The 106,289-nt window shown below is 35.1% G+C and overlaps 2 protein-coding genes across 3 annotated transcripts; one reads left to right on the forward strand and one right to left on the reverse strand.

Moving 5' to 3' along the window:
* Window positions 1-3,417: 3,417 nt before the first annotated feature.
* Window positions 3,418-21,384, reverse strand: sra (RRM_RCAN_like domain containing protein Sra). The gene is made up of 4 exons (XM_089233062.1): window positions 21,034-21,384; window positions 18,284-18,457; window positions 16,784-16,967; window positions 3,418-5,878 (listed from the first exon to the last, which is right to left on the reverse strand). The coding sequence occupies exons 1-4, from the start codon at window positions 21,199-21,201 to the stop codon at window positions 5,706-5,708; spliced, it is 699 nt and encodes a 232-aa protein (XP_089089188.1). The 5' UTR covers window positions 21,202-21,384; the 3' UTR covers window positions 3,418-5,705.
* An 11,838-nt stretch (window positions 21,385-33,222) lies between these two features.
* LOC149085202 (myosin regulatory light polypeptide 9-like) lies at window positions 33,223-74,448 on the forward strand. Of its 2 annotated transcripts, none has more exons than XM_089233065.1 (4): window positions 33,223-33,380; window positions 52,358-52,545; window positions 65,192-65,421; window positions 72,216-74,448. In XM_089233065.1, exons 2-4 carry the CDS (start codon window positions 52,359-52,361, stop codon window positions 72,330-72,332), a joined length of 534 nt encoding a protein of 177 aa, XP_089089191.1. In that variant the 5' UTR covers window positions 33,223-33,380; window position 52,358; the 3' UTR covers window positions 72,333-74,448. The 2 variants fall into 2 exon arrangements, with proteins under 2 accessions (XP_089089191.1, XP_089089192.1); XM_089233066.1 differs by having other exon boundaries at window positions 33,245-33,380; window positions 72,753-74,448.
* The last annotated feature ends 31,841 nt before the right edge of the window (window positions 74,449-106,289 follow it).

Consider the following 106,289-nt stretch of genomic DNA (forward strand, 5'->3'; position numbering starts at 1 on the left):
TAAGAGCTGCATGAGCAGAATTTAATAAATACTTCAACTTTCAGGGGTTTATAGACATTCTGCACTTTTTGCCATGCATACAGCGATTACTAAAAAATGTACATACCACATGTTAAAAGTATCACCTTTTTCCCCCCTTATATTTAAATTGAAGCAAAGTTACCAATCAACTATTAGGTTCACAGCTTTAATTTTATTTCAATTTTTTAGCAATAAATTGTTAAAAAAAGAAAAGACCAAGAAAGTTACATGGAAACATTTTTCACATCTGTAAGCCACTTAAAGAATAGGAGGTCTGCAATGTGGAATCTGGTTTTTTTTAATGTAATTTCTACACAAAAACAAAATCTTATTGCACATAATAAAAGTTGGAACAAACAAAAAAAAATTGGAGAAACAAAGGAACTTTCAATGAATCACTTTTCAAAAATGAAAGTTTATAAAAATCAATAGAAGGCCATGGTTGTTATAGATGTGTTTGTCTGTATTTATATCTTTTATAATCAGATTATTATTCTACATGCACTTACAAGCGCCCTATGTTATTGATTATAGCTGATCCCTAAACCATTAATATAAGAGGCAAAAAAAAAAAAAATAATAATATATATATTTGTACACTGACATGTGAAACAAAAAGGTCATTTTCACACGACTAACCAAATTGTAGCTAATTAAAGAAACTTTCCCCCCCCCCCTATGAAATACAGACCATACACAAGATTATTTCACAGACAATGATTTTTACCAATTCAATTTATTCATGAAACTTTATGTATCAAGTGAGGGACATACAGACCGTATCCAAGGCATAAGCAAAGATAGAGTTAAAGGGCTGGGGAGGGTTGTGATGATGGCATCAATACATATAAATATTACGTCAGCTTTATCATTGAAAATGAAGCCACCACATCTCTGCTCATATCCAAGGTAACCACCATTTAACTTCCTGTAATGCTCATGGAAGAAACAAATCTAGATATCGAAGGAATGTAGAAATGAAAGATTTTTTCTTTTCTTCATAATGGGCACTAGATATTTTAAACAAAAGTTTTGAAGTTAAAGTATAATTTGAAAATTTTCAATTTTTTGAAATATTGCTGTGACAGAAAACTTCACTAAATTTCTGCATTTCCACAATGAAAAATCAGTACTTTTAAAATAAATTTCTATGGGGATCATCCTATGCATTGGATATACATTTTTTACACACCCTCAAGGCTGGGCTCTCTTGACTGGAATGACTTTTCATTTTCATACGAGAAAAATTCATAAAATTCAATTTCACATAACTTGGTCAGTTACAGTGTCATAGAAGAATGGTTTTTCTTTCACATGTCAGCACATGTAGATTTTCTTACCAAGTATAACTTGTAGAACCAAAGGACTGTATGACATTTAAAATACAGTGTAACCTCAATATAATGATACTTTGCAGACCAAGAACAAATATCATTGTAGAGGGCTTATCATTACATTGAGACAGCAGTTTAAGATTAGAATATAGACATTTCCAAACAACACTCGAAAAAATATTGTTATAGAAGGATTTATATATCAGATATCATTGTAGTGAGGTATCGCTGCATGTACATATTTTTAATTGGAAATCAACTCTAAGACTAACGGTTTAGGAATTAGCTTTCGGAATTAGCTAAACAATAAGGGTGGACACCCATATGAATCACTTGATTTTTTTAAAAGGGGACTTTTCTGTAGTCTTTAAACACTATAGAAGTCTCCATTTAAAATCAAGTGATTCATATATAAGCACACATATGTAGAGTATAAAATGTGTCATTTTCCTGCACATTCAATCAGGGTAGACATCCTATATAAATACATCAGGGTTTAAGCTAGATAAAAAATTCCTTTAACAAAAAAAGTGAAAATTGGAAAAAAGCTTTCAAAATGCAGACATGCCAACATTGGCTTAAAGCTTGTCAGTAGTGATGAATGTTCAGCTTTGCCATGTGTGAGGGGGGTACCCCTCTTGGACATCATAATCATAGTGCAATAAAAAATAAACACTCAAAAAAAAAATTTTTAATTTTAATTGAAAGTTCATTAAAAACAGCACCTTATTGGCACTGGAACCTAGAAGGCTCAGACCACATGAACCCCCTCCCAAAGCAACTATCTGAGGTCACAGAGTCCCTAAATAATTCATGGATATTTAATGCGCTCCCAAAGTGCATACGCCCTTCCAACCCTAGACCGCATATATCTTCTTGTTTTGTTCTAAGCGTGATTCTACTTGGTTCTGCTATATAACCCTAGACCCCCTCCCCATGCCTGTTTTCTTCGTATCAGAGCTCTTACGATGAAACATTCTTTCCGACACAAGTTCCGCGAGTTCAACTATCCACTATGCAAATGAAGCCGGATCTGGACCCACCGCGAAAAACCTGTCCACTCCTTTATTTTTAAGCACTCAAAAACCTGTTTTTAGCCCACAGTGTCAGGCGGTTTTAACAAAAAACATGTTTTTGTGCGTTTGGGCATCAAGTAGAGACAGGTTTAGACGTGGCTTTAAGATTGCCTTCCACGTACAGACAAAACAGATCTGTTCCGAGTTTGTCTTCTCTTGAACTCTCACATGCACATACGAATTCATCGTTATGGTAAAGGTCGATGCAATTTGAAAAAATTTAAGTAAAACATTGCAAGAAACTCAGACCCAATTTTTTTAAATCCGATTTCTGTAGTATTGAGAGTGTTTTCTTTAGCTTTGTAATTTATTGCAGCCGTCTGTAGAAACTATGGCAATCCATAGCAGTTGACAACTATGAAAATGCTAAAATGCTAATGATTGATGGATGGATGTCTACCCATTTCATACCTCCTGTACGTATTTTTTGTGAAAGTGGCTACTATTTCCTTCGCATTCTACGATTGCATTTTGTGGAAAATGCGACCGTAGCTTGAACCCTGAAATACACACATAACCTTCATTGTAAAAAAAAAAGTCATGATCAATTGTTTTATTAGTATATTAACTTTTTAAACTATGAACTATTTTATTATTCAAAGCAGCATTTGAATTAGCTGAATTACATATCAGAGCAGAATGATGTTGCTTTAATAAATTTTATGTACCGCTGAGGTATGCGATTGAATAAAACTTTTTTTATATGCATGTGTGTGGAAAGCTATATCAAGCCTTTACTATTCAGTTGTCTATAACTACTCTGTAGCATCTTGTACGCATTGTATTCTCCCAAATTTATTTGATAAACACTAATTTTCTGTGTAAAACCTGTGGGCCATCGATAAGAAAAGTTTTTTGTGTTATGCTGGCAATATTTTTTCCCAATTTGTTTCATTTTTAAATGTAACACTGATTTTCAAATCACCATTTCAGCATGGAAAAAGGCATCATAAAAAGTTGGCAGTACAAAAAAAAAGTCATCTCAGTTAAACACATCAAAATTAGATTTTATTAATTTAACCATCAACAGTGAAAATCAAGTTTCACTTTGTGGGACAAATGCATGTACTATAGGCAGAAAATAAAGCAAACAGGGTTCAATCCAGTAAAAAGTTCCATCTACATGTATACCGATATGTCTATTTTTCTCTGAGCTATCAATACTAATTTGAAACAAGCAGTTCAAGAAAAATATGGTAGTACAGCAGACATCTTTTGATTAAAATATTAAGTTATTCTTTTATCTTATTTAAAACTAAATTCCCTAATTAAGTGATTGTACACACATACCTCTAATTGTAATCTATATTGATAAGATTAGGTTAACCATTTACCTAAACCTTCATCACTTTAACAATACCTGATAAATAAGCAATCACAAGCTTCAGAGCACACAAATAGCTTCCATAACAATTGAGATAAAAATGTGTTGCATGTGTGAACAGCTTGTAACAATCACATACTCTTATCAAGTGCCAAACGGCATAACATGGTAAACTGGGAAAAATTTAGACTGTAATGCAGTTGCAAAATGACTGTATAAGTATAACTTTGAATTCCTGCATAAGTAGACAAAAAATTAGAAGAAAAAGCGGACAAAATTCAAGGCAATAGAAAATAATACGACAGAAACACACTGTATTTTTTAAGTGTAAAAATTCACTATCTCAAAAGATGTTCTAAATTAGTCTCCCAAATTTATTCATCCTACCACTCTCTACTCTAAAAATATATAAATTTCATCACCCTACCCTCCTCACTTCACAAATAAATTTATCGAGAGCAATTCACTAGCATTAAGCTACTGCTCTCCTGCGTCCCAGCTTTCTTCATCGCAATATAAGTAACTGTTCTTCTGTGTCTATCCAAATACCATTTTTTCCCTCTTTGTATTTTATTTTAAATATCATAAAATTTGTAATTTAATAGTAAATTTATGATTTAATTATAAACTTTGACTTCTAGTTTTATCTTCATGACTGGGGATAAAAAAATTGTTAGTTGTGTTATGCAGGATCTCACACATGTAAATGTGTGTATCCTATAATGTACCCATCGCTACTATTGCACTTCCCAGGGATTTTACAATTTCAAGAGAATATTGCCCATTCTGGAAAACAAAATTGTTTACACTTTTTAGTAGCATAAAAATTTAACCATTTTACATTACCCATCACTAAACCTCAGAAGCTTACGCTCGCATTCACAAGATTTGTGGGTGATAAAATACAATGACATTGAAAGGGAAGATTTTTCCTATCATTTTGGATCATAATTGTAATTTTTTCAATGTCTGTGAAATACATGACTTCATATCAGCACTCTGTGATCTGAAACCTCAGGGTTTTTCCTTCTGACCATTAGATGACCATCCATAACAGATTCTGTAAATAAGAAACCAACCCCAAATTTGAAATCTCTTACCAACAACAAAATCTTCAAGGTGTTAAAAGTTGCAATGCAATAAGCACAATGCCAATAATAAAACACTAACACATATTTAATGCAATGATCATGAAAATGCACTAATAAAAAAATCAGAACAAAAACTTTTCAATCTCAATGATAGTATACACAACATTACACTCATACATGTACATCATGTGCAATATCAATACATCTGCATTTGCATAAAACATAGGTATTTAAGTTGAGTATTCTTGTTTTGTTATAGTATTCTGAATATATTCTAAATTTGAAAAATGTTATGGTGACCATATCTTTTGCGATCACAATCTGGACGTCAGATTTCTCAATCATCAAGTATAGCCACACACATGTAATTTTAATAGTAATTACAGTATGCACCAAAAACTTTTGGTCAATTTTTACATTAATAATGAAAAAAAATATTTTTGTTACTTATAGCAGGGACTACCAACAAAGTAAGAAAGGATTCAATTGTAAATTATATGCAAAGATGGTGCGCAACACTATTTATGGGTTCAAGGTGCATATAAAACTACTACGCCGAAGAACAACATCAAAGTCACGCATTTTAAAATTTTCTTTTACCCCCACCCTTTTTCAAATACTGTGTGTTAAACATCATAATGACAACTCATAAAACTTAAAACCTACTATATTTTCAAAAAACAAATACTGTTCAATTCATGCTGTTAATAACACACTACACTTTCACAGCCAACCAAGTCATACGAGAAAAAAAAATCACAAGAGCTTAATATAATTTACAACAATGAAAATGCCAGAATTCAATGAGCCATAACCCAATGTACATAAAGAAAATACTGCAAGTCCACAGACTTGAAAATTACACTGGAGAAGAAGGAGAATGAGTTGAAGAACTACTGGATGAATCCATGCTCTCTGGACGACGAGTCTGAACAATTCTAAGTTTGGGACCTTCAGTTATTTGATCTTCACATACATGCACAACTATGCCTGGTTGTGAATCTGAAGGCGGATGAAGCTCATGAGCTTCTCCTGAGAAAAAGAAAAATATTGATACTCTTTTTTAATTGCATAGAAACATTCTGTGAAATTTCATGTTGGAAAAGATTCATAGTGAGATTTTTAGTACAAATTCTTTAATGGCATTTATGAAAACTTAAAATACAGATATGCACACAAGATGCTAAAAAAACAAAACCTTGTACCAGTCATCACTCAATTTTGTGAACCCCCAATATACGAAATTGACACATTTTTGTGAACTAGTCCTCTGGTTGCGAGATGAATTGTTTGGGACAAATGTTAAAATTGGCTATATTTTACAAACCCTTTTACCCATTCATTTTTCATTTTACAAACAATATCAAGAATATCATTATCATTATCAATATCATTTTACAAACTTATTATTCATTTTTCTGTAAATTGTTTTCTGGCATTTTCATTTTTTTAACCAAATCCAACAAATTTGTCAAAAAAGCAGAGTTCAATACAAACATTTTATATTTCCATAGTGATTTTAAGGAATGGTTGAAAGAACGGATCTACCCTTTTTTCATATAAATACCAAGAGAAAAAACTCTCCTCATTATAAATAAGTGTGCAGCTTATATAGTGGAGTTACTAATCTTTAGGTGATCCATGTAGAGATCACAGAAACTACTTCAGTGTTACAGCCTAAAGACCAGGGCCATCATTTCAACTTTTTCCAGGGGGGGGGGGGGCAAAGCACATGTACTCAATGTATGTATATATTTGTGTGTATATATATACCATTTTTAGTGTATTTTCAAAAGCCAGGAGGCCTACCCTGCCCCGCAATGACGGGCCTGCTAAAGACCAATCTTACAAACTTTCCAGTCTCATTGCACCCATTATAAGAGAAAAAAACCCCATCAGATGCATCAAGAGATTCTATCACTGCCCAAGTAACAATATCACTCACTTTCAGAAACACTGCTAAAGACAAGAAATCATCTTTAATAGGTTATGAATTCAGAACTCTGCAAATATTGCGAAGACAATGTTTTTTAAATTATTATATAGATTGATGTCTCCAAACATGCGTCAAAATCATTTGGCACATTCATTTCACCTTGCAGAATTAAAAAAAAATTAAACAATGAAAGACGTCAAAAAATCTGATGATTTAAAAATAAAACAAAAAGTTCCTGAAGAAGTAACTTTCAAGACTAACTAGATGTTGATGCCCATATTACTGGTATTGAAGAGTTTGCTGATTATGAGGTCAACTACATACTGTATAAAATTCTCACTCAGTTATGTGTGGATAGAAAAATCATCTGTCAATCCTCTTAACTACCTGAAAAAGAATCCATCAATGGACCTACATTTGAGATACGGCACTGAATGTTAGGACTGTAACAATATAGTGAATCATGAAATGGGGTTGAAATTTTATCCACCATTAACCCTGTGTAATCTTGTCTTTACCACATTGCCACAATCAAGTAAACAAAGAAAAATGTTCAATAACTATCACTAATAGTGACTGCCTTACATATTTTTAGTCTTTAATCTTTATTTTATTGTCTTTCTCATTTACAAACTTTCAATTTTATAGAGGAATTGTTAAAGTTTATAAAAACGAGCATTTACTGACTGATTGTTTTAGTCCACCCTCCTTCCAGAATTGTTGTACAGTTTGTTGCTGGGGAAAAAATTCATTTAACCCCTTTACATACAGGCTTTTAGCATCAAATTTGGATAATTTGTATTAGAAGTGTCAGCGATAAAACTGGTTTTCTTCTTTGCATGTTAGCAATAGATGGGGAAAGATTAGTGTATCAGTATAGATTTCACTTTCACCCTCATCTTCTCACCCACCCCTATTTGTTCTCTTGCTCTCTTACAAATGTATAGTAGAAAGATATATGTGGGGGAATCACTAACAGGAGTATAGAAAGAACCAGATTTAAAAAACTTCCTTTCATAGAGTTATAGTGAAGCTTTGCGATAAGAAAAAGAGGTAAAAAACAGGGAGAGCTAGAATAAATTTCTTCCATTTGTGTTTGGATGAGATATCTTGTCCCCGATCCTGAAGGGGTTAAATTGGACAAAATGTCCACAAAACAATGGTTCCCACTTAGGTCATTCTTCAAAGAACTTGGTGCTTTCTGCTTTGAGGGGGGGGGGCAATCATGGCTGCCTAATTTCTCTTTGGTGAGGGCAGATAGCTCAAAAAAACTTTCTGTACAACCAGCCCACTCTGCAGAGGGCAATCAGTGGTAATGCATTAATCTAAGATTGCTTTTGTCTTAGCTGCCATTGGGACAGTTTACTGTTCTTCTACCCTCAAAGAAATGTTTAATGGAATTACTGTCAGTGTGCACATTTAATATAGTGGAGCCCCATTTTTGTCTTTCATTATGACTTTTGCATGTAAGCATCCTTTATTTTTTTAGCCCAGATCCATCTTTATACACTTCAATGATAAAATATTTCATTTATATGATGTTCAGCTTCACTAATATAACATTTTCAACTTGACTTGAACCTAAAACTTTTGGGAGAAGTACCAGTTCTCTCAATTGAATCCCATACAACCCTAGAATCCCTCCAATTTACTAGTCACAAAAATTACACTAAAATATTTTTCATTCTTATTGTTGCTGCAAAGTTCAAGGCAATTGACAACAGATACGAAAATAGTATCAAGTATTATGCAGACTGATGACCAATTAAGAATAGACAAAAATATCTTTAGTGTCTCATAAGAATATGGGATACATGATGAGCCCCAATAAAACTGACTAATTGTTGGAAAACAATGTTATCCCTTTTGAGATTATTTTTCTCTCTCATCTGATTTTTTTTCTTTTTTTTCAATGTTATTCCTCAAGATAATGGGGCCTGATAAACACCTATTGACCACCATCTTTGGATAAGTGTTTTTTATTTGTCTCAAATTTTTAGTTTTCATTGTGTAATTCCTATCAATTTAATCCTAGCATACTAACTCTACATCTCACAAACAAATTCTGTAATATAATTAACATGCAGTTTTTATTTTAGTTTTCTAGAGTTAATTTTTTCCTCTCACTTTTATTCCATTTTCATTCCACTTTTGCCAGGATTTTTTCATTGTTTCTTTGTCAATAAGCAATTTTTTCCCTATGCTCATATAGGACTGAATATCTGGTTCTCTTTCTTTAATATACTTTTTGTGGGTTTTTTGAGCATTAGTGTTAGCAAATATTCGAGATTTTTTTTTTTTCTGGGTATTATTAGTAATTTTTGTTATTTTACTTTAGGTCTAATTGTTTTAATGCTAGTAAATAGGACAGTAAATTAGCTAATACTAATAAGTATAAATTGTAATTTATATCTTAATACTTTTTAGGGGTGTGTTGCATATTTTGTATATATTTCTTCATGATTAAAAGTTGAGCATTCTATTTCACTTGATTTTTTTCGTATAATTTTTTATGTATATTTTGGATTGTAATGTTTTTTAGATTATTTTAATTTTCTGTTAAAGTTTCTCATACTTTACATTTTTTAAGTATAGTTATATTCTTTCTTATCTAGTTTTAGCGTTATTATTAGCATGCCTCAACCCGGATTAGTGTAGTGTACGGGTTGCGATGGTTGGTTTCCCTGATCTAGGGGTATAGTAGCCGATAGCCTCAAGAGTGAGAGTTGTTTAGAGAGGGCTAGGTTGAAGCTTGAGGTCAAAGCACTACAAGAGAGCTCTGGTTTTAGAGAACCCGGGGATAACGGAGCCATCTGTCACAGAAGAATGACAATTCAGTGGGAGAATGGGTGGTTGTAAATTAGGTAGAGAGTGATAGTGGTGTAATCATTGGGGATTCTATGGTTGGGGAACAGGGTGTGCAGGGAGTGCTGTTTCTTCCAGAGGGAATATATACAATGTTCTAAACCTTTTTCATAGGCAAAAGGTCCCTGGGAGGAAGGTCTTGTGTGTGGGAAAGAAACATGTAGGAGCAAATATTAGTGAGTCTGTCAGAATACCGGGACACTATTAAAAGTGTCATGAGCTTATGGTAGGAGTTTGTCATAATCAACTGAATAAGGTTCGAAACTACATCTCCAAATTTTATGAGGAAATTTCCTACATGTGTAAGCATAAGAGGGTTACCATATTAAGGAATTGCAATTATTCTAGTATCTATTGCAAGAACCTATCAGCTAAAGATCAATGAGAAAGGCGAAAGGCTTTCTTCAGTTGTTGCTCCATAAGTTTTTGTATCAGCAGATATCAGAAGCCACTAGCAATACTTCCATATTTAAGGATTTAATTATCACTAGTTTCAAGGAGCTTGAACATGTTTCAGTGGGGGACAAGTTTTCTTCTAGTGATCATCGTGTGTTGATATAGTCTGTATGTGTTTTTTCTCTAACTTTCAAGGAACAGAATGGTTCCTTGTTTTCAAAGAACCAACTTTGACCTTTTGAGAGAAAGGTTAGAGGAAGTTTTCAAAGACTAGTTGGAATCTGTGTTGAACATGTTTCTGTGGTGAATGTTCGGTCAGTTGGAATCATCAATAAGAAGAATTTAGGGTAAAACTATCCTGTTTTGCTTGACATTATACCCTTTGTTCGTAAAAAGCGTGGTTGCTTGTCATGCCTTCTGGTTCACGAAAAAATGGCATAATATTTATCTTTAAAAAAGGGGACATTTACACAGCATAAAAGTGGAACAAGTCTCCCATTATCATTTACTGAAAAGAGAAGGGCATTGAAGAAGGTGATTAAGCAGAGTAAGCAGGAAGCTGAATCAAGGTTGGCAGAGAGCATTAGCTCTGCTGATCCAAAATCATTAAGTACATCAACAATTGATGTAAGCGGACAGTTTCCTCTCCCCCCCCCCCCCCACCACATTCTCAGTAAAAAGATCTATGGTAGAGAGCAATGTAGGCATGTGTAGTACTTTCAATTACTTTTTTTGCATCTGTTTTTAATAGGGAAGATGATATCGAAAGTACAGGTGTGTCATGGGGTGATAAAGTTCCCAATGTTATCCAAGTGGAAGATGTGGAAGTCCTTTTTTTTCCACGACCTCTCCCTATTCACCAAATCCGGATTTTTGCAATGAGAAATTGTTACGATCGGCAACCTCAGACGATAACCACACGACCACATAGTGGCTAGATGACAAAACTATGTATATTTTAGCTGGAGTTTTTACAGATCCAATTTTTTCCCAACGATCTTCGAAAAAATGTCGGTAATTTAAACGAGTAAACCAATCCCCTTTTCGATGTATGCTGTCTTTGAGCGCAGGTTGGCAGCTGCGAAATTTACCGTTATTTTCAGTATATAACCCACATGAGAAAAAACGGCCTCCGAAATCGGAAAATTCAGCATATTCATGCTTCTTTTTCCTAAATTCCGGGTATTTGACCCAGTACAGTGTATTAGCGGTACCTCTGCGAACCACAAACAAGAGTTGGCGCAAATGCGCATAGATTCGGTGCCTTGGCGCACCATGTAGCAACAGAACCGTTTCAGCGTATCTTGGCGCAGCTCTTGCACCCCTGCGTTTGACCTGTGTTCAATGAAAAAAACTCACGGTCCCTTGCAATTCCATTAAAGACAGGTTTTACCGTATTTAACCAATATTTTTAATGGGCATTTTTTTTTTCAGGCATCTCGTTGGACCTTTGTGCTTGTATAGGTTGAACAGTATAATTCATATCAAGTGGTGCACAATCTTGATGCACTCTGGCTGAACAATGTGAAAATGGAAATTGGATTATCAAACAAACACTAAAAATTTACAAATTAGGACTTCAAATTTTTCTGGAAATTCATATTTGAAATAGCTCTCATCATAGGCACACTTTTGTTGGATTCATTCTGAATGTTTTAACCCTTTCACAAATTTAGAGTTTTACCAGTTGCCAATCATCAATACTAGTGATTTCTTTCAAATTGAGTTTTCACAGAATAAATCTAACGTGAAAAACAAATCAAATTCTGACAAGCCCAAACAAAGGATGCCATTTTCAAAGACGGAAGTTGTATCAAAAGTCAATCATAAAACCTAGGGTTATCTTTTGGACTGGCCCTACATTTCTTTACACATTCTTTAACAGACAAAATGATAGCAAAGCTGTTTGAGCCAGAAGTTAAGGTAAAAAAAAAACAGCACTCATTATGTGCCAAAATAAAGTCAGAATTTTCAAACTTTTTTTTGTCTTTAAAGATTACTGTTTAACAACTTGGTCAACAGAAGAAAAGTCTGGCTGCTTATAGAATTTTTTACTGCCAACATTTGCTCATACTAAAATAATTTTTTTTCCCGCCAACTTTGAATTATCAAAAAAAAAATTGAATCAAACAAACAATTTCAACATCAAATTAGAAAACTTAAAGGACTTCATTAAAGTTTCAATTATTGAAAAATTTGAATTAAGTATGTTCCCCTTTCTTTTTTTATAAATCCATATGATTTATTTCAAAAAAAAAATTTAAAATGCAATAAAAACAATGGTTAATAAAATAATGGTGCAACAAAAACTGTTTTTGTAATGGTGACACAAAATTTATTCATAGGGGGTGTACTCTCACATTTTAAACTAACTTTTTTTTATTTGCATAACATTTCAATGCAGTCTCCTGAAAGTCATTCTTATGGGATCTCATGATACTGAAAACTGATTTCAAATATCAAATTATCCTGGTTAAGGAAATCAGTAGGCTAATAGGGTTGATGGGATCAAACTTTGGCTTTGGAACACAGTGTCATCATCAATATTCACAACAGCAAGGGGTGCATGCAATACCAACATTACTGCCTCATTAATTCTATTTTTACGTAAATCAAATAAAAGTTTGGCTTTTGATGCATGGTTTTCAAGCAATTTATTTTGTGAGATTCAATATTTTATATTTAGAATGAAAAATTTATCATTTCAATAATGGTAAATCTATTTTTTGCAATTTTTTTACAAATATAATTTTTAAAAAATTAAAAAAATACTTTACTAAAATAAGTCTCAACAGAAATGAATATTATTTACCTCAAAATAGAATATGCTGAAATCTGTGACATACATCGCAGAAAAATCAGTGTTGCTGCAAAACAATCCGGAAGAATTTCAAGAAAAGTGTAGAAAGGGAATCACAAGTGAATTTTTTTTCAAAAGTCCAGTAAGGCCTTGATCTAATTATTTTCTACTAGTTCAAAGTTTCTAAATTTGAATTTGGTAACATCTGTAGGTATTTATTTTATTTTTCTATGGTCATTTGAGAGTTTATGATGCAAGATCATAAAAGATCAGAAAAGTTCACTATTTGAAGGTAAGTTCTTACTTATATAATAATAATTTGTTTCCAAAAATAAACTCGTTTTTATAATGTCTATAGAACAAATAAAAATATTCAGTTCACAACTCTTGACTATAACTATGTTGTAGGAAAAGTTTAAATATCACTTAAAAATTTTATAACGCGAGTCACAAAAACATGGTTTTTTTTTAATTTTTTAAAAAATTTCATGCCAGAAAAACTAACTTTTTTTAATATAGCATCAACTCCAATAACAAATGAAATTTTTATTGAATGAAGTTTTACTTTTAGAAATACATAATTTTTAATTTTGTAACGCGAGTCACAATGTCATTTTGAATACATTTGTAAATCCTTCTTATAATTTCAATCATGTTTGTAAGATACTTAAGTTGGTTTACTTTTTAAATCCAACCATTTAGTTTTCAAATTGAGCCATTCTCCTCCCCCCCTACCCACCCATTAGTAAACTAAAGATGCCTCCTCTCCCCCCAGCTTCAGCTGCAGAAAGACAGAACGAGAAGAGAAATTAAAAACATTAGAAAGCTATGACACAAGGGAAAACACCATGCCTCAATGCAAAAGTTCAAACTTAATAAAGAGAAAAAAATTAAAAAATTTCAGTGGTATTGCAAAAGAAGTTCGCATCATAAGAAAGAAGACAAGAAGAGTAAGAAAGCATCAACTACTCAAAAAGAATGAAGAAAGTTCAATAAACACCATCTTCAGTATCATGCAGTTGTCCTAATACTTTTTGTAAAGCTAAAAGGAATTTACACCACACTATAAAAAGTTATAGTAAAGCAGCTGTTTGACACATTTTGTGCAGTTGGACATTGGGAAGAAAATATGAATCAAAAAAGAATTTAAATTCATCTTTAAACAAAGAAACTGTTGATCACTCAGTTTTATGGAAGTAATGATGTTAGTTGCATGCCTCCAGAACATAAAGATATTGTCACAATTTGGGAGGCTAGTGTGAAATCAAAAGTTCAAGCTTGTCATCTTGCTTTTTCCTTGAAAGAGGCTTATCAATTATTCCAGTGGTTGGGAAAAGAAAGTTTTGTAAATTGAGGCCAAAACTTATCCTTTTGAGCAATAAATTGCCCCATAATGTTTGTCTATGTATGTACCACGAAAACTTCATTGGTTTAACAAAGAAAAACTTACTGCACTGTTACAATGAGAAAGCTCCAACTTATTCATATTGTTTTCCTGAAGAAATGAAGAACAAAACGTGAAGTAAGAATTGCTGGCTACTAAAAAAACATAATAGGGATCCTGACTTGGCACAGATTTTGGCAAATACACATGCAACTGTAAGGATCAAAAGAATACATTGCATCAAGAGCAAAAATAGAAAACCAGAAAGTTATTTATTAAAAAGTGACCAGCATATGAGTGTTTCCGAGTCATTCCTTGATGAATTGGGAAACGTGGGATTGGATGACTGGGTGGAGGTTATATGGGGTCATTCAACTATTAAGTTAGCATAGATGGGGGGGGGGGGTTTCCGATTTGCTGACTTTTGATAACAAGGGGAGGGGGTTTGGATGATGCTTACGTCATCAACCATCCTTTATAAAAATATGAAACATTCTTAATAGCATTTTAATTGGTGTGCAAAAACAAGAAAAATCTTTCGCTAGTTTGTGGGCACCTGAACTAACATTCTCCCTAATGATAAATCCCTAAGAGAGCCACTTCAGCTATCTAAATGTTACACTGACTCTTCAGTGCTCTGGAAATGTGTACGGGGCCTCTTAAGTACTCTGGAACTGTGCAATACATCACTCAAGTGATCCGTAATTATGCCACGGATCACTTAAGCAATCTGGGAATGTTCTGTGGGTAACTTGAGTGATGTAGAACCTCACTGGGGACCGCTTAAAAGCTCTAAAATTGTGTCACATGTCACTCAAAGGATGGGAAAGAAATGTGCCACGGATCACTCAAGTGTTCTGGAAATGTGTTGCAGGTTACTTAAGTGATCTTTGAATGTGCCACGGACCACTTAAATGTTCCGGAATTGTGCCACAGGTCATTTAAGTGATCTGTAAATGTGCCACTTAGTTCACTTATACAAAATTGTATTTGAGGGGACAAGCCACATCAGATAACCTTCAGGGCCACATTTGGTCCACGGGCCAAGAATTTATCATTATATGGCTTAGAGGGTGGATCATAATAAATTTCTTAAAAGGAAATTTTGAGTTCTTACCCTTCAAATAGCACTGAAATTAACAGAAATTGATTATAATAACATAATAAAAGTATTTTTTTTTCAAAATTATTTTTTTTTAAATTTTTTACATTAAAAAAAAATTGTTTTCTCTAGGGGGCATTGCTGACGACATTTTGCTGATGGGGAGGTGGTCAGAATTTTGCTGACAGGGGGGGGGGGGTCAAAAATAGCTAAAAATTTGCTGACATAATACTTGAACGGCCCCTATATGATGGATGATCTTTTGTACTCTGGAGAAGTAACAAATATTGTTGGAACTGATTTTGAGGTGAATGTCATGGTACCAGCTGGTAAACACTGGAAATGGCCTACATTCACTTTTTGATTCAGACGAAATAGTCTGATTAGAAAACTACCATCACCAAATATTGTAAATACACAAAGCATTATTATTCTTTTGCCCAAGCATTTTTTTTTTTTTGTATATATTGAACATTTGCATACAATATATATATATTCTGCTTTTGCATACATAGAAAATATATTTAGACCAAGATTCTTGTAACGGGAATATGTGATTAAGTTAAAATGTGATAAAATGTATGAAGAATATTTTGTAAATAAATATTATTTCTTTATTAAATGTCTGTTTAAAAAATATTTTAGAGTGGCTATATTTATTTCTTAGGTAATACATGAGTTTAGAAAATATTAGAAGTACTTTGTAACTATTCTATTTTAGATTACAAATTTTTTTGGTAATTACTTTTTTTCAGCCAGTCATTACAAAAAACAATTTAAAAAAACTGTTTATCTTTTGAATATGCATAGAATTAATTTTAATGATGTTGCACACTAAAACATACATGGAAAGTTTCATATAAGCCGAAATTAACTTTCAGTGTCTGACGGTATTTATTCAAAAATTTCAAAATTCACAAATGTAACATGAGTCAAGCTTAAAAAATGAATTAAATAATTAAATCACATAAAAACTCTTTTTATTACATGAGGTATATCTCAATAATGTTAGTCATTAACTTCAGTAGCTAATTTCTATAAATTCCTTGTAGGAGAACAAAAATATTCAGGTTTATGTAACTGGAAAAAGTTACTTCCCTTTTTCTGTAATGCTAGTCTGCGTGACTTATTTTTTTGTGAAGTTTAAAATTATGATAAAGTCACACAAGAATCTATCGTCCTAAAAAATTAGTTCATCCATCTTAATAAGAATTTTATTTACATTCAGTTTAATTTCATGATTGTAACGTGTCTCTGATTGTAACGTGAGTCACGTGGAAGTGCCCAGAAAACACTATTATAGGAATTTTTACCACAGAACATTTCGTCATTCCGAGAACTCATTGCAGAAAAATGCAAAACATTCTGCCTTGAGGATTATTCACTGTATTTAATTTCATATAAATAATGAGATAAAAAACAGTTCTAATTTATCATGTAAAAAGTAACAATACCAGGTGCAAGTTTAGCTAGAGCAGCAAGTAAATCATAATTAATGCAAGGTTGAGCTTCATCCACTGGTTCCCAACCAACAGGAGGTGATGCAGGAGGAGAAATCAAGAACTGGCGAACTGGAGATGGTGGTTGAAGGTATGCATCAGACATTTCCCCATCTTTACATTTGGTAGATGGGACTGGCTATAATGAAGCAAAAAATTAAAAAACTTTTTTTTAATTGTAAACTGTAACAAAAAACACTTAAAAATGATAAAAACAAATTTCTCAGTCAGGTTTGCTTTTAAACAAATTGGATATAATGAAGTATGGGTTATAATTACATTTTTCCTGTCTCAGAACCAAAACACCCCAAACCCAGTCCAATATCAAAACATACTTGTAACAAATTTTCAAAGTCTGGGGTTAAATACTATTATTGGAAATGTTGGGATATTTCAGTCTACTTTTAGAATTGCTCAAATATATATAAAAAGGATGGCATAAAATCTCAGAGACTAAGTACCAGTCCCTTTATGTATTCAAAAGTTTTTGAAAAATATAATAATGTCAGTTACACTCTAGCATATTTGCTTGCATTGCCACCGATCTTGACATATATAAAACAGAACGATAACACTTATACACTTGTAGCTGAAATTTGTTTGGAGGTTTGAGTATTCATTGTCTTTTGCTTTTCAATAGATTAAAAGTGTTTTGTCAAATTTTGTTTAATCATATAGAAGGGATTATTTTTTATGGTAAGACTAGAAAGTTAAATCCATAATAAACACTTCAAAACATAAGGAATATTATGGCCTTTCACGACAGTTAATAAGTGTGCGGAACCATACTCAAAAATCTCGGGAACACAAGTAAAAAAAAATTGTAATTGAAGGTAAGTGTTTTTATTACTCTAATGCAAATAACTTTTTGCTGTAAAATGCATTGAATGTTTAAAAGGTGAGGTTTTTCTTTAATTTTTTTAAGGAGTAATTCTCCTATATATTGCTTATTAATAATTTACAAATACTATTGAGCTGCCAATATGACTTAAAGATAAAAATTTGTAATCTTTCTTTTTCAGTTCATGCTTTGGTTCACAGGATGCAATTGAATACAGCCTGTGTCTGACATACATCTTAGTTGAAGGAACCCCCTTATTATACTTGATACGTTTATGTTTGCAATCCCTGGTATATAACCAAGGCTTGACAAATTGGAAAAAGAAATTTGTCTGGTGCCTAGATTTGTTTTCCAATTTGTCAAGCATTTTTTTTAAACATTTGGTCCAAAATAATCTCCCCCATCCCCCCTCCAACTTTTCCAGTCGGCGACCCCTTTCTATATGTCAGTAGGCAAACTGACACGAAATCGCAAAAATTATGTCCTCTAACTCAGATTTAATAATCACACATAAAAAATTTTATTTAATGCTGACACCAACATTTTAAGTCACCATGGCAATCTTGCACCTGGGATTTGTCCAACCCTGATTTTATAATGAACTATTTTCTTACCTGCGCAAAATAACAATTCATAACACTGCCGTTGAAATGTGTTTGATCACACTGTATGCGTGCTGTTGCTGCTGATGTTGGATCCTGGAAGTTAACTCGTACTCTTCTGAAACTTTTAAAATACTGAAAAGATGCTTCTTTATCAAATCTAAGGAATAGTTGCTCAAACTGACTCTGAAAAAAAAATATATATATTGTACTACATGTGAATAACTGTGTATATGTTACTAATTAAATTTTCAATACCTTGGCATACCACATGCTAATGTAAAAATAACAATCAGAAAGAGAATGCACACATTTTTATTAGGAAACAAAATCACACACTTAATTGGCAAGTGCGCATTTTGGCGCCCCTTTTTAATATTGAAGGAGAGGTTTGAGAATAAAATTTGCGCCCCTCTGGTCCAGCGCTCGAGGCACAAGACCTGCCTGCTTTCCCCCTAGTTGTGGCCCTGATCACAATTCCCCGATTATGTTCTACCTACTACACAAAACACAGGGGTAAAAAAAATCTTTGTTCATTATCTGCATGAATGTACAGTACAGTCTGCCCTCCGTATTCGCGTGGGGGGGGGGTTATGCTCCGGGGGTGACCGCAAATACGGGAAATCTGCGAATAACCGAAACCATAATTTTTTCTTGTTTATCTCGTTTATTGAACAGCATGAGAAGAGCAAAATAACGCAGAGAGGTGTAAGAGAATGTAAAAGAGGGTGCAGCGATTTTTGACGATGTTTTCTGAAAGAACATTGTGATTTATGTTTGCCGCTTCTTCATAATATCAAGTACGTTGGAATATGATTATAACAGCTTCCTCTACCAATTTTTCTACATGGGAAGAGGGTATGTACCATAGAGGGATCTATGTCATGAAAACAATCTATTGCTGATTTGAAAATGTGAAGCCCTTCCGCTATGTTACTCATGGTGAACTTGTCTTCTACTTATTTATCTTGATCTTCTTCATCTGGTACCGCTTCAGTTTCAGGAGCAGTCAACTGCAGTAATTCCTCCTCGGTCAATACCTCTGAATTGCTATTAATTAGCTGTTCGACTTCTTTTTCCATATCATTGAACCCTTTTCCACCCACCTGTTTTGCTAACGTGACAATGCTTCTTTTATTGTCTCTTCAGTTGGCTCACATTGGGACCAAAGGTTAATCCAACCCAAGGTGACTATTTCTCTCTTCAGAGCTGCCACGGCTCTAGTGATGACAGTAATGTCATTAGTGAGCCATCCTAAACATGTGCAACTCAAATTTTGTAAACAAAACACACAAATGTTGCACGAAAAAATAAGAAATTTCCAATAAAGGGAAAAAAACCGTGAATACAGGGGTCGACTATATATCACTGACGTATTGGAGAAGGATGCTCTATCACTCCATTCCCCCACCCCACCCCAACATTGCACATGATAAGACTATGGACAATGTAGCGAGTCAACTGATGCAATTTTAAGCCTGTATAAAAACATGCATGTTTTGACATCGTAACGACCCAGCCCTTCAAGACTATCTCTACCTGTAGACCAGGCTGTTGTCATCTTTAGATCCGCAAAGCAGAATGTTTTGTATTGTTTGGCAACAAGCCCTCAGCTGACTGAAAATTTTATGCTGTAAAATTTCTATAATGGTGTTTATTACACTGAAGACTTCTTTTCTTAACATTCTTCCAGAGATTGTTCTGCGGCGATACCAATTGCTCTCCAACATACACAGTTTTCGGCATATTATACTTTGAGGCTTTAGATCAGAGTCTTCCAAACCTTTGTTCTATCACTCCCCCTTCTTCAGATATTTTTCCTCTGATCACCCTCAAACTCAAGTCAACCCATAGAATCCTGTTATTTCCAGAGCTTCTACCACCCGCAGAAGCGATAATGCCCACTTAGGATAACACTGCTTTAGATAGGGGGCTGTTCAAGTATTACATCATCGATGGGGGGGGGGTTCCGACTTGCTGACTTTTGATGACAAGGGGGGAAGGGGGGGTGTGGATAATGCTTACATCATCAACCACCCTTTATGAAAATATGAGTTAGGATTCAGAGGGGCAGAGCTGATGACGAAATTTTGCTGACAAGGGGGGGGGGTTAAAAATGGCTAAACATGTGCTTACGTAATACATGAACGGCCCCTAGACTAATAAATTGATGCCACTGTGTGTGACCCCACAATTTTCTAATGTCCTCAGAGGCCATAGACACTGATAGAAGGAAAACATTGGGGGGAGCTCAAAGTTGCTGGTCTGATCATATATATACAGAACTCAAGTGCATATGAAGGAGAGGGAAGGTGCATTTCATTATTTTTCAGAATTTATTGAGGGGCTCAAATGGCCTCAGCGCCTATGTGAGAGGCAGATCTAGGGTTTTATCACCCTTCTCCCATTCCACTTTAATTTTTCGACCACTCATTAGCCCACTTACCCGCAAAATATCCCTCTGGCTGTGGTCAAGAATCAAAATCCATCCAGCTGTCATCAGCTGAACTGAAGTACAACACAACTGGGAAGCAAGCAATAAACTCTTTTTTCCTGTAATGCTTTGTTTGCGCTTATGTTTATCAAGTCCAAGGATAATTTTCTATTGTCAAAGAATTGGGAAAATGAACAAAAAGATATTAAGATTCATCACAACCCCTCTTTCAAATTCTACTCAACTAATAAATCTAATAATTCCAAGTGTGTACAGAAAAATGACAGCATTTATTGCGATAGAATGTAAAAAATATAATGAAACTAACCTTGTGCTCTTCATCAACGAAAACCTGAGCATCAACATTGGTGATAATTAGAGATGTTGGAAGATCCGAAGTATCAGCAAGCTCGCCAGTTATATCATCATCTTCATCAAATGTATCCATCATGTTGTCATCATCCATTGTAAACCAACTTCGGACAGAAAATTTCATTCTATTTCGAATTCTTCACCGCCTATTTTCGGCCGGTCAATCATTGGGAAAAAGTGGGCATATTTTATTTATATGCTGAAGAATTGCATAAATAGAGTGTATTTAGTCGATGCAAAATACGTCAATGTGATGTGTCGACCTTTCGGTCAGCATTTCACACTACCGGTGTTAGTATCAAGGTTTTATTTATCAAACAACGCGTCGGACGCTTCTTATGCAATATTTTGATCTATCAGCAATGATTTTATATCAAATATTTATGTTATTTCAAATAATATCTGTGCTGTGGTTGGATAGAGCGTGGAACACACGCGCCTTCCTACTTGCTTTTATTAGACTTCTCATAACCAGCTGTGACCATATTTCATCAAAAGAAAAACTGGATAAAAGAACGTTTGAGGTTGGGCTACAACACGCATTCAGTGGCGTAGCCGGGGGGGGGGGGGAGCAGAAGGAGCGATTGCTCCCCCAATCGAAATTTTGTCTACATTGGCGCCTATTTTTCTAAATGACTTTTGATCTTTAAAAAGAAAACTTGAAAATATTCACTTTTTCATTTTCTACCTTCATTGACTAAAATGATGAGTAAGGAAAAAAAATCTACATTTGCGCCTCTTGCAGTTTCACAGTGATTGGATTTGTACTATTCTTAGGGGCCATTCAAGTATTACGTAAGCAGATTTTCAGCCATTTTTGCCCCCTTCCCCTCCTCCGTCAGCAAAATTTCGTCAGCAGCTTAGAATATTTCATATTTTCATAAAGGGTGGTTGGTGATGTAAGAAACCTTCAAACCCCCCTTCCCCCCTTGTCATCAAAAGTCAGCAAATCCGAACCCCCCCCCCCCGATGCTGACGTAATACTTGAATGACCCCTTAAGAGAAGAAAAAAAAGAAAGCGGAGGTTTTCATTACCATTTTTGGCAATTGCTCTCAAGCTCTTCATCTGCAAGCATGTTCATATCAGCCTTTGTTCCCCACCTTTATTAAAGGGCAGAATCTTGCCCACTTGTAGCTCTAACTTTTTTCTCTTGCTATTGGTCGTTCTTGGTAGAGCTCCTAGAAATACCTTTCATAGGTATGAGGATATGGAGTTAAGCTTCAAGAAGTATCGCCTTTTCTTTGGGCGCCTTAAGAAGAGCTTGAGCTCCTATAAATACCACTTTATGTATGGGGAACTTAGCTAGATTCATAGCGCCTAAAAATGCCACGTTATCTGCAGGTGTCTTGGCAAGAGCTAGTAGCTTGTGTATAGGGTAGTGTCAAAGACTAGGAAAAGGTGGAAAACAACTATGAGCTTTTGAGCCCTATAAAAAACCCAAGATTTTGGGGCACAAAAAGGGGGTTCTGGAAGAGTTTTTCTTAAAGGTAGGTAAAAAATAAAAAACTTATAATCTTGGGTCAATAGTGCTCTGATATGTAGAGAATGGGAGAGGAAATTATAGTCTTCTATATTTGTATGACAATATATTGTACTATATTATACGGTGATAGTGTATAGTTTTGTTGAAGTGTGACTTTCAGAAACGTTGTCTTTTTTCATGGTGTAGTTTCTCTTTTCTATGAGAATCACTGTTTCATCATTATGCATATACAGCAGTGTGCCGAATCGGAGAAATTATTTCCTGGAATAAGTTATGGCCGGTGTTTGTTAACTCATGACACGTGTATCTCCCCCAGGGCCGCAACTAGATGCTTGGTCACCCGGGGCAATCGCGCATTTTGACGCCCCCTTGTAATGTTGAAGGAGAGATTTCGCAATGAAATTTGCTCCCCCTCGAGTCAGCTCCCGGCAGGGGCGGTCTTAGGGCAGTGCGACCGGTGCAATTGCACCGGACGCCAAATGAGAAGGGGCGCCGAAACGCGTTAAATGTACATTACTAGAAAAATATCTTTAAGATACGTATTTATAAAAAAACTAAAATATACATGAAAAATGACCGAGATGAGATTTTTTTTTTTTTAAAAAAAACAAAAATGTTTGAGTGTATATAATATCACGGTTATTTTTCGAAAAGAAAATAATCGATGGGCAGTGCACCTTTATACGCAGTGATTTTGGTCAGATAAAAATACACGCTCTCTCTCTCGAGCTCTTTTCGTTTACCTCTGCAGTAGATTTTGGGGGGGAGACGCAATTCTTTCTCTTTTGTTGTGCAGTAAAAAGTAATGGAGGGATCGCCCTCGGTCACCCAATTGTTTTATAACGAGAGTAAAAGTGTTTTCCTGTGTTGTGGGAGTATTACAGGAATTGAAGGTGTCTTCTGATGTGGGAAAGATTTTGAGCCAGAGGCCTTTCATGCCTCTTTTTTCCCGACTTGGATTACTTTTATTAAAAACGCAGAATCGAATCGCCAATACAGTACAGTATTTCGGAAATTTTTTTTTTAAAAACGAATGAATTAAAACCTATGATTAGCTGACCATTTTAAATAGGGATCTGCACTTGGGCCTCGTTCCTACCAGTCACACGAGGAGAAACAAATGTGCTCACACGAGAAAACCCATGCACTTTAGCGCGCCCGATCACTAGCCAGTCTCCCGAGTCGCCAGACTTTCGTATTAGTTCAACCAGGGGCAGCTCGGTGGCTCTGGTTGTGCTCTAGAAGGGCGTCAAATCCGAAGTGAAAGGGCAGAAAAAAAAATTTGGAAAAATTATTTGTGCCCGCTGTGTGTGTGTAGAAGGGGCGCCAAGTCTGAGGTAGACAGGGTGAAAAAAAGTTAGGGGAAATTATTTCTGTCCGCTCTAGGAGGAGCGTCAAATCCAAGGTAAAAGGCCAAAAGAAATTCGACATGATATGTTATGACATAAAATATCGCTGTTCCTTTGAACGCATCAAAACGAAGCGATTGAAACAAAAGTTTTTTTTTAATTGGGGAGGTCAGGGGGGCCCAAATATAGATAAGACGCAGTGATTTAGATAAGATTAGATAGTGATGATAGATAAGATTAGATAGTGATGATAGATAAGATTAGATAGTGATGATAGATAAGATTAGATAGTGATGATAGATAAGATTAGATAGTGATGATAGATAAGATTAGATAGTGATGATAGATAAGATTAGATAGTGATGATAGATAAGATTAGATAGTGATGATAGATAAGACGCACTAAAGCCACTTCAAAGTTAAGACTCTTCTCATGCAACTTCGATCCACAATAAGAAATTCATTTCCGGCGTTTTGTTTTTGTTTCAACGTAATTTTTTTAACGTATAATCTACGGACTATACGCAGCAGAATAGGTAGGTTAATTGGGACTTCCATGGAAATATGGAAATAAAGTAGTGTACCTTACATATCCAAAACAAGGAGGGGGGAGCAACGGCAAATCCATTTCGTATAAGAAATTTCTCATATGTATCTTATCGTATATATTTCTGATATGTATAGGTATCATATATTTGAAATGAGGTTTTTTGAAGCTGATGAAATATAGAATTAAATGTATCTTACATTAAATGCGTTGAATCGGTAATGCATAATCAACAATCGTCTCGGTACGTTTGATAAATTTCGCTACATTTGTCACTTTTACCGGGGATTATGCATAACTCTTTTAGACCCTGTATGCACAAAAGTGCGGGTTGCTTCTTTTCACTTTAGATATCATCTTTTTTAACCTCAGGGATGTTCAGCCCAAACTTCAAGAATTGTGTATTATCGTTAAAATTAAAGCCGAAGTCTCTGAGGTTAAAAAAAATCTACAGAGAGAAAAAAACAATTCCTTCCCAGTGCCGTCTTAACGCATGGGCCTACCCGGGAGCGGCCCGGAAGCCTCAAGAGTAGAGGGGATTCACGAAAATGAGATCTAGTTAAAATTTTCTAGAATTTACTAGGTAGGGCCGCAAAAAAACCACTCGGCCCGGGGATCCCACGATGCTCTTAAGACTGCCCTGCCCCTTCACCAGGGTCGTCCATTTCTGCTGCCCCTTCACCAGGGCCGTAGCGTGCTTTCTCGGGGGCAGTCTTTTCTTGGAGTTCCCTTGAAATGGTTATGCTCAGAAAAAGGAGTTACAAGCGCCCCTCCCCCTTCGGCTCGTTGCGCCGCCCAAGTTGCAGGGCCCGGTGCTTTAGCTGGTGTTTGCCTGCTCCTTCTGTTTCTTAGTACTGGGTCTGAAAGGGATGATTTCAAATGAAGTTCATGAGTTTTTATAAATATCAAAGAAATCATACGGAAATATCTTTAATTTAACCACTTTTATTATCATCGTAGCCCGTACGTGATGCGTGCACTACACGAATTTTACCATAAAACTCAATTAAAATAAGTATGAAGAAGATAAATTCTTGTGATGAGTATCCTGCATAAACGTGTGACGTTTTGCTTTTTTTAATGTTTTTAAATCTCTTAATTAAATCAAACAAGTTGGGTTTTTTTTTTGTTTGTTTACAAGTTAAATAGCAGTAATCCCATTTTAGAAGTTTTCCCGACTTCTTCGTGCCTTAATATCCAACCAAGAGGTGTGTGGGGGGATGTGGACGATCACCACACCAAAAGTCTGATAATATGGTAGAATGAATCTGTCCCGTAAAATACCTCCAAACAAAAAAATTGAGGAGCAAAAATTGCCTCCTCAGACACATCACTCTGGATTTTCGCCTTGGGGGGGGGGCGCTGACTACTGTTTTTGCACCGGGCGCCACTAAGTATAAGACCGGCCCTGGCTCCCGGGGCACGAGACCCGCCTGCTCCCCCCTAGTTGCGGCCCTGATTTCCCTTTCAGTTAATCCAGTGTTTCTTAAACTTTTGGCACCCGTGGCCCCCCGACTTCGTCATAATTTATTCGTGACCACCCAAAATAGCCTGACGCAGGGGGTTCTCTAACTTTTTCCACCCGAGATGCCCCTTTCCCCTATTTAATGCTTATCCGCGAGCTCCGCCTGTTCTCTAGAGCTGTTTAACAAAAAATATTTTCGAAAAACCTTTGTCAGGGTCACCAGGGTGCACAGTTTGAGAACCCCACTACAAAGAACTGAATGATCAATACACCAACGCGTTGAGACGTCCCTCAAAAAAGGCTGGCGATGAGCCACGAGCACACACACTTTGAGAATCTGTTGAATATTTCCGAAATAATATAAATGCACTATATATACTCATCGCTTTTTAAAGCAGAACAGAATTCCGGGCGTTATTTGTTTCTTTATTTCCCACGACAACACATTGGTGGTCTACGCAGGGCCGTCTTACGAGCATCAAAGGGACTTTTCTAAGGCCCTCTACCTGTTCAGAAATTCCTGCCTAACAGTTCACTCTCGAAAATTTTAACTGTATCTCATCTTCATGAAGTCCCTTTTGCACTTGGGGCACCTGGACTGGGCCTGGAATTGTCTATCTATTACGAGGAAAGTTTAAAAGTAACTAAAGATGTACATACATATAGTATTTCAGAAAACAGAAAGTGTCCACGAAACGTTGAGTTGACTCTTAAAAAATCATCCAGTGTTTTTCAATTAGCGCTTATCCGAGGGCTTACGATACCTTCTAATATGAACTATGGCGTCGTGAGGTTTGCCAACACACCCGAAGGCCCTCTGGTCAAATTACGAGGGAAAAAATCCAGGAACTTATTAGTTCTTGGCACCGCTGGACATCCCGAAGGTTTTTCAAAGAGATTCTTTTTTATACTGCTCTGGGGAGCCGTGGACATTGATTCGTACCAAATTTCATTTGTAATTTCATTCAGTTATAACAGGGAAAGAGATGTACCATACAAAAGTGATAGTATGCACTCATAATTGTCAGTAAAGCCCATCATTGAAGGAATGTCCCAAATCCACGTTGCGAGATCGAACCAAAAATGAGTCTAATATGTGGGTATGGTTCCCTCTCAGTCAGATAGGTCGTACAGCACACTGACATGACTGGAAACGAAGCAGTTAAGAAGTCCCTGAGGCAATCTTTCCCACTCCTACAGCAACGGTGCTTTCAGGTCCGGCATGGTTATCGGAGGGGGATGGCGATATGCAATTGCCCTCCCAAGAGCGCTCCAGATCCCCTGTTCTGTAGGGCTTTGGTGAGGAGATCTGGCTGGCCAATTCACATGGTCTAACATGTGCGGGAGAGACTAGTGACGAAAACAATTGTATTGTTTCGTTCTACACCATTGATTAAAGTAACGGGGCACCTCGGATGGAAAAAGTTTGAGAACCCCTGCGCTAGTCTGTACCATTCATCACTCGACATATTTCCATTCTTCTCTGATTTGTTATAAAACACATCGAATGAATTTATTTCTATGCTTTTTAAATATTTCTTTCCTCAATACTATACCCCATAGCGGAAGGCTCCGATGGGCGGCATATATTTCAGTAATACGTGTTCAAAAATATGAGATTGGACGGGAAGAAGGGTGACGAAATTTGTATATATAGCCTACAGGCAGCAAAACCATAAATACGCAGTGGCGGAGGACCCTCGAGCACTTACATTATTTTGTAGCTCAGGGCTGACTACCCTTAGAATCGATTCTGAAATCCAAATATCTCCTACATAAGTGGCAACGGAAGTGTTTTAGACTTATGGGTGCTCTGTTGAACTGTGTGTACGAAATTTTCATTTCTGAATTTATCCTGGAGTGCTCGGCCTAGTGCTCGAAGTGCCCCTTCTGAAACAGGATCTCTAGGCTGCGATTTTTGGTGCCCCCTCAGCCAGACTTTTCACGGGCCCCCTTTATAATGAATTTATCGCATGTAAAACAAAAAAAAATAAATTTTAATTGTCCCGGGCCCCAGGGCTAGTCAGCTTCATGCCTCCCCAAGGGTGGGGTTGACATGGCTCCAGTCTTTGGCCCGGGAATATTCTCATTATTTTTTGGGTCACATATTTCAGTAATACGTGTTTGTTTTCACGCTATAAATCAACTAAACAGGGTCCCGTTACCTATCTAACCTGGGGGGGAGGGCGGCCCACCAAAAGTTTCAGCCTTGAGGTCCTGCTCCAGGATGTGGGGCAATGATGTTTGACACCAAACTGCTCCAACTCCATCCCCCCCTCATGCCGAGAACTCGCTCGCTTGCAATACTGCTGACATAGCGCCCCCCCCCCCATCCTGGAGCAGGGCCCTAAGCTGGAGCCCTGCCAGCCCCACCCTTGTGGGGGGGCACGACTGCCGAGTAATACTATGTAGTCTATCAAAGTGTCGTCAGAGCTGAAGGCGCTCGAGCACCTCAGAATTGATTCAGAAATCAAAATTTTTCACGTAAAGCTTAAGACGAGCACCCACAGATCTGACACACTTCCAAAATGTTCCGGAACGATCATAATGATGTACAAAACAAAAAGGCAAAATAAACAGTCAAAAGAAAAAAAAATTGTGAAAATCACTTTTCATTGAAGCTTCGTACTATTTTAATCATTCCCGTAGGCATTAATGGGATACACCGAATTTTTAAAATGAATTGAAGGCACTGAACTAAAAACTTATGACTAGTTGAGAGTGAAAAATATATCTTAACCTTTCAAAAATAAATTAAAAATATAACGACCCCATGTATAAAGATAAACTTTTATCTTTTCGCATTATTGGATCGTGTAGATTACCTGAAGATGCATTAAAGAGTCATGGTGGTTACATTTATTTAGTTATTTATATTTTAAAAGTATGCGGTCCGGCGAAACACGTTAAGTATAGGGAAAAGTGCGGTTAGTTTGGGCTTACAAGGAAAGGGTCGGAAGGTGCCATCCTCAAAAAATTATGAAAAAATTAAAGTACATTTTCATCTCACCCAGAAACACATAAAAACAAAAAAAAATTAGCATCGGAGTTCAATTATTAAACCCGCAAAAAATTATTAAAAATTACAACAGTTGGCTACTTATCGCCTCTGGAGCTTCTTGGCGATTATCTATGAAGACAGAGAGAACTTCTCTCTTTTTCTCTTTCTTTCTCTCTTCCAGCTTTTTCACCTGCAGAAACGCTCCCTCGTATCAGCGGCACCTCGTTTATACGACGTTCAAGAGACCGAGCCAAAACGTCCTATTGATGTGTAAGGCTTTTGAACTGAAACTTTTTAAAGAAAAAAAAAAGACTTCTCCCCCCCCCCCGCCCGCCCGCCACACACACACACACACACACACACACATACAGGCTTTTTTACAAAATATTGTAAAATTCAATGTGTTTAATTGCATCTCCAACTCTTATAAAAATATATTTTAATAACATTTGAGGAAAAAATAATTAAATCGCGCATTTCAAATAACTTGAAGAAATAAAATTTAGTGTAACATTACCTTTTTTGCGGTACAACATTGGGTAAAAAATTGCAACAAAATCTTCTCGACTTGGGAAAATTTTCCATCCTCGACTCTCATTTTTTTGGAAGCAGATGATTTGCAACCAGCAGCCTGGTCTTTAATTTTGTTTCTCAGCTTTATAGTCGTTTTCAAAGTTGCCACAGGGATATTCAACTGTTTTGCTAGATCGACTTTCGTCACGAATTTAAAATTCTTGTTGAATTCTTACAAAATTTCCAGTTATTTTTTTTAAAGAAACGACTTTTCATTTTGTCAATATTATGAACAGTGGATTTGACACAGTCAGCAAACAGAGCAGCGCAACGAAAGAAAATTCCACAGGAAACGATCGAAAGAACTTATTGTGTGTGTGTACCGTATGTGTCTCTTATCGGCAGACCTATACTCTCCAAATACTTACAATGTGTGGACTTTCTTACCCTTTGAAGATAACGCTGAAAACATTGGGAGAAGAAAAATTCTGGAAGGACATATGGCCGTGAAAACAATCGAAACCTGTTTCTTTTGAACTCACCGCGTCTGCGTATTCTCAGAAACAAGCAATAAACAAATCACTTAAAAGTTCACTCTGAATGGCCATCAACTAGCTCACTGGGTATTTTCGTATGTCAGCAATCATCCTAAAAATTATTGCTACTTGCGGTGACAATACGCAAGAAGAACTATTGCAGCAATGCGTTTTCACTGCATACAAAAATTATGCGCGTTCGATGGACGTAAGATTCGGTGTGCGGCGTCGAAGTGAAAACGTTGAGTAATTGAGGTTTTGCGGCGAATAAATGAATTATTTTAACATTAAAATGTATAGGGACATATTGCGACGGAAGAGTCAAACGTCATATAAACGTGAAAGCAGTATAACCGTCACTGAGCTATAAGGAAAGTGGAGTGAGGACTTCGCGAGCCGTCCCTACGCGACCGCATCACACCCTTTTGGAGCGAAGCGGGCAAAACATTCCCTGAACGTGTTAATGCAATGAGGCAATTCCAAATAAGAGACCTGTATATTCCGCTTTTTTTCACTTTTCGGCGAGTAATTATGCACTATTCATCTGAAAATTTTTTAATAAAAATGAATACTTACTTTCGTACAAGAAAAATACTTTTTTTTTTAAAAGCTAAAGAGGAACTATTTTTTTTATTAAAAAAAAGTTACAACATACATTTCTAATATGTTTTGCATTTTGGTGAAGGCGTCCACTTCGAAAATTTGAAGCAGTGAATATGTCTACGAATTAACTGCTAAAAAAGAAATTTCAAATGAAGAAATGAAATAAAAATTAGAGAAAAAAAAGTTTTATAATATTTTTTCCGACATTATATATATATACACAACAATATACACATACAGGGTTTTTTTTCCAATGTAAACAATTTACAAACAGGTCCACAGAGCATAATTTGAAATTATATATTTGCTATCAAATAATTACTTAGTTACAATGCTGCAAACCTTGTCCAGTATTTTATACACTCTCTAAATTTGAAGGGAGTTTTTTCCCTCCAACATATGCAATTATTCGCAGCATATAAGAAATTCTTTAACATTTTCATTAGATTTATTTTCATCATGATTCTACAACGGTCATGTTTTCTCACATTGCAAGGGTACCAGAAACTAAAAAAATCTTCCTCTGATTAAGACTTTGTAATATTACATACATAGCTCAGCAGTAATCAACACACTAAGGAAGATGACAAGATGGTAGCCCAAAACGTCAATAAAAGATATTTTTATTTCACATGCAATACATTAGAAATTAAATAAACTTGGAACAATCCAAAAAAACTTTGCATTAAATTGGCATTTTTACAATTATGAAAACTACATGCGTTTAATTTAACAATTGTAGTATAAAAATCAATCCATCTTTTAATATAAAACCACGTGCACTTACTTCTGAAAAAAACTGAAGTTTATTTCCTTTCCATTTTCCCCATCGGTTGGTGCAATTATAGGCAGGACACGACAAGGGCGTAGCCAGGGGGGGGGGGACTTGGGGGTCTGGTCCCCCCCCCCCCGAAATGTGAGAAAATGACCGAAAAAAGGGAAAAAGATGGCCAAATCTATTGTTCTGTAACTTTGGTCCCCCCCCCCGAACGAAATTTCTGGCTACGCCCCTGGGACACGATATCACCATTTGTGTATGTGCAGATAAACAACTATACTAATGAAATAATATGAAAACAACTGAAAAAAATACTCGAGATGTAAGTTTCCCATAGTTTCTGTCGTTATCGAAAACATGAAATGAAAATTCCAAAAAGTACATTTTGAAAAATTCAAAAACAGTGATAGTAACATTAACTTCCTGGGGTGACCACCAATAAGGGATGGAACCTTCATTTCCCACCCAACTCCAATGGAAATTGCCATATGGCGATATATGACCAGAGTTGGTATGCGGTAAAGTAGTAGTAACATTGACTTGCGTTTCTTTAGTTTGCTCAATTCAACAAATAAAAATTCTAATAAATTTTACATCCTAATGACGAGAAATATCGAATAAAAAAAAATTGAAATGAAAAAGCTACAGAAATATGTAACTTTGTCATTTTCAAGCCAGATTTATGTCAAGCACTGAAACAAAACTTTGCAGAACAATAAAGAGCTCGATGCCTCATCTAAACTAGAAGTACAACCAGATGTGAACGTTTTTTATTTCATCTAATTCATCTATTCATCTTAATTTCATCTAACGTATTTTTGTAGGTGATTAAGTCTTTTAAATCATTTGACGATACTGGCTGCATTCGCAAAAAGTTGCTAAATTTTTCAAAAACTAAATAATTTAAAGGCTCATATCTCAAGAAGTATTCAGTATATATCAGTGATTTTGATGTCTGCGGGTAGATCTCGTTAAAGCAAATCCAATGATACCCCTCTAGTTTTAATACCTCTTCTCTGGTATGAGCAGGCTCGCGGTCCGCTTTCGTAACGAAATTGTTTTACGGTGTTAACGTTAGACACGTTAACACCGTAAAACAATTTAGTTTCCCCCAATTTTTTTTCAATTGATAGATTCAATAATGCTGGGATCACCGAATTACTTAAGTGCTTAGGGCCTTCAAACGTCTTAATCCGGCCCTGATTGGCATTCAAAATATTAATATTTACAATTTTTTTTAGTGACCCAAAATAATTCAGAAGGATATTTTTATATTTTTGTGCATATTTAAACGAGTAGAATTAGTGGTAATTTTTTTTTCGAATCTTTTTAAGGATGACACCTTCCCACCCTTTCCTTGTTAGTCAGCCCATAGGGTTGCAACAACGACTTAAATTTTGGTGCGTGACATCACCTCCTGGACTAACAACCTCCTTGGTTAAAATCACATAAAAGTCACCAATCGCGGGAAATGAAGCTCCACTTCAAACTGCAGCAAGGGCGTAGCGAGGGGGGGGGGACTTGGGGGTCTGGTCCCCCCCCCCCGAACGAAATTTCTGGCTACGCCCCTGAACGCCTGAACTGCAGTGAATTTAAAAAAAATTGCAAATATGTGAAATGAATATTCTTATTTGTAGTCGTAATTATCGTAATGTAATTTCTGATTTGGGAAGATAATTTTAATCGTTGATTTAAAGAATAAAAAGTCAAGTTGGCTTCGTTTAAAATACGCGAAAACCCGGATATCTCTGCAAAAATGTCGGAACAGCTAGAAAAACCGAAAAAACCGGGATGGTCCTGAAGAACGGACGTATGGTCATTCAAATTATATTCATAATATAAAAGGAGGTGTTGTCTATTTGGAATTTCAGTCATTTCAGAGGTCACAGAGCACGTGCTAATTCTTGCAGTGTTTACTTCCTGATCGTTGGCGTAACTTAATGTTTTTAGCGTGTTGTGTTTTGATCATTTTTTCTATTTTAGAACAAATTGTTTGTTTATTTTGCAAATTCCAAAGTCTCTAAAAGGTATAAAAACTTTCTTTCGTAGTATTTAACTACTGTTAAAACTCGTACTGATCTCGTATTATTTCAGTAACTTGTTTTAGTAAAATTGTATGATTTCGTTATTTTTAAAAATTAACGCACTGCTTAATTCTTTGGCAGATTTCTTATAAATACAAACAATTTCTAATGTTCATTATTCACGTTGTTAATATATATTAACCGTGATAGTGCTTGCTTTGCGTAAGAAAAGTAAAGGTTGTTAAATTAAAAGAAAGATTTTTCATCTGATTAAACATGAAAGTTTGATCCAATTTATTACTTCAAGTAAAAAATTACCTTGTTGATTCATTAATCTTGTGTATGTTCTTTTTTTAGCTTGTTGATACTGCTAATTCATAGTTATATAACTTATTCCATTGACAGATGGAATAGAATCTTATCTAAGCCATCATGTATTTTACTTTTAAAAACTGATGAAATATATTCTATACAATATGTAACAGCCTAATTGACCACATGTAAATAAAAAATTCCTTGAACAATTATCATCTTAAGCTTCATATACAATGAAACTCCTGTATAAAACAGCCACTCAGCGTTCCGCAAAAAAGTGGCCGTCTACGGAGGTGACCGCTGAATAGAGGTTGTATGACAGAAACAACAAATTTAATGGGTGTGGCAAAATAACGGTTTTCATTGTCACAAAAATCTTATGCTTAATTTATTTACAATGCCCAAAAAACAGATACGTATACAGGCAAGCCTCACTACAACGATACTTAATATAACGATAAATCCCTCTACAATGGTATTTTTCCAAATCTTGTTTGGAAAAACCCAGTCTGTAATGTTGAACTTCTCTCGATACAACAATATCCTTTACTATGATAAACCCCTCTATAACAGTGCTTTTGGGACGATTTTGAAACTGCTACAACGTTTGTTATTTATGTTTATTCATTTGAAATACTCTTCAGTATATTTTTTAACTCGTCTCCCATGTTTCTGTTCTTCTGAGGACGACTAATATTGGGCATCACCTAATCACTGAAAGTGTTCAGTATCACTACAATTAAACCCCTTTACAGGGGCGATACATCTAACTGAATTTCTTTTATCAGCTAATCAAGTAAATATTTTACAATGAATAAATACTAAAAAGTGCACTTTTTGCTGATACTAAGAACATGAATTTAGAAAAGTTGCCAACCACAGCTTAAATTTGATGGCATGTGATGATAATGTTGCCTCTCGATATAACGATAATTCCTCTACAAAGATATTTTTGTTGTTCAATGTTATTATGTATATCGAGGTTTCACTGTATTTTATGCAGAACTTTACATCACAGATCATCCGATCAATTCCATAATCATATTTTCTGGGATCTGTTCTTTCTCTATAGCAAGTACTATACATGTCTTTCCTCACATTTCTTTTTACTCCCTCACTGTTGTTCTACTGCACCTCTGCATGCTAAAAAGTGAAGAAAGTATCTGCTAAGCATACTTCCACATCCTTTACCTATTCTGTAAATATCATAGGTTATTTGTGTTGTTTACCCTGTCGCCCAAGGTTATCAACTAGCAGCAACCATATAGCATTAGCCTTTGTCATTCTATTTACAAATATTTCCAACTGATAGTGTCCAGGGTTGGGTTTTTGCCAGCAAAAAGTGAAAAAAAAAACCTGGCAAAAAATTGGTAAAAATTATTGTTCTTACTTAAGACACACCAAGCTTGATTTTTTAATTACAAAATATTCTTTTCAATATAAAAACTTAAAAACATGTGAAACTTATAAAATTACACGATATAAAAATGAATATTCAGCGACCAAAAATATGAAAACATATCCAAATAAAATATACATCATCCAGATTTGTTATAAAAATTCATAAGTAAAAGACTTTATGATTATTTATTTATAGAATTCATGACAGATAAATCTAATTTTTTAATTCTATGAATTTTTGCCACTGGCAAAAACTTGGCCAACCCTGTTTGTAACCTATTACTATAATAGATAACACAGGCTTAAAATAATGGAAAAAATAAGCACATTTCAGAAAGTCAGAACAGATCCTTGCGGTACGCCTTTTTTAAGACCATTCTTGTTTTTAATTTAAATGAATGAATTTTTGTTAAATTGAAGCTAAATGGCAAATTGATATCTTTTGTTGATATTGTGCTATACGTTGAGGACACTGAAATAGAAAGTCTTGTTAAAGAGGTAGAAGAGGACTTGATTAAAATTAATTTATGGCTAGTCAAACAAACTAAAATTAAACATACAAAAAACTAAATACATGTGTTTAAACCAGAAACATAAATGCTAACACAGACATCCACATTAAAATACACTGCCACTGTCAAATAATAACCCAGTGTAACTGTCAAGAAATAGAGTATCTGAATATGATTATTTGGGCATGATATGCAAGACAATTTGAAATTGACATTGCATTGCGAGAAAGTAATTAAAAAACTAAGAATTTTTACAGCTGTTTTATATATAAACTTAGATATATTGTCGATAAAAAATTTCTCTAAGATGTATTTTATACATTTGTGGATTATGGAATTCGTGCTTGGAGGGAAAGAGCATACGATAGCAACATATATCAACTGAACAACGCGTACAATAGAATCCTGAATAACAAATTCTTCTAACCAAAATAAAATAGAATGTCATACATTGACACTTAAACAAAATTATTAGACACTGCGTCAAGATGGCAGTGCCTGAAGTGCATAGGTGCCTACGAAATTTGGTACAATGATTTTAAAAATTGGGTATGTGTCCCAGACCAGATTTTTCACAGTCTAGTAAGCAAAAAAAATTAAGAACTCTTCTGGGTTCTTGGCAGGGCCGTTTTAAGAGCATCATGGTCTCCGAGCCAAGAGATTTTTCTGATTCCCCACATGGAAAATCCTCGAAAAATACAACTACCTCTCGTTTTTCTGAGGCCCCCTGGCCATGCCCGGGTGGGCACATGCGTTAAGACGGCACTGGTTCTTGGGCTTGAGCCCTGCTAGCTCCACACTAGTGGAGGCTACGGTTTCTTTCACTGGCTTCTGTGGTCTAGATAGTGTTTCCCAAGCGTTGGGCCGGAGTAACACCTATAGCAGAAGGCCTCCGCGTGAAGCTTGTGACGTCACTGAAGTTGCCCATTTCCCTCATAGTATTGGATATACTACATTGGATACATTATAACCGACCGGCCACTGTGTCATAAAGGTTGAAAACTACTGATCTAGAACTTAAGACAGTTTCCCAAGTTTTTGTTTTACTGCCCCTTCAATTATTGGGTGTCAAAGGCATTGTGATTGAAAGTTCTGGCTTTCTATAGTTGGGTGAGATGCCCCCCCACTTCTGCCTTGTCAGGAAGAAAACACAACATGAGGTGGGGACTAAAGTGGAAAAGAAAAACTTCTTTGCTCGCAAGCAAAGAAAAATAGGGAGAAATATATTCGCCATGTGAGCAACAATTTTGGAAAAACCGCCACCCGCCAAAGCCAAAAATTTCCAGCCGAACCGTTTTCAAACCAGCCCAATTTGGCGGGAAAATCGCCAATCTGGCAACTCTGTCGTGCACTAACCCCCTTACGCGATGTTATTACATCGTTATCGCCGATATAGTGAGTGCGCTTGCACGGTATTGTTACATTGGTTACCGCCATCAAGCTTATATTACTGGAGGGAGCATGACGTCAGCGGTCTCCCCCCCCAACATCTTTCTCGGAAGATCATGTGACTCGGTACAAACAAATACGATCCCTCCATAGAGATCAATGTTAAAATTGCCGATTTTAGCATAGAAATGCGGAAATTTAGTGGGGTTTTCCGCCACATCAATAACTTTAAAAATTGAATTGAATTTTTGGTTTTCAAATTATTAAGCTCGCTTAGAGACACGAAGCCCAGAAAATTAAATATAAAATAATGAGCCAGACCCACTTTTGAGGTGAGGATATCCATGCAATAACATCAATTTCAGCTTTTTATTTATATCTTCTCAAGCACGAAAATGGAAATTGATCGCTACGTATTGTCTTATATTATCCAATTGCATCAATCCATATAGTTTAGGATGTTTTGAAATTAATTATGGGCCCATATAAATTAAATTCCGCAGCTTTAATCGAGCATTTTTTGAAGCAGAAACAGGCAGATCGATTCATTTCTGTGTTTCTTTAATTTAGATTTGTTCCTTTCACGAGTCGCATGTGGAATTCCTTTCATGAGGGTAATTAAAGATAATTCCAGAATTAATGAAAAAGATACTTTCAGCATTGACGAAATTGATAATTTCAAAATTAATGAAAGTAATAATTCCAGAATAAATGAAAGCGATAATTCCAGAATAAATGAAACGTAATTCCAGAATAAATGAAACGTAATTCCAGAATAAATAAAAGAAAAATTCTAGTTTTAATGAAACAGATAATTTCAGTTCCAAAATAAATGAAAGTGATAATTCCAGGATTAACGAAAAATAATTCCAGAATTAATTAAAGACAATTTCAGAATTGATGAAAGACATACTTTCAGCATTGACGAAATTGATAATTTCAAAATTAATGAAAGTGATAATTCCAGAATAAATGAAACGTAATTCCAAAATTAATGAAAGAAAAAATTCCAGAATTAATGAAAGAAATAATTCCAGCTTTAATGAAAGACATAATGCCAGAATTAATGAGATATAATTTCAGAATTAATGAAAGAAATAATTCCAGCTTTAATGAAAGACATAATGCCAGAATTAATGAGATATAATTTCAGAATCAGTGAAAGAAATAATTGTAGCATTAGTAAAAGAAATAATTGTAGCATTAATGAAAGAAATAATTTCAGCATTAATAAAATAAATAATTTCAGCATTAATGAAAGAAATAATTTCAGCATTAATGAAAGAAATAATTTCAGCATTAATGAAAGAAATAATTTCAGCATTAATGAAAGAAATAATTTCAGCATTAATGAAAGAAATAATTTCAGCATTAATGAAAGAAATAATTTCAGCATTAATGAAAGAAATAATTTCAGCATTAATGAAAGAAACAAATCCAGAATTGATTAAAGCAATTACTCTAGAAGTAATGAAAGAAATAATAATTAATAAAAAGAAATAATTCCAGAATTAATTTCAAAACATCCTAAACTATATGGATTGATAAAATTGGATAATATCAGACAATATGGAGACATTAATTTTCATTTTCGTACTTGAGAAGATATAAATAAAAAGCTTAAATTAATGTTATTGCATGGATATCCACCTCAAAAGTGGTCTGGCTCATTATTTTATATTTAATTTTCTGGACTTCGTATTTCTAAGCGAACTCAATATTTCGAAAATCAAAAATTCAATTCAATTTTTAAAATCATTTATGCGGCGGAAAACCTTACTAAATTTCCGCATTTCTATGCTAAAATCGACAATTTTAACATTGATCTCTACGGTGGATCGTGTTTGTTTTCACAGAGTCACGTGGTTTCCTTGCATTAGATGTAGACGACGTCGCGGCAAGGCTAGATGCTCCCTCCAGTAATATAAGCTCGATGGTTAACGGCATCAAGCTTATATTATTATAGGTGGAAGCATCCAGTCGCTGCGACGGCAGAGACATCAAACGCAAGGAAATCACGTGACTCGGTGAAAACAAAGTTCGTGCCTGGCAATTTGCCCATAGAAATGTACAGTAGGGTGGAACGAAAAAGGCCCAGGTTTTGAGACGTTATACCAAAATCTAGGAAAATATTTTAATATCTTGAGGTTCCTCACGGACCCTAAAGGTCGAGCAAAAAGACTTCCAAGTGCACATTATAAAAATCTTTTTAAACATTATATATATATAATAACCCCTTTTTTGGGGGCAAAACTATAACCATGTTCCAAATTATAAAATCAAAAAAAAAAAAAAAAAACATAGTTTGACGATATAGGTGTCAGGAGGATGCCTCTATTGCTTCCTCTGTTATCACACTTATTACATTTCACTTTTTTGCAAGATAGTGCGCTTTTTTTTCGAACGATGGAAGAGAACTCCTTGATTTTACTCTGGCTTGAATGAAGCCTTCACAACTCTCGGTTGTGTTGATACAGCAATAAATGTTTCAGTTACGAGTCGTATTCAACTGCTTGTGTGTGACACGGTAAAATTCGCATAAAAAAGCAGGTTCAGATAATTTTTGTCGGTTCATTTCCTGATTTTTTTATAATAGGTGGTTCAGTCACTCGCACTTGATCACATGCAATTAGTTCCGAATAGTGCTTAGCAGAAAAGTTTATTTTTGGAACATGGAATGTACGGATTTGTGCTTCTGAGAAAATCCTTCATTTCTAATTTTTTGGATTATCTTGATTCTCAGTTTTTTGCCCGTACTATTTCCACAAGATATATCTGATCTGCACTTAAATCAGTGTTGTCACTGTCCATTATCGGAAGGTTATTAAAGATTGGTTTAAATATCACAATATATATATAGGTAATCTTTCACAATTTTCCAAACTTTTTCCGATATCACCTTGAAGTCCATGTGGACTGATGGAACATCCATCTAGATGCTTCACAAGATGCCTTAGAGGTAACTCATTGAAGTAAAAAAGACAAATAAGCCATTGCAAGGGATGGCCTATTTCTTTCTCTATTAATCTGATAACACCATTTTTATAACCAGTGTTGGTAACAGTTCCGTCGCATCCGATCGCCATCAATTCCTTCGTATCAAAATCTTGCTTCAAAAAGTCTAGGATTGATGACTTTATATCCCTTGCTCTACCGCTTCTTGGAGTTGTGTGACCGAGATAAATTGACTCGCGTTCCTGCAATATGGTTATGTGTTCTTCAGATATGGTTCTTCTATGGAAAGAATCACCTTCTTTGACATTAGCTAAGGTTTTGTCTTTTTGACCATCAAAATATATTCCTCGCACATTTTGTTCTAGGAATTTTATCTTGCAAAAGAACTCTCTGTGATGCTCTTTCACACCTTATTTTCATCCGGTCTATTGTCATATTTGGCTTCTCTTTCGTCAATAACCCAACATCTTCCAGCACAGCATTTGCAATAATTGCAGCTGATCGATGATAGAAATATCAGCTGATCGATGATAGAAATATGAGCTGATCGATGATAAAAATATCAGCTGATCGATGATAGAAATATCAGCTGATCGATGACAGAAATATCAGCTGATCGATGATAGAAATATCAGCTGATCGATGACAGAAATATCAGCTGATCGATGATAGAATTCAGACACATCGATTCGATGTGTCTGAATTCTATCACAAACAAGAGCAACATTTGGTAATTTAGTTCTCATCTGTGAGGATGATGGTAGAACTTCAAAAGCAAATGAAGTACTTGCTTCAGCACAGATTGATAGACCAGCATGCTAACTTCAACGGCAAACTGTGTTTTGGCTCATATAGATCACTTTCCTCAGAATCGTTGGGTATAGATGAGTTTTCAGTGGTTGATGAACTAGTTTCCGCCGTTTCTTCTTGAGATGGCTTCAAACGGAATACCATTTTCATTTTCCTTTGTTCATTGTTTTTCAATTTTTTCGTTATTAGGACATCTACTCGACTAATGGCCATCTTGTGTGTACTTCTTTGATATTGCAAGAAATTTCGCTCTAAATTCGGGACCTTTCTCAACTTGTCACACTTAAAGTCTTCAAAATCACATTTGCATGCTGCAATGTCGAACAATTTCCGTGCTTCGCATTGAAAAGATTTCAAGTTTAACTTGAAAGTTTGAGAATCTTTCCTTGCTTTCATATTTTTCTGAAGATTCTTGTATTTACAGTAAATGTCTTTGAAAATTTTGTATATCCGTTGGTGAGAAACCGTAAGAATTGAAGTAATTTTCCAAATATTTTCTATCCTTGGCACGATAATTTCAAGAATGTCTGCAATAGCTGGATCTTTTCTTGATTCTTGTGCCTTCATATTGCGTTGAGTCAGCAAATAACAAAGCATAACATCGCCATAGGCGGGCAAGACACGAGAATCCAACTCTTTAGGATTTCCTAAAATGTCAATAAAAGCTTCTGGTCGTCATTTTGACTGCTATACACCCTCTCAGTTAAAGGGTAAGATTGCAGATGAATACTGGAAACAAGGGAAAAACATCCAGTTCACTTAACGAATCACGTGTTCATGGGAATAGGAAAGCCTGCTCCGCAGTGTCATGTTATAAAATTCCACACTTGCGTAAAACTTTAGGGGCGATGAGGAACCTCAAGAAGTTTGAATTTTGGAGAAAAAAATTAGGAATGGCATTTCTTCACATAAAGGCATATTTTAAGTTCTATTACAATAGTAATTTCGAAAAAAAAAAATTTCGTTCCACCCTAATGTACAGTTCGGTTTGTAAATATTGGGTTTTAAAAATTAAAAAAAATATATAATGAACTCATCTCTAAAGATGAAAAAAAGATTAAATTATTTATTTCATTAATACTGGGATCATTTCTTTCATTGATGCTGGAATAATTTCTTTCGTTAATGCTGAAATAATTTCTTTCGTTAATGCTGAAATAATTTCTTTCGTTAATGCTGAAATAATTTCTTTCGTTAATGCTGAAATAATTTCTTTCGTTAATGCTGAAAAATTTAATTAATTCTGTAATTTTCCTTCATTACTTCTGGAATAATTTATTTCATCAGTTCTGGATTTGTTTCTTTCATCAATTCTGGATTTGTTTCTTTCATTACTTCTAGAATAATTTATTTCATCAATGCACTTGTTTTTTTCATTAATGCTGGAATTATCTCTTTCCTTAATTCTGGAATTATCTCTTTCCTTAATTCTGGAATTGTCTTTCATTTATTCTAGAATAGTCTTTCATTTATTCTAGAATAGTCTTTCATTTATTCTAGAATTATCTTTCATTTATTCTAGAATTATCTTTCATTTATTCTAGAATTATCTTTCATTAATTTTATTATCTCTTTCATCAATGCTAAAATTATCTCTTTCATTAATTCTGGAATTATCACTTTTATCAATGCTGAAATAATCTCTTACATTAATTCTGGAATATTTTCTTTAATTATTTCTGGAATTATCTCTTTCATTATTTCTGGAATTATCTCTCTCATTAATTTTGGAATTATCTCATCGATGTTGAAATTATTTCTTTCATTTATTGTTAAATTCCTGTGGATGCCATAAGAAAATAACGGGGGATTGTGTGTTTTCACCGAGTCACGTGATCTTCCGACGAATGATGTTGGATCACTGAGCTGTAAGTAAACTTTACTTATAGCTCAGTGTGTTGGGTAAGGCGACTTGATAAGGACTTATAGTGGCTATAATGTTGGGGGACACCGTCAGTGCTGTCTTAACGCATGGGCCCACCCGGCCACCTCAAGAGAAAAGGGACCTTACAAAAATAAGATCCGGTAAAAAATTTATAGAATTTACCAGTTAGGGCCTCAGAAAAACCACTTGGCCTGGCCCCCCCCCTCCGATGCTCTTAAGACGGCCCTGGACACCGTTCTCAGCACTGCCATGGCGGAGACCGCTGACGTCATACTCTCTCCAGTAATATAAGCTGGATGGTTACCACTGATATAGTGAGTGCGCTTGATCAGAGTTAAATGACGCCTCCGATATAGCGCCTTCTTTACGGGGGAGGGGACACACGGGAAATGAAAAAAAATACCATTTAATAAATTTAATGTTTATATAACGAGTATGACTGGATTTCGAGAAAAAATATGCTCATTTATTTATTATTTTGAACTCTGTCTTACATAAATTATAATGTACGTTTTCAGATTTCTTTCATAATTTTTAAACACATACACACGTAAGTATGATGGATCTAGAGCTCGTTGTTGGGAGGGGGTGGTGGTAATATTTTACAAATTGGGGCTAAAAAATTAGTCACTCTGAATGAGGTGACCATACGTTCCGCATTTTGTCCCGTATTTTCCGGAACAGTACCGGTTTTTTTCTTCGTCTCCACTTTTTTTTAGTCATTCCTGTTTTTCAATCGAAGTTTTCTTGAATTTGTTATTTAATCAAAAACGTTGATTTAGGTAATTTTCAACGGATTGATTGATTATCATATAGAAGTTCTGAAAATTTCATGAGTTATCGCATTTCGCTTGAGGTGGGTGATCCCCTTGATGACCTCCCTGATAGATCCACGCCTTCATGAAGTTTGTTAAAAGAGTTGTACTGTGGTAAAATCCCAAACAGTGTGCCATGGCACTGTAAACAGTGACGGATTAATGCAATTTTGTGGGGTGGGTGGTTGGTTGGAAGATGCAAGAAACCGGAGGGGGGAACATGCCCTCTTTTAATCTATCAGTGACTGGAAGATAGTAATGCATGCAGGATTTTCACTGGAGGAGGGTTCATCTTTTTTCTTCCAAAGGGTTTTTTTTTCCGTTTGTTATTAAAAAGAAAACCACTTTAATGCTGCCTACTTCTTTTCTCCCACCTACGCCAGTGATAGGGTTCTGAGATATCTTTTTTAAATTAAATTATATGGAAGATGATGGCAGGACTTGGATTTCTAAACAGTGTGCCATGGCACCTAGGGGTGCTACAAATATCAAATCAAATTTATTCACTTACAACATACAGAGATTTAGATTAGTTTAAAAAAAAAAACCCATTTATCATCCAGAGGCTGTGATGCCTGTAAGGATGATTGAAAATTTACATGATAATTAATGAATAAAATATATAAAACATACGACATGAACAGAAACATTAAAAAAAAAAGAGACAGATATACAACATAAAAGAGACAAAATTATCACTGTCAAATAAAAAAAAATATGTAAAGATAAAAAAAATCAAGAACGAAAAAACGTACACAACACAAAAAAAGATAAAGTTCTTAATGCATGGCGAGAAATGTAAAATAAAACAAAACATTATAGATTAAAAATATATGAGAAAAAAAAATGAAACTCGCACATACATAGACAAACACAAACAAGAACAATTTTTTTTTTAATCGAAAAAATATACATAATTAAAGTGGCAAAGCTAAATTGAATAAATTTTATTGCTCCTCCTAAAGGTAAAAATAAGAGTCTTCATCGTCTATTGAAATTAATAATTTGAATAATGATTTTTTAAATACCGCATGTGTGGGTATACTTTGTATTTCTAGTGGTAGTGAATTATATAATTTTGGAGCTAAATAATAAAAATGTTTCCGAAAAATTCTTTCTTAAAAGTAGGAATACGGTAAATCATATGAGGTCTTCGCTCGGAAACATTAACTTTTAAACTGCATAAGCCTTTATTACGGTTTAAGAACAGAATAACATACGAAAAAGAGCATTATGGCGTAAAGGAAGTAGATTAAGATTTCTAAAAATTATAGAAGAATGTGGCTGACCCCTATTCAAAATTTTGAAAACTTTTTTTGTATTGAAAATAAAGGCGATAAATTAGTTTTATAATCACCACCCCATATAATTGCGCCATAATTTATAAGTGAATAAAACCAAGCATAGTAAAGGTCTTTTAAGAAATTAGCGGAAACTTTCTTACTTATATAATAAAAATTATATAAAACAAAACAAAGTTTTTTAAGTAGTTCATGAACATGAGATTTCCATTTTAAATTGCTGTCTACATTTAAACCCAAGTATTTAATACTATTTACTTCTTGAATTGCATCACAATGAGGTTGAAAATCACAAGCGAGGGTGTGAAATTTAAGATTAAGATGTAAATCAGATTGCATAAGATTGAAATTAACGTATTTTGTCTTCTGTAAATTTAATTTTAAATCATTAGCATAGAACCATTTTTGAATTAATATTAAATCGTGCTTAATATGATTCTTAAGGCTGTCATTAATACAGAATCATCGGCATAAGTGATCATGAAACCGTCAAATTCTAAATGACAAAGATCATTAATGAAAATCAGAAAGAGCAAAGGACCCAATATAGATCCTTGTAGGACTCCTCTATTTATATGGACATAATTACTGAAATTATCCTGTATTTTGACTCTTTGTTCTCTATTATATAAATATGAAGTGAACCAATCTAAAATATGACCCCGAATACCAGCTGAATTGAGTTTTTGAATGAGAATATAATGTTTCACATTGTCAAAAACCTTTGAAATATATCTAAAAATATTGCAACATTAAATTTGTTCTTGTCAATGTCATTATAAATAAATTTCGAAAAGGCCAAAAGGGCATTTTAAGCACCTCGTCCTTTTATAAAACCAAATTGGTTTTTAGCAAAAAAATTCACAGAATACAAAAAATTATATATTCTAATTGAAAGAATTTTTTCAATAAGTTTAGAAAAAACCGGTACAATTGAGATAGGCCTATAATTCAGCAGAGAATTTTTATCGCCAGCTTTAAAAACAGGAGTAATAGTGGCTCGTTTCAGTGACTCAGGAAATACAGCAAGTTGAAATGAGGTATTTATGAACTTTGTGATAAATGCGACATTATTTGCAGCAAACTCTTTAATCAAGTATATATTAACTCCATCGTAATCATACTGATTAGTTTTAGAAAAATAATTTAAAGTATTACGTACCTCAAGATCGACTACATCAAAAAAGGCAAAGGAATTTATGGTAGGCGCAAGTTATTTTTTAAAATCATCATTGTTACCAAATAAAGACGTATTGTGGCTTATGTGATCAAAGTGGGTGTTGAATTGATTTGCAAGTTTTAGAGTATCAGTAGAATCTGGCAACACAATACCTTTATTTTGTTTTTTCACAATACTGTTAATAAATTCCATTTCTTTTTTATTTGTATCGCATTTCATAAACTGTTACTTGTAATATTCATTTTTAACTAATTTAATACGCATTTTAAGCTCATTGGCTGTACATTGATACGCTGTTCTGTAGATTCTGTCAAATGGATATTTCCACATTTTTTTATACAGTTTTTCTTTTCTACGAACCATACGTAGCAATTCGTTTGTCATCCAGTTATTATTAAATTTATGCGTTCTCCTAGTGCGATATTTGAAATTATTTTTAATAGAATTCAATACAAATGCAAAAATTTTGTATTGCGTATCGATATCAACATTATCCCTCCAATTGTATTTATAACTACTTAGAAAATTAGAAAGCATATTTTTGTCGATTACTGTGAAATACCTACAATCAGAAATTTTTGAGCTTGGAATTGTATCATGGCTCAATTTCATAACTATGGGAAAATGATCAGTTAGATTATTAATAATTATTCCAGAACAAATAGTGGATGGGTTATTTTGTGATTTAAAAAAAATATGATCGATGCAAGTATATTCTGCAGATAATTTTATTACACAATGTAGTGGACTGTGATTACGAAAGTGAATACCGAGTTTGTATAGTATACACATACTCAGTGATTCCCCCCCCCCCCAGCATCCAAGGTGGAGTCGACTGATTTAATGTATATACATTATGTATATAAGAATTGACATCATCATCATCGTGCCCCCCCCCAGCAATAATGGCCATGCCCCCACCTATGCCCCCCCCCCCAATACAAAGAACTTTTATCTGCTTATGGTCAGGATGGCATATCGCAGGGCTCTCACTTGTCCTACTTTTTGGTAAAAAATTTCCTACTTTTCTAGGTTTAGCCCTACTTTTCCAACCTTTTTTTACCAACTCTTGTCAAAAAAAATTGATGTAACTTTTTTTCAAATGAAAATGAAATAGAAATATTGCCAAATAATACAAATGCAATAAATTGCAATTAATGATTCTGCCCAGAGTTCGTAAATATTGCAATTTTTTCAAAAATATCAAAAAATATCTGATATTTTTATATATATCCGATATTTTCAATAAAATGGTCAACCTACTGTTTATTATAAATGCTTTAAGCATAATATAAATTAAAAAAGAGAACATTTCACTTCTTTTGCTGTTTATTAATAAAACAATATTTTAAATCTCATCTCTTATTCTCTCATCTGATGTTTCATGCATAACTAATATTTTCATATGTATATCTGATATTTTTGATATATATATATATATATATATATGAGAATGATTTGATATTTTCTTTTCAGAATGGTTTCATATTTTCTTTTGAGAATGGTTTGATATTTTCACTTGAGAAGAGCTTGGTATTTTCAGTTGACGAGGGCTTGATATTTTCATTTGACAATGGGTTTGATATTTCCATTTGACATGGGTTAATGTTTTCATTTGAGAATGGTTTGACTTTTCAATTCAAATATCAAATCATTTTCTCAACTGAAAATATCAAATCATTTTCTCAACTGAAAATATCAAATCATTTTCTCAACTGAAAATATCAAATCATTTTCTCAACTGAAAATATCAAATCATTTTCTCAACTGAAAATATCAAATCATTTTCTCAACTGAAAATATCAAATCATTTTCTCAACTGAAAATATCAAATCATTTTCTCAACTGAAAATATCAAATCATTTTCTCAACTGAAAATATCAAATCATTTTCTCAACTGAAAATATCAAATCATTTTCTCAACTGAAAATATCAAATCATTTTCTCAACTGAAAATATCAAATCATTTTCTCAACTGAAAATATCAAATCATTTTCTCAACTGAAAATATCAATGCATTCTCAAATGAAAATATCAATGCATTCTCAAATGAAAAATATCAATGCATTCTCAAATGAAAATATCAATGCATTCTCAAATGAAAATATCAATGCATTCTCAAATGAAAATATCAATGCATTCTCAAATGAAAATATCATGTTTTTCAAATGAAAATATCATGTTTTTCAAATGAAAATATCATGTTTTTCAAATGAAAATATCATGTTTTTCAAATGAAAATATCATGTTTTTCAAATGAAAATATCATGTTTTTCAAATGAAAATATCATGTTTTTCAAATGAAAATATCATGTTTTTCAAATGAAAATATCATGTTTTTCAAATGAAAATATCATGTTTTTCAAATGAAAATATCATGTTTTTCAAATGAAAATATCAAACCCTTCTCAGCTGAAAATATCAAATCCTTGTCAAATGAAAATATCAAATCCTTTTCAAATGAAAATATCAAATCCTTGTCAAATGAAAATATCAAATCCTTTTCAAATGAAAATATCAAATCCTTGTCAAATGAAAATATCAAATCCATTTCAAATGAAAATATCAAATCCTTCTCAGCTGAAAATATCAAACCCTTCTCAGCTGAAAATATCAAATCCTTGTCAAATGAAAATATCAAATCCTTTTCAAATGAAAATATCAAATCCTTTTCAAATGAAAATATCAAGCCCTTCTTGACTGAAAATATCAAGCCCTTCTTGACTGAAAATATCAAGCCCTTCTTGACTGAAAATATCAAGCCCTTCTTGACTGAAAATATCAAATCATTCTCAAATGAAAATATCAAGCCCTTCTTGACTGAAAATATCAAGCCCTTCTTGACTGAAAATATCAAATCATTCTCAAATGAAAATATCAAGCCCTTCTTGACTGAAAATATCAAGCCCTTCTTGACTGAAAATATCAAATCATTCTCAAATGAAAATATCAAGCCCTTCTTGACTGAAAATATCAAGCCCTTCTTGACTGAAAATATCAAATCATTCTCAAATGAAAATATCAAGCCCTTCTTGACTGAAAATATCAAGCCCTTCTTGACTGAAAATATCAAATCATTCTCAAATGAAAATATCAAATCATTCTCAAATGAAAATATCAAATCATTCTCAAATGAAAATATCAAATCATTCTCAAATGAAAATATCAAATCATTCTCAAATGAAAATATCAAATCATTCTCAAATGAAAATATCAAATCATTCTCAAATGAAAATATCAAATCATTCTCAAATGAAAATATCAAATCATTCTCAAATGAAAATATCAAATCATTCTCAAATGAAAATATCAAATCATTCTCAAATGAAAATATCAAATCATTCTCAAATGAAAATATCAAATCATTCTCAAATGAAAATATCAAATCATTCTCAAATGAAAATATCAAATCATTGTCAAATGAAAATATCAAATCATTCTCAAATGAAAATATCAAATCATTCTCAAATGAAAATATCAAATCATTCTCAAATGAAAATATCAAATCATTCTCAAATGAAAATATCAAATCATTCTCAAATGAAAATATCAAATCATTCTCAAATGAAAATATCAAATCATTCTCAAATGAAAATATCAAATCATTCTCAAATGAAAATATAAAACTCTTCTCAGCTAAAAATATCAAACCCTTCTCAATGAAGGGTGAAAATATCAAATCATTCTCAAATGAAAATATTAAACTGTTCTCAACTGAAAATATTAAACTGTTCTCAACTGAAAATGTCAAACTGTTCTCAACTGAAAATGTCAAACTGTTCTCAACTGAAAATGTCAAACTGTTCTCAGCTGAAAATATCAAACCCTTAGCTGAAAATATCAAATCATCCTCAAATGAAAATATCAAAATCCTTTTTTCGACTGAAAAATATCAAACCCCTCTCAGCTGAAAATATCAAGCCATTCTCAAATGAAAATATCAAACCATTCCAGATTGAATACATCGGTTTATCTACTTATTAACCAATTTCTGATTGAAAAATTCAAAGAATTCATCTGTAAATTCATTGATATTTAAATGACGAAAATATCATACAGTTATACATATTGATACATTTAATGTCTATTTTTGACTGAAAATGTCAGATATGATATTTTGAAAATACATATTGGATACATATCGCGATATATATTATGATATATATCAATTGATGTATATAGACAACCCCTGATTCTGCCAAAGTGAAAGTTGTAGTTTTTCAGGTTATTTAGGGGGTGAGTTTATGTGAGGCTATGTGGTTTATTAATTTTTCTTTTGCTTAGTTTAAGGGTTCAAAAACTCATTTTGTATTAATGCTTTGAGTAATTATTAAAAGCTTCTATCTGGATAGAAAAAATCATTGTGTATTTACTACTTCATGGTCTTGGACTACTCATTGTACAGCAACTAACATTCATCATTCAAAATTATGGTACACATTTTGTGTATAGACGAAACAACAGTTTGCATAACAAAGCAGTTGGATTCATAAGAATATTCCGTTTTGTGACTTTGATTGCTACCCAGTAGCATTCTATTGTCTTCTGTATTTTTAGAACATGAAGCATAAACAATGTTTACAAAGCTCAGCAAAGAGCTAGAAATGAAAATGCTTTATTTGTTGAAAATGATTATGCTGGCATTGAACAGTAAAATGCAAACAAATCCCATTAAAATGGATGGACAATGCAATAAAACCATTTGGTTCACCTTGATTTATTTGACTTTGTAATTAACAAATTTTGCACTGTGTTTCTGGAAGTGGTTTCGAAGGAGGGTCATTCTTTGAAAACTTACATGTCTGCATAATTCGTTGTGTATTGTCGAAGAGAGTTGAAAAAAAAGAATTATCTGTGGTTGTGTGTGCTAGTACAATGTTTTGGCAACCAAATCATTCCAATAATTTGGCTTTGGCTTGAGTCAATCTTGTAGGATACTGAATTAGGATTAAGAAATAAAAATTTAATTTAAAACATTGTTAAAAATAAAAATAAATAAATTTTGGAGTTTTTCCCCGTAAGGTTATGATTATGTTGTTTTAGGGGTTATCCTCCCCCATGTCCTACTTTTTCTAATTTTTTTGAGTCGGAGCTCTGCATATATCGATACATCATTATATCGTGATGTAAAGTTGATGATGTATCACAATGTAAAATTTTAAATATCGCCCAGTCCTAACGAGTGCAATACAGTTGAATACCGTTATATACAGTTGAATACCAAAAATCTCATTTTAACAAACTCTTTTCTAATTTCTAAGACAAGTTTGCATAGGAACAATGTAAAGAGTTGGAATCCCTTTATAACAAAATTTTTTGTTTTAACGAAGTGATTTCTTTGGTCTCTTGGAGTTCGTTATAATAGGATTCAACTGTATTATATTAACCGACTAAAATACCATAGTAACCAATGCTGTTGCATTGTAACAACTGTAAGTATATATGTCCCATCTAGACCTAATGGAAGGATTGAAAAATTCCTATAGATCACAAAGTGTATGTGTTTATTTTTTCTCATTTTTATTTTGTCTATATTGTACTGCTTTGTGTATTGATGTTCACTGTGTTTTTTGTATTTTTGTCTAATTGTGTGTGTATTTGAAATAAAAAAAATAAAAGATGCATTTTCCATTAGTTAATGCAGTTCTTTTCCACATTTCCTCAAATTTTTTAATTCAGATATCACAAAAAGATATGATCATCTATGAATTTTTTATCGTTACTATTATCGCATAAATATTTCATTATCATTCAAAAAAAAGACATGTTCAAAGTTTGAATGAAATAAATTTGCACAATAATTGTTATTCAAATCGTTTTTGCACCATCTTTTCAACACTATATAGAAAATATGAGATTAAAACATCATGAATTGAAACATTGTCACATTTTTTTCTTACACATCCAGTAATTCTATTTTGATTTTTTTTTAATACCTTATTCTACATGGCCTTGAAATGCAGGCAAAAGAGAACTACAATGAAATCTTGATGTAATGATACTTCACAGAAGACCAAGAAAAAATACTGTGTTGTAGAGGGATTTATTGTTATATCGAGAGGCAGCAGTTTAACATTAGAGTATAGACATTTCCAAATAAGACTTGAAAAATATTGTTGTATAGGGAATAAACGTCATATTGAGTATCGTTGTAGTGAGTTTGTGTTACATTCTAAAAATGTATGAAATGTATGATATACACCTACATCTGAAATGCATGTGTATAGTAACCCTAGTATCTACAATTTTGTTTCAATAAGAAGCAATAACCAAATTATACATTTTTGTAAATTTAAATACTGAAAGTATTAAAATTGTATATTAAGTATTTAACGTGTGAATGAATTAATGAAGTTTTATTGCATCTTGAATATGATTTATGAATATATGATAACATGTTTTTTTAAATTTTGTCAGTATGTCAAACCGCAGATCTAGAGGGCATGCTGCTAATAAAAAACGTGCACAACGTATCACTTCCAATGTTTTTGGAATGTTTGATCAAGCACAGATTCAAGAGTTCAAAGAAGCATTTAACTTAATTGATCACAATCGAGATGGACTAATTGATAAAGAAGATTTGCATGACATGCTGGCATCTCTTGGTAATTTTGATTATTAAAGATATAAACTTGAGACATTTTTTCTCATTTAATTCTTCATTTTTGATTTTTTCATTATTCATAAAAGTTATTTTCCCTTGCTATTAACATAAGAAATAAATTACATTTAAAGAGACGTTACAGTTATCATATAAACATATTTTTCCTTTAAAATGAGGATAGAATGCCTTTTTCTAAATACATTTTGTTTATATATACATACCATTAGTATTGTTATACTGTTTGTGTATGTTACATATGAGCACAAATATTTTAAATCAGATTAAAGAGTTTTTAAAACAAAAAAAATACATAACATACCAATATTAGCACCTAAGGCAGCCTGAATATACAGTGTGCTAAAAAAGCAGCGAAGATGAAATTTGAAAACAAATAGCTTAGTGCAAAAACGAAATAAGAAAGTAATTTAAAATATTCAGTCGAAACAAAGTAGAAAATTGAATCGAAGAAACAAAGCCATCTCTGGGTTCTTCATCGGGGGAAACACCACAGAAAATGGCTGAAATAGCAAAAACGTTTCTGAAAGCACTTAGGTCTGAGCCTTAAACAAAAGTGCTTGTTCCACTACATTTTTGCCAATGCAGCACATAAGTCCAAACATAATCGACAGTGAAAAATCAATCACTCTGTACAAACAAACTTTCAACATAAATAAACTGTGAACAATAAACAAGAGATGCAGGAAATAATAGAAAATACAACTTGTGAAATAAACTCACCTCTTTCAAACAGAAAATAATTATTTTTGTTGTCGAAAAAACTCTGTGGAAAATATTTGAAAGTTAAGGCTGGTAGCTGTTGCCAACTATGGATTTCTTAAAGTTGTCTATTACATCAAACTAATCCCCAGTGTTATTACAAATGAACTTTATTCTGCTGAGTTGAGAGGAAATGATATTTTGAAAATTTTTTTGGCTAATAGAATTAAAATTAGAATATATATATATATATATATATATTTGTCTTTTATTTGGCAAAATAAAGTAAATTATGTTTTCTGGGGCACTTTAGTTATTTCTTACGGAAATTCGTGCATTCCACATTCTGTGGTATTCATACTTTTTCTTGCTTATCAAAAGTCTGTCTAATACAAATCGTTTTATTTGCATGTGAAAAATGCATTACTACAAATAAATTTACAACACACACACAAATTAGACATTTAATTACTAAAAGGTGCAGTCCAATTTTGATTGCCACTACTTCAAATTAAATACAATTTAACCTTGGACTACGAGTGTTTCACAAGACAAGTAAAAATTGTTAACAAATTTTGATTCGATTAACAACATGACAATATGAGCAAAAAATTTTAGAAGGTTGAACAGATTTTTCACTTGATGAACTATTGATATCTTTCAATACTAGTTGGGGGGGGGGGGACATTTTTCACTAAAATATTTTTTAAAAATTTTCTGTAAAGTATAAAACATTGTAAATGATAAATCAAGAACTTTGTTGCTTCTGATATGAGAAAAAAATATATGACACTCCTAAATAAGTAATAATCTATTATTTATGAGAAATTTAAATTTTCAAAAACATTGTTCCTCCCTCCAATATGGGCAGGAGTGAGATATTGGAATGGGAAGAATGGAACAATAATTAAAAAGCAAAAATTTAATTAACATTGAAGTGCAATAAATTTAACCCTTCAAGCGAGTTTTAAAATTTTCCTGATCTGCATTAAAACTGCCACATTGAAAATAAAAGAGTGAGAGACATTCGGGAGATAGTACCCCAAGATATTTCGGGTAACTGAAATAAAGCAGATTAAGTTTGATGAGATATCTCTGGATTGCTGCTGTAAGGGTTAAACTAAATTTATAATTGTAAGAACTGTTCAAATCGTAAATCACAACATTGATAAAGCTTTAAAAAATTATATTCCTATGACCAGATTTAAATAAAATAATAGCACACTATATGAAAAATTTAAAGAAAAAAAAATTGTATCTGTTCAAGAGAACAAAAAATTACTATAGATTCATCAAAAACAGTAATGAAAACATCTGAAATTTTTAATGCCTCTAAATACAAGAAAACTATTTAATTGTCACATTATCAAATATTTTCAAACTAATAAGCCAATTAAAGAAATAAAATTGAGGATGTCCCATTCCTCCCTATAGTGTATTCATGTATAAAAAAGTCTCAAACACAAAATATATAGCTTTTAAGCTGTCTATCAATGCCTCAATTATACTTAGAAATGTTCTCTTCTTACTATTATCCGTCCAATTTGAATTCAAAAAGTTATGAAACTAAAAAATTATTTCACAAAATCATTCAAATTTTGTGAAACCATTTTAATAATGTAATCAAATGTACCTTTTGAATGGTGAAAATGATTTTTTTTAAATTTATAACAAGGTAAGTCTTCTTTGTCCAAAGTATGTTCGCAATAGATGTTAAGCAGTAAAAGCTTCATACATTGGGGAAAAAACTAGAGCAAATTAAAGTAATTTATTTACATGTGAAAGCAACTGTTCCACTCCTCCCTACTTTCCCCTACATATGAATCGTTTATTTCAGAAAGGGCACAAGTCACTTTTTTTTAAAATTTATTTATTTATAGGAATGGCCACTGTGGGAGTAGATACGAACAGTTTTATGTGTCTTCAGTTTTATGTGTCTAGTTTAAATTTTTAAAAATGTGACATGCCCTTTCTGAAATAAACGATCCATATGTATACCAAAACCTCCTAGATGAGGACAAGTCGATGAGAGGCTTTGTGCACTTGGCATATTCGTGTTGTTGTTTTGGGCTGCTGGTTGATAACACATGTCTAACTTCACACTCATAATATACGACATGTCAACAATCACAACATGAATTTATTTACAGAAAATACACAACATATGAAACGTTATCAACATACACTGCTCAAAACAATTAGGGGAGCACATGGTTTTAACAAAATTACGCAAAGATGTGTACCGATAAGTAACATAAAATGAATCATCCATAATTTAAAGCCTAGCAGGAAACGGAAGAAGAAAACTTCATATGCAAATCAAAGTTCATGACGTCAAAAACCAGAAAAAGGAGATAAGGGCAGAAATCGGGATGTTGCAGGAACGTCTGTTTTACTGCCGTAACTGTGAAATTCGATTGCGCAGTATTTTTTCTTTGAGACAAGGTGACTTGAGGATGTCTCAACAATGTGATTTACTGGAATCCATGGCATGGCGTGTTATAGGCAGACTGGAATCCGGGCAAACACAACGTAGTGTCGCGGACGCTGTTGGAGTCGCCAGAAGTGTTGTTGCAAGGCTGTGGAATCAATTCCAAGAAACAGGAAATGTTAGACGTTGACCAGGGCAAGGTCGGCCACACGCCACTACAGCAACTGATGACCGGTATAGGCGGTTAACAGCCCGTCGAAACAGAACAGAGAATGCTACGCAGCTGCAAAGACGGTTGCTCTTGGCAACAGGACAAAGGGTGTCCAGCCAAACAGTACGTAATCAGCTTCATGAGGGAGGGCTCTATGCACGTAGGCCAATGGTCTGCATTCTGTTGACCCCACGCCACCGTGCGGCCCGAAGAAGATGGGCTGCTGAACATCGAGATTGGGAGCAACATGATTGGAGCCAAGTGCTGTTTACAGACGAGTTCCGATTCAGTCTGGAGTGTGACACCCAACGTGTTCTGGTATGGAGGGACAGGGGCACTCGAAATAACCCCGCATTCGTTCATGAAAGGTCACAATACAGACGAGCTGGTTGGATGGTATGGGGTGGAATCAGCATAGGCAGACGTGCGGACCTGCATATCATTCGGAATGGCACTTTGACGGCCCGAAGGTATGCAGACGAGATACTGCGACCTCATGTCATCCCTTACGCTGGAGCCATTGGAGATTCCTTTGTTTTCCAGGATGATAATGCCCGACCGCATAGAGCTCGTCTGGTGGAGAACATGCTTGAAGCTGAAACAATACAGCGTATAGAATGGCCAGCGTGCTCTCCTGACCTGAATCCAATCGAGCATGTTTGGGACATGCTCGGACGACACATTGCTGCGCGACCAAGGCCGCCTGTTACTGTCCGAGACTTGCAGATTGCACTTCTTGAGGAGTGGAACAGTATTCCCCAAAGTCTGATCGATAACCTCATCGCATCCATGGCAAACAGGTGTGCAGCAGTCTTAGCTGTTCGAGGAGACCACACGCCCTATTAAAACTCATGCATCATGTCTAAACAGTACTTTTTTTTTATCGTTTACATGTAACCAAATTGTTGCCCTAAATCATCTTTTCATGTTTTTTCCATATTTTCGAAGAATTAAAGCTTAATTCCAAATTTTTTTACGTCTTTTTTCTGTATTGCGCATTGATATGCGTGTACTATCCATTGTATGCCAATGCGTGGCTGTCTCGCACGGTTTTCTTCACTTTTTTGCTTGCTCCCCTAATTGTTTTGAGCAGTGTATATACACTACTTTACTGCATACCAACTCTGGTCATATATCGCCATACGCAATTTTCAATCAGTGGAGTTGGGTGTGAAATGAAGGCGCCATCTATCAGTAGTCATCTCAGACTTGGCAGGTAAAGAACTTGTTTTTGACGTTCTATGCCCAGATTTGAACCCATGGACCTTGGCGGTAACCTTCGTAGTGGAAGATGAGCATCTTACCACTGCACCACACTCGGGCACAACATATATACACTGGCTCGCAACAGCTATATATATATATTTTTTCTTCCAGTCGCTTGGCAAGCGTAATCTACATAGTCGCTTTTAACGCCAAGCATTGGCGAAACCCACCGTCAATCTCACACTTTATTTGAGAGACAAAACCGAACCTTGTGACCGTATTGGGAGATGTAAGTTCTTATCACTGGAACGTGATGAGTCATCCTGAACGACTTCATCCAACAGCAGAAATAGCGGCTTTAATCTGTCAATGTTGACCACCTTTTCTTTGTCATTTACTTCCACTATAAAGTCCATGGTCAATCTACACACAACACAGAATAGGCCTTCGTACAGGACCTGAAGAGACTTCATGAAGGCCATGGCAGATGAAGACATGAGTGCAGGTGGTGAGCTTCTTCAGAATAGATCTTTGGAAGTCCATGCCACACAGGATTTTTGACGTGATGATGATCCTCTGCAATTGGGCAATGTAGTCGGAAGGGTTGGACAATGACTGATTTGTCGTACAGCTGACCAGGAAGATGAAGTGCAGAACCATAAGTCAGCTGGGCTGTTGAAGCATCAAGGTCACTCCTGTATGCTGACCTTAACCCAAGAAGGACCAATGGGAGAACCTTGTACCAGTCTGAGTTGAGGACTTGTTTTATCATGTGGCACATCAAAGCTTGCTTAAGTTGCCTATGGAACCTTTCCATTGCACTGTGAAGTATATGCAGCCGTCCTTGCAATTTGGATGCCAAGCATTTGGGAAAAGAGCATGAAAAAAACCAGTTTCAAACTGTCCATTCCGCGCATGTTATCTTCTGAGGCATACCAAATCATGCAATTCACCCATGTACCAATGCTCTGGCATCACTTTCAGTCGTCATATCAGATAGTGGCACTACCTTGAATGTGACCTTCACTGAGATCTCTCATTTGCCTTAACAGCATTGGGGGTGAGCGATTCCCTTACTCAACATCCTCAAGTAATGTTTAAATTTTTTTATGAGAAATTTCAAATTCTGAAAACAAACAGGATTTTAGGTGAGAATAAGACCGATCTGATGGAGGACCACAAACTACGTCAGTAACATGTGACAGTATTTCAGCGTCTAATGACACAACTAATGTGTCAAATTTTGTCTGCTCAACAGTAATACTAGACACCCTGAAACTGGACTTGAGTTGAACAAAAAATAGTTTCACATTGTTCGGCCAAAAATTTGGTACTTTCACAGTAGCATGATCACATTGTGATTCAACTTTCTCATCCAGAATTTACAGGTTTTGGATCCCTCATTATGACCATGTAAACTTCAATACTAATATAAGAATGGAATTGCACTCTTAACACCCCAGAGGACACATAAGAAAGTGTATATAAGAATCTGGCCTACCTTTACTCAGCTACATGCCAATTATTTAACCCTTCAATGAGCAGCACCATATATATCTGCTCAAAGTTGTGGTGAATCTGGACAGTGCTGTATATATCTGGCTGACCTGATCAGTTGCCTTCCCCTACTTTCTTTGTGTTTAAACTGTCACCCATGCAGTTAACGAGCTCCTCCTCCAATAATCAGAAGAGATCATGCCATTGTAGGGTGCTCTGTACGGCTACACAATACAGAAAGCACATGGTAACAATGCTATTATCCCTTGCAATGAACTGCTATCTCGAGGAGCAAATGTGCAAAGTGTTGTGATGAAAGAGGATTATTGAAGTTGTTTGTCGTCTGCCATGTTTTTTTTCCATGTCCAAAAATAGAGTTATCACTTTTTTTTCTTTTACTCAATTATTTCTTCTATATTTGATTTTCTTTCAATTTTTTGAAACTTTCAGATGATAATTAGTTTAGAAATGGATTTGATATAGAAACTTACGTTTCGAAATAACTATGAACCTCAAACCCCCACCCCTTGAGCTGAATTTTTTTTCATAGTAAAAGGAATCCCCCTTCACCCTCTCATCATAAACTGACTTATTTCTCACTAAACTGATGCTGTATAAAATTTTCCACTAAGATAATGCTATTTAAAATTTTCCACTAAGATAATGCTATTTAAAATTTTCCACTAAGATAATGCTATATAAAATTTTCCACTAAGATAATGCTGTATAAAATTATCTGTTTTCATTTAAATTTTGATATTGTAACTAAGCCATCCATTCTATCTCTCTAACAGACTGAACCATCCCCAAAAATTAAGTCCTATTTCTGTTTCTTCTGACTGTTTTAAATATAGTTTGTTTTCCTCATACCTATAGTTGAATGGAACAAACTCTCCCCTCAACTATCATTGATCACAGTCTGTCACATTCAAACACATTCTTTTGTATTGGTCTCAACAAACAATATTGTATGAGTAAATATCACCTACCATCTCTCATCATTATCTATGCGCATTATTTCCTCAATAACCTCACTCTATAAATCAAGTTTATTACACTGCTGATGCATTTGAAAAACCTCAAAATTTTAGTATCCATTGCGCATTTTTCACATTCTGTGCAAACATCAAATTTGAATATTACCATAGTTATTTTAAAATTGTGAAACGGTTGGCCCTACATTGCAGCCAGTTCTTTGAAGTTTTTGAAGTGACATTTTCCCAAACCTGCATAATCCTCCAATCCAAATTTATCACATTACTGAGTTTAAGCGAAAGGTCTAACCACCCCCATGAGCCAGTATAATAGTGTTATTTTGCTGGAAAAAGCGTAACCCCCCAAGAAGATATTAAACTTTTAAACGCCTCCCCCTGAGAGAAAAATCCTGCCTACACCTATGATCATATTTACCTCTTTGGACGTAATCTTGCCTGTTCTTTCCGTGATTGACAAATGTTTAAGTAGTCCATTTTCCCTCAATATTCAGGAAAAAAAATTCCCTGCTCGTGCCAGTATCATTGTTGTAAGGAAAAGAAATGATCGGGCTCAGAATTGGCGATTTCTATGCCCCACACAAATCACTATACAGTATTTGTGAGCCAATCAGGAAGATTCTACGCCAAAATAAGAAATGAAATAGGATGTTGTGTTTCAAAATGTGGCAAACTTTCTAGGTAGTCTGTGTGAATGAGAGAGAGACGTTTATGGCAAATAATGCAGAGACCTTCTATATCTAGGAGGTGCTGGTCAAGGACATTGAAGCCTCGTGTAAGATGCATATAATTTTTGTCAAAGAATTAAAAAAAAAAAAAGATTAAAATTGTTTCGTACATTTTTTAGTAATTTTTTTACCATTACTGATTAAAAAGTAAATAAATAAGTAAACATTAAACATTTTTCTCGAGTGAAAATTTATACAATTTATTGGAATTCTCGAAGTTAGAACGCACTAAGGAAATGTTATCGGACAGGCTGCGACTTTGAATCTGACGTATAAGAGCTAATGATAAACTTTGAAAGTTATATAAGCCGTGACTTCATTATGGAAAACTGCGATAATTTTGTAATTTTTTTACAAACAAATAGAAATACAACGCCACAACAGACAAAATGCCCAACGAGGTGGCTGATAAAAAGATGCCCATAAAAATATGGTTGTCATATATTTCAAAAATACAGCAACCCAATTAAAAATGCAATTAACACAAATTATAAACAATATATACACATGATAAAATATTATACAATGCCCATAAAGAATACTTATGGTTGTCTTATTCTAAGAATGGATAGCTTCTCGATTTACCCCAACATGTTTATTGTACTTCTTTTTAAACGTGTCAATTGTGTTACAATTTACTACCTCCGGGGGTAAGCTATTCCATTTATTAACAACCCTATTCGAGAAAAATTCCCTGCGACACCATAACCTTGCATTGTCCCTCACCAATCGATACTGGTGTCCCCTAGTAAAAGCAGTCGATTGGCGGTGTACTAAAAGTTCATGGTCCATCCTATCCATCCCATTGAAAATTTTAAACACTTCGATCATATCTCCTCGACACCTGCGTTCATCCAATGTAAACATATTCAAAAAATGAAGTCTCTCTTCATAACTCAAGCCCTGTGTGCCAATAAGGATACGCGTAGCTCTTCTCTGCACCCCTTCAACCAAGTCCATGTCCCTCTGTAGGTATGGTCTCCAAAACCTTACAGCATAACCTAGTCCAGGACGAACTAAGCCATGAAAAAGCGGAAGAATGATTTTAGGAGAACGCGAAGAGACCTTTTTGAAAATGAGACCACAAGCATTTTATTCGCTTTTTTGACCACCGCTGAACAATGTTCAGAAAACCTAAGTCGCTCGTCAATGAGAATTCCCAAATCGGTGACCCTAGTTGAATCCGGGATAGTGACACCATTCAAAACCACCACCATTCAATGACACCATTAAACGAGCTTTACTAGATATTTTCATGTGATATTTCCATAAGCTTGTAAATAATTTCATTATTTGCAATCAAATACTCTGTTGTGAATGTAAAAACGTTGATAATCGAGATTTTCATGTAATAATATTGATTTATATCTTTCAATTAAAACAATGATCTTTTTGTATGAATCAAAAAAGTAAAAAAAAAGTAGTGGAAATGATAATTTTTCATTTTTCTCCAGAAAATCAGGGGAATTTGATTTCCTGTGTTTCGTAAACTTTTAAACACTCAGTGAGGAAATTGTGGCTAACCCGCAATAGGCCGATTCAAATCATTGACTATTGTTGCGATGGGAGGATTTCTAATCACCAAAAATCCAGCTCCCTGCTGGTGAGAATGGGGGAAAGCATCGTCTTTCCCGAACAGGCCCTGCCCATTTTCAAAAGATTTATCTGAATGTGTGTAATGTCGAGGGTTAATGTTCTGGCATCATCCACAAAGGATCACCACATTTTGGCTGCTGGCTGTGTTGGTGGATAACACATATCTGACTCTACACTCATAATATACTGCATGTCAACAATCACAACATGAATTTATTTACAAAAATACACAACACACGAAATGACATCAACATATATACACACTGGCTCACAACAACTATAGTAATACCTCAGTTTTCGTTGACTTCGGTTATTGTCGGTTTTCGTTAATTTTTTCTGCAAAAAATTTGTCTCGGTTTCTGTCAGTTGCTTCAGATTTCATCTATGTGCCACACTTGACCACCTTTGCTCACTTGACTTCGCTGCTAATTTTCATTATCCTGCTCAGTGTGGCATTTCTTGTGTGAGCATCACCTTGTGCCTCTAGCCAAACAATTCCATGGAACCAAAGAAAATTTCCAAAGTCAGCAGCTCTTCAAAGAAGAAGGCCAAGAACACGATCAAGTTGAAGAAGGAAATCATTGAAAAATACGAGAGTGGCATTAAAATTGCTGTAGTTTGAAGTATGGGTGGGACGTCACCATCCACGATAGGTTCCATTATGGCGAAAAAAGAAGCAATAAAGAAGGCTAATGTAACAAAAGGTTTGAATGTGCTAACGAAATAGAGATCGCAAGCAATTGAAGATGTCAAACAGTTATTACTAATTTGGATCAATCAGAAACAGTTAGATGGCAATTCTGTTTCAGAGGCCATCATATGTGAAAAGGCAGAAACTGATGTATGCCAATCTCATTAAGAAAAATGCCTCGCACAAGTGCACTTATTACGAACAGAGTCTGGTTTGAAAAATTCGAAAGGTGTACTGGAATGCACAGTGTTACTAAGCACAGTGCAAATGCAAGCTTGGATATGTCTGGGGCCGAAAATTTTGTGTTCTAATTCAAGTGAACTCAGATTGTGCCCCAAGAAGTGACCCTATATAACTAAGATCCTTATGCAGGGAGATTCTCCCTTCCAAACAATAATATCTGCACCTCTCTCTCTCTCCCTTCTTGCTGTCTTCCATATGCTAATAAGAGTCTTCAGAAAGGTACAAAAATGTAAATTCCATGTTAAATTTTCATTTATTCTTTACATTAGTCTTTTATATTCATTTTTAAAATAATAAGAAATTATTATTTTTAGTACTAAACACTATTTTTTTTGTTCTCTATAAAATGTGTTTTTTGTATTATTTTGGAGAGTCTAAAACGAATTAATTGGATTTACATGTGGAATTAATTGATATTGAAATAATTGCCTCAGTTTTCGTCAGTTTCGGATTTCGTCGATTGTTTTCGTATGGATTATCGGTGAAAATCAAGGTATCACTGTATGTTTTTTCTTCTTCCAGTCGCTTGGCGCACGTACTCTGCATAGTCGTTTTTAATGCCAATCATTTGTGAAGCTCCACCACATCATATAGTCTATTAAGTGTCACATGATTACAGCTAAGTGAGCAATCAGTGTTTTCTGCAGTGAAAGAGAGAACTATCTTAATGCACTGAGGGTCCGGGCCAATTTTTTTTAACTCCTTTCATTATTTTAATGAAAGACCAGATTAAATAATTTATTGTATTTTCTCATATGTCTATTAATGAAAAACTTCAACAGTTATATAAATTTTGTTAAAACAGTTATATTTATTGAGACACCACTGACTATGGTAGTGGTGTTCATAGCACAAGCCCATGAAAGACTGTCTTACCCTCTTGTTGTGTGTTAATGTAACTTCACTTGCATATCATTCCGAAAATACTCATGTCTTTGTTGATATAAAATCCGTAGAAATGCAATGAGATAAAATATATCAACCTGCACTTTATTTTTAAAAATAATTGTTGCTGACATGAGGAAGATATATAGTTGTGAATGAATCATTTTTGAGTTTCCGTTATTTCTGATAGGGAAGTTTGATTCAATATACAAGTGTTTCAGATTATGAGCACATTTATGGAATAAAACTTACCCCCAGCATCAAAGATGTGTATGGGTGACCTGCATTGGCGTATGTAGCCAAGATTACAGTGTTATTTTGCAGGAAAAAACGTAAACCCCCCCTCAGAAGGAAAAAAAATCTGAACCGCCCTCGAGAAAATTCTGCGTACGCCTATGGTGACCTGTGTATATGTATTGACATCATCATCAACCCCCCCACCCCCTAGACCTTCAAGCCTATTTCAACCTGTGTGGTAAATTGATGCTCCACTGTACTATAAAATATTTAACTTGAAGAAAATTTCTAGACTTTTTTAGTGTAATAATGATTTCTCAACAAAAATTCATTCTTTCCTATGTAAGATGCATAGCTGCTAACACTCCCAGATTTTCCTAAAGACTGCAGAATGTCAATTCAATCTCCTGGAACCAAAAAGTTGTTAAATCTCCCAAAATTTTGGGAGAGAAAATCAAATTCACCGAACAAGAGGTGCTTGTTTGACCTCTGGATGGTTGAATGAGGACTTATGTGCTGGGTGATCATATATTATATCCCAGGAGGGACAGAGCCAGGGTCGTGTATGGTCTGTTGGATGATCATATATCCCATTTTTCATCCCGATGGTGATTCTTTTCTTGCTGTGATTTTGGTTTGACAGTTGAGTGTAGTAATAACAGATAGTTGAACAAACTGCTTTATGATAATTGGTGACTGTTTGCACTAATTGGCAACTGTCTCTATTTTACAACAGTTTTGCCTTTTGAATATTATAACTAAGTTATGTATTATACCAATACCTATAGCAAAATTTGTCTGTTTTGCTACTAATGTTTCACAGAACTACTATTAATTGAAATTGCTTTTTATCTTAATTTTTGTTTTCTCACTGCAGACTGGTAAAATCTTGCTGTTTAACCCTTTAACTGCTCAATCATTTATGAGCAATCAAAACAATACTGTAAAGATTAAAATTTTAATAAATCACAAACGATGTTACATCTTTTAAAATCATGCAATTGGCAGAGAGATAATAATTCGTCAATAAATATGTTTTAAACTAATTTTAAACTAATTTTTTCTTACCAAAAAAAAAGAGGGGTGGGAATACAAATACAAATTTTTTTTGCGGTGTTAAAGGGTTAATAACATTTACAGATACAATGCATCTATTGAATGCTTGTATCTTGTAGCAGCAAGATAATAGCCTGCTCATTTCTCACATGTTTAGGAAAAAATCCTGATGAGGAGCTCCTAAATAGTATGATGAAGGAAGCACCTGGTCCGTTGAACTTCACCATGTTCTTAACTCTGTTTGGGGAGCGGTTACAGGGAACTGATCCAGAAGATGTTATCAAAAATGCCTTTGCTTGTTTTGATGAAAAGAACAGTGGATATATCCATGAGAAGCATCTCAGGGAACTGCTCAAAACAATGGGTGATCATTTCAAAGATTCAGATGTAAGCTTTGTAGATATTTTTAATGATTAATATTTTAAAAAGAGGAGGGGGGAGGAACACAACTCCAAAAAATTTGTTTTAAATTAAATTTAAACAATCCTCAATTGAAAGGTTAAATATTTCAAAACATGGGGAAAAAAATGTAGCACTTGAATGCGTGTAGAAGCAATAATGTCATTAGGCAAGAAGCATCAGTTTGCTTTTATTTCATTGTTCAAGTCGTCTACTTTTTATGGTTATCTATTTGGTTGGTGTGGTGGCCCAGATCAGGGGCATTAGCCTAATATAGTAAAGAATTTTGCAGTTTCACAAATTAAATACAATCTCAGTCTTTGTCAGAATACATTTTTTTAATTTTTGGGTGACATTGACAACATCTGAGATATAATATAATTCATGTAAGTAACCGTTCATAATCATTTTACATTATTTTAATGCAAATGTATATTATGTTGCATTCTACAGTTACCATATTACATTATTGTTTTCATAACATAATTTAATATTTTCAGATTCGATTGCTCCAAGTTTTTTGGTCAGACTCTTTCTTTTCAAAATTTCAAATTTTTAATTTCTTTGTTTCGATCATGAAGATGTGCAAAAATTCTTACTAAACTAATTTCTGAAAAAAATCAAACTTCTAATTAATGAAAATAAAATGTTCATTAATGTAATGAACACTATTCTCGCACACATTAATTAATCTATAAATATTTCTTACATTTTAATAAAAACAAACTTTTGAAATTTTTTTTTGTGTAACTCAAAGAATTATTTTGTGTTTGAAAAATTCTTAATATTATTAACCATATAATAAAGATATTTTATGCAGTTACTCTTGATATGCTTAATTGGAAGCTATTCTGCAAAAACTGTGATAAAAACTAGGTAAATATGATATGTTTAGGTTACAGGGTTCATTATAGTCCTTGAAAATCCTTCATTGCTTAAGTGCTTATAGGTGCTTGAAAATTAATTTTGGTTTCAAACTTCTTCCTTCAATATTCTTGTGCCCCACTCAACTACACTGGTGAAATAAATTAAGAGAATTTGCATATTTTATCGAATTTCATGAAAGGAAAAGAACTGAATGTAAAACCACTGCTTCTAGACAAAAATGCAAATCTTGTACGCCAAATACGTAAGCGTACACGTGTGTGTAGGCGGAGCCAGTAGAGAAACAGGCTTTATAAGCGCGCGTAAGTTAAGACACATTTTGTTGGCTAGCACACCTCAGCGAATTTCTTGGTGTTATTTTGCAGCAATCGGTTAATTTCAAATTGTAACAGTAAAAATTAGTAACCACCAACGTTTAGATGATGGAATGAGGTAGCGAATTGTGGGGAGGCTAGAAGCAGGCCAATCTCAAGTCCAGATTTGTAGAGAGTTCAATTTAACGCCCAGCGCCGTGTGTAACTTATGGAAACAGTTCCAGGATACCGGATCCATCGAGAGAAAGCCTGGGCAAGGTCGTCCAAGAGCCACGACGGCCAGAGAAGATCGCCATTTGTCGATTATAGCGAGGCTTAACAGGAGTGCTACAGCTTCTCAGCTCTCTCGTGACTTGTATGCAGCCACAGTAACCCGTGTATCAAGGGTGACTGTTTCCAAAAGACTTTATGAGAGAGGGTTGTTTGCAAGAAGACCTGCTGTTTGCGTCCTGCTCACTTCTACAGACAGGAGAGTCCGTTTATCATGGTGCAGAGAGCATAGAGATTTGAGTATGGATCAATGGGCGACCGTTCTCTTCACTGATGAGTCCCGGTTCAGCCTAAGCACCGATTCTCGCCGTACGTTCATATGGAGAGAACCAGGGACCCGCTACCTACCCTCCAATGTCCGCAAAATTGACCATTATGGCGGAGGACGTTTAATGGTCTGGGCAGGCATCATGTTGGATGGCCGCATACCTCTCCATGTCTTTGAAAGAGGCACTGTGACTAGTGTGAGGTATAGGGATGAGGTATTGGAGCCCTATGTTCGCCTTTTCAGGGGTGCAGTTGGCCCTGAGTTCATTTTAATGGACGATAACGCGAGGCCACATAGAGCTCTTCTGTTCGACGATTTTCTAGAGAGTGAGGATATTCGCCGGATGGATTGGCCAACCACATCTCCAGACCTTAACCCTATAGAGCATGTCTGGAATGCTCTGGGGAGGGCAATTGCAACTCACAACCCCCCTCCAGGAACCATCCAGGGAATGAAAACAGCGTTGCTGAACGAGTGGGACCAATTGCCACAGGAAATGATAAACGGCCTTATTTCAAGTATGAAATCACGCTGCGAGACCTGTATATCTGTAAGAGGGGACCATACCCCCTATTAACCAATTTTTTTGTTTATTCTGCAACTGCTGTTTCATACCTTCCGACTCCAACGAGTGTTACGCACGATCATGCGTGTGTATTACAATTATTGAATGGCTATTTGTTTTGTATTGTATCAATGTATGTACATATCAAATTTCATTAAAATCGGTGCAGTAGTTCTAGAGATAATCGACCAAGTCTGCAAATTCTTCTAATTTCTTACACCAGTGTATGTTCCACTAGCAGAAATGCCACTGTACTCTAATTTATCTGGGTCCCGGGACCCAGATTATTTGAAAAATCTGGGTCCTTTTTGAATGAAAGTGGGTCCTCAAAAGAAAATGTTTCTTGAAAAAAATTATGCCTTCCCCCCCTCCCCCCATAATTCACTGGTATCTCTAGGAAACTTTCTTCCAGCATGCCCCAGGTCTTTGATCACCTGCTTATATTTCTTCATTGAGAATGAGGGGTGGGCCATGTTCTGGGTAGGAGAAGAAGGTATCTGTGAATCAAATAAATAATTCATTTCTAAAAACATGGTTTCTCCAAAGGTTCATTTACTTTCATTGTCTACAGTAGGAAAGAAGCTCATTAGCACGGGAAGCTCCCGCACATGTAATAAATCTAAAACAAATATACAGTTGATCCCGCGTATAACGTTCCTCCCATTTAGAACGTTTTTCCACTTAGTACAACTTATTTCCGTGGTCCTATAACAATAAGTAATTCTCATTAAGATTTCTTGTTTAAAGTGTTTTCCTGTTTACAATGTTTTTATGATGTTTTTTTGAAAAAAATTATAAGCAGGATCCACTTTAATTAACGGTTGGAGGCATACATTTATATATTTACTCCCTCCCTCCTCCTAGTTGCGGACCTGCATGTATCCTCCAAACTGGCAATGCATGCATTTGAATTTTAATACATATTTGTGCTGTAGGTCTGTGTGATCGCCTTGGCAACCAGAACTTTTTTTGAAAGGAATAGCCAACTCCTTTCAAAAAAAAGTTGGGGTGGGGGGAAGGTTTCTCTACATTTTTTCTTCTTAGAACTAGGAAAGAACGCATCTCGAAGGACGCGTGAACAAAATTTTTATATGTCTTTTCCAAAATTCTGGGTATTTGATACGTCAATGCCATCTCTGCACTAGGGTGAAAATGAGTAGAGCAACAACGATGAGTTACGAGGCAATGTTCAAAACAGGACATGCGGCATAACAGCACACATACCTGAGGTATTTCTGTGCTTAAAAAATGTTGCCTAAAATCTAACAGCAAAACATAGTGCTAAAGTTTTTTTTTTTTTCAATAGCTTAAATATTTTGAAGCAATAAATGTCAGTTGTATTTTCGTAGGCTGACCATATTTCCTAGATAAAAATATGGGGAATCGCCAATTGTCACCAAAAATGATGCTAAAGGTGAGCAAAGTTGCCAATTACTGCAAAAAGAACCAAAAATTCACCAAATGCAGGAGACAAATATGCGAGATGAATATGCATATTTAAAGTCATAATTATCATAAATTTTATAAAGTTGTGAAAGTTTTATAGGGTTGTGTTTAAGTAAAGAATAAAAATTCAAATAGGCTTTGTCCCCAAAGCAGAATATGGCGAAATCTGTGACGTACATCGCGGAACAATCAGTGCTACTGCAGAATAATCTGGCAGAATTTTAAGAAAAATGTACAGAACACAATTATGGGAACTGCACAACATTTCCAATCAGCAGAGGGCTCGTTGCAGAACAATGCAAAACATTCTGCTTTGGAGGGCTTTGTCGGAACTCGGGAAAACAACTGGGCATTTTGTAAAAATGTTGAGTTGGCCAAAATTACATGAAAATACAGGAATGCCCCGGGAAATATGGGTCATGTGGCCACCCTACATATAAGACTATATGCTTTTTGATTTTTTTATCGAAGGCAAATTTCAATTCTGTTTCAAACATAAAATGATTTGTGCTTTAAGTCATTTGTGTACAATGGTTTTTTAAAAGCAAGATCTTTAGAACTTGATACTGTTGACAAGTTGAAATAAGAACTATATACAGTCAACGTTCAATATAACGACCCCCTTCGCCCTATTGAAAATGGGCGTTATATTGGGAGGGTCATTATATCGAATGTAGTATGATAGTCTATCTATGAAAACATTTGAGACTTACCCTACCGGTTGTTGTAATGAAATGATCGCTATAACATGGGGTCGTTATAACAAGCAGTGACTATAATTGTTTTTAAAATTATATATTTTTAATAAATTAGTATTTCAAACTTGAAAGAGTAAAAATGAGTAAATATATGTTGAATATAAATTTTAAAAAAAATTAAGATTTTTTTAGCAACTGCAATATGAATGTCCTTGAATTTTTTAATTTAGCCTTAACAAGTGCTTGAATAGTCTTTGAACATTTTTACTTTCAAAGAGTTTTAAACTTTGTTTAATGAAAAATAATTAACACAGATTAATTAGCAATGATTTACGATGTAGGCCTACATGGTGATTATAACTAAAGTTCCAATTTCAAAACACTGTAAAATAAAAACAGAGCAACTTGAAAATTTGCATGAATATTCCTGAAGCAATAGAATTTAGTACCGCAAAGAGGAAAAAATACTTGAAAATCTAAAGTAGACAACGCTGTACTGAATCCAAAACGTGGGAAACTGCCCTCTTATAAATATGCCTCCTTTCTTGACATGACAAGAACAATTATATTTAATTGGTCATTTGTTTTGGTGCAGTTTGATCTAATTGGTCCTTGCGCCACAAAAATCGAAATCAAATCCAATAAATATGCCCTAGAATAAAACTTCATCTGAAAAAATTACGTTCTGCACATATCATGCAGGCTGGAATAAATTTTGAAGTCGTCCAAATCTTTCTTGTAAAAAAGGAAGTAAAATTTAATAATATTTCAGTGCAATAAAAATCAATTGCAGTCAAAAAGGAAATGGAAATTTTTCATTACAACATGCAGAAATCGGTATGAAAATGTGACTCGATGAATGATCAATAGAAAAATCTGGAACCACTAATTATTTTGAATATGTCAGTTCATATACAAATACAAACAAAGTCACAACAGGCAAAATGCCCAACAAGGTGGCTGATAAAAAGATGCCCATAACAAATATGGGTGTCATATATTTCAAAAATACAGCAACCCAATTAAAAATGCAATTACAAACAATTTATATACTACATGATAAAATATTATACAATGCCCGTAAAGAATACTTATGGTTGTCTTAGTGAGGATGTTTAAGTATGGATAGCTTCTCGATTTACCCCAACATTTTTATCATATTTCTTTTTAAACGTGTTAAATGTGTTAGACACTAGTTCATAAAATGACTAGTTTGATTAAACATTTCTGATCAAATCTTTCTTATTATTTTACTGTTTCCACAAGTCACACACAACTTCATCAAGCTACCATTTTTTGCAATCTTCGTTGAAGCTTTTTACATATAACTGTTTCGATGAAATTTTAAAATAACTCAAAAATATTGTCCTGTTTTATTGATCACCATGTAATCTAATTAAAACAACAGAGTAGAAATATTATCGCGCGGTAAACACTACACACTGTATGTACCTTCCCTCAAAAAATTTGGCGTAATAGTGAAAAGAGTACAAATTACCACATTTTTGCAAAAAAAATTCAAGTAGATCCCATTTGGCTAACACTTTACGAATCTGGTGATGAATTTGCCAATATATTGGATGAAGCTAACATTTAATTCCACGTAATAACAAGGTTATAATATCACACTACATTGAGAGAAAAAGTGCCAATCGTGAAAGAAGAACTTGGTCTTTAATGAGATTGAATATTTCGGTTCATTTTCAAGAATTGACAATCCATTGCTGGCGAAGAAATTTACTTGCATTGGGTGCTTGGCGCATAACTGACCGTTAGAAAATTACACGTCACAAAAATTCAAAATGTTATAGCTCATTAAATATTCGGGAGTTCCTAAAACAGAAAACGCGTTTCTGTATTAGTTTTTCACAAGAAATCACTTGTAATTATTGGGTGATCAATAGTTACCATCCCGTGTATATTCAGACCACTATTATGAGATTTTTTTGAAAAAGCCACTTATAATATTTAAAGATATACCATCAGAATGTACCCCAAAAACAGAAAATGTGGTAAGAATGAAAAATTTTGGCTAGTAATGAGCCAATATATACATATATGGTATTTTCAAAGGGAAAAAAATTATATTTAGGCCACTTTTTTTATGTGATTTTTTTGGGGAAAAACCTCACTTTGTTTAAACCATGTTTAAAACCAACATGGTTTAAACCAAACAACCCTGGTGGTAACACCACGAAAAAAATGCTAAAACTTAATCTGCTGTCTGCTTTAAATATTTAGTTATTCGTGATAATAGCTTCGATATTCAATAAATTATAGTGATGGGAATTAATAATCACAGCATATTCTGGTTTATATTTATTTCTTGTATGAAGATTGATGAGATGTTTAAAGAAGCTCCAATTGATGCAAATGGTATGCTGAATTATTTAGAGTTTACTCAAATTCTCAAGCATGGTGTGAAGGACAAAGATGAAAAATACAAGAAATAGTACTGTTTCAATTATGACAACTCAAATATAACTGGTTGTAAAATTTAGTCATTTTAGGTTGGTATGTGTATTTCTGAGTTTGAGTATGTGTGTTTCAGTGTTTTTGAATTCTTATACAGTTATATCATTGTAATTGTTTATCTGTCTAATTATGTTTAGTATTTAGTCTCAGTATGTTACTGGAAAATTTCTAGTCAAGTGACATTATGTATCAATTTAATTTTTTTTCTGAAGCATGTTTTTGAATTATTGGATTGTGCTGATTTTGTTTTTTGAATAATTGATATTTTTGTTCAGTAAACAAACTGCTCTTTCAGAGCAGTATTCAAACTTAAAAGTTTTCTGCTACTTTCAAAGCATTTGACCGAACGATTTAACATTCTCACAAAAAATGAAACTGAGAAACAATTTGTTTTACAGATTGTTGCCAGAAACAGTAAAAAATAACCAACTGCTACTAAGTCCTCTCTTAAGAAAAATAATGCTCAAGGTTTGTTCGTTCATAATATGCTTTGATTCTATAAAAATTATTGCTGTGTATAAAAATGTGTTTATGAAAGTTGCATGCGTTATAAAAAAACATAATATTTCTCAAATTTTTCATATTTTTTCAGGTATTTTTTGAATTAACTTTTGGGAATTTCATTCAGAATGTTTTTAAACTATTGCTGGGGGTTGCCTGGATGTCCTCATAAATTTCTCTAACAAGTAAAAAGAAAATGGTCGTGATAGGAAACAGTATAGCCTACTAGTTTTGAATGGAATTAATAATTTCGTGTAAGGAATTAGCATTGCTTACTATGTTGCAACTTCAAGGCCTTTTAGGGTTGCCTAAGAAGTTGTCAGATTCAGCTAAAATTGATTGATTTTTTTTTTTTTTTAATTGGTACAAGATGGGGAAAAACTTGAAAAATAAAGGCAACCCTAGTGTACATGCACAGTAAAATTTGTTTTTGTTCAGAGTTTTTCAGTATGTCAAAACATTGCAAGTGAAAGAGATGCCAATTTTTTTTACTAGGAATTAATACTGTGGAAGTTTAACCAATACAGTCAATCACTAGATTAACTTTCGCAAAATTTGATTTTGGAAAAATTTAAACTGGCAATTCTTTAAATCTTTGCATCCTACTTATTTCTTCAAAAAATTACTTGATTATTTACCAGAAAGTTAGTATAAATTTTTCCATTTTACTGTCCCAATCATTTTCCTTGCATTTTTTTATGATACACATAGCTTTTTTTTTTTTCCTTTTTTTTTATGTACTTTCTCATATGGTTACTTTCTTTACCTTAAAAGAAGAATTGCCATTAATCAGGGGTTTGAAATGTACACTTTTATTATACAAGGATCAAATTATATATATTTGACAATAAAAGAGGGGGTGACCGTTAAGAGGGGGTTCCACTGTATTACTTCGGTAAGAACTTAGTTAAGTCTAACCAAGTTCTTACTTCTTGGTTAAGTCTAACCAAGTTGAAATTTAAAAAAAAACAAAAGAAAGAAATATTAATGGTATCAGTGTTTTCCTATGTAATGTGATTGGTTATAGTTGGTAAACTGGGATTTTGAAAGGTCAGGTTTGATTAGATTTCATGTCCAAAGAATTTTAGATGCTTGTTTTGGATTCAAAATCAGTTTTTCATCATAAAATATTTTTCTCTTAAATAATAAGATCTAGTATAAAATGTACCATCATAAATGTACCATTTTTAAATGTTCCCTTTAAAAATGGCTGAAAGAATATTGATAAGTAAATACTAGAGAGCATATCTTCTGGATTTTTCGTTGTGATTTTCAATGACCTTCGATCAAAAAAAAATTTTTCAGTATGCAAAAACATTAATTTGGCACTAGAAGCATCAACTTTGATGCTAAAAATATGTTGGTATGAGATTATTTTATTTGAATATGATTACCTCTTTTTATTTTATTTGTTTAATTATTTATTGAGGATCTTTTTGTGTTCATTTTTATGTTAATTTTTATAAAGAGAAGTCTAGTACTTCAACTTTTAAACATTTAATTGAGGTATTTGAAGATAGACAATTAATTGTGAATTTTATGCTAAAAAAATTAGCTGTTTTTTTAATTTCCTTATTTTCAAACTTAACTGTGTCAGTGGCTAACCAAAATATATATATATATATATATATATATATATATATATATATATATATATATTTTTTTTTTTTTTTTTTTGCTTTTATAACTACCAATTTTTTGAGTTTGCAATTCTATTCTACCATAGTTTTAGAGTTTGAAAATCATTCAATTTTAATGAAGCAGGTGGGGTCTAGTGCCTGGGCGCTGGATCAGAGAGGAGAGGCGCACAAATTTCACCCTTTAACCTCTCCTTCAACATTAGAAGGAGGCACAGAAAGGCGTGCTGGCCCTAGCGGACCAAGCATCTAGTTGTGGCCCTAATCTGAAATATTGGGAGGGCTCAAAAATATTGGTGGTAGGGGGGATGCTGAAACCCAATGTTTCCATAAGTATTACAAATATTAGGGGAAAGAGGGTTTCGAATCCCAATACATTTTTACACATATGCTCTTTGGAATTTCTTCACTAATTGTAATCACTATCAGCACTTTAATATTGTTCGAGTTGAAACTAGAAAGCTGTTTCATTTCCCACAAAATGTTAGTTTGAGGGGGAAAATTAAATTTTTGGCAAATATTTTCCATTCCAGAAGAAAAGAATTTCTTTTAGGAAAATTGCCTCCCCCCCAAATTGTGACCAAACCTTTCACACCTGCCTTAGTCCAGGCCTGATGATATCTCTAAAGAAGGAGATTAAAAATAAAGAAAAAAACAATCTGAATTTGTTTTATGTTCTTGAATTCTTAAAACAGAACAAATTTTAGTGAGATTATTTTGTACACATATTCCTATTTTTAAACATTTTTTGTTTTGTATTTATAAACCTGTGCTGGTGTTCAAAAGTGCCAAATGCTCTGTGATCATTTTTCAAGTTTGATCATTTTTTAATGATATATGCTGTAGACATGATGCTCATTTAAAAGTATTAATTATGACACCATTTTCTCCTGTGTTCTTGATATTTCTTAATGTGATACTTATTAATCTGTTAGATTGTTCAGTGGAAAATTGGTTTCATGTATGAGGGAGTAACATTTACTTGATGAAGAAGCTTAAAAATTAATTTTAATTAATTTTGTGTAGTTCTGTATGCTACCTTTTATCTGTTCAATTCTTTTCATTGATCTGCGGTAGATTTAATAAATGGGTTTTATAATATTGTTAAGATGCAATGAAGCTAATATGCATTTTATCCAATTAGATTAGAATGATGATGAATGATACATATCTCACATGCATAAGAAAAAATATTAGTATTCCATATTGAGTGTAAAAATGAGGGGGGGGGGCTTAAATTCTCTGATGTACATGAAGTCATCATGCTTCTCATAAACTATGGTATGACAGTCGTGAATTTCATCACATTATGACCAATAGTTTGAGTTTTAATAACCAAAATCTGAGGCTAGATTTGAACTCAAGTAGGATTCACTGAGTAAAGAAAGGAAATGGAAACAGTTTTGGGGTTAACTGTGTTGATTAATTTTATTCTTTTACCCAAGTGGTCACATGTGTTAGTTGATATTTCATGGATTAAAAAAAAATTGACATGAACTCAAGATTAAGCAGACACCAACGAATAAGGCAAATACACGAAAATAAAAAGTCCTAATGCATTTCAGCACCAATGGGTGCCGTCTTCAGAGGAAAATTTAACCACTAGTCACGCTTACAGAGTTTCCCACTTGGGTTGAATACCAGATCTTAACACACTGTTGCTCAGCGGAAGAAGTACGTCTGTTCACTTCAAACTTCGTGGTCAGAATGAAGCTGTGAGCCTGCATGAGATACTAATGCAGTGTCCTGATTGGACACTTGCGGAATAGTGCTATTCGATTGGTCTATTTGAATTTTCTTATAATTCCCGCTCGAAATGAATTTAAGCCATGGTTTGTTGCGATCGGGGTGTAGATTTATTATCGTTAACTAGTGTATTTTTGAAGGCCCCTAATATATGTGCCTTCGTAGAAATCTAAATCAACTTTGGACTTTGTGAAAAACTCTCACTTCTTGAAATTTGAATCTATGGCCTTCTTGCCAACAGTGAGCAGCGATGGTTGATTTTTCACATTCCTGATTCTTAGCACAGCGAGCGTGTTAATAATCTTGTTAATAATCATTTAATCTTGCTTTTATGGGTCTTAAAAGCTCTTACCAAATTTTAACTGAGCGTTAAGATTTGGTATTCAACCCAAGTGGGAAACTCGGTCAGCGTGACTAGTGATTAAATTTTCCTCTGAAGATGGCACCCATTGGTGTTGAAATGCATTATGACTTTTTATTTTCGTGTATTTGCCTTATTTGTCGGTGTCTTCTTAATATTCTCTTCTAATTTAATCAACTCTTCTATGAACTCAAGAATCTTTAAAATTTCTTTTGGGATGATGCAATTAAAAAAATTATAAAGAGTTTTCGTATATTTCAAGTCATAAAATACAAAAAATGAATTTCTGAAAATTTCAAGTCGCTACAGAAAACACTTGGAGATAGAATGTATTTCAAGTCACTGCAAAACACATGGTGTAGCCAATATGGTAATATGTCTGGTAATTTGTTTTTGTGGTTATTATTAAGTTATTATATTATGTGAAAAAGCTTTATTGTGTCACAGAAAAGTCAGAGTTACAAGATCAACTAATATTGGTTCTTGTCTTTCAGAATTAGAAATATTTAGGCCTATGTATCCAATGTACAGTATTCTTTGAAAACTGAATTTTATTGAGCACAATATAGGTTTTTTTTATTCTCAATGTAAACCAATTACCATTTTTAGGTAAATGTGTTCTGTTTTTATGTATTAAGATGTATCATTACATGATAAAATATAGAAAATGAACTTTTTCTTCTCTGAGAGATGAAACCTATTGCATATTAAAATAAGTAATAAATATATATATTATATATACACTGGGGGGGTGCATAGCTAACAGCATGCACCTCAAATTACTGGTGAACGGTTGTTCCTAGAGACATACTTCTAAACAGAATAAGTATTTCAATAATCTAGAATCAACAGTTTGACACAGTAGTTTGTGGTGCATGCTGTTAGCTATGCACCCTATATATACGTTATGTTGAAAAATACTCAAAAGTGACCAAAATACATTATTTTTTTATAATGATTGAAAAAAAGTGTTAAATAAATTTGTGAAATGATTCATTGATTGACAATATTTATGGTAAATAAAAATTTACAGGAAATTTCAAGCACATGCAATAAATGTTGTGATTATATATTGTATTGTGTTCACTATTTATTTTTGTTTAAGATTCAATATTACTTCAAGCTCAAGGACATCGTTGTATTTTTTTTTATATCCATCATTTAATCTTTCTTATACTATATGGCATTGACATTAAAAATACATTTTTAAAATATTATGTTTTAAAGAGATCTAAAATAGACTTATCAGGGTTCGTACAGTCCTTGAAATTCATATACGTTCATTTTGAGTCTTTAAAAGTCCTTGAAAAATCATTGCAGTCCTTGAAACAAAAAATTATTTTCAAGTGCTTGAAATAATTTTTTTGTGTGAATTTCTTCTATAAATTTTATTCCCCCACCTGCAACTAAATCTTTGCTAAACCATTCCACTGGAGTGAAAGTGAGTAGAGCAATAATGATTAGTTACAAGACAAAGTTAAAAAAGAGACATATGGTCACTTATACCAAGGTATTTCTGTGCTTAAAAAGATGTTGCCTAAAATCTAGCAAGAAAACATTATGCTTCAGATTTTAATTCAATGGCTTAAAATATTTTGAAACAATGAAGGTCAGTTGTACATATGTATATATAATACCATATTTCCTCAATAAAAATACAAAAATAGCCAGTTGTTGCCAAAGGTGAGTAAAGTTGGCAATTATTGCTAAAATAACCAAAAATGCACCAAAGGCAGAAAATAAAGCACCGGTGCATTGAAGCAGTGATTTAAATGAATTCTATGGGGGGGAAATGTTAACTTGACAAATATGGGAGATGATTATTTATATTTAACCCTTAACTGTCATGGTGGGGTCATTTTGACCCCACACATTCTTCATGCCACCCCTTGAGGGAAGTGCATCTGGACCATCTTATTTTCAGTACTTTTAAGCTAGTCGTTTACACGTGTTTGATAAATTTATGATGTTATTCTACTTTTTATTTTCTCTGTATCGCTGATCAAAGTTTTGGTGGGGTCAAAACCACTTGCTTAAGTCTTTTTTTTTTTTTTTGTCTGACTGCCGGAGTGTTCAGATAAAATGACATGTCAAAGAGCACCAGTTTTCTTGATAATAGTTTCAAATTAATGGTGAAATATTGGATATCCGAGGTGAGTATGAGGATAGTGGTGTTAGTGTACGTAAGATCAACATGGTGTTTGCAAGTACTGTGTTTCTGACTTAGGATAAGACTAATTTTGGTGCTTGCAAAAATATAGTAAATATTAATTTAATTTTGTAAATTTTATTTTCTGAGTATATTTAATCATATCTGTTCATTTTTAATCATGAAGATTGTGTTCAAAAAATTTTATATATGATTTAAAAAAAAATTCAAAAAAAGCACGTATCCTTCCATTTCTTTTGAATGTGTGTCTTAATAAAAGACCAATTTTGAGAAAATAATTTAAGAAATTTGAAAAATTAGTGAATTAATTGATAGATGAATGAGGTCATGTAAGAAATCTATTGCTTTTATGAAAATTTCTTTTGTTGATTTTTAAAATACAACATTAACATTTGCTGGAGTCAAAATGGCACCACGACACCAGTTACGCACAGAATTTTCACAATGCCAGTTAAGGGTTAAAGTCATAATTATAAAATAATTTTAATACTTAATTTCAGTAAAGAATGGAAATTCAAATAGTGGCTTTGTTGAAAATACGAAGACATTGTGAGAAAGTCGGGTTGGTCAAAATTACATGAAACTATGAGAATGGAAATGGATTACCTTTTGGGTTTGATAATACGATTAAATACTCGACGTTTGGGTTTACCCAAAATTCAAAACGAACACGGCTATACGCGTTTCAGAACTATATGAAGTTCCTTCATCAGTAGCAGAAACAAAGAAGAAAATGTCCCAGGAAATATGGGGGCCATATAGTCACCTACATATATAATTTCATGTTTCTGATTCTTTTATCGAAGCTGAATTTCAATAGTTTCAAACATAAAATGATTTCTGCTTGAATGCTATTTGTATAGATAAACCTTATCTTTTTTAGAAGAAAGCCGCACACCATTGTTTACGAGCAAACTGTTTGTGACCATGCATCATGCACTTAAAGAAAACAATGTTTCGGCTTTGGTCCAAAATTATTTTACTATTTTTAATAATGCTTGATAACTTAATCCTGAAAATAGCACTTATTAGTGAGCCATCATCACTTTTTCACTTATCCTGTAAAGATGTACAACCATGTGATTTTCATTGAAAATTTTTTTTTTTTTTTTGAAAGGTGTTTCTCGTGCCTCAGGGAACTGGACAAGTGAGAATCCAGATTCTTCCTTTGCCTTCATTTGACCATTCTGCAAAAAATACTGAGTGAGAGCACCAAAATGCACATTTGCCCCTTGTGATAGAGTACAGGGGCGGCTCTTGGACCATGCTTGGGGGGAGGGGTGCTAAATCAGGGGTGAATGGGTGAAAAAAATATTTTTCTTTTTGGAATTGAGATAAATTGTTAGGGAGGGAGTGGGCAGGTGGCACCAAAAATAAGTTCCAACAGGTAGAGATTTTGTCTCGAGCCTACATTCTTGTTTCTGGTATTATGGCCCCAGGCCCTTTCTGTTTCCTTAAGTTTTCTCATCTCTGTCATCAAGGTATAGCTCAAAAGCGTAATGTCATCTTAATTTTTACTGTTGGAAATTTTTTTAAATTATTGGAGTCTACTAATATCCATACTGCCACCTCTTACAACTTGCCACCGGGTGCACTACATCCCTTGTAACCTCGTTTAAGCTGCCCCTGATTGTATGAGTTTGCCATGCATTCTATTGAATCTATCTACAGTTCCAAACTGAAACATGTGAAATCTTTTCATGTTGTAATTTTCTTTTTGTTCTAATAAGATTTAATAAAACTAAAAGACTGTGTGGTTTTTTTCAACCACTCAACTCCTGGGTAGAACACATTCCTGTTAAACATTCTGTGCCTTTAATTCAAGGTGAATAACATCTGATTTCATTTCTCTAGAACTTTATACGTTGGCAGCGAATTCACTGGACACAATTTTTTTTTATTATCTAAAAAATCAATGAATACTTTAAAAAACACTCTAAAACTCTACTCCGAGAAACCTGCTGGAAAGTACACTGAAATGAAGTTCGGAGGAAAGAAGGACTGTCCGTTATACGCCAACGTAAAATACGCATGGAGTAGTAACAGAGCTATTAGAGGGGCCAGATCACAATTATTGATTCACCGTTTATGTTATCATTGCTCTGTGCCAAATGTGGCACAATCTGCGATTGTTTCTGAAGGTAAGAAAAAAATACTTGGAGTTTATAATTCAATTGTGTTCTATTAATTTGAATAAGTTCAGTATTTTTTTTCTTATCATCACTGAATACCACCAGTCAAGTATTGTACTGGAACATAAAACTAATTTTATTGTAGATGAATATGGTCAAGGAGTGAGTTGAGTGTATCAGATTTATGAAGTGAGTAGCACATTTACAGCTGTGCAAATAGGTTAAAGAGGGGGGGGGGAGCACCTCTACAAAGGACCAGTTTTTGAGTAACAGAGGGTGTCCCCTCTTAAATAGATTAAGCTGCATCTCACGGGTGTCCAATCCACAGGCTCATGCTGCCCAGAATAGATATTAATGCAGCCCAACAAAAAATTCCATGCTTCCAAGTGCAATATTTGAAAACAGGAAAGGTGGGAAAAAACAGTGTTAAAATGCGGGTAAAATGGTTTTTCCACATTCAACACTGTTTTTTCCCCAACTTTCTCCTCCGTTTTTTTAAATTTGAATATCTCAGTGAATATTGCACCTGGAAACATAGAATTTTTTTTAAATCAGGAGAGAAAGGCCAACAACTTGCTAATTGGGTTTTTGAGCGCACAGGGACAGTATAGAAAGTTAATTCTTTTATTTTCTTATGTGTACCACCCCTAAAATAAATTTTCAGATTTTATGTAACTGCACGTCATTTAAAAACTTTTTGTAATTTAATGTATGTTGTTAAAGTCAACGTTTACAGAGATATCCGCTGTGCAAACAATTTCGGATAGCCTATATAACAACAAAGGAAATATATTCTAGTTATTCTAGTTCAGTGTTTCCCTAAGTCGGTGATATTGACCCTTGAGGGGTGCTGAAAGAGCATGGGATCTGATGGGTTCCCTCAAGAAGAGAGAGGGCACAGATATTTTTTTTTTTTTTGAGAAGTAGGGTGGTAAGAAAAATTTGGGTAACTCTGCTCTAAATAAACAAAAAAAACAAAGCTCCCACCATGCTTAAGGCAGAATAAAATTTATTTCACTCAAATACGAGTTTTCTTACATATCCCTGCAACATGATTTCGATTTCTGAAAATCCAATTCTGAATCTTCGACAAAGGTGGGCTACATGGCTCCAAATCTTTTCATGGGCCCCTCTATAGTGAATTTATAGCATGAAAAATACAAAATAATGCTAATTTTACCAGACTCCAGGGCTGGGGCCCTGTCAGCCTCACTATTGTGGGGCCATGGTGGACTGTTCGCATAAGTAATACCGTCCATCCCTTTGGGAAAGAGCGCAAATCATTCCAAGATGGTCTCTGGGCGGTCACGTCTGTGCGCATAAGTCATGGGCGGAGAAGCTACGTCACACACACACCCAAAGGTGAAGTCTAATGATCTTTCTTTCATACCGAGCACAACTCAGGTCTATCACCATCTATGGGCGATTTACTACCTAGTGAGCTGTGCCGGAAGTGTAACTGTGTGTGTGTACCTAACAGTCTTTTCTTTGAGTGCGTATGTAGTGTTTGATTTTTTCAGTGCTGCCATCTATATTTCAGAAGTGAAGTGAGTGATGTGCTATGATTGAATTACATTTGCACAGTTTGTAGGTCTGTTGCGACTTTTTAAAGGGGACCAATATAATAAATCTGCACAAACGCTAAACGACTTCAAGCAATAAATCGCTAACAGACGGCGAAAACCGATAAAAGGGGTATGAAGCGCTACTGCAGCGAAATTGGGACCCCAATAGAACAAGTACGGCTCTATCTATCAAAGGGGAGATCCGCTCGCATTCGCGCCTTGAAGTTGATAACCACACAAAACCAACTTCAGCCGACCACCTCTGTGGTGACGGTGGGGTTTGAACCCGGGACCTCGCGATGCGAGTCCGTCACTATGACCACTCGACCACCACAGCTGAGCCTAATGATTTAATTTACATGCGTGTATACGGTCGAATACCGATATAGCAAAAATCTCGTTTTAACGAAGAATTTTCTAATCCCACTGGATAAGGAACAATGCAAAAACCTGGAATTCCTATATAAGAAAATTTCGTTATAACCAAGTAATTTCTTCGCTCTCTTGGAGTTCGTTACTACGGGATTCGATTTTATGAATTGACATCCTCATCATCGTGCCCCCCCCCCCCCACCCACAAACTTTCACGTTTACAATCTCCGCCTATGCCTTAAGCTCATTTTATCAAACCAATTTCAAGCTTCCTTTGTGATCCCAGATCCCAGTTGTGAACTTCTCATCTAATAACAATTCCAAATCGTAAGGGATAATTATTCCAGTTTAATTACTGCTTGGAATATGTGGGATTCCGGAAGCAAATGTCAAGAAATCGGCAAGTATAAAACGGCAGCACTGAAAGCTTTAGTTATGAAGGCGTAAATATTGATATCACATGGAAAACATGAATTTCTTTCAACTTCTTTTTGCATTTCCTTCATATACTGAGGAGGTGTCTTTCTTTCAAACCGAGCACAACTCAGGTCTATCGCCATGGGGAATTTGCTATCGAGTGAGTTGTGCCGGAAGTGTGGATCTAACAGTTTCAGTGCGTATATAGTGTTCCTTCAGATTTTCAGGGCGGTGATCCATATTTTAGAAGTGAAGTGTAATGATTGAATATATTTATACCATTGTAAGCCTGATGTTCTCTGGCGAGCATGGGCGGAAATACGGGGGGGGGGGCCGTGGGAGAGGATTGCCCCCCCCCCCCCAGCATCAACGGTGAAGTCGACTGATCTAATGCATATATGTATAGATGAACTGACGTCATCATCATCGTGCTCCCAGACTTCCAAGTCTATCTCCGCCTATGGTGGCGAGACTTTTTAATGGAGAGATCGACTCACATCCGTACCTCGAAGTTGCGACACGCAAGCCTCAAATAGCGATTGTTGGTTTCTTGTTAGTTACCATCGCCACCAGCTGATTATACACTTTTTTCCTTACAGATTTTTACTATTAAAGCTGTGTTTGCTTTCCCACTATGAATATTTTTATAGCTTTACTTGCAGTTGAGAGGAGGCTTTTTATAGTATCTGCTGAGCCATTAACTGCACGTAAGCGGAACATGGATCACAGTAGCCTTTCAGTTCAGCAAACTCTTCGGTCTTATGAACACGAATAATAGATTATTTAACTCATTTGAGAGTCACAAGAAGAAAAAGGTTCATACTTCTTTTTTTCCCCAAAAATTGTTTACTTATGTCATTTGGGAAACTCGTTTTTTAGTCGGGAAGCTTTGGTCGGGAGTTTAGTAATTTTGGTCAAAAATAAGAGAGGCTATCACAAACAATTATAACAATCTTACTACTAACAATTTTAAAAATAACACTGCAATACTTTTTAATGAAAAAAAATTTTGTTATGAAATTCAATTTTTTTATTCATTTGAAAATCAATGATTTCTAGAACAAATAAAAATCTGTTTCATACATATAAATTTTGGCCCTTTAAAATAGCTGATATACTTTTATACTTCTACATTAGCGTTCTGTTCTCGTATATCGTTTTTCGGTATCAAGTACACCCATACTAAAATAAATAAGTAATTGTAATCTCAACTGGTTACTTACATTAAGTACTTAAAATTAAAATATTCTATCAAATTAAAAATAAAATTATCTATCTTATAAGCATTAGTCATAGATATTTTTCTAAATCGTAAAAAAACTTTCAGAAATAAGGGTGTCAGATACTTTGTTTTCATTTTTATAGATCAAAGCAACACTTAATAAAGAACAATGTAAAACTCTACAAAGATATTGGATATAACTCTAAACCTCTCTATAACGATATTTTCTGAGGATATTTTGAAACCACTACAACGATATATTTTATATTTCGCTCAGAATCATCTTCAAACCAGTTTTTGTCCTTTCTAGGGTGTTTAATAACATAAGTATTTTGCGCTTATCTCCCCACCGAAAGTTTTAATGAAGTTGCGGTGAGAGGCTACTTACTGTATAGTACCCACAAGCGTTATGCGGTGAACTACACGGTGTAACAACTAATATTGAATTTTATTAATCAACTAATCAATTAGAAGTTTTTATTGCGAATAAATACTTAGAATGCATTTTATGGAGGTTGCTAACAACAGCATAAACTTGGTGGAGCCTGATAATAATGCTTTCTCTCGATATAACGATAACCTGTTTACAACGATATTTTTTCTTGATCCGAAGAGTATCGTTATATCGAGGATTCAGTGTAATAACTAAAAATTCAATTTCGGTGGTTGACTCATCCATAAATGCATGTAATTTTCAGATGATTGTATCTTTCCACGCTGATATTAAACGGCGGAATTGGAGAAAATTTCTATCGTACTGGAGTTGGCGTGCAAGAAGAATAATTATTTTTAATTGAAACATGACTATAGCAACCGTGTGGCGAATTTTCATCTCAAAAATCTTCAGTTCTTATAGATCGATATAGATCTACAAGAGCCGAATATTTTTCGAACGATTTTATAGACATGTGTCTATATAATCGTGTTCATAAATAGCTTAGAACTGTAGGCGCTGGTCTAAATAGGCTGATCATGTTGCATCAAAAAACAGTGAAGAAATAGAGATCCTAAACATGCGAAATCACCAATGTTCGCCAAAAAAGTTCTCAAACAGAAAAAATTGTCAATGATGAGAAATATAAGCAATTCGAAATCACAAAGATTTAAAATGTATTTCACGACAAAAACATTTAAACATGACTTGAAGTAAGTGAGATGAATATTTATAGTCCTAATTATCATTATCCCTTTTTAAACAATGGAAACTATCTTTTTTCATCAGCAATATGCGTCATTGAAAATACAAAAAAAAAAACGCGACAATTGTAAAGAAAAGATCGAAACGACTGAAATTCTGGGGAATACGGGTCATATAATCACTCGAGGTCCTAATATCTGATTCGAATGAATAAAATAATGATGGAGGCAACCAAACGAACAAATAAACCTCATGTCATTGAAATATCATTTGTGTCTTTTTGTCGCACCACGGTATTTCCTACACACTGCCAATTAGACCGGAACCTACAATTTATTGCCGATTCCGAACGGCAGTCTTTTTATACTCATCGAGAGGTTGGTACCAATCTTTTTTCTGTGTTCATTTCGCCGTTTCTGTCGTACCCCTTTCGTCTCTCATGCCTACAAGGGCTTTAGGAGCGCTTCAATACAAAAGTATCAGTATGTAATACATATGTATGAATGTGGATATTCGCATCAATGAAGGCAGAAACGCCGAGATGAAGAAAAAATTGAGGAGGCTGAAAAATCACCATTCGTCCCGTATTTAGGGGACTCAAACCTGTACGCAGGTGGGAGAATGATGAGTTGCACTGTATATTGGGGAAGATATTGGGCCCTTCTCCAACTCCAGGATGTGGGGGTCATGACATCAGCTCCCAGGTTCCCGCCTATGAAAGAAGGGGAAAAATTACACAATCAATACATGATCAGAGAGAGGAAAAAAATAAAAATGCGAAATTTTTCATAAAAACAAACACACAAAAAGAGATATAAATTCACGCAAAATTAAAATGTCCATAAAAATGCATCTCACATTTTAAGGGTGGGGGGATATATACGATGTATACACAACACAACATTTTTCACATTTTGCACCCAGTCAATACAGACAGATAATAAAAAAAATAGTCAAATTAAAATCTGATACACGCACGAAGATATTTTTCAAAATATTGAACAAATTTTTTAGAATTCGTCTTTAATAGCATTAAAAAAAGACAAACTATTAGCATTGGAAACGAGAGGCTGATTGCATATTATCGGCGTTGTTCAATCCAAAGTTTACAATTGAACATAAAATTAACTGAAGTTTTAGGATCTGAACAATGGTAACGGACCTTAACCTCATATGAATAGTGATGACGAAACCTAAAGTGTAGCCTTGGTTTTTTTTCAAAAAAAGAAACTACATTTTTTCTGTTGGCATCAGTTATAAAGAAACTGTTTGGCAACACCGATTGTTATACCCGCAATCCCAAGCATTTACAAACCAGACGAATCTTTATGTTGCGCATGCGGATTCACATAATTTTCCCAGCATGCTTGAAATACTTTTACCGAATACTGGCAACTTATCGCTCTTTCGGAGAAGCAGCATTGGCAAAAACATACATACGTTCACGTTTCGCTTTTTTTTCTTTCTTTTTTTTCACGTAACAGGGATTTCCTAGGAGCGAGCTTTTCTGCTCCGCGTTAGGACCATTTCGCATCGGCAGAAACGTGTAACTTTATCACGCTACGCGTTTGTGTTTGCCTAGCGTAGGGTATCAGCTGTTCTGTCGTCTGCATATCCACGTATTTTTGCCATTTTGCACAATAAAAAGGGCAGACAGAAATGAAGGGAAAAGGAACCCAACAAAAGTGAAGATCGGTGAAACGCGTGGCACACAACGCATTTGACTCCTTCAAAAGAAGCCGGCCAATCACGCCCGACGTGAAGCACTGGTGTGAGGCGTGTTGCGCTCTGTAGGAAAACAGTCGTATCGCTTTTCCCATCAGTGAGTGGATGTCGCTCTAGGTGATAGTGTCCGGTGTCTGCCAAAAGACATCGGACACTCAATTTTTGACATTTTACCCAATTTCCGCCTAAATACTCGACGATCTGTTCTGTAATTCCGGGAATGTGAACAAAATGTTTAAAATCACACTTCCGGTGAAGATTCAGTCTCGATAATAAAAAGAAACTATTAACTCTTTCTTTCCGTATCATAAGAAGCTGAAAATAATTTGTACCTTTCAAAAAATATTTAACTTGCTGTTTGCAATGTTTGTATGTATTTTCATGTATAAAAATACCATACATATTCACAAAGATATAAACGTTTCTTTTAAAATTCCAATTTTCTTCGCATGTTTATTGCTTATAGTTGTAGTATGCGGAGCAGGGCCGGATTAAGCAAAATAAGCACATGCTTAGGGCACCAGTAGAATAGGGGGCACCACAAAAAATTATCAAATATAGCAAATTTTTTTAATGTAATTTTTTTTCCTCAGCATCAACCATCCTGTAGAAATCCTAAAATGTTAAGAGCACTTTATTGAACAGTTGAAGATCTTTAAAGGTTGACCAGGACTTCAACTAAGGGAGGGCGGCAGGGGGGATCTTGTGTCCCGGGCGCTGAGTTTAATCTTTTGCCGTTAAAAATTACGGGGAGGCAGGCCATTTTATAAGAAATTTAAACTGGTGGGACACTAGAAAAAAGAGCACTCGAAGCGGAATAAGCTCCAGTGTGTTCGTACAAATGACATAGTAGGCGAAAATGTCAAATTTTAATAAAATTATTAATAAATGAAAATATTAATTAATAAATTAAATCAAATTCCCAATGTCCGAATTTGAATGGTTTTGTGCTACTACACTAATGTTTATCTATATTGCTCTAAAATAGAATGTTTCAACCCCGCCATCTGATGACATCCCGGTAACTTTAGATCCTCTTTCTTACTGCTTGGGTTATATAACTAAATCACTTTCACTTTAATGAGCATCAAAAAAAATCAATCAATGGTTATATCCTTCGCCTTGGCCATCCTCCATCTGTTTTTTATCTCACTTTTCATGAGAGCAAAAGACATATATATTCCAGAGAAGTCGGTCCCTGGAAAATTTTCCAGTTGAACTTTTCTTTTCCTTCTTGAAAAAATAAAACTAATCATAAAATCACTAGTCATAAAAAATCGGTCTCGCAAATGGCGAAATCTTTTTTTGTGTGAGTTTTTTTCTTTGACTCCCTTCATATTGGTAGGGTTTGAAGTTGAAGCTGCTTCAGGAAAACAAGAAAAAGACTGCCCCACCAGTGGTCATTTTTTATCTTCACCAGTGGGGCGTGTTGCGCTCGTCGGGCAAAATCCCCACCAGTTAATAACATGTAAAGAAAAAGGCTTGCGGGGAGGGGTGCTAAAATGGATACAGATCCCACAAGTAACAGAGCAAATTTTCGTTTCTAGTTGCTGCCCCGAGTGTGACACAAAAGCAGAGAAACTAAGTTAATTGCGAACAAGAACTCGTGTTAATTCTCAGTTTTTGTGTTGAGATTTCACTGAATTTCCATAAAGTAAGCCCAGAGCCGTCTTCAACAGCATCACTGTCCCCCTTCCCCCGGAAAAACAGTTTTTTGAGGCCCCTTACCAAGCTATAAATATCTCCCTACCAATTCACATACTTACTCTCTCCAATATTTTAACCATATCAAGTTGTCATGACTCTTCCCCGTCACTTGAGGCTCCCAAGCCGTGGCATCATAGATCTCATGAGAAATAATTTTTTTGAACACCCTCTCCCACTTAAAATTACCTGATTTATATACTTATTCTCGAATATTGTAAACGGATCTAATTTTCATAAGGCCTCGTTAAGGTTAAAAGTAAAGGGGACGGGGAGAGGGGAACCAAAAACACTTGAGTGCTTAGGACCTTCATATGGGTTAATTCGGCCCTGATGCGGAGTTTTCAAGAAATTTACAAAAAAAAAAATATTATGCTGCAATCCAGGATGAAAATATTCCATATAACCATTTGAAGAAAATAATGTTTGACTACGCCCCCATGCGAGAAAGATATCAATTTTATTCTTTCATTATTTGATCGCCAATTATATAGGGCATTGAAATTCTAGTTGAATATTGCGAAAATTCAGAAAGATATCAGCCATAGGCGTAAAGTTATTGGAAATATTGGGAGGGCTCGAATATATTGGGGGAAGGATGAATCCAATTTTACATAGGGTAATATATAGATAGGCCTACTGTAAAAGCAAATATTGGGGTGGGGTCTCGGGTGCGTGGGCCGGATACAATTGTACGCCTGTGATATCGACGATATAGTGTATTTGAGCTACTTTTTGAAAAGGTGTGTTGTAGGCATTGTCGTACACAAAGGGCGGGTTTTGGAGTTCTAACCCCCCCCCCCCCCCCAAGCCGAGATTATAACGTTATTTTGCAGGAAAAAACGTAACACTTCCCACTCGAGAAAATTCTGCGTATGTCTATGGTTGTAGGTGTATGATAAGAGGTTTCCACAAATTGCCATTTTGATTATTTTTTGTCTCTCTCTCTCATTTGAGTTTTTTTTATTTCAAGAATACGCCCCGTGTATTATGCGAAAATTTTTCGCTTTAACGAATTTTTAATGAAGTTCGAGATGCGAGTAAGTCTATATGATGAAAGTAAGTCTCTCCTTATGAAATGAATAACACAACTCCGATATAACGAATTATTTTCGAACAGTCAAAGAAATTTCAATTTTTTTTTTTTTGAGGAACAATTATACTGAAAATTCGTAGTGGTTATACTGTCCACGGAAATGATATCCTACTGCAAGTCGGACACCGATAACGGGAGCGGAGTGGTGCAATTCGGTCGTCACTCCTCATCTTCGGTGCAACTGACCAACGCCAACTATAGCATCTACTATAGCCGGTGTTGAACTAACCCGTCTCCGCCTAAACTTGTATTGTGGTCCCAGATATGTTCAATAACTTGTAGTAATCGCGCCCATGTATGAGATATCTATAAATTGAGTTTCACGCTATTTCTTTGTTAACCCCAGTCAAAATGAAATTATTGTATTTTACATACAACCCTAGAAAGCACGAATGCGCTTACACTGGGTGTGGAAAAATACAGCCAAAGCTTGTGAAAATTTTTGCAAAGAAAAGCAACCCAATACAGACAATTCACAATTACTAAAAAGCAAAAAAAATACTAAAATAAATGGCCAAGTAAAAATTAAAAAAGTAAAAAGGTGCTAGAATAAATAAAAAGTAAAAAAGTGTTAAAAAGTAAAAATACTGGACGTTAAAAGTAAATAAAACATGAAATAAAATGTGAAATAAAAAGCATAAAAATAGCCTGAAAATATTGTTAAAGGGAAAGCATTTTACTTATCCAGAGCCAGCTCAAAATCTTCGATTGCGGAAGCAAAGCCTGTGTATGTGGTGCATATGAAGCTTAATGGTAGACTATTTTAGATTCTCGCGGCACGGCATCTACACCCAGGGCCACAACTAGACACCAAGCAACTAAAACAACTTAGGAAGTCACCCGGGGGCCAGTGTACATTCTGGCTCACGCTCTCCGTAATTTTGAACTGGAAAAAGTTGACTCAGCGTCATTCCTGAGTCAGTACACGAGGCACCAGACTCCCCTGCCTTATCCTAGTTGTCTACACCCATGAAAAAAGCAATTTATTCTGGCCGTTGTTATTCTTATTTGAAAGTGATTCCTACGTAGGTTGGCTCATCTGTCCATGACCTTGAAGAATGATTCTTCCGATGGTCTGTAGCACCACCACCAGACCTGAACATGGTCCCGCTGTCCCCCAAGGGAAATAGTCTGTAGCAAATTTTCCGATATGCAACGATTCTGTGCCATTGAGGGGGGAGGGGATACGAATCGTCGAGTGTGTGTGAATTGAACGGGGGAGGGGAGCGATTGCAATTCTCCTCCACTCCCCCACCTATGTGAGTAATACAATTTTTTTTGGGGGGGCGGGGGCTGATTCCCAATCTTCCTATGTTCCAGAAAGTGCAGTCCCAAAAATTCTAGCCTCTCGTGATAAGACAAGCCACTTATTCCAGCTATGCCTCTGGTAAAGGATGTCTGAATGAATGATAAAGGATGGTAAAGGATGTCTGTAACTTTTGAGAGTTTTATGTCATTAATTCTGTAAGGGCTCCAACTTGTGAAAGACTAGGGCGTATATGACAACGTCGTATGCGAATAGCATTCACGGTATGCCGTATATATTACGTTAGCCTATACTTATTATATACCCTATATATATTATACACCTATATATATATATATATATATATACTGTATATAATATACAGGGTGAATCCGATCTATTCTGCCAAACGAAAGGGGGGGGGGGGTGATGGACGAGCCCAAGTGGATCATGAAATAACCTACCAACCCTTTCCTATCTCGAACCGGTTTCGAGCTGTGGTGGACAATCGATTATGAAAAAAAAATGCATTAAATCTGAAAAAAAAACAGGAGTTTTTAAAAAATGCGTCGTCTTAAAAACCCAGAATTTGTGAAGTTACTGAACATGGACCGTCTTAAGGCACGGGGTCTCACAAAAATGACAACTGGTGGAAATTTTCACGAATGTGCCTGGTAGGGCCTCAGAAAAATCACTTGGTCCAGGGGCCCATGATGCTCTTAAGATGGCCCTGCTGAAATCTGCGTTCGTCTAAATAATTTTAGTATGTTTTGGCGACAATTCGATTTTTACTTCACCAATCTCTCAGTGCTTGTAGTTCGCCATTAAATACAGATATCCTGTTCATAGAGGTAGTGTCACCTTAAAGGAATTTTTATGCAAAATCAAACTGTCACCAAAATCTGTAACAACCAATTCGGAATTTTTATCGAATATCTACTTCGATAAACGCTGATTTCAGTGATGTATTGCAAACAAAAGACTAAATTTTTCCTGAATCAGAAAACCGATATGGTTTATTGTAAGCTTTTTCTTTTTCAGAAGCTGGTGGATGGACAAGTTTTTTAACGGGGAGATCGTCTCGCATTCACGTCTTGAAGTTGGAAACTACGGAAAACCAACTACAGAAGACCACCACTGTTTCGCCAGTGGGGGTTTGAACCCGGGTCCTCACGATGCGAGTCCGTCACTGTGACTGCACTACAGCGGCTATTGTTTCACTTTATAAATTCACTACAGAGAGGGCGAGCCATCAGAGGCAGCAGCTTAGGGACTCTGCTGCAGGTTGTGTGGGCCATGGTAATGAGATGGCTTACCAAAAAGAGATGCAATGAAAATCAAATTATTTGGCGTAATTAAGAATTGTAGAATAATCCTGGACAAAATGTAGGGCAGTTTCTTTAAAAGTGGGACGCATGGTCACGGCTACTTTGTTCGGAAAAATGGTATAAGGCTATTAAACCACACATGCACCTCGCCCATATTCCTCTGTGGAACTTCTAACGAATTGGTACATGTTGGAATGTGCGTGTACGTGTTGTGAACCTAACGTGAAGTTTGTTTCTGTGTAGCGCTTGTTATGTGCAGTCGGGCGATCTCCCATCAATTTCTCTAACTATGACTGAAGTATGACGATTGAATCATTGTATCGTTGTAGGCCTGTTGCTGTCTGTGTAAGGCTACGTCATGGTTCCCACATCCTGGAGCAGGGTCCCCAGGCCAGGATCTTATGCGGGCCCCCGACCAAATTTTCACGGGTCCCCTTTATGATGACTTAACAGCGTGAAAAAACAAAAAAAGGTGGAAATCATCCCGGGCCCCAGGGCTGGAGCCTTGTCAGCCCATCCCTTGTGGGGGCCATGGGCTACGTACTAAATAAAAATCAGTTTTATCCCCAGGTCACCTTGACTAATGCTCTGTCAACTACCCACCAGTCTTCTTTAGGGGCGGCACATGAGTTTTTGCACCCTGGTGGCAGGTAGAGCCGCCCCGTCTGGATGACTGCTGATAATGGCAATGTCATCGGCAAAACTCAAATGATTGAGAAATTCCCCATTTATTCCAATTCCTTTTTCATGGAATTTTGCCAATCTTCCAATTGACAATAGAAACAATCCAATGTACAAATAAGTAATGTATAATACACACATGAGGTATTGCAGATTCTTATAGGTAGTTATAAGGTAAATCATAAAGTAATTATAAGGTAGTTATGCGTTCTTACTGTTAAACAAGGTGAAAGTGGGGATGCTTCTTTACTAAAGGTGTTGGTCCTTTTTTACCTTCTGAAAAACATACACACACATACAATGGACAGGTTTCGTTACAAAAATTCATATCATAACCACATGTCATCCTATACGACGTGACACATGAGACTATTACCGATATTATTTCAGCACGACAATGACCATAAATATAGCTCAAAAGTTTTTAGATGTTACTTGAAAGGCAACAAAATGAAAGTTTTATGAGTGGGCCAGTCAGAGCCCTGACTTGAATACCGTCAAGCATTTATGGATTGACAAGTCGGAGCCAGAAATTATGTAAATTCGCTAGTTTTTTCAATTGTGTGAAAAAAAGAAGATAAAAAAAATTCCCACACACTTACCATGGGACAAACTCATTGAGTCCATACCAAAATATGGAAAGTAGTTTTACAATCTATACTTCTTCCAACAAAGTTGACTTACTCTAATTTGTTATGGTGCTCAATGACTAATTTGATTATTTAGTAGTTTTTTTTTTTTTTTTTTTTGCTTTCTTCTTTGTGTCAAAAACTTTTGAACCAATAAAAAGTAAATTAATTTTTTTCTGAATTTAAAAAATTTAGGTACACAATTTTTTGTTCACAATAGTTTGTAATGATATTCAGTGTTTATGTTTCATAGGCTACAGTACATTTCATTAAAAAATTCAAATACAAATTTTGCAGACACAGTTATGGTTGTCAAAATACTTTTGAGTGCTACTGTATATTTACATTCATTATCTTGCGGGAATATCGATAATACCGGCATGTGTCATATCGTAAAAGATGACATGTGGTTATGAAATAAACTTTTGTAACAAAACCTGTCCCTTCTGTTTTTTAGAAGGTAAAGAAGGACCGACACCTTTAGCAGAGAAGCATCCCCTGTTTCACCTACATGTTTAACAGTAAGAACCCATAATACCTTAATAATTACCTTATAATTTACTTTATAACTACCTATAAGAACCTGTAATCAGGGACGGGCTTAAGTATTTAGCGACCCGGTACAAAAACAGCTTTGCGGTCCTCTAAAACTTGGTTTCCCAACCCTCCAGTGTCCATGAACATCCTGGTGCACGCCAGGTTACATTGGCACCCGTGAATGAATATTAAACTAATATTTCGTGATCATAAAAAACCATTCGACAATCAATTTGGATGATAGTGCCCCTTACTTAGCTAAAAAATTGCAAATGTGCTCCTAGGCACTTAAAGGTTGGGGGACTGTCGGTGGGCTAGAAAACCGGTTATGGGCATTTCATTTCATACCGTAGACCACCCAGGCTTTAGTTGGACGGTGTCGGGTTCTTTATTATGCACGTATAAATTACATATGTGCATGCACGACAATAAAACAAAAAAAAACTATTAATGCTAATATTAAAAAAAAAGAAAAAAATTACAATAGCAATAAATTTACAAAATCTACCCAGGGCAGAAACTAGATACTCTTTCAGCCGGTCAAGAATGCATTATACCTCCCTCGATTAATTTTGAGCCCCTAGGCTAGGATCTTTGGTGGGCCCCACCGTCGTGAATTTATAGAATAAGAAAACAAAAAAATGATAAGAATCGTCCCGGGATGGAGCCCTATCAGCCAGGTTACGTGCCCTGTGCGACTAAGGAAAAATCGTGCTCTGTGCGACCAAGATGAATATCGTCGTGCCCTGTGCGATCAAATCTTTTTCTATTGTTCACTTTCACAACAGGGGGGGATTTATGCCATGGCATTATAATTGAATTGCTATTCTATTTCTGTAATCCATCTACTATAGAGATTATGAAATATTTAGTTTAGTATGTGATGAAAGCAGAAAATATTTTTTTAGTTTATTTAAAATCGTATATTTTTTATACCGTTCAAATCGTATGAACTAATTTAGTTCGTCGAGACGAAAACTTGGATACGCAATTGATAATAAATACATGAACAGGGTTTCCAAAAAAGGAGCCGCTGTATTTTAGGGTGATACGAGACATTTTCAGAGTAACATTATATAGTAAAACTTCAGTATAACGTTGACCACATCTAACGTCATCGTACCTATAGCGTCAGTTTTTTTTTTTTTGGTCCTGCTAACACAATTTGTAAAAAATTTTATTCTTTATTAAGTTACCCGCTGATGTAGTCATTGTTATTCAGTCCCAGGGGGGGACGTTATACCGATGTCTGGCTATAATATCAATTAAGACAGTAGTTTCCAACGGTGTGCCGCGTGGCACGTTAGGGTACTTAGAGATCGGAAAGGGTTGCCGCCAACATCGTCAGATATTTCTTTTCATAACTTTGGATTTTCGTACACCAAAAAGTTCCTGTGTAGAACACAATATTTAACACCCAGCCTATCGCATCGTTTGACAAGCTGTTCTCGCACTTAGACTCCAAAGACAGTTGCGGTACTATAAATACTTGATGAAAATGAGGGGAAAAGTAGGTCGAAAAATCCCCCTGTTAAGAACTCCCCCCCCCCTCCCCCATTCCTACATTTCAATTTTGTGGAAGCTCGTGAATAATGCTGAGCACGTTCACAGAGTGCCAAGTGAATTTAATTTTCGGAGTAAATAAGTCTTGAATATCAGATTCCTGACTGAATTGGCCGCATTTTAAGCGCTCGTATCATCCAGTGAAAAAAAGTTGTTTTTTTTGTTACAGATTCATAGAAAGTGGCCAGACGTCCCTGTTTTCAGGGACAGTACCGGTTTATAACTAATGTTTAGAAATGTCGCGAGTTCGATACCCGGTTCATCCTTGTCAGAAAAACTTCCTGTGACACAGGGGTACTACAGAAACGGCGACATGACCATCGAAAAAGATTGCTACCGCAGAGAGTCCCACATCGAGGGGTTAGCGCATCAACCATTCCGTGAGTATGAAAAAAAAGTCTGTCGTTCGGAATCGGCAATAAATTGTAGGTCTTGGTCTAATTAGCCCTCGTGTGCACAAAATGACCGTGGTGCGACAAAAATGATCAAATGGCATTTTTAGCTACTACAAATCACAATGAAAAAAATCGTTCATCATGGCGTGGTTTATCATATTTCGTTAGAAAAATATGGAAAATTAGAGTTTTATATATAAAGAAAATAGCGGGACATTACTGAAAATGTTGGCAAAATTGCCAACTGTGTTAAAATTTCTGAAAAATTAACGAGGGTGAGAAATGACGAGATAGTAGAAATCGTAGTGAATTGAACTCTAATTAACCGAAAAAATGTTGAACATGGCAAATACACGAGATGGGAATTTAATAATTCTAGCCATAATTATCAAAATATTTTATAAAATATGAAAACTACCTTCATTTTTTAACGATTTCAGTAAAAATTTTGAATTCAAATTAGCATTGTTGAAATAAATAGGAAAATTGTATAAAGAGGAAGTCGTAACGGCAAATACGGGACACGTGGTTACCCTACTGATAATATGCTGTACACTAGTGTGAAGTAGAAAAACGCTGATGCTGATTTGTATTTTCAATAACATTTCCGTGGTTGTCATGTAGTCTTCTAAAAAATCGTCCACACAATATGGTGACCATATGATTAATATTTTCCGGACATTTCCATATTTTTCGGTAGTTTTGTCCATCCCGACTTCTTCATGGAAAAAAATGGCACGTTTTTTCCCCGTATTTTTACTGAAGCTTACTCGAAAGTTAATTCTGTTTTTTACTTATAAATGCAATGTCTCGAAATCTATATCAATAATAACATCTAAGTTGGAATGAAACTTAATTATACATTATGGAACTTCTTGATCAGTGAAATTTAGAATATTTTGCTGAAAATTTTTCATTGCATGGTCGACTCAAAAATTATGAATTAAATAAAGAACTGAAGAATAAAACTAGGTGGAATCTGATTGAACAATACTCAAAAGTCAGGGCTGAACTCACTAAGGTTAAAATGAATATTTAAAACGAAATAATACATTACCTTCCCAACGTTTGTGCTGTGTGGGTCCGAAATTCATATAGCGTAACCGTTGCTTAAACTCAAGTGTATTTGCTATAATTATCACTTTGAGATTTAAAAATTTCAACTAATTTTTTAAACTTTCTCAGAGTGATTTTATCGTCGCATCTCTCTAGAATGATGATCAGTAAGCCGGTTGTGATGTTTGTGGTGACAATATGCAGGAAAAAAAAATTTAGCGATGAGTTTTTAAAATCTACAGAAATTACGCGGATTCGATGAATAGTATTGATATAGCTTTCCAAAGATTTGGTCTTCGTAGGCGGAGATGCACTTGAAAGGCTGGAGGGGGGGGGGCACAATAATGATCTCAATTCATATACAGTATATGCATATGCATTAGATAAATCAGCTCCTCCATTAAAGTTGGGAGGGGGCGGGCACTGTCTTCCACGGACCCCCCCCCCCCGTATCTCCGGCCATGTTGGTGTTTCAGTCAGAGTCGACATAATTGAAGTTATTTGTCGTATAAATGAAATATTTTAACATTAAAATCTACAGGGGGGAATTGTGACCAGTGTTATCAGAAAAAATAATTTTCAAGAGTAATTTCACTTCTCTCCAAAATTTTAAGGGATAATTTTGTGTAGAGAGAAAAAAATACTTATTTTTCATTAAAATAAAAAATAAATTAGACTCAACTATACCTTCAAATTTATTATTAGCGTTTTATAACTATTTTCACTTCAGTTTCTACAGGCTAATCGGAAGTCAAAATGTTGATTGGACATCGACTTTACTATGACTAGTAATATATGTATAAGTAATATATTATATATATATATATATAAATGTGTATATATATATATATATATATAAATGTGTATATATATATATATATAAATGTGTATATATATAGATATATATATAAGTAATATATAAGTAAGTAACTATAATAACTATATAAAACTAATTACATATTACTATGCAATATCATGAAGACAAATATATCAATAATATGGTGTATTACACTCATTGCCATAAAATTTTGCGCACCCAGAAGAAGTCAAAATGAAACGAAATTTTACACATGTAAGTACTACGTTGATATAAGTAAGTGATTAGAAAATCCAAGAAAAAGGATCATTTATTGCAGAAAAAAGTACAGATGAACAGAAGTTTTAGTACTCTGTTGGACCCCCTCTAGCGCGAATGCACGATGCGATACGAGCGGGCATTGAGGCATACAAGTTCCGTATGATGTCCTGAGACATCTCGTTCCACAGTTGCTGTAAATGCGCCTCTAGTTCGACCAACCTCGTAGGGTGTCCAACTTGCTGTCCCAAATGATCCTAGATATGCCACGACCACCTAGATAACCTAGATAAGGTTATATAGGAGGTCGTGGATATGCTCGATTGGTGACAAATCTGGGGATAGAGCAGGCCAGGGAAGGGTGGTAATGTGGCGGAGGCAGTCTTGTGACATCCTTGCTGTGTGTGGCCTAGCATTGTCTTGTTGAAAAATGGCTCCTGGGAGCCCTGCCATGAGTGGCAACACATGTGGCTGAAGGATGTTATGGACGTACCGCTGGGCTGTCATTGTGCCATGGATCAATATTAGGGGTGACCGTGTATCGTAAGCAATGGCACCCCATACCATGACACCAGCTGTGGGAGCGGTGTGTCGCTGTAAAGCGAAGGCAGGATTGAAGCGTTCACCACGGGGCCTCCACACACGAACACGATTGTCAGCACTGCTCAAGTTGAATCTCGATTCGTCGCTGAAGACGACCTGGTTCCATTCCGTTGCAGTCCAATCCCGTCGTGCTCGACACCACTCCAAACGGAGGCGTTGGTGGGTGGGTGTCATTGGCAGCACACGTAATGGGCGCCGCGATACCAGATGTCCTTCAGCCAGGCGCCTTGCGATGGTTCGGGAAGACACAGGGGCCCGTAGTGAAGCTGCTGCCTGTGTCTGGATAGTGGTCAATGAGGCAGTTGGCTCTACGCGTGCGTTTCGGATGATGTGACGGTCTTCTCGACGACTGGCCTGTCGAGGGCGTCCTGAACCTGGTCGCCGTGTAAAAGACGTTTCTTCTGTCCACTGGTCCCAACACCTCCTCACAGCAAAATCAGAACGGCCTAGTTGACGAGCTACTCGCCGAGCTGACCACCCAGCTTCCATCATCCCGATGATTCTTCCCCTATCGAACTCTGACAACTGCTCATATGGTCTTCGACGGCGGCGTAACGGCATGTCTACCTCAGCATTTCCTTTGCAAACGATTAAATACACTCCAGCAAGCTCTGCTTACCTGTTTTATACTCCAAGGAGAACGAAGTTCAACGCCCTCTAGTGGCATTACGCAATGCGCAATCACGCTGCATTTCTAATCATTTGCATATCTGCCCGACATGTACCTTCAGGCCAACTTTCGTATCGATCCCACAATTATTTCTTGGTGCGCAAATTTTTATGGCAATGAGTGTATTTCAAGAAATCTTCAACAGCTTATAGCAACAGCTCGATCGGTAGTCAAAAAAAGGTCATTTAATATTTCAAGCGAAAGCGCCAACAAATGAAAACGGAACAGCTCGGAAATCTTAAAGAAAATTAAAAAAAACATAAAAAATAACTTGTGGTATATACGGGAATGTGACGTCACGGGCAGATAGCAAAAATAAAGCTTCAAAATCATTGAAAGATTTAGTTACGGGTAAGAGATAGAGATAACGGAACATATCAATACTCAACGAAGTAGTTTAAAACAAAAGACCACACCATTGACTCCCACTAGAAGCTTTGTAGATGTTTGTTGAAGCTGCATTATCTGAAAATCATCCAAGAGCTACACATAAAAAAATTAAAACTCGTCCCTGTAACAAAATTTTATAAACAGCGAAGAAAAAATGTACTACATCTCAGTAATATCGTATTCGCGGAAATAAACTTGCAAGATGAAAAAACACAAACTATTTCGAAAATAATGCAAGATTCAAAAGAAATGGTGGAAAATGTAAACGAAGAAATTTTATCGACATTTTAATATTGAAAAATAAATAATCGTAACGAATTGTATCAATCTAAAATCAATAAGTAAATTAGTATAAATAATTTGTTGTCACAACGTTCAAGAGTCCAACAATATATACGCGAATTTCTCTTACACAATTGTATTTTTTCTTCTTTATTGAGGAATTTCCCTCATCATTGAGGGAATTATATAATTTATGTCAAAATACAAGTTGTATGTTGCCATATGTTCATATTTTACATAATTCATAACGCAAAACTATTTCTTTTAGTATTTTAACGATAAATTAGACGACATTTCAGCTCAAAATAGTGCACTGAAAATTTAAAAATAATTTTTCCGACTACGCGTCGTATAAATGAGGAAATCCCATGAAGGAGATATTCAAGGTCATATAAACGGTAGCTACTGTATTCCTATAGTTCCACCTACATTGGTAATATTGGGGAAGTTTCATTACAAAGGAAGAAAGGAAATCTAATCGAAAGATTACTCTATTCACCAACATATCACAAAAGAAAGTATTTCCCAAGTAAAGAATGGAGAAGGATTTGGTCGCTCAGGGCACGACGATATCCATCTTGGCCGCACAGGACACGGTCGCACCACAGAGTAAGAATAATGTTTATCTTTAGTCTATGGGTCGCACAGAGCACGACACCGTCAGCCACACCCTTGTTGGGTCCGTGGGTCTTGGACAGAATTTTAAGCTATTTGCTTTGTTAACGTTGAGAACGTTAAAGTCAAAATGTAAGCAATGTATTTTATATTCCTTTTGCGGCCTGGTGCGGCAGCACCCTTCGCACCTATCTAAGTCCGGCTCTGCCTGTAATACCTCATATGGGTATTATACAGGGTATCCTGTAAGTGCTAGTATGGCTTTATCTTATCAACCATCCGTCGTAAAGGTATGATTCCAATTTAAAAAATGCTCAGCAGGCGTTCAGAAATTACCCTGTACCAGTTTTGAGAGTGAAAATACGTGTGTAACAAAATAAAAAACTAAATTTTTATACGATCTCCCGTGCTCTAACTTCCAATTAGAAAGTTGTTGCCCTGTTTCTCCTGATGCCAACAAAAAAAATTCCACGTCTCTAAGTGCAATATTCATTGAGATATTCAAATTCGAAAAAAGGAGGAAATTTGGGAAAGAACAGCGTTAAATGCGAAAAACCGTTTTACCCACTTTTAACGCTGTTCTTTCACAAAGTTCATCCATCGCGACGGACGGTTGGTGAAATAGAGACCGTGTTAGCACTTACAGGATACCCTGTATATTATCCATTTGTTCCTCGGATTTTTTTTTTTCTTGTAAATAGGAAGATTGGCATAATTCTCCCTCACACTTGTCCTGCAATTGAGTAATAACGAATTTTTTTTTTCACTTTTAAAACAACCAAACCTGCTGATAATGTTCAATTTCAGCCAATGTTTCACAAGTGATAAAAAACTCACATTCACAGTCCGTGTTTCGAATCGAATTCATCAGGTTCTTTTGACTAATGGAACTTCTACGGATCTCTCTTTGCTCGCTTTTTGATCATTCTATCTATCCTATCTGTTGTCTTCTTTGATTGTATTGAAAGAAAATTATACTTTTTACATGCTCCCGAGAATCCAAGATTATTAAAAATATGGGGTTTCACAAACTTATGAACTATCTTGAAATATAAAAATCACTTGCTGCTTGAGCTTCACCGCTTCCTTGAAGCCTTAATTACACTTTCCCGAAAAAAATTCCCCGAATATTTTTCATGAGTTTTTTAGAGTTTTCGTTATGTGTTTTGCATATAATCCTGCTATATAAATGCATATATTAAATAAGAATTAATTACTTCAATATTTGATGAAACTGTATTTGTCAACACACTTTCGTTCAAAAACAAAAATTAGACAATAAATACTCTCTAATCTTAGCGTTACCAGACGTCCTCCTTTTTGATGTCATTTCAAGCGTTCTTCTACGATTTAGAAAATTTGCGATTTTGTCCTCCTTTTCAGGTTCCGCGCGCGACATTATTATTTTTCTTTTTTTCTTTCCTAGGGAATTTTTTTTTCACTCTGAAGCATACGGTATCTTTTGTTTTTTTCCCACACATTTTTACACGCTTCGACAACTGGCACCGAACTTCCCACAATACAAGAGCCAGAGTTGCCTCTGGGCAAATGCTATTTTAACCATGGCCCAGCTGCATCAGGTTAATATAAAAGAGACTGAACAAAACTGAAACATAAGTTTGAAAAATACCATTGTTTAAAATTAAACCACTGCTCACCAACAGCTAATGCCGTTTACTGGAGTTTGGAGAGACGGGGGTGTCACCTCTTCCATTCGTAAGTACTGTAGAGAAAATAGAATGCAAACAACACTCAATGCTGATTCCTATGGCGAAATCACCTCTGGCAAAAAAGCAACGCTCTCGGAAGCAAAACCTTCTGAGGGTAGAGAAAGAAAGCCTCTCACCTTGCTCCAGGCAAAGTAATAAAACTGATCAGAAGACGGATTGCTTTTATTTTTTTAGCGGTTCTGCTTTAGTTGGGAAAAATTATTGTGGTGACGGTGCTTTTGTTAGTATATTGGCGCTCTTGGAAATTGGGAAAGTGACCAAAGGTACGCATGCAAGTGTCCCCCTTTCTTAGTTTTCAAATCTGGCATATATAACCCTATCTAACCCCAAACACAAAAAATTTCAGAGCTACAGGTGTTGATGAATACCTTCCTTCCGCTCTACATGTCAAGGTCAGGGCGTTACATTCAAATGAGTTGACGCTATAAACATTATTGCATTTGTCAAAAGACTTTTTTGCGCTCTACAGTATATATTATCCATTAAAATATTTTAAATCATTCATAATATTTTGCCTGTTTCAATATGAACTTTTTTTCTTAAAATCATCCTAACGTGCATAAGCGGAGATAGACTTGGAAGTCTGGGGGGCATGGCCCCACATCCTGAAGCAGGGCCCCTACGCTGGGATATTTTACGGGACCTCAACCAGACTTTCATGGGGCCCCTTTATAATGAATTTATAGCGTGAAAAAAAAAAAAAAAAAAATGATGAAAATCATCCCGGGCCCCAGGGCTGGAGCCTTGTCAGCCCATTCCTTGTGGGGGCCATGCTGGGGGGACATGGTCATTATTGCTGGGGGTGCACGATGATGATGATGTCAATTCATCTATACATATATGCATTAGATCAGTCGACTTCACCTTTGGTGCCCCCCCCCCGTATCTCCGCCCATGCTAGCGTGTGAAAATGTTCTTATCCCAATGAGTACCTGCAAAAGAGATATTTCACAAAATCATTAAAAAATAGCTTTGCTCTCCATTAGAATATTAACAAAATAATTTTTGCTGTTTTCAAATTTATTTTAAAGTTAGCATTTGTCACACAGAAAAAAAAAGTTCATTGCAAAACACCCATTTAATGTAATTCTATTGAGTTAAATAACTTATTTGCCTCTATTCATAAATTGAAAAAAACAAACACCATTGCTACACAGCACCATGTAAGATCCCGGAGGAATGGCTATTTGATGTTCCTACTGGATTCTTTTTTTTTTATCTCGTAAATCATCGTAACTTGTCATTCCGTTCACATTATACGATTGGCTGCCAGAGCCCAGCAAGTCGCCCAAGGACTTGAATAGCGCGCATGTGTAGACGGATATTCATATGAAACAAGATGGCGGGCCATCGCACAAGCATCGAGGTCTCGCGCAAATTTGGTCAACCAATCTTCACATTGCCAAACGAAAAGGTAAGTAAATAAAGTTTCCACCAAGTCCCTAGACCTAATACACTCTTACTTCCATCATGTCAGTGGTTCTCAAAGTGAGCTTGGCTAACCCGTCAGGGACGTCGTGGTAAGCTTTTGATATTGATGTGTGCCTGTTCAGTGCTTTGACATGGTTTTCTTATTAGACTGTTCTGGAGAGCGTTGACTGAAGCAAATAAGACACGTGTGGTGAAAGTTTGAGAACCACTGATCTATGATAAAAATCATTAAGAATAATGTTTGTTGGAGAAAGCATGCTCTATACTGGATGCGGAGAGAACATCAAAATGGCGTGTCCATTTACCACACTTGTAGTTGATAGTGGCCACTTCGAAAATCTACGTTGATGACCCACAATTCAAGGACACAACCGAGGCAAGTTTTACTAGGTTAATTAAGTATTAAAGCAGCCCGGAACAGCCTTGGTGATTAGTAAAAATGCAAGTAGTTACGGTTTAAGAGAGGTTCATCTAATGTGAAGTGTCAAATATTATTAATTTTTTTTGTGGGGGGGGGGGGGTCAAGCCTAATATTGTTACCGGAAGGCTTTTTTTCGAATGAGTTGATCAAAAATTTCATACTAATGTTAATTTTATGAACTGGCATAGCTGCCCTAACGAACGAGATGCCTCTACTACTACTAAACCTAACCGCGCAAGTGCAAAGACGTAAACAAAGCAGGTGCGGTGTCATGTCCAAAAAAGAAAAATTAGCATGAAAATATTACGGAATTTCTGAATTAAATTTGTACGCATTCGGTACATGTGCTACGACCTTAAACAATATTCAATGATCTGAGACAGACATTCATTCATTCAAACCGAACATAACTCGGATCTGTTGCTATGAGGAATTTACTATCGATTGCGTTGTGTCGGAAGTGTGAGTGTGTATGTACCTAACAATCTCAGTGTGTATAGTGTTGCGTGTGAATTTTTAATACTGCCATCTACATTTCAAATTGTGACTGAAGTGGTTAGAGGTTACAAGCATGAATTTTAGTACACCTCTTGTTATTTTGAACGAGTGACAGAAGAAAAGCAAAGGAAAAATTCAGCGGCCCCTGATCCTGCGGCATCAGACCCCTCTATCCTTGGTTTTCTAGATGCCTTTTATGATCCCCCCCTCCACACGGACATAAGATAGGTGGAGACAGACTTGAAGGTTTAGGAGAAGGGGGGGAGGGGGAGTCTCGACGATGATGTCAACACAAACGCTCACATATGTATTTTGGTCACTATTACACATCTTTGATATTGGGGGGCAGCACTGTCCCCTATCTCCGTCCATACACACGGAAAAAATTGAAAGGACCCCAAATGAATTTGATTATTTAAAATATAACTTTTTAGAAAGGGGCCACAATGAACATTACTTCCCTGGGGGGGGGGGCAGCACATATGTACAACCAAAAGGGCCCCCCGTTTCCATGGGCCCCCACATCTTGGTGCAGGGCCCTAGGCTGAGATCTTTTGCGCCCCCCCCTTCCCGGTCAGACTTTTCACGGGCCCTGTTAATTTTTAGTGTGAAAAAGCAAAAAATGATGAAAATTGCCCCAGGGTTAGAGTCCTGCCAGCCCCGCCTTTTTGGGGGCCATGCTCATAGGCGGCAATAGACTTGAAAGTCTGGGGGGCACGATGATTGCTGGGAGGGCATGATGATGATGATGATGGTAGTTCATATCATGGCCCCCACAAGGGGTGGGCTGACAAGGCTCTAGCCCTGGGGCCCGGGAGGATTTTAATAATTTTTTTGTTTTTTCACGCTATAAATTCATCATAAAGGAGGCCCCGTGAAAGTCTGGTCAGGGGGCCCGTAAAAGATCCCAGCCTAGGGGCCCTGCTTCAGGATGTGGGGGCCATGGTTGATATATACTAAAATACATTAGATCAGTCGGCTTCAACCTCGACGCTGGGG

Source organism: Pholcus phalangioides, unplaced genomic scaffold (genome assembly GCF_987345545.1).
Source record: "Pholcus phalangioides strain wild (caught in Gottingen) unplaced genomic scaffold, Ppha-v1.0 ptg000007l_1, whole genome shotgun sequence".
In the NCBI taxonomy this organism is placed as follows: Eukaryota; Metazoa; Arthropoda; class Arachnida; order Araneae; family Pholcidae; genus Pholcus; species Pholcus phalangioides.

Excerpts from the sequence above, each read along its gene's own strand:
- sra (XM_089233062.1), bottom strand. The coding sequence starts at position 21,201 with ATGAAATTTTCTGTCCGAAGTTGGTTTACAATGGATGATGACAACATG. Across the intron at positions 18,458-21,033 it reads TCGTTGATGAAGAGCACAAG|AGTCAGTTTGAGCAACTATT; the intron begins GTTAGTTTCATT and ends TTTTTTTTTCAG. Across the intron at positions 16,968-18,283 it reads TGAATTGTTATTTTGCGCAG|CCAGTCCCATCTACCAAATG; the intron begins GTAAGAAAATAG and ends GCTTCATTATAG.
- LOC149085202 (XM_089233065.1), top strand. The coding sequence starts at position 52,359 with ATGTCAAACCGCAGATCTAGAGGGCATGCTGCTAATAAAAAACGTGCA. Across the intron at positions 52,546-65,191 it reads TGACATGCTGGCATCTCTTG|GAAAAAATCCTGATGAGGAG; the intron begins GTAATTTTGATT and ends TCACATGTTTAG. Across the intron at positions 65,422-72,215 it reads ATCATTTCAAAGATTCAGAT|ATTGATGAGATGTTTAAAGA; the intron begins GTAAGCTTTGTA and ends TCTTGTATGAAG.